General features: G+C 38.6%; 4 protein-coding genes and 1 long non-coding RNA gene across 9 annotated transcripts in view; 4 read left to right on the top strand and 1 right to left on the bottom strand.

Moving 5' to 3' along the window:
* Nucleotides 1-36,086: 36,086 nt before the first annotated feature.
* On the top strand, nt 36,087-72,584 carry samsn1b (SAM domain, SH3 domain and nuclear localisation signals 1b). 2 transcript variants are annotated; one of them, XM_057821696.1, is made up of 15 exons: nt 36,087-36,233; nt 42,136-42,267; nt 42,488-42,531; nt 46,363-46,403; nt 46,516-46,578; nt 46,698-46,786; nt 57,473-57,611; nt 57,816-58,171; nt 60,618-60,695; nt 60,763-60,870; nt 62,503-62,623; nt 62,814-62,959; nt 69,153-69,356; nt 69,450-69,600; nt 71,971-72,584. In XM_057821696.1, the coding sequence occupies exons 1-15, from the start codon at nt 36,210-36,212 to the stop codon at nt 72,159-72,161; spliced, it is 1,887 nt and encodes a 628-aa protein (XP_057677679.1). In that variant the 5' UTR covers nt 36,087-36,209; the 3' UTR covers nt 72,162-72,584. The 2 variants fall into 2 exon arrangements, with proteins under 2 accessions (XP_057677679.1, XP_057677678.1); XM_057821695.1 differs by having other exon boundaries at nt 46,510-46,578.
* Nucleotides 37,853-38,824, top strand: LOC130906943 (uncharacterized). Its single transcript, XR_009061378.1, has 3 exons — nt 37,853-38,196; nt 38,262-38,312; nt 38,714-38,824. It is a non-coding gene; the product is annotated as an uncharacterized LOC130906943 (long non-coding RNA).
* A 3,227-nt stretch (nt 72,585-75,811) lies between the features above and the next one.
* Nucleotides 75,812-117,921, bottom strand: gdpd5a (glycerophosphodiester phosphodiesterase domain containing 5a). 3 transcript variants are annotated; one of them, XM_057821470.1, is made up of 17 exons: nt 117,631-117,921; nt 113,022-113,195; nt 106,630-106,733; nt 104,169-104,262; nt 102,136-102,195; nt 101,954-102,052; nt 101,735-101,828; nt 96,095-96,240; nt 93,309-93,391; nt 90,190-90,340; nt 89,860-90,090; nt 88,409-88,554; nt 84,437-84,584; nt 84,041-84,123; nt 80,150-80,164; nt 79,770-79,882; nt 75,812-76,103 (listed from the first exon to the last, which is right to left on the bottom strand). In XM_057821470.1, exons 2-17 carry the CDS (start codon nt 113,136-113,138, stop codon nt 75,985-75,987), a joined length of 1,803 nt encoding a protein of 600 aa, XP_057677453.1. In that variant the 5' UTR covers nt 113,139-113,195; nt 117,631-117,921; the 3' UTR covers nt 75,812-75,984. The 3 variants fall into 3 exon arrangements, with proteins under 3 accessions (XP_057677453.1, XP_057677454.1, XP_057677455.1); XM_057821471.1 differs by having other exon boundaries at nt 89,869-90,090; XM_057821472.1 differs by lacking the exon at nt 80,150-80,164.
* A 7,402-nt stretch (nt 117,922-125,323) lies between these two features.
* serpinh1a (serpin peptidase inhibitor, clade H (heat shock protein 47), member 1a) lies at nt 125,324-135,150 on the top strand. Its single transcript, XM_057820109.1, has 5 exons — nt 125,324-125,542; nt 128,967-129,585; nt 130,693-130,791; nt 132,472-132,704; nt 132,779-135,150. Exons 2-5 carry the CDS (start codon nt 128,991-128,993, stop codon nt 133,079-133,081), a joined length of 1,230 nt encoding a protein of 409 aa, XP_057676092.1. The 5' UTR covers nt 125,324-125,542; nt 128,967-128,990; the 3' UTR covers nt 133,082-135,150.
* Nucleotides 135,151-139,454: 4,304 nt separating this feature from the next.
* The window catches only part of acer3 (alkaline ceramidase 3), a 14,817-nt gene continuing 10,092 nt past the window's right edge, over nt 139,455-144,179 (top strand). The window contains exons 1-3 of one of the 2 annotated variants that reach the window (XM_057821354.1): nt 139,455-139,785; nt 143,048-143,158; nt 143,322-143,374. In XM_057821354.1, coding sequence (XP_057677337.1) covers nt 139,683-139,785; nt 143,048-143,158; nt 143,322-143,374 — 267 coding nt within the window. In that variant the 5' untranslated portion in view covers nt 139,455-139,682. Of the gene's footprint in view, nt 139,786-139,818; nt 141,009-143,047; nt 143,159-143,321; nt 143,375-144,179 lie in introns of those variants that run through there. The other variant, XM_057821355.1, reaches the window with a different exon arrangement.

Genomic DNA, 144,179 nt, shown 5'->3' with positions numbered 1-144,179 from the left:
AGGCCACTCCAGGACCTTGAAATGCTTCTTACGAAGCCACTCTTTTGTTGGCCTGGCTGTGTGTTTGGGATCATTGTCATGCTGAAAGACCCAGCCACGTCTCATCTTCAATGTCCTTGCTGATGGGAGGAGATTTTCACTCAAAATCTCTCGATACATGGCCCCATTCATTCTTTCCTTTACACAGATGAGTCGTCCTGGTCACTTTTCAGAAAAACAGCCCCAAAGCATGATGTTTCCACCCCCATGCTTCACAGTGGGTATGGTGTTCTTCGGATACAATTCAGTATCCTTTCTCCTCCAAACACGAGAACATGTGTTTCTACCAAAAAGTTCTATTTTGGTTTCATCTGACCATAACACATTCTCCCAGTCCTCTTCTGGATCATCCAAATGCGAACCGCAGACAGGCCTGGACGTGTACTTTCTTCAGCAGGGGGACACTGATAGTAGCCTTTGTTACTGTGGTCCCAGCTCTCTGTAGGTCATTTACTAGGTCCCCCGTGTGGTTCTGGGATTTTTGCTCACCGTTCTTGTTATCAATTTGACGCCACGGGGTGAGATCTTGCATGGAGCCCCAGATCGAGGGAGACTATCAGTGGGCTTGTATATCATCCATTTTCTAATAATTGCTCCCACAGTTGATTTCTTTACACCAAGCGTTTTACCTATTGCAGATTCTGTCTTCCTAGCCTGGTGCAGGTCTACAATTTTGTCTCTGGTGTCCTTCAACAGCTCTTTGGTCTTGGCCATAGTGGAGTTTGGAGTGTGACTGACTGAGGTTATGTACAGGTGTCTTTTATACCGATAATGAATTAAAACAGGTGCCATTAATACAGGTAACGAGTGGAGCCTCGTTAAGCCACGTTAAACCTCGTTAGAAGAAGTTAGACCTCTTTGACAGCCAGAAATCTTGCTTGTTTGTAGGTGACCAAATACTTATTTTCCACTCTAATTTGGAAATAAATTGTTTAAAAATCAAACAATGTGATTTTCTTTTTTTCTTTTTTCCACATTCTGTCTCTCATGGTTGAGGTTTACCCATGTTGACAATTACAGGCCTCTCTAATCTTTTCAAGTAGGAAACCTTGCACAATTGGTGGTTGACTAAATACTTATTTGCCCCACTGTAAAGGCCCAAGTACACTGCATGCGTGATCGTTGCGGTTCCGGTCCGGTTCAGTGTTACCTGCGTGCCACGCAGTCCGTCAAAAACAGGCAAATCATACCGGCTGCTGCACGGCTGCGGTCCGCCAACCTCGTCCCCCCCGTGAGCTCTCGCGTGATCGCGCGCGATAATGTGCCATTTAAAACAACGAAAAACACACGGAGTCTATACTCATCAGAGAAGCAGAGAGAGAGCACATATTTTCTTTGCATATTGATATTTTAGTTAATCTGGAATTAAGAGACAGACATGACTGCATCATGATGAGATCAGGACAGAAAAACACACATAATAGGACACCTTGCAGCTTCCTTTTTTATATTGTCCTTATAGAAAGGATCTGCTGCATCATAAATGATTTTGTGGGTTTCCACCTCCATGATGAAGCGCTCATCATCCATCTTCGCTCGTGTTTAAACCGTGATTAGGCACCTGGGTTGTTACGTCCAGGCCCAGCTCCGCCCATTTTGCCGGATGCGTGTCCGGCAAAAATAGAAAATAGCCTATACCATCCGGCGGGCATGCGGCACGCCGGAGGTGGTTCGCAGTCAAGCCGGAGCACTGACGCGGCCGGTATACGTTGAACAATAGGATATAATGGGAACGGATTGGCTCCGGCGCTATTTTTTACCGGAGTCGGACCGGAAACGCAACGATCACGCATGCAGTGTACTTGGGCCTTAAGTAGTATTGGGTTTTTTTTTTTTTGCAGTGCAGGAGTAACAGCTAGATAAACTGTTGGCTTTTACTTTTGAGGAAAAGTATGGATTTTCAACCCTGTTACTGTGATTATACAAAAAGAATAAATAATCCTTAACTCCTAATTATGAATACGTAGCAGATAATTTGAAATGTGAAGGTGTATTTATTAAAATATTGATACCAAACTGTCTTCCAATTCTGGAATGACCTCCATACTTGTCAAAGTGGAAATCATGCTCTGTTCATGTAATACATTGTCGTTTTTCTGTTAGCTTCACATTCTCCAGAGCTATGTTGATTTTACTGTTAAGAATAGAAAGTTTGACCCTCTTTTGTGACAATGGCCTTGCTTCCAGCTGCATGCTTTCCCGTCGCTACACGTCGTGGTGTCACAAGTTAAGGTCCCATCCGTCTATTTTTTTCCTTTCGTCCTGTTTATTTTCTATTCTGATCATGCCGGGTACTAGGTTTCACACAAATCAAGTGCACCTTTAGATGTCGTTTCTCCACGGGGCGCTGAGTGATCGAGGAGAATATGTGGCGCCTCCTCATGAGGGCTCCAAAATTGATGTGCCCTTTTGGCTCTGGAGAGGGTGACCTTAAAAAAAAATCAAAAACACTCAGCAAGCGGCACAGCCACTGTCTCATTGCTGATCAATCTCAATCTTGCACTCAGCCTTCCCCAATGCTATTCAGACTCAGGAAGCTGTCAAAGACCAAGTGCTCTTGGGTTTAAATTCTTGATATGTGCGGGCAGGTAGAATGAATACCACGGAGCTCGGCAGGCAGATAAAGTGCAATTCGTTGAATATTGAGAGAATGTCTAGTGCATAACTACATTAGAGTAAGATAGTGAGACAGCCTTGATGAAAAAAAGAAAGCTATTACAGAGGTATGAAGCGGCAGACATCTCCAGATTTCAAATGCAAGGGAAATGTCTGACAAGCCAGAAGTATCTGATATATATATTTTAATATATTTCTGTGCTTTTCGCATGATAAAGACACTTGAAAGGGATTGCAAACTAATTATGAAATGTATGGCTGGTTCTTAAAGCCTATAGAGGATCTCAATTGTTCATCCAAGTTTGCCTTAGTGAGAATTACAGGATATACCGTAATTTTTTTCACTATAAGCCACTACTTTTCCCCTCTCATTTTGAATCCTGCAGTTTATAGTCCAGTGCGGCTTATATGCGTAAGCGGAGTTTAGGGGGGGGGGGGGGGGGCAGGTTCCCCTGATGGCTGAAAAGTGTCATTGCATGTATTTGGCTTCTTATATATGATTTTAAAATAAAAAATTCTTCAGTAAAATATTGTCTATAAAAGTAAAACAACACTGATCTAGAGTAATATATTTCGATGAAATGCTACTCCTAACTTAGGGTGACCAAATGTCCTCTTTTGCTCGGACAAGTCCTCTTAATACGTGCCCTCTGGAGCATCCAGGTTTCATAAATTCGTGAAAATGTCCGGTTTTAATGATTTTTCATGGGACCAATTTGAAGAGAATCCCTCCAGCCTCTAGGGGGCAGGGCCTGCCTACATTGACATGGCTTCTACTTGTAGGGGCGGGAGAAGGAGTAGATCTTCTTCTTCTTGTTTGTTGGCAGTTCATCCTTTGTTTCATGGGGAATTACCACCTTCTACTGACGGTTTGACGAGAGATCAGACTACAGTAAGGAGTTCAAAATAAGGAGTTCTAAAAGTGGCTCCATACACCTTTCTGTAAGTTTATCTCCTGTTAATGTCGATCACGTGTCTTCTGTTGTATATAGGGTTACATGTGTACACAGAGATGCAGTATATTGCATGAGTCTTGTAATTATTCTGCGTTAGTTTATTTGGTTGAATGCTAGTACTATATTCTAAATAGCTGTGTTTCTTATTAACGTATTTTTCGGACTATTGATAGCAGTTTTTTTTCATAGTTTGACTGGGGGTGCGACTTATACTCTGAAGTGACTTATGTGTGAAATTATTAACTCATTATTATACCATTTCACATGTTATTTTGGTGTTTTGGAGTGACACTGATGGTTTGGCGAACTAGCAACTCTTAATAGCTATGTTACGTTAACATACCACATTCACATTTCGTTGTTCATCCATCATATAACATCATCATACTGCACACTTATTCAGCATGTTCTTCTCTATTTCATTTTAAATTGCCTTTCAAGATGACATATCTGTTCTATGTGTTGGATTTTATCAAGTAAATCTCCCCCCAAAATGAGACTTATACTCCGGTGCGACTTAAAAATGTTTTTTTCCTCTTCGTTGGGCATTTTATGGCTGGTGCGACTTATACTCAGGTGCGACTTATAGTCCCAAAAAATACGGTATTCTTATTTTTTACGATAAATGCGCTTATACTGGCAACTGATGACTTCTGCCGGAGATTTGTACTAGTTTAATCTGTAAAATCCCGTTTGGTGTCACATCTCTGCGCTGCAGATGATTGTAAACTTTTATAGCAAAGTCTGATTTTGCCTCGACTCCTGTACTCGCTAATAGGACAGCAATCAGCAAGGTCAGCCGCGCTAGGTATTATGGGCAATGTAGTTTTGAACCTCTGCATTTGGAAACATGCTGGTTGAATAGCTTGTAAGTTTATTTTGGTTATTGTTTGCGTACAATCTACAACATTGAATGAGAATCAAAACTGAGTGGGAATAACAATTTGTCAGTGACACTTGTCGTGATAGTAATTTAAAAAATGTTGAGTTGGCACATAGCCTACTGTGTGTGTGTGTTGACTGGACTACATACTATTTTTTGTTTTGTTTTTTATTGTTTGATTATTTCTGAGGAAGAATAAAGCCTGTTGAGTAACCAGTTGAATTAAAAAAAAAAAGTGGGTGAAATAGGCATCTTTTATCCCTTTCCCACTGAAACTAGTGGGTCAACGCACGTTTTTCCAAGCCGATGCAACCCGCTAGCAATTGGCATTTGGCACCTTTCCCATTGACAAAAAAAAAAAAGCTGAGTTTTTTTTTTTTTTTCCACCCGTCTCACCCCCAACCACTCCTCAGCCGTGCGTAAGGTTCGTGACGTCACCACGCTAAGATGCGCTTCGACAAGTGCGACCGAATTCATTCAGTTCAATGAAGTAAACAATGCAAAGCAACATAGAAGCTTCCTTTCCGTTTGTGTTCTCTGTTTTCATGCTTTTTACTGCCCTCAAAATGGTCGAAATGCAGCAAAGGATCAACACTCTGCTTGTGCTGAGGCAACGTAGGCGACTTGAATTTTGGCTTGAAATTGAAAGGAGTCGTGTACGTCACAGAAGGAGGAGAAGAGCCTTTGTTTCATCTGTTTTGGCTATTGCTAACGCTGCTACACCGACTGTTCGCTGTATGTGGAACCTGATAGTGGATCCGGGCTAGAGCACATGGTTTTTGTTTTTGTTATGACGTATCACGTACTAGCCTACGTCACCACGTAGATTAGGGTGTTGACTGTTGACCCGGGGTTTTGCTTTCACACTGCATGGCGATCAGAGCCGAGGTGATTTTAACGCGGGTCGCTTGGCGGGTTGATTGACACGGGTCGAAGCGGGTCGCTGCACCTTTCCCACTTCCACCAAAAGCCGATTGTTAGCGGGTTGACACGGGTTTTTTGGCCAGTGGGAAAGGGGTAATTCTTTGAGTGATCTTTGAGTAAAATTCAAGTATCTCGAGGCGGGCCGAGTGTCCTCCTTTTTGGAAATCAAAATATGGTCACACTATCCTAGTAAATTTTTAGGCTACTCTATCCACCTCTGACTACTGGGCAACAACGTGGCATAGTGATTAACCTTTACAATCTTGGACAGGATACAAATTCCCCTAAAAAACAATTATCCAATGATAAAAATAGAAATATAAATGATTTACCGTGCTGATGTGGCCTGTCATTGGCTATTATTACTACATCGCCTCTCATACCAATTTAAGTTGGATCACCTTCAGTCTGTTATATGAAGTTAATGGATCACTGAATAACAAATACGTACAGTAAGTCATTTTTTATTGCAATGACAGAAGGCAACATTGTGAGCAAAGGTTCCTTTTAAATGTTTTGAACATATGTTTCTTTTCCGGTGTTGACCTTGGGAAGGGGCTGAGGGAGTTGGTAAGTGCACTACAAAGGATTTGTAAGAAACAGAAGAGAAACATGTGTGCACACTGAAGGGACAGTGTCCACTGAGAGCCTACCGTTGCGGAAAAAACAGGGTAAATTCAGGAAGTATGCTTGAAAGCCTTAAAATGTGCTGAAATATTGTATGAGTAAGACATCCGTAACAAAGACCCTTTCACAACAAAGATTTTGTGCACTAGGAAAAATGTGTACAATTCAGGAGTGTCAAACTCATTTGACAGATGCCACGTTATTTTGGTTTCTTTTGGAAGTGTAACTTCAATGACAACTATTGATTGGAGATTAATCTTTTTGAGACTTTGTTGACCTAAAAATTGCCCAATTTTGAAATTGGAAAATATTCTTTAGTTTTCAATTTTATTATAATTCTTTATTTGGAAAAAAGAGCATATTTTTTTTTTTTTTTTTTTTAATTTTAAAAAGCAAACAACTTATATATTTTCTTTATTTATTTTGAATTTTTCAGTTTTCATTTATTTTTTAAAACAAAACAAAACAAACAAAACGTAAATGACATTGTTTTTAAATAAAAATTAATTTAATTGTATTTTATTAATATACTGCTATTATATACCATATGCGTCGCTAGACATATTTCACTGGGGCACATGCCCAAGCATTGATCTGCAGCACCCCAGAATATTTTTCAAAAATTACTTGAGAATTTTAAGTCTACAGAATCCACATATATACTGGTATGAGAAAGTATCCGAACCTTTAGGAATTTCTCTCATTTCTGCATAAAATCACCATCAAATATGATCTAATCTTTGTCAAAATCACACAGATGAAAAAAGACAGTGTCTGCTTTAACTGAAACCACCCAAACATTTAAAGGTTTTCATTATTTTAATGAGGATAGCATACAAACAATGACAGAAGGGGGAAAATAAGTAAGTAAACCCTCTGCCCAAGGAGACTTAATAAATAAATAAATAAATAAATTGAAACCAATTTTTACCAAACAATTTAAGTTTGATGTGTGCCCAGTCACTGATAAGTGGTTTAAAGCTGCCCTTCCCACTATAAAACACACACCTGGTAAGAACTGTCTTGATGAGAATTCATTTTCCATTTCTTTATCGTTGTATAACTACGTTTAGCGAAGTTAATGATGTCTCAGCTCTGACGCAAAACACATTATTGGGTAGTCAAATTGAACAGCATTGTACTATCCCACACAAACATTACACGCACTGAGTAATACTAGCCTAGTAGTTAGCATGTGTTGAAGCAACATAATCAAAATTATGATAATAAATTATTTTGTCTTCTCTACAATTTGTTCTTCTTCAGCATTCTCTCCAGGGTCTGGGGCTCAATTTCATATTGTGAGATTCCTCTAAAACTACTATAATTTGATGATTAGTGACTCACTTCTATGATGTCCATTGCCCCCTTTCAACAAGAATCTTAGCTTGTGCGTAGACTCCGACAAGTAATTTTCTTTTTCCACTAGCGGAAACAGGCAACAGCAAGTAAAAAAAAATATATATGTATATATTAGGGGTGTAACGGTACACAAAAATCTCCTCGGTTTTGAGGTCACAGTTGGGTTCATTTTCGGTACAGTAAGAAAACGAAATGCAAAATATAAATGTGCTAGTTGTTCATTACACACACCCCGCGTATTGGTCAGCTTTCTTTCTGAAAGAAAGAAGAAAAAAGAAGTCCTGTGCTAAAGAGAAAAGCAACCCTAATGACAATGATTTTAACATGTATTTTACAAATGAAATGCCTCAATGAAACATTTTTTTTCTTATGAACGGTTTTCAAAAGCTATATTGGTGGATTTTCTCAAGTTAAAGCGCCATACAGAAATTAATAAATTGAATTGTGTAAGCAGGATGTCCTGTTGTGGTAGGAGAGTTTTGTATTGAACACGGGGATGTGTTGGTTATTATTATAGCAGAGAAGACAGCAGTAAATCAACAAAGACAAGTCAACTGTGCCCCGATCTACCACTCAAGAGATTTGATGGACTCAAAAAGTAGGTTACAATTGCATATTAGTTTGAAAATTGACCGGATCCACCATATTTTTACACGAGTGACTTCCGGCCCGAGCCTAGCTACCTGTAGTAGTATTGACGCAGGAGGGCCGCGTCTCCCGTCAAATAATAAACTCTGCCGTTCTTTTCGCGTGCGTCGCGTTGAGCCGCTTCTGGGACGCATCTAACACGTGGCCGCACTGCTACTGGTGTGCATTGGCTGATTGACTCTAACGCCCGCGTTTTACTGCGTTCTCGCGGCGGCCACGTTGTCGCGCCGTTGACGTTTCTGGGTTATACTGTCCTACCGTGTTGGTCCTCATTATAGTAGAGAAGACGGAGTATATAGAGTCTACACAAAGAAACTGTAACCTGATCGACTCACAGCCTCGAAAAGTATGGGTTATATTACGTCATAAACTCGTTCGGTACGCGTCCGTTCCGAATGAACCATGAACCGAAACGGTTCAATACTATTACATGTACCGTTACACCCTTAGTATCTCTCTCTCTCTTTATATATATATATATATATTCATTCATTCATTTTCCATGCCGCTTTTCCTCACGAGGGTCGCGGAGGTGCTGGAGCCTATCCCAGCTAACTACGGGCAGTAGGCAGGGGACACCCCGAACTGGTTGCCAGCCAATCGCAGATATATATATAGATTATTATAAATTAATTTTGCCGGAAATAGGCTTCTTGTTTTGTTGAGGAAGAAAAAAAGAAAAAAAGTTTTCATACTTTTTTGGGGGGGCAAGAATGGGCTTCCATAGAAACACCCTTGCAAATGGATATTTGAAAGTTATTTGCTCGCAGCAAGGATAAATCCGCAAGGAGGAATGAGAGTGGTAAGCTAGGTAACCCACCTAGCCAACATAAACCACTTTTAGGTCACAACCTACCGCTTGAGAAACACTGATTAATTGCATAACAGTTACAGTGAGTATATCCCAATTTCTGTCCAGACAAAGTACAGCAGCAGAGAGGAAGAGGTGAAGGAGAGACTTTTGATTTGAACACTGATGGCTGAAAAACAAACAAACAAAGTCACATTTTTTATAGAAACTTGTATTTTTGGTTGATTATATATAGTTTAAAGCACCATTTCTGACTTTTTATTATAGATAACTGCTAAGAAAAAAAAATTGCTCGCTCGCCAGTGCCTCACTGTACCCCAGTATTGTATTATGTCTATTGACACCCCTGTTATACACACTATACTACCATATATTAATTTAGTATTGATACATTCATTTAAAATTATGTATTAAATAAAGAAAGATTTGTGCCATTATTTAGCTTTCATTGAAGACTACAAACATTTTCCTTCAAATTTTAATTTAGCGAGAAATACAAGTCAATGCCCATGGTTAACTACCTTACAAAAAAACCAGATGTGTTGGGTCAAAACTGGCCCCCGGACCGTGAATTTGACACCTATGGCGTACGTAGTCCCTTGTGTCCATTACCTCAACATGTATGGCTTCTGCCCTCGCTTTCCCTCGTGACCCTGTCATCCTGTTCTCCTTTTACCGACTCATTACTCCCTCACCACCTATCTGCCACTGCTCACCTTCCCTCCACCTGTTCTTTCCCTTCATCCCATTTTCGCTCCTTCCCTGCAGCTCGACTCCCTGATGATGTCAAGGTAGTCCGCGTGGTGAGTAATTCTCCCAGTGACACCGACTCCTGACCTTTCATTGCACCTTAAGGAAAGAAGGATTTTTCACCCCTCTCGCCAGCGTAACTCCTCATCGGCTGTGACGGCTCCCGGCGCATTCTGGGGCATCAGCGTGGCCCTGGACCGGGAAAAAGGAGTCGGGTGGGGGATGAGGGGGGCTTGTGCTGTCAAGGCGCAGAGTGTCATGCCTGACCCCCAGGTGGCCCGCAGGCTGACAGGAGACAGAACTGCTATTTGTTGTCTAAAAAACCTTTGAGGAAGATGTCAGGGGGCATCTTTGTGGCACATCCACTGCCCGTGAGACCTCTCAATGCACTTCACCTTCACTTTTATGAACAGCTTCCTTCCAAACACTGCACAAATGATATAGTACTATATCACATCTGTTTTGTCCACAAGCCTCTGAGCATTACACTTATTGGTTGTAGATGACATTGCTGGTACAGAGTTTAAAACTCCCATTCCACAAGCCCCAACATTGACATGATTTTCTTTTTGACTTTGGTCATACATAGTTTTTTCAGATAATGAAAACAATGCAATACAATATTTTTGGGTAGTGTAGCCAAAGACTATGCAAGTACGAGTAGTGTTACTTCACAGTAATAATACTCAAGTAAAAGTAGTCATCCAAAATATTTTCACAAGAACAAGTATAATACTCAAGTAACTAGAAACCGCAATTTCTGGATAAATTACTATGGGGCTTTGCTGTGGGAAGATACAGATCTTAGCCCCACCCAGGTTGATTTGGGGACATTTCGGGGACAATTCCAGGTCACTTCCTGTTGATTTGGGGACATTTGAGAGAATGCCCTGGTCATACAGTGGGGCAAATAAGTATTAAGTCAACTGCCAATTGTGCAAGTTCTCCCACTTGAAAGGATTAGAGAGGCCTGTAATTGTCAACATGGGTAAACCTCAATCATGAGACACAGAATGTGGGGGAAAAAAAAAAAACAGAAAATCACGTTGTTTGATTTTGAAAGAATTTATTTCAAAATTAGAGTGGAAAATAAGTATTTGGTCACCTACAAACAAGCACGATTTCTGGCTGTCAAAGAGGTCTAACTTCTTCTAACGAGGTCTAACGAGATCTAACAAGGCTCCACTCGTTACCTGTATTAATGGCACCCGTTTTAACTCATTATCGGTATAAAAGACACCTGTCGACAACCTCAGTCAGTCACACTCCAAACTCCACATGGCCAAGACCAAGAGCTGTCGAAGGACACCAGAGACAAAATTGTAGACCTGCACCAGGCTGGGAAGACTGAATCTGCAATAGGTAAAACGCTTGGTGTAAGGAAATCAACTGTGGGAGCAATTATTAGAAAATGGAAGACATACAAGACCACTGATAATCTCCCTCGATCTGGGGCTCCATGCAAGATCTCACCCCGTGGCGTCAAAATGATCACAAGAACAGTGAGCAAAAATCCCAGAACCACACGAGGGGACCTAGTGAATGACCTACAGAGAGCTGGGACCACAGTAACAAAGGCTACTTTGTTAACACAATGCGCCGCCAGGGACTCAAATCCTGCACTGCCAGAGGTGTCACCCATCTGAAGAAAGTACACGTCCAGGCCCGTCTGCGTTTGCTAGTGAGCATTTGGATGATCCAGAAGAGGACTGGGAGAATGGATTATGGTCAGATGAAACCAAAATATAACTTTTTGGAAGAAACACAGGTTCTCGTGTTTGGAGGAGAAAGAATGCTGAATTGCATCCGAAGAACACCATACCCACTGCGAAGCATGGGGTGGAAACATCATGCTTTGGGGCTGTTTTTCTGCAAAGGGACCAGGACGACTGATCTGTGTAAAGGAAAGAATGAATGGGGCCATGTATCGAGAGATTTTGAGTGAAAATCTCCTTCCATCAGCAAGGGCATTGAAGATGAGACGTGGCTGGGTCTTTCAGCATGACAATGATCCCAAACACACAGCCAGGGCAACAAAGGAGTGGCTTCGTAAGAATAATTTCAAGGTCCTGGAGTGGCCTAGCCAGTCTCCAGATCTCAACCCCATAGAAAATCTGCGGAGGGAGTTGAAAGTCCGTGTTGCCCAACGACAGCCCCAAAACATCACTGCTCTAGAGGAAATCTGCATGGAGGAATGGGCCAAAATACCAGCAACAGTGCGTGAAAAGCTTGTGAAGAGTTACAGAAAACGTTTGGCCTCCGTTATTGCCAACAAAGGGTACATAACAACGTATTGAGATGAACTTTTGGTATTGATCAAATACTTATTTTCCACCATGATTTGCAAAGAAATTATTTAAAAATCAAACAATGTGATTTTCTGGGTTTTTTTCCCCATATTCTGTCTCTCACGGTTGAGGTTTACCCATGTTGACAATTTCAGGCCTCTCTAATATTTTCAAGTGGGAGAACTTGCACAATTAGTGGTTGACTAAGTACTTATTTGCCCCACTATATCAGGTCATTTGGGGACATTTGGGGGAATGCCCTGGTCATATCAGGTAATTTGGGGGACATGTCCTGGTCATATAGACCCTACTCACCTACGTCACAAAATGGGCGTGTCGCTGTTTCCGGCCGCCATATTGTACCTCTTTTTCAGACCTATTCTCATTGTTTTTTATTAGTCGAGCAAGTTATAGAGCAATTCATGGAAGCCCCGGTATTATCTGACGCTGTAAACTCATTGGATCCGTTGCATAAAAGGCGTTACGTGGAAAAGCTTCAGTTTATCCATTCGCCAGATCCGTATTTGATGCCTAAATCGATGTTTTTCGACCCGCTGGCTTCGCCTGACATCTGATACCCACACAAAATCAGCCTATTCTCACGAAAGTTTGAAAAACTTTAAGAGCTTGGAGGCTTATAAATGCTACGTTGCTGGTTAGGTGAAACACGTCCTCGTACACGAAAATTCGGCAGGAATCTTGTGCTCAGAAGGTGAGTTACGAAATTTTCAATTGAAAATCTTTTGTTCTTGCTAACATCCACTGTCAAGTCTAATGTATTTCATGTCATTTGTCAATGGAGCTAGGGCTTTTAATGTTTATATGGTTTAGCGATAGCACTAACTACATACATACGTGTATGTTGTCGGCGATTAGCCTAGCAATGATCTTAATTGTGGTTGTCAGCCCGAAACCCTCTAAATATATATTAAATGCATCTTACCAGATATAAAATGACTACTACATAATCTGTGGTAGTCGTTTGGAGCCCAGTTGTCTCGTCGAATTGCAGCAGTCAATCACGGCCTCCTCTTCGTGTCTCTCGGAATACAGTAAAAATTCAAGTCTCTCCGTCTATCTTCTCTGTTTTTGCAACCGACCGCCACACACGACTTCACCATTTTGAGTATTAATGTTGACGAGCAGTAAAACGTGCAATAATAGGAAGAATTTACGAAGCGCTAATGCATTTCTATGGCGAGTATGCGGACATCATGGCGCGGGGGCGTGGCTGTGACGTATCGTGAGTAGGGTCTATAGGTCATTTGGGGACATTTGGGGGACATGTCCTGGTCATATCAGGTCATTTGGGTACATTTCGGGGACATGTCCTGGTCATAATGAGTAAGTGCTTACAATGTCAGATTTTCAAATTTATTTTTCTTAAACAATGGTTTATTACCATTATTACTGTATTATAGGGCTGCGGCAATCGATTATTTTAGTAGTCGATTAATCTATTAACTAGTTAGTTCGTATCATAGAGTAATCGGAATAGGAACATTAAATGCATTGCAGAATAATTTTTAGGAGATATAAAACAAAGGCTTGTCAAGATTGCACTTTCAGAAGAGCATTAAATGCGAGTACAAAACAAAATTCAAAGGTGTTTCTTCAAAGTATGCAGAATTGCACTTTTATTTAAAAAATAAATTATAAAATACTGGTAATTAGCCTCAAACAGGATAAAATAAATAAATAAATAAATGGAGATTTAAGCACAACAAAAGAACAATTAGCTAATTTGCATAGCAAAAGTCCGCTAGCTTAAATGCCATAAAATGCTAACTTTTTTTTTTACAATGCTCTTAACAAATCGCTCAAGCGTCATCCTAACCCGAACTTACAAAAAACTGCTAATTATACTTTTAAACTAAATTATGAATGTATAAAAAAACAAAAATAATATTAATATATATTATAACGTAAATATTTCAAGCAAAAGTTTTGTGTAACTCAACATAACTGCTGTCACGAAACAAGGAGCTTTTTAAGTTGAATATTTTTGTAAATAAATGTTTAAATCGCGATTCGTGACTAGATTTTTGGTAAAAGCAAAAAATTAAATCCCAGAATAACAACTTAATTTTTAAAAAGTTTTCAACAGCTAATAAATCACTCAATTTTCACGTCAGTAACTTGATACTTGAGGAAAGCATGCAGAATTATCTTAATTTTACTCAACAAAAGCAAAATTTTTTTTTTTTTTTAAGTACAATAACAACTTATTCAGGTCGAATTCTGCTATTCTGTAGGGATACAAATTCCAACATGGCGGCTGTCACGAAACAAAGAGCTTTTTAAATTGAAAATTCTTGTAAATAAATACTTAAATTGCAGAATTTAAGCAAATATACAGTATGAACGTAAAAATGTCTAGATTCATGGTTAATAGTAAATAATGGGTAGTTATCATTCATTTTACATAAATATTTCAAGCAAAAGTTATGGTATTGTGTAATCCAACATCGTGGCCGTCACAAAACAAAGAGCTTATTAAGTTGAAAATTATTGTAAACAAATGCTAAAATCGTGGGATTTCTATAGATATAAACGTAAAACACTCTAGATTCTTGGTTAAAACCAAAAAAACCGGGCAGTTATCATTCGTTTTCCATAAATCTTTCAAGCTAATGTTAGGTTAATTTTTCTATTCATTTCATTGTATTCACAACGTTTCAATGCGCATGCATGGTGCTTTTTAATCTAATAATTACCTTGAATCCTCAACTAAATCACTCTTGAGACATTCCTGCCTGCTTGTATGCAGTAAAACCTTTTTCCCATTTCCACCTAAATCCGGCGTTAGAACATAGCGTGTGTTTGAGTTTATCACAGTGAAAGCCAACTCAACGTTCTGCCTGGGTCAGCCCCCTACGGAAAGGTGTGGCGCAATGTCTGTCGGAGAGGTCTTGTCAACTGATGGTAGAGTCTATGGCTCACCAGTGCCCTGCTGTGTCCCAGTATTGTATTAGGTCTCGTGACGCCCCTGTATGAGAATACATATTTTAAAAAGTAGGTATGAAAGGTATGAATTCACTTTTTCCATAAAGTGATCAAATCCCTTTTAGTGCAGAATTTCCAATTTTACAACGTAGCTATTAAGATGAGAGGGTTATGGCTAACTAAAACAGGTTTTGTACTGTTCCGATTATACTAAACACTGTGCTTTCCCTGCTGCAGACATCCAAAAGTAACACAAATGTCGGGCTTGAAAGACTACTATGTAAGATTTGCAAGCTCAGAACTAAAAGCACAATCTTGTTGGTGACAAGTGACAGGTCTTTTCTTTCATTTTATTTATTTTTTTTATCTGGAATGTGTAGGTTGGTGTACAAGCGCGAGGAGTCCTACTTTCCACACGGCCTCACAATGACAAACCCTTTGTCAGTGACAGGGGCTTTGTAGAGATTTACATGCCTATGGAGGGATTTTTTTAATTGACATTATCCAGAACAATGGAGCATGCTAAGGGACAGAAGTAGGTCACAAACGTATTATCTATTTTATGTTTTTGACAACACTTTTATTATCGTCTATCTTTAGATACAAAGGAAGCATTTCATTATTTGTGCCTTTGATAAAGTGGTGCCATCTTATGCAGCTGCTGAACGCACGATTGCTTTAAGTCGTAACATAAAAACACTTGTCTTGTTGTGCAAGTGAAGTACAGTAAAAGAAAACCGGGACGAATTTTGTAAGCCAGGAACGATATTGCCCAAGGATACAGGATTAAATATATTTGACAAGGTTTATGCCTGGAGAATGTGTTTGTTAAAAACTGTTACATTTGTTTGACGGGATTTTGTTCACATTCATTATTCAAATAAACAAACAAACAAATGCATTCTTGGCCTACCTATCTATGCAGTCAGCTGACATCCTATTTTGGAAAAAAAACAAACAAGTTGTCACCCTTTATCACTCATTCCCAATCAGACTGTCAAAAAGAGCTTTTCAATTGAAAATTCTTGTGAATAAATGCTTGAATCCCTGAATTCTTTAATGATATGGACGTAAAACAGTCTCGATTCTTGGTTAGAACCAAAAAAAAAACAAAAAAACGCGCAGGTAGCATTATTGCGACCAATGAGGCTAGTCAGTAGGGAAATTAGAGGCCGCCATATGTAAACAAAGAGCTTTTTCTGTTGAAATGTCTTGTGAATAATGCTTAAATCCCTGAATTCTTTAATGATATGGACGTAAAACAGTCTCGATCCTTGGTTAAAAGCAAAAAAACAAAAAACAAAACGTGCTGCCATATTTTAAGTAAATATTGCAAACGATGAGGCTAGTCAGTAAAGGAAATTAGCGACTGCCATGTGTAATAAAGAGCTTTTTCCATTGAAAATTCTTGTGAAAAATGCTTAAATCTCTGAATTCCTCATAGATATGGACGTAAAACAGTCTCAAATCTTGGTTAAAAGCAAAAAAAAAAACAAAAAAAACGTGCAGGTAGCATGTATTTTACGTAAATATTGCCAACTATGAGGCTAGTCAGTAAGGAAATTAGCGGCCGCCAGATATAAACAGAGAGCTTTTTCCGTTGAAAATTCTTGTGAATAAATGCTTAAATCTATGAATTTTGTATAGATATGGATGTAAAAGAGCCTCGATTCATGGTTAAAAACAACAAAAAACGTGCAGTTAGCAGTTATTTTACGTAAATATTGCGAAGTATAATGCCAATGCTGTAGAGGCTAATTTCTCCCATTGATTTTTTCCACAACGTTTCAAAATGCATGCATGGTACGAATAATATAATAATTACTTTGAATCCTCACACATATCACTCCTTAGACAATCCTTCCTGTTTGTATGCAGTACAGATTTCGTACTTTTTCAACCTAAATCCGCCGTTGGATCCCTGCGTGTGTTGACTAACTGCGACCGACTGCGATTAACTGAAGTGGACGGTAGGACAGCCCCCTACTTCAAGGTGTTGCGCAGTGGCTGACGGATGTGACCCGTCAATACAATTATGAAGCCTATGGCATGCGTTACTATGCGTTACTACGTTGGTTGAATGACGTGAGAAATGTCTGAGAGACACGGAGAGAGCAGAGTGGGGGAGGGGAAGAGAGGTGAGTGGCTCGCTAGCATTAGCATTTAGCGTGGCGACCGTCATGTTAAACGCTCGGGAAACTTTTTACGTACAGTTCAGTTGGGAACAATTAATTGAAAATTATGGACTGTTTTTCTGTTCAGTATGCATTATCATCACCAAGTTGGTGTTGTCCTTGTAGATGCTACAATATCATAATAATAATAATTTGTTTTCGTTTTATTTTACCAAAAAGAGGCACTTGCCCCAAACTTTTCTTGAATCACCTATCCATAAACTGTGAGTAATATTTTTTTTAATCAAAACAACTAGAGCAAAGATAGTTGAGGAAAGATATTACACCTCACCTGGGTATTGAAAAATATATCTATATCTATTAGGGGTCACGGTTCAGTACAACAGGAAAAAGGCTTTTTCTCACATTGTTTGAAATTACACTCTTATATAGGTGAAATTTAAAAAAATTAAAAGGGTGACCTATGTTTGTTGGGGAATGAAAAAGAGTATAATTTAATCAGCTACTATCAACATATTTGATGTGAAAATGGTTATAGAATGGATCATGTAATAATGTGTAGAACATGAAAAGTAACGTCAGTTACTTTGCCGAGTAATTAATTACTCTTACGTTGAAGTAACTGAGTTACTAATTACTTTTTCGGACAAGTAATTTATAACTGTAATTAATTACTTTTTAAAGTAAGATTAACAACACTGGGCGCAACTACCCATTCTTGTTAGCATATGCCAAATGAAAAATTCCCCAACCCGACCTAACCCGGCCGACACCCCCCTTTTTTTTGTGGCATCTTTGCTCCCTTTTTAGTATGTAAGTGAAACGGCTGCAATTAAAGATTATATTTAGAATCGATTCATCGGACGATTAATTAAACGCTTCATCGGATAAATGTCACTTTTTTCAATTACCTTAACAATTTCACTTGAAGTTGTCTTAGGTATGTTGTAAGTATCAATGAAGACAAAATGGATGATTATTGCCTTCAAAAATATTTTATTACACCTTCCTGACTTAACTGTAGTCAATATCTTTGCAATTTTAAGTACATAAAACTTGTCAAAGCTTTTAATAAAAGCTCGGAGTAAAAAAAAAAAAAAAAAAAATTCTCAACACAAATCAGACAAAAGTTCTGTTCATTCAAATTAAAAAAAAAAAAAGTGCTGCTGATTGACGGTTTGTTTGTTTTTTTCTTTTGGGCAAAGCACTGATATAAATTGTGTCAATGACTCACTTATTTTCTTTACAGACAAGTTTCCGAGGTACTTCCCCTTTACTTCCTTATGTCTGCAAGCAGCTTCCGTTTTAGAATTTCCCCATCCAAAACAACAGTGGAACTGGAGTAACATTACTTATCAAAATCCCTTAAAAAAGGCAATTTGGAAATACCGCATCCATCTGCCATCATCACAACAGGGGAAGACACCATATTCATGAAGGCAGATGTGGGACCAAGCTCGTTCCACCACAAAGACCATGTGTTTTTGTAGCCATGTTGCTGCTGTGCAATGGAAGGTTTGTTCTTCCTATCCCTACATTTTCATGTGTCCGGTGCTCAAAAAAATACTTAAGCTAAAATCCTGTGCATGAAACGACTTGTTGCCTAATATTGCTATTACGATGATGATTATATTTATGATGATCTCTAATATTATTTACTACAACTACTGGACTGCTTTGGCTGCTAGCCTGTTGCTAAGCAGTACGTGTAGATGGCACAATTATGTCAACGCTAAGTACAAATGTAACACGTTTTTTGTTCGTTTGTTTACAGGTGGAAAAGTTGATGTGCCTCACAGCAACACTTACTGTACGTCGATGGACATATATCGAGACTACGTTGTTGTACCCGGAGGCGGCCAAGAGGCTTGGGCTGGCGGACCGTCAGCTCGATCCCTAAATCCAACTACGAGCTTTTTAACTGCAGCAACTTTAAGATACGCTACTGGAGCTGGAATGACCAAGGACAGCGGGAGAAAACCCATCTGGAGGCCGTAATGTCGTGTGAAAGTTTGGCGTGGCTCCGGTCTGGTATCACATTCTCGTATGCTATTCTTGTAATAATTTTATAAATTGTGATTTATTGACCTGTTTTGCACATGCACCAATTGCTTTAAATGAAACAAGAAATGGAATCATGTTGTCCAAATGTTTTATTGCCATCAATATCTGCTATAAAAAGAATGACTTACTATTTTTGTTTGTATGTACATACCTTGTAGTATTTCCTTGTAACAACAAAATCCGTGTCAATCCTTCTGCATTCGGCAAATGTAATATAATTTGTAATTTCACCTCATTTTGGTCACTCAAGTGGCCGGCGTATCAATCTATACTGTACCTCACGTCAACACAGGCCGACAGGTTGTTATAATTTTGTCCACGAATGATCAAGGAACTGATAAGAACAATCGTGCAATCTCCTCTACGTCTCATCTACGTCGTGCTGAATCCATTTTCCGATTCCATTACTTAACTTACTTAAACCGCAATTCCTATTTTTCTTTTTAAACCGGAAGTTCGGAGCAGACATTTTCGAAGATGGCGCCGCCCATATTTCGCTCAGCAAACTTCTCTATACAAACTAAATAACAAAATCAAATAAGGAGGAGGCAGACAGTAATGAATACGTTTTCATTATCAAACAGTTGTTCATATATGTAATCGAAATCAAATTTTAAAGGACACTCTTGTATGACAATTTACTGTTGTAATGGGAGTTTGAGACTTTGAGCTGTTATATGAATAAGTTTATGTGCATGGTTTCTTTATAGAAAGAAATGAGACAACTTTTCTAACCAACAATAACTCAAGTGCTAATATGCATCTCCAAAACACAATACAAGCGGACACTTAAGACACTGATTAGCATAATTGCTAACTAGATTAGGGCTACGTGCTAAGTAGTAATGTCTGATCAACAAACAATACAAACAATCAGCTTCATTTACTAACCTCTGATGGAGCCACACTGGATCTAACAAGGCAATCTAACTCTCGCATAAATATTATTGATTCAGCAACCCAACCTGAGTGGAGCAGTGAACTCTCTCTCTTTTGCTCTGTCTAATCATTGGCGCATGCACAGCCCCACATTACACACAAACAAGGATCCAAACGTGACTGCTCATAGCTGCCGGCAAAAATTGATAATAAAATTTGTTGGGCACATTTTTCAAGATACAAGACTACTTCCAGAACAAATTAATGTCCCAAGTAGAGGTACCACTATATTTACTATTTGCAGAAGTGGGTAGTAGCGCGTTACATTTACTTCTTTGAGTAGTTTTACCACGCAATACTTTTTACTTTCACTTGAGTAGATTTGTGAAGAAACAAGACTCTTACCCCGCTACTTTGGGCTACACTTGAGTCATTACATTTTTCCTCTTTATTCCACATATTGACTTTATTTTTGCCAGAGACTGAGTGGCTTTTTCAGTTTCACCAATGGGACATTGGAACAATAACCACATGACTCCATTTTACCAATCAAAAGTAACAATGTTTTCTATTCCACTAGAGGGCACTCATGCTCTTTGGACGGGTGATGTTTCATAGTGTTGTTCTGGTCTGAATTCGATGATTTTTGTTTCATCTTTTTGGCCTAATATGGTCATGTAATAGGTAATTGTATTAAATATATATTATTATTGTAAACAAAATTAAAAAGTAACATACATGAACAAAAATAAGTACAAATGACTCAAATTATGCACTTAAGTAGCCTAACCATACACTTCATAACCAGGATTTTTTTAAAGTCTATTGCCTAACACAGGTAAATGCTAAAGTGCACATTAAATACAATATACAGTATTGCTGGATGTATCATATTTGAGACAAGCATTTCTGGAACTCATTGCAGTGAAAATGTATCATTTTTTATACAAATTGAGAACATGCAGTATGTACAAATTATAATTTTTTTTTAATTGTTTAAAAAATATATTGTGTTTAGAACCACATAAAGCTTTTAAATAATTTTTTATTTAAAAATCTGATTTTTCTGTTCATTATTTCTGGGGTCAGGCATTGTAGATTAACATAGAAGATGTTTTGAACTTCCCCATCAGAGCATATAAACTAAAATGAGATAAGCCTCTTCAACTCTTTTGCTTTCTCTTTAAGTTCTGATTAATTTTTTTTTTGTATTGCTTTTTTATCGCATTAATTCAGCAAGCTTGTTCTTTTTCTGTTGTCCCAGAAACGTGCGTTTGAACCAATCAGAGCTAACTATCCATGCTGATCACACGTCAGTATGTCAGCCAATTGAACGGACAACTGGACCAGGGCAGTTTGTTGCTGGGTGCATGCGCACATTGTCGACTGCTTCTTCGGACTTAGATACACACGCTGGAAGAACTCAGTGGAACTTAGTGGAATAAACAAATAATGAATATGGGTGGAAACGGATAACGCTACACGAGCACTTTAATAGGCTTGTTGTTAACACTTGTGTATGCAAATCTGACGTGAGTAGATTGTTTTATTCTTGGAGATGTGTGTGTGGCAGCCTCCCAGTTTTTTTTTTTCACATGGAAGTTTGACAGAAACCGTCATATTTTCAGGATCAAAGCACCGTTCTGCCCACGAATTTTATAGCGGACCGGTGTTCCGGACCGTTTGGCCCACTTTGACCCCTGAGTACAATGATGAAAAATGATTAGATCGCTTGCAGTACAGCCGCAGTAGTAGTTGAAAAACTACTCTTATTTGTGTTTATATCACTGTAGTGTGTACGTATATATTTCCATTTATTCCCATATAATCACATATTTGTTCATTTCACTTGGTTTATTCATTTTAATATTGCTTGGCAAATTCACTGGGTTGCTATGACCTGCAACCTCTATTTTGATAAGATATGAATGAGAACTTTCCTGTAGCATGGGATATATTGCTTCTCTGTGGCCAATGCAAGCAAACATTAGGAAAAGCACAATTAATTGGATTGCAGCTTTAAAGCAACATTAGGTAACTTTTCTGTTGGTAGTGTGCGGTAGTGTTTTGCCTTAAGGAAGACTGTTTGCCATAAAGTCATGATCTCCCAGGCGCCTGCAGATGGATTACAGTGGGGAGAACAAGTATTTGATACACTCCCGATTTTGCTGGTTTTCCCACTTGCAAGCCATCTAGAGGTCTGTAATTTGTATCATAAGTCCTCTTCAACTGTGAGGGACGGAATCTAATACAAAAATCCATAATTTTTAAATAATAAATTTGTATTTAACTGCATGAAATAAGTATTTGATACATTACCAACTAGTAAATATTTCAGCTCTTATTTCTTTTTTAAGAAGCCCTCCTGTTCTCCACTCATTACCGAAAGTAACTGCACCTGTTTGAACTTGTTACCTGTATAAAAGACACCTGTACTCCAACCTATCCACAATAGCCAAGACCAAAGAGCAGTGTAAGGACATCAGGGATAAAATAATAGACCTGCACAAGGCTGGGATGGGCTACAGAAAAATAAGCAAGCAGCTTGGTGAGAAGGTAACAACTGTTGGAGCGATGATTAGAAAATGGAAGAAGTTCAAGTTGACGGTCAATCTGCCTCATTCTGGGGCTCCATGCAAGATCTCACCTCGCGGGGCATCACTGATCATGAGGAAGGTGAGGCATCAGCCCAGAACTACACGGCAGGACCTGCTCAATGACCTGAAGAGAGCTGGAACCACAGTCTCGAAGAAAACCATCGGAAACACATTACGCCGTCATGGATTAAAATCCTACAGCGCACTCAAGGTCCCGCTGCTGAAGCCAGACACGTCTGAAGTTTGCCACTGACCATCTGGATGATCCAGAGGAGCAATGGGAGAAGGTCATGTGGTCGGATGAGACCAAAATTGAACTTTTTGGTCTTAACTCGGCTCGTCGTGTTTGGAGGAGAAAGAAGGATGAGTACAACCCAAAGAACACCATCCCGACCATGAAACATGGAGGAGGAAACATCATTTTTTGGGGCTGCTTCTCTGCCGAGTGTACAGGACGACTGCACCTTATTGAGGGGAGGATGGATTGGGCTATGTATCGCCAGATCTTGGCTGGCAACCTCCTTCCTTCAGTGAGAGCCCTGAAGATGGGTCGTGGCTGGGTCTTCCAGCATGACAACGACCCAAAGCACACCGCCAAGGCAACTAAAGAGTGGCTCCGTAAGAAGCATCTTAAGGTCCTGGAGCGGCCTAGCCAGTCACCAGATCTGAACCCGATAGAAAATCTACGGAGGGAGCTGAAAGTCCGTGTTGCCCGGCAGCAGCCCCGAAACCTGAAGGCTCTGGAGAAGATGTGCATGGAGGAGTGGGCCAAAATCCCTGCTGCAGTGTGTGCAAACTTTGTCAAGAACTACAGGAAACATTTGGTATCTGTAATAGCAAACAAAGGTTTCTGTACCAAATATTAAGTTCGATTTTTGTGATGTATCAAATACTTATTACATGCAATTAAATGCATATTTATTATTTAAAAATCATACAACGTGATTTTCTGTTTTTTTGTATTAGATTCCTCCCTCACAGTTGAAGAGCATCTTAGTATTATGTCCGGGACTTTCCCGGGAGGAGGCCTGTGTGAAAGCACGTGTTTGATTCCCGTATCACAGCACCATGGCTGATGACGTAAATATAATGGCGGGTCGATCGTCATTTCCTCCTTCTTCGCAGTAAGATGAAAAGCGGTAAACAAACATCACAATTATCAGCATGGCAAAATTAAACTGAAAACATAACGAAATTAAATTTCTACCGGGTCATAGAGCAGAGGAAGAGAGTCCATTGTCAATTTTTGGAAATGTGTGGTTTATTTTGTTGCCTATGTTAGGGTCAGCAACAGTGGAAACAGGGTTGTACTTCAAAGCAAAAAACAACGGGAGGGACACGTTCAGGGGTTTATTCAATACTAACAAAAATACACGCGATCGCAGAAAAGGGGGAATAAGACAATGGGTGCGTGACAGTAGGTCGACGGGAATCAATAATACTGACCAAATCGGTAGGCAGAGAGCCAATAAGACAACAAAACAAATACACTCAAATACCAGCACAACGTAGATGATTTCAAAACAAGGGCAGCAGACGAACAAGCTAGCAAATGCACGAAATTCGAGAGCACAAGGTATCGAATGACGCCCAGCCAGTTAATATCTCGGTACCCTTCTCTTGGATTGTCTGGGCTTAAATACATTCTTGATGAGCTTGAAATGGCTGAAAGTACCATGCTGGGACGCACCCACAAGCGCCTTTGTCACAAAAAATGATCTGACCAACAAAATGTGACAGTGGATGCCAACCAAAAATGACGTATTGTCCTGGTCATAAAATCGCGCCAACAGCCCTCCCCTCACAGAGAGTGATGAGTTGGCAACATGGGATAAGTCTGTGAAAGTGTCCAACCCGCATCATTCCCGGGAAATCTCTCCATGTGTGAAAGCAGTGAGGCGAGTAAATCCCACACAACCATACATGGGAATTCAACGGGATATGTGTGTGAAAGGGGCTCTAGTGTTGCTTTAAACTCCCTGTGACAGCATAAACATTTTTTAAATAGCATTATTATGTGAATTAAAATCATATTACGAGATGATTTGACTATATACAACAATTTGGCAAAGCGCAGATGACAAGAAATTAGTCTTTTAACTCATTTGCTCCCAAAAACGTATAAATATGTTCTATCTTTAATTGCTTCAGTGTCCCAAAAACGTATTTATAAGTCCTTTGCGTTTTTTTAAAAATTTTTTTACAAGAGGCATCTATAGGTTCCGATCTATCTAAAATATAATGCACAAAGCTCAAAACCCATATTAGGCAATAAAACTGGCCACTGGAGGTCAGTAGCGCATTTGGTAAGAACTCATCTCGGGCCAAGAAAGGAAGTGAAGAAAAATAGTCAGGAAACGGAAGTTGGAGGGATCTTGTGAAGACGCGTGAGAATTTGAGAAAAATGTGGAGAACGATCGGGAAAAAAAGGCAAACGACACTGGAGGAGTGTTTTGAAAAGAAAACGAAACCATCGTCAAAGAAGGATTCAAAAAAATCTAACTTGATGAGACAGACGGTGACGTCCACAACAGTGTCAGGTTCCACACGCGTTCTACGTAGCTCACGTTGCGTTACTCCCTAGCCCGAGGTTGAAACCAATGATGAAGATGATGAAAAAAGTGAGACCGATCTTAATCCGGACTCATCAGATTAGCCACGGGAGCAGCCGGCAGCCTTCCCCGTTGTTATGTGCGCAAATAGTTCAACAGTTCAATAGTTTAGTTATGTGTAAAAAAAAAATGGTTACTTTGCAATCAAAGCTCTATTTGTCTTGTTGTTTATCTTATTTTGTAAAAGGAAAACATTATTTAGATGTTTGGGATGTAACTAAAGCAAAAAATAGCTGTGTATAAGTCAAAGTTATGTTTGAAATGTATGCTTTCACAAAAAAGCTCAATTTCTCCATTTTTTCATCAGGAATAGGAAAATTGCTCAAACTAAGCTATTTTCTAATGCTGATTTCTAAAGAATGGAAAAAGATATGAACTTTTTTTTTGCTAAAAGAAGAGAGTCTAATCTTTCTTTTGGTGGGTTCCATGTTTATATAGCGATTTTCTGTGGGCCTTGCAAAATCAGTCAAAATCCAGTAAAACGGCCAGGAGCGAAGGGCCTTGCTCCGGTCAAAATGGCTGGGAGTGAATGATTTAATCTGCTGTTTAGCCCCTGCCTGTCATTATAGCGCTCTCGCGTCCCCAGCTGGAAGATGATGTCGGTAGGGTCACGATTTCATCTGATTTAGAATTCAGCCCATTGAGGGGGAATAATTCAGAACGAGGAAAATGCGAGAGAGCAGGAAAATGTCATTGTTTCAATCTCTCTACTCCAATATTTCTATAGGATATTCTTTTTATCTAAGTAATTTTCCCCAATCGCTAAATAAATGATAACAAGTCTTGTGCTAATTGGAATATGAAATATTAAAATTGCATTTATTCAGTACGACATGGCAAAATTACTCCATAATGGTCAAAACTGTCGACTTCTTACACCTCCCGAAAGATATTTTATGCCACTGGAGTTAGTCCGGCTTTTGTCATTTCCCTGCCCCGGCACACGTCTCTCCCTGGTGCAGCAACAAAACCCTGCAGAACATTGGTAAATATAAACGAATTAATCCGCAAAATCAGCTGAATCTGCAATCTATCTGCATGCTATAAAGCAATGCTGTATTGTGAGATGCTGACACGGGTGACGTCACGTTTGCATTTGTCCTCAACCCGAGACTGGAGCCGGAAGTCACAAATTTTCATGGCATGGAATTAAAATTGAATAAATGAAACGATCGCTTACACACATCAAGGCGGTCCATTTCCTTCAGGAGCATAAAATACCGCGTGAAATATGAAATTAACATGCTTTTTGCTCTCATAGGCACTTAAAGGAATTAAATTGTACAATTACTGTTTTCATAACAATTAAGTACAATATTGCAGAGTGTTGTTTTTTCTTACTAACAATACAATATCTTTAGGAGCCGGTCATTTATTTAAATGGAGAAATATGTTTTGAGATCTTCATGTTTTGCATTACATACCTCTATAGTCATTTATGCTAAGGACAAAATAAAATAAAACTATTGTTGCAACGCTGCCAAAAAATACAATGTCCGCAGATCTTTTTCAGATTTGTGACTAGGTGAAGGATTACTGTAGTAGTCTCTCATTATATACGTCCATCCTTTTGCTGTCTCATTAACCAACACAAAAGATGGCTATGAGTCCCTAAATGACCACCTAGGACATTCCACTTTGTAATCCTATTCCCATAACTTCTTTCAGACACACACTGTGGATAATTAGCCAGATTGTCACACCACCGGTGATAATGAAAGCATTGCTCGTGAACTCTGGGTCATGCTGGATCAAAGGCCATTTAGGGCCAACAGTAGAACAACAAAATGTGCATGGAAGCTCTCACAATCTGTTCATCTGAGCCTAGTTGCATTTCTCAGTGTGCCTATAAATTTAACGACCTACAGTGACACAAGAGATTAGCTTAAAGTGGAGTAAACATAGAGACAAGGATGGAGGATTCCCGACATGTCGTTGCAGTGTCAAAAGCGGTGTCGTTGTTTTTCCGTTGATATGGACCAATGTCAGCCATCCCTCAGGGCCCCCTTCCGCTTGGGGCCAAAGGCAATTGCTCGCGTTGCCTGTCCTTTGGAGCTGAGTGCCATCTCCTCTTTGTGACATTACTCTAACCTCATGGTTGAAGGGTGAATATTGCCCCTAGGACACAAGATGGTAGATGGCGAATGGCGTTCTGAGAGTGATATTCAGAGATGACTTGAAGAGTGACACGACTTTGCCCTGTGGAAAGCAACCACATGGATGTAATGTTAAAATGACGCTGCTCATGTGGTGTCGTAATTATGTTAAATAACACTTGTCGGGTCAAAAATTGCATCTGTACGCCCCCTCAAGTCGTATTTACTATGAGAGAGCTGGGATGTTATTATGATACCAAAGTTTCCTAGAAGGCACAACCTTTTACTAGGGTTGTTCCGATCATGTTTTTTTGCTCCCGATCCAATCCCGATCGTTTTAGTTTGAGTATCTGCCGATCCCGATATTTCCCGATCAGATTTCTTTTTTTTTTGCTCCCGATTCAATTCCAATCATTCCCGATAATTTTTCCCGATCATATACATTTTGGCAATGCATTAAGAAAAAGATGAATAAAACTCGGACGAATATATACATTCAACATACAGTACATAAGTACTGTATTTGTTTATTATGACAATAAATCCTCAAGATGGCATTTACATTATCAACATTCTTTCTGTGAGAGGGATCCACGGATAGAATGACTAGTAATTCTTAAAGGATAAATGTGACTTTTTATATTGTGACTAAATATTGCCATCTGGTGTATTTGTTGAGCTTTCAGTAAATGATACTGTAGCCATTTAATTGTTCTGCCCAAATGCATGATGGGAAGTGCAACCATGACTGTGCGTAGGGACACCAATTAATATATCTTCTCTGCGTTGAGAAATAACATATCGTTTTAAGAAAAAGATCAACTACTACCTTTCTTCACCACATTGCTTCCCACAATATTTTTAATTGTTGAGAGGGGGATTTTAAGGCTTTAGCCAATTAAATAAAGGCTCCAAAGACTGCCTAAATTCACTCTACTCATTTTACATTGCCTTTTACCTCTACATATAGGTAAAACGGCACCTTTATAGATTGAACGCGACAATGCGTGACTGGGTCGTGCAGCGCATGCATTAATTGCATTAAATATTTTAACGTGATTCCTTTTTTAAAAATTAATTACCCCCGTTAACGCGATAAATTTGACAGTCCTACTTTAAGCCAAAACTAAAGACTCTGGATGAGTGTAAGACATTTTGTCTGTAACGTGAAATACAATTCGAAAACAATTTAATTAAAAAAAAATATATATATATGTATTTAAAAAAGGCATGTCCAATATTTTTCCGCCGATTCCAATACTTTGAAAATGACATGAATCATCCCGATCGATCGGGACATCTTTACCTTTTACTTTTCAAATTGACAGCGAGCGAACAAGTTGTGAATAGTAAGAAATGTATATTTTTATTTTTATTTTTGTTTTTGATGCAACCACATTTATAAAACTCTTATTTTTGTAAGCTAGTGTTTGCAAAAAGTGCAGTTACAAACAAAAACTTACCATTTGCATTCATTCTCTTCCACTTGTAGATGAATTAATAGGTATAAAACAAAAGCAAAATGATGTCCGTGAGTGCTGTTATTTTTTTTCTACTAACTAAAGCACATGAACAGGACATACTCGCAATGACTAATTAGCATAGTGGCAGTCAGTGTATGTTTCTATTTTTTATTTTCCAAGTTGTGAGTGCACAACTGAGCATCGATTGTAACATCCCAAGTAACTATGTCAGGCTTTCGTTGTGGTTTCCTAAAGATTTGATTCAATCACAACTCAGCGACAGCTCGTAAAAGCCGAGCGTACCCTCCCTTCACTCTCGCTCTGGCGTGCTGCGTTCAATTACGATCACGAAAAAAAACAGGGATCACAAAATAATGGGGTAGGCAACCCAAAATGTTGAAAGAGCCATATTCGGCCAAAATAACAAAAAAACAAAAAAATGTCTGGAGCTGCAAAAAATTATAAGCCTTGTAGAAGCATTATAATGAAGACAACACAAGTTGTATCTATTTATATTAGCATACTATCAAAATGACTAAGTTGGCTATAAATACATAATGAGCCTTCCTTATTAAATGTTTATTTGATTTTGATTTTTTTAGTTTAATTTATTTAGGGCGTCTACTAGGGGTGTGCCATTTTAGGCACCCCACGATTCGATTCGATTACAATTCAGGGTGCTGTGATTCGATTTTTGAATGATGATCACAGTATTGACGATGATCACCGTTGTCGCGATTGTCACAATTATCAATGCATCGTACATTACTGATTAATAAAGTAGCCAAACAAATTTATGTCCATTATTTATTTCAAATATCCTTATGATTCAACAAGAACGAATGAAACATGCCCATATAACAAAAAGCTGCCCTTAAGCTGCTTTTTTATTTATTTACTTTTTACAAAAAAAGTGCAAAAACATTAACCATTTTAAAGGGAGTACTTATTTCTCTCAATACAATACAATTTACACTTGTGGAATTAATTCCACATTTTCTTGACATAAACAAAGTGTCTTTAGAAAAGAGACTTCTTTTAACCAATATACATTGTTTTCACAGTGTTACCTCCCTTGTGTAACTCTTGGAGTGACAGGTGGAAATCGCAACTGCTCTTGATCACTTTTAACTCGAGGCGTGTATTGCCGAGCACATAAAAAAGTCCGGCAGCCTCTAACATCGCCACACACACACTCATTACAGCGCGCGCACTTTCTTCACTCCCTGCCCGCCCACACACACACACGCCTGTCGGCTCCCAGGCAGCACTTGCAACAACAGATTTCTGTACTATTTCACATGTTTGTAGTGTTACTGGTGTACTTAATCATGGTTTTACACGTTCTGCATATGAAATACACGTTAGCGAATTAGCTAATTAGCTTAGTGAATTTAGTCTTTGAATTAAATTAGTCTTGAGTTTTCATCAACAAAAACTAGGCTAAGACAAACACATTTTGAGGTTACTAAAGTATGAATTCACCATACTTCTCGGACTATAAACCGCTACTTTTTCTTTCATTTTGAATCCTGCGGCTTATTTGTTGATTTATTTGGCTCAATAGGTAACACTTGACTTAACATTTGACAGCGACTGATAAGACTGTCATAAGGTCGTCATAATTATGATATGACACTATCATGGGTATAACTGAATGTTCATGATAGATGTCATTCAGTGTCATCTGGCAAATTATGTCAGTAACTCGATTTATGTCCAGCTTGGATCTTTTATATCCATTCAAAAGTAAGATAATTTGCCAGATAACACTAAATGACATTCGTTATTAGCATTCATTAATGCTCATGACAGAGTCATGTCATAATTATGATTGTCTAATGACAGTCTTATGGTGCCACTGTCAAATAAGGTGTTACCAAATACCATAAGTATCAATTAATGAAACAACTGGAACAGTAACTGAAGAAATAATTAGCACAGAACATGAATTTTCATTGTTATTTACATCTGTACAATGCATGCAGGGAGGCATGTTGGACGACAACAGTGTTGGCAGCAGGTGGCAGCAGAGGTTGACTGTCTCCCCCAAGGGAGCAGTGATGACCAAATGAAGCTTCTTGATGCAATGACGCTTTGCAGCCAATTGGTTCAAAGATTCATGGTGGTTCATTTGGTCTCATGACAGTCGTATGATGCCACTGTCAAATAAAGAGTTACCGGTTAATATCTTTTGGTGTGAACATTCCATTATACAGTGAGGACAATTGCGGCTTATAGTCCAGGGTGGTTTATCTATTAACAAGTGCTGTTTTTGTGCCAAATTTAATGGGTGGCGGCTTATAGTCAGGTGCACCTTAAAGTGTGAAACTCATGGTCATGAGTATTTTCGTCCAAAAGACTCAGACGAAAATTTAAAGGGCTGTCAATATCAACACTGACCATGACACTAAACAACTAATACAACATTGGCAAAGGTATGAAAAACTTTGTAATCATTACATCACAATTCTTCCTCATGTTGAATGTTGTAGTGTATAGTATTGAATATGAAAAGAATTGAATACTTGAGAGGCAAATGCATTAAATGCGCTTTAAATGTTCTCAGCCTGAGAAAAGGCATTTATACAGTATATAAACATATGCACCGTATATTTGTATCTTATAAGCAATGCTCTAGGAAATAGAATTCGTATGATATAGGTCATAACAGCTCTCAGTGTCAGAATGCCAGAAAATCCAATTATCTTACTCATATGTGACATGATGACCTTTGGCTTAACATTCAAATGGTCAATTTCAGTGGTGCCTGTGGAGCCGTGGGATGTATGAAAAGTAGTATTTCTTTTTACTGTAAGCTTATCTTGAACTGGAGTCCTATTTATATAAGCTCTATGTTGTGTCCTTCATCACTCATCGCGACTTCAACTCCCAAGGAGAATGGAGATCAGATAGGAAGGTCCAACATCAAGGAGAGGGAAGCCATTTAAAGGTGACATTTTAGTCAACACAGCAGATGCTGCCAATCTGTCTTTCCTTGGCTCCGTCTTCTGCACTCCTATCACTTTCTCTCTCGGCCTTCCCATCGCTCTTTCTCGTGCCTTTGCTACCCTCCTCTTTCTCATTCCACTTCCCCTCCAACCGAGCCATTCCCTCCATTCCCTATCCCCCGCCCTGGGCTGTGCTGACAAGGCAGAGAAAAACCGGTGTAATAAAAGGAAGCACTAATGAAAGGTTAGCAGGGTCACCGTACTCACGTACAAGGGGAAAAGAGGTCATTTACTGTATTCCAAGAGGACGGACTGTTTTACTTTTTTGACTGGATGGGCTGTTGGGAGAGGGAAGGGGTATCAAAAGTTCAAAAGGTTGCAAGAAAGGTCACCAGGTCATCACCTCTGGCCTGAGATTGTGTAGATCCATGGGGTCAGAGGTCAACACAAGAATGCTCGGCTAAACTAGTGGTCGCATGCAGGGTCAGAGGTGTTGTCTTCATGCCCTATATGACAGAACATGTCGGAATTTGCACTCAAACATTAACCAAGGCAGGCATAGAAGGTGTAACTGTGATTTAATATTTCATAAAATTTCACTCAGTGAAGGGCGGATAATACAAGATGATGGATCATATTTCATTCAGACTGTCAAAAGAAAATTACGCTGTTTAATTAAGCTTCTGAAGAATAACTGTTGCTGCGCAGAGTGAAATTTATGCATGTAATATACAGCAAGATCCCATGGCAGCCATTCTTACGAACACTACGTAAAGAGCTTTGGAGTGTGTTAGCTATTTGAAAAAAGACGGGAAATCTTTCATTAATGTAAATAAACACATTTAAAGCCTCAGGACATTTACCTAATAGACTAAATGTACCGGCATGACTTAAAAGGGGACATTAGTGCAAGAATTTATCTCAAATGAACCTAATAGTAAATAGCGAGGGCAGTCAACGTGTGTATATTTAAAAGGGGTACACTGCCATCTACAGGAGTAATGGAGAACAGTCCAATGAAAAGAAATGAGTACTCACTGCGTTGCAAAAGGAAAGGACAAAAAAAAAAAAAAAAAAAGTATTTTTTTTCTATTTGCTTGACCTTGTTGGGATCATGACATGCCAATCAGGCTTTGTAGGCAAATTAGTTTATCTATTTCCACAACACCAAAAAGTTGGACACTTTTTGGCATTTCACGAAAAATCACAACGTCAAGCTACTGTAAATACTGCAACATGATGTCGGTAAAAAGGTTTTGGAGAGGATGGACATTATTCGCTCACAGTATTCAAAAATTTTTAATGGATTCCTCTTGCAAAGTACAGTACCAAAAACACTCATTATCTATTAATGAAAATGAATGAATCCAAAAATAGAAATAACCTTTCTGAATAGGGTTAGGCTTTGAGGTAAACAAGACACAGGAAGACACATACACGCACAATATACAATGCTGGCCAAAAGTAGTGGCATCTCTGCAATTCTGTAAGATAATGCTCAATTTCTCCCAGAAAATGATTGCAGTTACAAATGCTTTGGTAGTAATATCTTCATTTATTTTGCTTGCAATTAAAAAACACAAACGAGAATGGGGAAGAAAATTAAATCACACAAAACTGCAAAAAATGGGCCAGGCAAAAGTATTGGCACCCTTTCTAAAATCATGTGATGCTTCTCTAATTTGTGTAATTAACAGCACCTGTTACTTACCTGTGGCACATAACAGGTGGTGGCAATAACTAAATCACACTTGAATCCAGTTAAAATGGATTAAAGTTGACTCAACCTGTGTCCCGTGTCCTTGTGAGTACCACATTGAACATGGAGAAAAGAAAGAAGACCAAAGAACTATCTGAGGACTTGAGAAGCAAAATTGTTAGGAAGCATGGGCAATCTCAAGGCTACAAGCCCATTTATAAAGACCTGAATGTTCCTGCGTCACCGTGCGCAGTGTCATCAACAGTGTTGGGAATAACGCCGTTATAAATAACACCGTTACATAACGGCGTTATTTTTTTCAGTAACGGGGTAATCTAACTAATTATTTTTTCCGCTGTTACAACGCCGTTACCGTTACTGACGGTCAAAAGCGGTGCGTTACTTACTTTGAATAAATTGAAGAAACTACCAGCCGTTGCGAGTCTACTCTGCTCTGTTTATTTGTCGTCCAAGACATGGGGTGCGTTCAGGTTCATGGTAATGAAAATAGTAAACACACATAGCCTACCTTCGCAAGAACGATGGAGTTGCCGTTTGTTCCGGTCATAATGTGCAGGTCCTGCACCCATCCGCAGCAAAACTGTTCGTAGCTTTGTAGCGATTTGTAATTTTGGAATCGCTGATGAGTTTAGTAACATACACCAAACAAAAAATACAGCAGAATGTCCATTTCGCGTAATTGTGGAAGCCCGTCGACATCTTTACTCCATTTGTCTTCGGCTTGCTCGTAAGGGTCAACATTGTTCACATCCTTAAGTTTGATCACATATCTGTTCTTCGTCTTAGTAACGAGTTTGTCTCTTTATCAAACTGGCAAGTTAAAGTTAAATGTCCCGCGAGCCAGACCTGCTTCCAATATGGCTGCGTTGTTGTCAAATTTCACGTGATCCCCCATTCTTTGACATAAACGCTCGAGCCTAATAGCGCACGTGTATTTGTTGTTAACAATTTTTTTTTTTTTTTTAACAAACTTCAGAGCAGGTGTTTTCACACACAAACCGGAAAAGCGCGTGTGGCAAACACCGCGCGCAAAACAGATGCAGAGGGATATGATGGCAGAGCATTTAGAGGAAAATTTGTCCTTTGCGAGGTGGATATATAAACACTATTTCAAGTTGGTCGAAATTGAAGGAAAGAACATGCATGTAAAATGTAATTTAGGTCCCGGGGCAAAGCTTTTGTCGACATCTGTCGAAATCTGTTTATTTTTGTTGCACTTCAAGTGTCGGATAAATCTGTTGCTGGTGAGGTGCAATAAATATTACAAGGTTCTATAACACAATTCTGTTCTTCTCTATTCAACTGACTCGAATACTGTTCAGAAAATTTCAAATTCTTTGAGATACAACAACTTCTTTTTAAAGTAACGGAAATAGTTACTTTCCTGGTAACTAGTTACTTTTGCCATAGAGTAATTCAGTTACTAACTCAGTTACTTTTTGGACGAAGTAGTGAGTAACTATAACTAATTACTTTTTTAAAGTAACGTGCCCAACACTGGTCATCAATAGGTGTAAAGCCCGTGGCACTGTGGCTAAACCTCCTTAGATGTGGACGAAAAAGAAAAATTGACGAGAGATTTCAACGAAAGATTGTGCGGATGGTGGATTAAGAACGTCGACTAACATCCAAATAAGTTCAAGATGTCCTGCAGTCCTAGGGTACAACAACGTCAACCCGTACTATCCGTCGATGTCTGAATGAAAAGAGACTCTATGGTAGGATACCCAGGAAGACCCCACTTTTGGCCCAGAGACACAAAAAAAGCCAGGCTGGAGTTTGCCAAAACTTACCTGAAAAAGCCAAATATCTTTTAGAAGAATGTTCTTTGGTCAGATGAGACAAAAGTAGAGCTTTTTGGGAAAAGGCATCAACATAGAGTTTAAAGAAAAAAAAAAAACAAGGCCTTCAAAGAAAAGAACACGGTCCCCACAGTCAAACATGGCGGAGGTTCCCTGATGTTTTGGGGTTGCTTTGCTACCTCTGGCACTGGACTGCTTGACCGTGTGCATTGCATTGCATGGCATTTTAAAGTCTGAAGACTACTAACACATTTTGGAGCAAAATGTAGGGCCGAGTATGAGAAAGCTGGGTCTCCCTCAGAGGTCATGGGTCTTCCAGCAGGACAATGACCCAAAACACACTTCAAAAAGAACTAGAAAATGGTTTGAGAGAAAGCACTTGAGACTTCTAAAGTGGCCAGCAATGAGTCCAGACCTGAATCCCATAGAACGCCTGTGGAGGGATCTGAAAATAGCAGTTTGTAAAACACTCCAGAAAGAAATGACTCAATAAGAATTTTATTTCCCACCATGAAAGCATTCCCAAGCAATTTGTCTAGAAAAATTATTGTCTAGTTCGTTAATTCAGTTCTGAAAAAAAAAAAAAAAAAAAAATACAACGCACAGTCCGTTACATTTGTCATTATTAGGTATGTATAATGAATAAAATTAAACATTCCCAAATATGTCGCTCTCCAGAAAACATACATAGTAAACATTGTCACCTAAAACCTTTAACCTTACTCTGAGATTGCCTGACTGCTACAAGGCCATCACTGTAATCATTTCAGACACACCAAACAATAGCCCATCTGTATGGTTGTTTATTGTCTTGTTACTGTGGGTGGCCCGGCCTGTGTTGGACAGTGACGGCCCACTCCATCTATTGGATTAGGGAAGGATTTTAAACTGGGATTAGGCTATTGGGCTGTAGGCAGCATGGGGCATGTGCAAACCTTTTACATCACTAGGGTGTGTGAGGTAGTGTGTCTGTGTGTGAAAGTGCTCAGAAACCACAGTGTATTTTTTGGGGGTCCATCTTGGTTTTACTGGGTTCAAACATGAACCTGTTTTGCTTCACTCTGGTAAGAACAATCTTTTGCTGTTTTTTGTTATACAGAGAAGACGCAACATTTTCTTTGTTTCATTGCAATATTTGTTGTTGTTCATGGATTAATCCAAATACAAAGACTAGACACAACATTATGACCACTTGCATAATCCAATGGGATACAATACAAGATTGTGTATCATATATTCTCTCTTTACAAACAGACCACTAATGCTCAGTTTTGCTCATTTCATTTGGATGAATGACAGTCGTAATGATGCAATTTAGTTTTACAGCATTTCAAATGACAAAAACAACAATTAAATTCATTACAATCATCAATGCTTGAAACAGATCTTGTATTTGAATTCATTTGATTTTGCAAGCAGTCATTGTATGCATTTTAAACACAAAACATCAAACCCATAACAGCCATTTAAAAAGCTGTTGGTACAGTGCCAGAGGAGAATAATAAAGTTATTATACTTAAAATTGGAGGTCCTATAATTGATAACACTGCTCTAAAATTGCTTCCTGGACTAAAGTAGTGTAACGTTACTAAATTTGGGTCAGTAAAAAAGAAAAATGAGGTCAAAAGTGTCATTTGGTGATAGTTTTTGAGATAGAGTAAATGTCCGAAGCAGTTTAGGCAGAATAGTAATTGAAATAAAAATGGGTATATCCGGGTAAACATAACCAACAACATGAAAATTGTCTACCATTTCAGAATATAATCATGCAGGCAAGAGTTTGTCATAATCAGTGTTGTCACGGAATACTTGAAAAAGTAATTGATTTACTGATCACGCCTCAAAAAGTAATCTAGTTACTTTACTGATTAATTTATTATCAAAGTAAGTAAGTTACTTTAAAAGAAAATCCGTTACTATTTACCAATTTTTCTCTCTTTGCTACCTCAACATAAGACTGACAACAGAAAAATGTCATCGCATGTAAGTGACTATCTGATAATTGAATTAAAAGGGGAAGATCAGAATTTTTCACATAAGGCTAAGGTTTAATTACTTGATGGAGTTATTTTCAACCACCATTGACTCGAGCTAGCTTAGCCACTCTGGAGCCCTGACGCTAACAAATAACTGACAAACTGCATGGAAATTGTTGAAATCAACTCCACCGACTAAATAAACCCCGCTAACTCGAAGTCTAATGTCAAAAATTCTGAATTTGGGGTTAGAATTAACAGCATATCAGTGCCAATTTAAAACAATGCAAACCGACTGCACAATAATCACAACACACAAATGAATTTCACGGTTCAATGAACACGAAGGTTGGAGCAGGCGCCGACAACCCAGAAGTACGGCTTACACACACGCGGTCAATTTGGCCACAAAACATGGCGACAACAAAGCACTTCTCACTCAGTCGGACTTACAACACATCCCAAAGATGCTAAACGAACAAGTCACCTCACGGCATAAATGTGCAACACAAATATGATTAAAAAATGGTCACCGACTTTGCGAGGATGAGCAGGAGTGAGGACTATCCGCCGTTGCCGCAACGGCCACACATGAAGCGGCTGCAACCTATCGCTGGAACCCTCCAGAATGAAGGAAAAAATACTCCCGTTCATTAAAGGGGAACTGAAGAGCTTTTCAGATTTCGCTCTTAAGTGTTTTACTCAGTTGAATTGTATTAAATGCGTCATTCGCTCTCTCAAAAAGTCACATAAAAAAAAATAATAATAATAATTGACCGCGTAGTTTTTGAGTTATGGCCATAGCAACACCATAGCAACGAGGGACGCGCCGTCCTGCCGACCCCTACCTCGTGACGTAACTTCCAGGAAGCCTCGCCACCACTCTGAACACGGAAATATAGCACCACGCTATCCTCGCCATATATTGCAAACATTTTCTGGGTTTTACTCGCGGGATTCGTCATGCCATCTCGATGTGTAGCGATATGAATTACTCACAGGAAGACTCGAGACTCTAGGAGTGGTCCAAAAAAAAACTTCTCCTGCAAAGGTTTGGACCGTTTTTGTTAGCATGCATACAGGTCCCCAATCGGCTCATTGTTTTCATCATTTCAGCCACGACAGCTTTGAAAACCTACAACAATGCAACCTTGGTTTTCCAAAGACGTAAGTAGAACATTAATGGCTTTTTTTTTTTTTTTTTATAAACGAGGGGGACTCCTACTGCCAGTTTGTTGAAGTGCGACATTTTTTTATTTTTTATTTTTTTTGCTGTTGGCCTGTCATAAGTAGATAGGTTGGCTGACATGTCGTCTACTCATGTGATTTTATTACTATATCAATAGGTGTTATGTAAATTCAAATGTCCCCAGCACCAACTAGGTCCTTGGCTCGTTGTTTTTTATATTTCAACATCAAGGTCTGCCTATTTGAAGAGGGAACAATAGCATCAAATAGATGCTGCTATGACTGGGGCATTATTATTTGATCACCAAGAAATTATTATTAAATTAAAATTGGGATTCATCCAATATTTTCATGCTGCTGTGATTTTTTTTTTCCTCCAGGAAGCCAAACATAAAAAATTAAGTGGCGGAAACCCTCAACACGATGAAAAAAGCGTTGCAAGTCAGTTGCCACCCAGTTTCCCAAAATCAAGTGAGAGTGGTCATATGATGACCGAAGTGATGCGGTGTCCAGCGATGACGACTGAAGAGATCCTATGAGGCCTGCCAGATGCTGAATTTCTTCCGTCTGCGACATCAGATGACGATGATTTAGGAGAAATAAATGTAGCAAATTTTGATGACATGAAATCATAACCTAGTCATATATACAGTACACATTTTTTAAAAGAAAAATCAAGTTACCTTCATATTTTAATGATAATGCATTATCTTTGTATAGAGAACACTTCATGCTACAGAAAAGAGTAAATACATATTTCCCACTGCCATTATCATTTTTCAATGTTGCGCTAGTCCGTTGCTATCCTAACTTTGTGTTGCTTACTAAAATTATGCTCTTTGATGTGTGCCGTTGTGTGCTTGGTATAACGTGTCACAATCTGACAACGAAAGCTAATGCTGATTCAACATAAACCTGGTATCATTTATTATTGCGCCCTATTGAATATTTTTTCAGAATGTAATATAATTACAATATATTATATACCAATAGAATACATTAAACAGTCAACAAAATGTGTCAATGTTGTTAACAATTTATGGTTTTATTTTTTTAATGAAATTCATGCCCCTGTCAGTGCTTCAGCCTCCGCAAGTTTGGCTCTCACGTCTGGGATCTCCTGATGACACAGGCATACTCTTGGAAGGGTAATTACTTGACGGTTTACAGCAACACCTGGAAAATAAAATGGTTTTGTCATTTATTTTGAAATATCAATACCATATCATTCATTTAGCCACATTTGGGCTAGCTTTATCATATTTAGATCGGTAGGAGCTGTCCCATTACCTAAAATCCAGTTTTAGCTATGTGTAGAGCATTCATTTAGCCACATTTGGGCTAGCTTTATCATATTTAGATCGGTAGGAGCTGTCCCATTACCTAATATCCAGTTTTAGCTATGTGTAGAGCATTCATTTAGCCACATTTGGGCTAGCTTTATCATATTTAGATCGGTAGGAGCTGTCCCATTACCTAATATCCAGTTTTAGCTATGTGTAGAGCATGGAAAAATATACAACCATGTAATCGCATTCTAATAAAAAAAATCACGATGCTGGATTTACCACTCTCCCGTTCGTGAAGTGTCGAGCTGTCAATTGGCGTCATGACGCCATCTGCTGTGTCAAGTAAATCGCCGTCATCTGACGCCTCAGGTTCAAACATGTAGGGATTAATTGTAGTTCATCTTTCCTGGGAGCCTTTGCCATCGGTAGCGTCACGAAGGAGCGATCCTGAATGGTTACCTTTGGTGGAAATATCACTGACATCGTTGTTGCTGCTATGTTAGCTGTGAGTAGTCTTCTGTTGCCTACGTCACACTTCCAGGTTTGCGAAGGGACCATTAACGGAGTGCAAAAAAACTAAAAAAACGCAAATTATCCTTACAATTACGTGTTGATAATGTCATGGTTGTTTTGACGAACTTGTCCCAAGTTTATATTCATAAAATTACACCATAATCCGGAAAGGTCTTCAGTTCCCCTTTAATGGACGAACAAGATCAACATTCACTCGCACATCTGAACAGGTGGCTGCACTCGCCTTGAATATGCACCCGCAATTGTACACGCTTTTCTCAGTCCCAAAACACTTAGCGCGTGTGATTGGTAAAAAGTTGAGATGTCCCGATCGATCGGGACGATCACGTCATTTTCAAAGTATCGGAATCGGCAAAAAAAATATCGGCCATGTCTTATTTTGATATATATACAGTATACTGTATATATATATATATTTAATGAAATCGTTTTCTAATTGTATTTAACGTTACAGACATAATATGTTACACACATCCAGAGTCTTTGGTTTAAGCTTAAGGTAGGGTTATCATATTTATCCCGATAATGGCGGTAATTAATTTTTTAAAAAATGACCCACTCACACATTGTCGTGCTCAATCTGTAATGGCGCCGTTTTACCTATATACAGAGATAAAAGGCCGCATAAATGAGCAGAGTGAATTCTGGCAGCCTTTGGAGCCTTTTTTCAATAGGCTAAAGCCTTACAATCTCTCTCCCTATGATTAGAAATATCATGGGAAGCAATGTGGGGAAACAAGGTAGCAATTGATCTTTTTCTTAACACCTTATGTTACATCCCAACGCAGAGAAGATATATCAATTGGTAGCACTACGCACAGTCATGGTTCCACTTCCCATCATGCATTTGGGTTGAATGGCTGCTCAACAAATACACTAGATGGCAATATTTGGTCACAATATACAAAGTCATGAGTCTTTCTATCCGTGGATCCCTCTCACAGAAAGAATGTTAATAATGTAAATGCCATCTTGAGGATTTATTGTCATAATAAACAAATACTGTACTTATGTACTGTATGTTGAATGTATATATTCGTCCGAGTTTTATTCATTATTTTCTTAATGCATTGCCAAAATGTATATGATTGGGAAAAATTATCGGGAATGATTGGAATTGAATCGGGAGCAAAAAAAAAAAGCAATCGGATCGGGAAATATCGGGATCGGCAGATACTCAAACTAAAACGATCGGGATCGGATCGGAAGCAAAAAAAACATGATTGGAACAACCCTAGTAAAAAGCTAAATTTATATCAGTCATTTTGACTGAAAAATCATTTTTAGAAAAGATACAACAATTATGCAAAAACACCTGGACAAAACTTTTTTTTTTTTTTTTTTTAACATTTCTTTGCTAATTTTATGGTATTCCAGCACCACCTCTTCAACACTAGATGAGAAAAATAACATTGATTGTAATTTCAATATTTTTAAAACATTGTCATCAATATTTTTATATCAAATGTATTTTTTTTTCAGTTCCATAGTGAACACAAACTCCTTCTATGTGAACGGGCATGTTTTCTAGTTTTTAAATCCACTGTAGTTCAATAGGTTAATTGAATGTGTTGTGTAAACAGACCTACATTAAAAACTATTATCTACTGGCATTTTCCTTAATTGTTTGAATGATTTTGGTGATGGGCTTTTTTTTTTGAAAGATTAAAAAAGGTACTACATATTTTTGCGAGAAAATGAATAAACAAATATATTAAAAACCAACATTAAAAACTACCATCTACAGGCATTTTCCTTAATGGTTTGAATAATTTTGGCGATGGGCTTTTTTTTTTTTTTTTTTTGAAAGATTAAAATAAAAAGGTTTCAATATTTTTGCGAGAAAATGAATAAACAAATACATTTTTAGGTGCTATTAGTCGTCCTAACCTGAGATCTGTGCTGTCATGAGTGACCTTATTGGAGTTGATCATCTTCATGTCTTAGAATCATTTTATCCTTTTTGTGTTTGGATGCAGGATGGCTCCTCAGAGAGTATATATGAACCACCCCTCAACTCAGGGCTGAAGGAAGTGTTACCCAAATACCACTGCAGTCCTCTTTTAAGGCGTAGACCTCCATGGACTGGCTCAGATCCAAACATTAGTAATGTAAGGTTTTTTCTTAATTTTTATTTTATGATCCTATTCAGAGGTAAATGATACACTGCGACTGCTCAATGAAGGCATTCTAACTTAAGCATATTATTTTATATCCACCCACAGTCATCTTGATTATTGTAATATTTTCATTAAAAATAATAATAATAATAATAATAATGATTTGTTTCTTTCTGTTTTCAAAGTTGATATTTGTTTATATTTTCCCAAGGTACAACCACCAGATAATGTAAGATTAAAAAGACACAATAGAAGGTAGGTGCATCTTCTTACTGAGTAATTACGAAGTAAATGATTACGAATGTTTCTTTTTCTGATTGTAAGCATCTCAAGAAACATAATGCATTTTGTCGTACAGAACGTTTATTACGGTTAACCTTCATTTGCCAATATTTTGGCTGCGTTAGCATCTAAACAGTTGCCTACATTAAAATAGGTGCTAAAGCATGCATTTATGCTTTGTAATTCATTCTTCTTTCAGTTATATCAGTTCAATAAATGGGGCAACACTTAGCGGCAATGTTCCCTCTAATTTTTCATGTGTTTGAGCAGACACACAAGTTCCCTGAGCAAACTAAAGACCACTGTGAGAGACATCAGATGTGTACGCTGTGGCCACACATCAGCGTCACGCCTGTTCAAAACTATGGATCATAGCAAGTTACATGACTTATTAAAAGAATGAAAATACAGCAGTAATTTGCATGAATTAACTTTTAATATAATTGATTTGGCTCACTTAAAATGAAAAAACAAACAAACAAAAAAAGTCTCATTGTTCATGAGATGTGTACTATGTTATATGTGAGAGTCCTGCTATAACCATTGGAAGAGTCCTGCTTTGGCCTGGAAAAGGTCCAATTGTGGCAGTATGAGTTAGTAAATAAAACATAATGAACAACCACAATGGGAGCATATCAAACTCCCACATTAAAACTGTTCAGACAATAAGGACACTAAAGATTCCTATTCTCCTTGTCTAAGCAGCTATACAGGACAGGTTAAAAAAAGAAAAAATCCCACTCAGTTTCACCGCTTGTTCTTCTATTTGCACAAACTGTACTCTGACAATCATTCCATCTTAAAAGATCCGTATTTCTTCTTTATTTTGGCTTGATGAGTGTAGTTTTGCTGCCCGTTCATTTAGCCATGGGGTTAGCATTTGCGTCTCTTAACTATGCTACACTGTTGTTGGCTAGCTAACCTGCAAGGCACCTATGAGCTGCGTAGCGTAATTGAAGTGAACTGTGTCACATTATTGGCTAAACACCTGTTGCTCATTGAGTTTCGTTACAAAATGGTACAGAAAACATTTTTTGGGTCTAATTAACTAGATTATATCAGTTCTAAAATTAGATATTAACGAATACTGTAGCACTAGCAAAAATTGGCAGCGGAATGTTACCTCCGTAAATCAGCACACGAGTCTAGCTCACTTTTCACTCGGTATTTTTCTCTTCACCCACCCGGGTCATACACCTCACAACTGTATAAAATCGTGGTGTAGTAACTCACCAATGCGTGCGTCGCTTTACCGTATCAAAAGCACTAATGAGAGCGTCGCGTTGGCGTATGGAACGCACCAATGGGAGCATCGCGTTGCCGCATCGAACACATCAATAGGAGTGTCGTGCTGCGGCGCCGACAGTAGTCCTAGTAACACTACATTACGTTTGTGTTGAATTTTATTTTGTGCGCTGCATTATTTTTCTTTTGCGCTGAGTTTGTGGATGCAGTGCGCGACTGCATATAACACTTTTATCTTGTGCATCCCAGCAGAAAGAATCTTGTTTCATGAACTGCAAAAAAATAACCTGAAAATCATTTTTCTTATGTGTAGTATAAGACAAAAATAAATAAAAGCCAGAATTTCCAGGAAGTTGGCAGCAAACATGACTGGAGACCTTTTATCAATGCTGGTACTATTCTAGCCAATTACTAGTCCTTCTCAAAAAAAAATAGCTTATTGTGATAAAGTTCATTATTTTCTGTAATGCACTGATGAACATTAGACTTTCATATATTTTAGATTCATTACACTCAAATGAAGTAGTTCAAGCCTTTTATTGCTTTAATGTTAATGATTTTGGCAAAAAAGTCAAGAAAAAACAAAAATCCCTATCTCAAAAAATTTGCATATTTCATCCGACCAATACAAAAAGTTTTTGAATACAAAAAAAGTCAACCTTCAATTAATTATATCAGCTATGCACTCAGTACTTGGTCGGGAATCCTTTTGGAGAAATGACTGCTTCAATGCGGTGTGGCATGGAGGCAATCCGCCTGTGGCACTGCTGAGGTGTTATGATGGCCCACGGTGCTTCGATATTGGGTCTGGTGTCTCTCAACTTCCTCTTCACAATATCCCACAGATTCTCTATGGGGTTCAGGTCAGGAGAGTTCGCAGGCCAATTGAGCACAGTAATGCCATGGTCTGTAAACCATTTACCAGTGGTTTTGGCACTGTGAGCAGGTGCCAGGTTTTGCTGAAAAAGGAAATCTTCATCTCCATAAAGCTTTTCAGCAGATGGAAGCATGAAGTGCTCCAAAATCTGATAGCTAGCTGCACTGACCCTGCCCTTGATAAAACACAGTAGACCAACACCAGCAGCTGACATGGCACCCCAGATCATCACTGACTGTGGGTACTTGACACTGGACTTCAGGCATTTTGGCATTTCCTTCTCCCCAGTCTTCCCCCAAACACTGGCACCTTGATTTCCGAATGACATGCAAAATTTGCTTTCATCTGAAAAAAATACTTTGGACGACTGAGCCCAGTGCTGCTTCTCTGTAGCCCAGGTCAGACGTTTCTGCCGCTGTTTGAGGTTCAAAAGTGGTTTGACCTGGGGAATGCGGCACCTCTAGCCCATTTTCAGCACACGCCTGTGCACGGTGGCTCTGGATGTTTCTACTCCAGACTCAGTCTACTGTTTCTGCAGGTCCCCCAAGGTCTGGAATCGACCATTCTCCACAATCTTTCTCAGGGTGTGGTCACCTCTGCTGGTTGTGCAGCATTTCCTGCCTCACTTTTTCCTTCACACAGACTTCCCACTGAGGTGCCTTGATACAGCACTCTGGGAACAGCCTATTCGCTCAGAAATTTCTTTCTGTATCTTAGCCTCTTGCTTGAGGGGTGTCAATGATGGCTTTCTGAACAGCAATCAGGTCGGCAGTCTTGCCCATGATTGCGGTTTTGAGTAGTGAACCAGGCTGGGAGTTTTTAAAAGCCTCAGGAATCTTTCGCAAGGGTTTTGAGTTAATTTGTTGATTCAGATGATTAGGTTACTAGCTTCTTTAGAGGACCTTTTCATGATATGCTAATTTTTTGAGATAGGGATATTGGTTTTTCTTGACTTTTTTGGCAAAATCATCAATATTAAAACAATAAAAGGATTGAACTACTTCAGTTGTGTGTAATGAATCTAAAATATATAAAAGTACATTACAGAAAATAATGAACTTTATCACAATATGCTAATTTTTTTTAGAAGGACTACTAGTAAATGCAAGTATCCCAGTTTGCCCGCCTTCCTCGTAATGTCATTAACACTTATTACCACCTGCCTGTATTCACAAAATGGCTGCGCTCATAAGTGCTATGATTTTTTTGTGATTAAACATTATTTTCTCCATTATCGGAGGTCTAACCGAATTTTTGGTTTGCATATTTAATTAAATACTTTCAGCAACTGTCTTTCACACGAAGGTCATTCATATTAGGTGCTCTCCGTCCCTCTAAATAATTCATAACAGTTTGACTGGTTAGCATGACACTTCACAGTTCTGAGATCAAAGGTGATGAATTTTGAATATAAAGTAGGTAATCAATATACTCTGCTTGCACATGGACACATAGGAAAACCTAAATTTAGATTTTTTTTTTTTTTTTCTTAAATCAAAAACAAAGAATTTACTGCAACAACAGTCATTTTATTCTATCAGACTGAGGAAGGTGCATGTTTTGTACTAAGATGACACAAAAAAACATAAATGATAATAAGACTATTAAATACAACATGGAACAAAGTATCACATTAAATTAATAATGATGATCAGCAGTTTCTTTTCTTCATTCTTTTGTAGGTCTTGTATTCCATCTTCAGCACTGGAAAATGAAACATCAGGTTTGTGTAAAAACTTGTTTTCTATGCGTGATTCTCCTAAATTCAATTGTTACATTTACAATGGTACGGTAAATTGCATTATAATGACAGCATTTTCTCTTCCAAGAAACAGATTATACATGTTGGACATCATCAGGTCTGTGGAAGAATCATCAAGAGACAGAACTCAAAATGGGTAAGCAAAATAACGAGACTACACAAGTCCACAAACTGCTTTATGAGATGCTGTCTATATTTTATATTGCTGGCAATATCTAAATTACAAAGGAATACCATTTGCATCTAATCTTACAGAGACATCTAAAGCAGCCTGTCATAGCAACACAGAAGACAGAATGATGGAGATAAACTGTGGAAAAATGAAAAATAGTCTTCTAGTTCAGGTAAAACACATTTTCCTTATGCTCTTATCTGGTTTGACAGCAGCAACGGTATTTAATGGGTTCAAAACTATTTTCCTGGTTTGGTGATTTACGATTCATCAATATTCATGAAATTAAATGAATGTCGTGAATACATCATGATTTTAGCCATCAATTCGAGGATTGTGTGGTTTTTTTTTTAAGCATAGAAGGGTGATAAATCAGCAGAGCTTACTGATCTGCTTCATTGTACAGAGCTTCTGAGTTGAAGCCTTTTTCAACTTTGTGACAGGGCTCAGAGAACAAACGGACCCAATAATGCAGTGCTCAGAGCAGATTTATTAACAATGGTTTTGAGAGGAAGAAGTCTTGGCTCTTGGAGAGGCATGGAGGGCTGTTCGAGCAGAGGGGGACGAGCAAGGCAAAGGCCCAGGCAGGATGCGTCTAGATCCGGTCTTGTAGCAGGGTTCCGGTTCAGGTCACAGAGAAAAGGCAGAGGCACAGACGAGGAGCAGGCTAGAGGCAAAAATCCACAAGGTCAAAAGGTGTATCAAAAATCCGGCAAGACAAGGTAACTAGAAACGCTCGTAAGTTGCAGTGAGGGCTAACAAACTCGCAATGGAGCAGAGGGCTGTGTGTGGTTATGTAGGGAGGCTGTGGTAATGACCAGGTGTGCAGGACAGGTGTGTGGAATGAGTGCTGATGACTGAGGGGAAGAAAAGGAAAAAGGTATACAGGGCTGCTGTGGGGCTCTAACAGTTTGCATGTTCTCCCCTTGCTAACGTTGGTCAATATTAGGGGTGTGAAAAAATATTGAAATGGTGATATATCGTGATACTTTGTATCCCAAAAGGTTATCGATATGCTCCTGTCAAGAATCGAGTTATAGTTTTAAAAAGGTGTCAATGTTAAAAAATAAAATAAAACAAAACATCAAGTTGCTACCAAAATCTTGGTATAATAGTGCCTCAGTGAACTCTAAGGCTGCCAGTGACGGTGCGCGACGCCCATTCCATTTAGACTGGGCATGTTCGTTCATTCAAAACCAGAGCTTTCACAGTCATTCGGTCCGATTTTCAAGGCATTTACAGGTCACTTGCTGTTCATTTTAGGGCATTTACAGGTCATTTCCTGTTGATTTTGAGTCACTGCCTATTCATTTTGGTGATTCCCAGGTCACTTCCTGTTCTGTAACTCAAAATAAACAGGAAGTGACCAATAAAATACCCCCAAATCAACAGGAAATTACTGAAAATCAAGAGGTAAATGACCTTAAATGGCCCAAAATTACCTCATTGCCTGGCATTGGCTGCCACTGACGGCCATAGACGTTCAATCCGTTTGAAGTGGGAGGGATGGCAGCGAATGAACAAAGTTCATTCGCTGTCACCCTCCCAGTTCAAATGGATTGGATGTCTACTAGTGATAAACTCATTCCAATTCACAGCAGAAGCTTGCTTTTCTGTTTATTAGTTCTTTATAGAATATACCAATGTATCGATAATTGTTGTATCGCCATATCGTCAGATCATCGTTATTGTGAGCTTTGTATCACAAATCCCATCGTATCTTGAGGTACCAAGAGGTTCCCACTCCTCAATCTCATGTTCACCTGCCTAATCTTGCTTGTACTCGTGTTGCTACCTCAAGTGCTCGATTACGGTATAGTTGCACGGGGCTTATCGATTGCGCCGGATGCATGAAAAAAAAAACTATCAATTCACATTGAGAAAAAATGAAAACAAACAAAAGTAATGTGTAGCATATGCGACAATTTGAAAAGTAGTGAAGTAAAATGTTTCTGCTACTGTAAAATGTAATGAAGTAAAGGTATTGGCCCGAATATAAGACGGTGTTTTTTGCATTGAAATAAGACTGAAAAAGTGGGGGTTGTCTAGACGTTATACCCATTCACAACGATAGATGGCGCCAGATATCATTGAAGCGATGTTCTGTCATGATAGATCTCAGCTACTCTCAAGTTTAACCAGTTTGCATTATTTTATTGCAATGTTTTTCCTTATTCAGATTTGTTTCAAGACTTCAGTTAACCCTTTAACACCTAAGCCTATTTTGGCCGAATTTGCATGCATTTGATGTTGCCTTTATATTTCAAAGAAAAAATTGTTTACAATGGTCAAATTGGGTCCCTTTTTTCAGGACACCTTGAACTTCATGTCTAAACTGTTGTTTTCTTCACTGACCAATTATAATCCACATTTTGGACCCAAAAAGACAAAAAAATCCCAAAATCTTTTTTCAAAATTTGTAATGTTGACGTCCCATTGACAACCAAACATGCTCGACCAACCGTTTTGAAGCTTGATAATATTTATTCAACTTGTTAGGATAAACATTCAATAGAAAAAAATAAGATTGAATAGTTTTATGTTTGACAATTCAACACAAACAGCAGGTATGGTCATAGGCGTTTTTGGCCTTTACACATACTATGGTCAAAACAGTCTATATAGTGTGCAAAATAGTGAGAAAAAAATTTATATATATCATCTAACACAAAAAGGGTTAGGAAGATATCTCTTTGTGAAGTTAGGTGTTGTACCCATCACCTTATCAAAAGTACATGCAATCAAGCTTCTCGCACACACATCTACATAAAAATTGAAAAGATTATAGTGAAGAAAAAAAATATATAACATTGAAAAAAAGTATTTTAAAAAATATTGACAAGTAGTTCAATTCAAATTTTTCAGGCATGCGGCCCAATAAAGTTTTTTTTTTTTTTTTTGCGCACTCAATAAAGCTTCTTCTTGAACAGGTCACAGAGCTGCGTCACACACAACGTCACACAGCTTACTCTTTCGCCGTTTGCGCTCTACTGTCACTTCTACTCGCCGAGACGCCGATTCATCAGAGGAAAACAACGACAAATACGACTCATCTTCTTCCTTGAGTTAATGAAATAATGCATTAGCTTGTGCTAAATGTAGTTTTAGATTCATTCTGCACGTTTCAAAGTCGCTCGCTCAAACCAACCGGTGTTGTGCATTTTTCGCATGCCTCCCTTTCAATAGTTGGCGCCTCGCTTGGAAATTTATTAAAAATGATCACATTCGGTTCGTCCTTCCTGACATCACAACGACTCTTGAGATAAGTAGTCTTTTGTGCTGCTTTCGCTTTTGAAAAAGGACAAGAAATTATGGAAATATGGAGATGGATACATGGTCCATGCAGCGTTTTAATGCATATTTATGAGTGCAATAAAACTATAAAACTCAAATGACATTATCTCCCGTTTTTCTTGGCCGATTGACTTCAAATAAAAACTGGTGTGGACATCAACTTCTGCACTTTCAAACGAGACCAACCAGCAGCAGGTGGGTGATGTAATTACAGCGTGACGAAGCTTCAAAGATGATATGCGTAAACGCGTCGCTGCCGACACGTTCGGTGTTAAAGGGTTAAAGTTAGACTTCATTTTAATGGTTAATGCAATTATTGCAATTTTGTTGTTTTATCACAATAGATTTGTTTATTTATATTTCAAAAACCAGAAGCCATTCATTTACGAATGTGATTGCACTTTAGTTTACATATTTAAATGTTCAGATATTAAGATTTGAATGAGGCAAAGTAACATGCTTTTTCTCTCAAATATATTGTTATAATCATTTGTTTCAGATGTACTGTAATTATTTTCTGTACAAAAATTAATTTGGTGTTCAAAAAGTCTTTTTTCAAACTTGAGTCTCGAAAAAGAGGGGGTCGTCTTATAATCAGGGCCGTCTTATATTCGGGCCAATACGGTACTTCATATTTGTACTCAAGTGTAGATACACAAAAATGTACTCAAGTACAGTCAAGAAGTACTTTTACTTCACTACTTTCCACCACTGCTTAAACATATTTGCTGTCTGACTGAATGCACCGAAGCGTGATGTATTTGTTCCCTTCTGTAATGGTACGCAACGAATAAAAATACAGTTACACTCTTACATAGAACGGACTGCGAGCGTAGACAAGTTAAATAACCTTTGCTAATGTCACAGCCATACTTAGACGTTATAGCGATGACATCCTAATAAGATATAATAATCGGTAACATTAGCTACAACTTTTAAAACCAGCTTTATGAATGTTTTTGCTTCACCGTGCCATTGAGGCAAGACAGCTCGCTAGTTAGCCTCTGGCATTAGTTTAATCTTACCTTAAGAAAACACCTATGTCTGCTTGTTTATTTTGGAGACATTTGGCTGGGAGTGACGCCGTACGTCCAGACTGTTTAATCCATTTGGAATCCAGTTGATTTTTTGGCTTTGCAATGGGAAGAACCGCACTCCCCCAGATAAACATAATGTCCATTTTACAAACGCCATAGGCATACCATTTCACCATTTTGGATGTCCATAGCTTGAGAGAGAGGGAAGATACAGTGGGGCAAATAAGTATGTAGTCAACCACTAATTGTGTAAGTTCTCCCACTTGAAAATATTAGAGAGGCCTGTAATTGTCAACATGGGTAAACCTCAACCATGAGAGACAGAATGTGGAAAACCCCCCAGAAAATCACATTATTTGATTTTTAAAGAATTTATTTGCAAATCATGGTGGAAAATAAGTACTTGGTCAATAACAAAAGTTCATCTCAATACTTTGTTATGTACCCTTTGTTGGCAATAACGGAGGCCAAACGTTTTCTGTAACTCTTAACAAGCTTTTCACACACTGTTGCTGGTATTTTGGCCCATTCCTCCATGCAGATCTCCTCAGGAGCAGTGATTTTTTGGGGGCTGTTGTTGGGCAACATGGACTTTCAACTCCCTCCACAGATTTTCTGTGGGGTTGATATCTGGAGACTGGCCAGGCCACTCCAGGACCTTGAAATGCTTCTTACGAAGCCACTCCTTTGTTGCCCTGGCTGTGTGTTAGGGATCCTTGTCATGCTGAAAGACCCAGCCACGTCTCATCTTCAATGCCCTTGGCGATGGAAGGAGATTTTCACTCAACATCTCTCGATACATGGCCCCATTCATTCTTTCCTTTACACAGATCAGTTGTCCTGGTCCCTTTGCAGAAAAACAGCCCCAAAGCATGATGTTTCCACCCCCATGCTTCACAGTGGGTATGGTTCAATTGAGTATTCTTTCTCCTCCAAACAAGAGAACCTGTGTTTCTACAAAAAAGTTCTATTTTGGTTTCATCTGACCATAACACATTCTCCCAGTCCTCATTTGGATCAGCCAAATGCTCTCTAGCGAACCACAGACGGGCCTGGATATGTACTGGCCTCAGCAGGGGGACACGTCTGGCCGTGCAGGATTTGAGTCCCTGGCGGCACATTGTGTTACTGATAGTAGCCTTTGTTACTGTGGTCCCAGCTCTCTGTAGGTCATTCACTAGTTCTGGGACTTTTGCTCACCGTTCTTGTTATCATTTTGACGCCACGGGGTGAGATCTTGACTGGAGGCCCGGATTGAGGGAGATTATCAGTGGTGTTGTATGTCTTTCATTTTCTAATAATTGCTCCCATAGTTGAATTCTTTACACCAAGCGAAGAGTGAAGAGTTTGCCCTCCATTATTGCTAACAAAGGGTAAATAACAAAGTATTGAGATTGACTTTTGGTATTGATCAAATACTTATTTTCCACCATGATTTGCAAATAAATTATTTAAAAATCAAACAACGTGATTTTCTGTTTTTTTTTTTCACATTCCGTCTCTCATGGCTGAGGTTTACCCATGTTGACAATTACAGGCCTCTCTAATCTTTTCAAGTAGGAGAACTTGCACAATTGGTGGTTGACTAAATACTTAATTGCCCCACTGTAGTTTACAGCTGCAAGCCTGCACGTACATTTGTTGCTTGTGAAGCACCCACAGACCTGTTATATTGTTTATTGTGCGTTTTTAATGGCGTACCGCAAGTAACACGTCACTTTTGTTCATTTATATTCATGACGTTAGCAATTGTTGCTAGGCGGCCAAACCTCCCATTTGTCCCTAATTTGTAAATGTGTCGAAATAGTGTACGAACAAGATGTTTACTGAGTTAAACCTACCAACTCTGTCCGAAAATGATGTCCCTGGTGCCAAATTCACTCGTAAAGATGCGGAAGAACATATAAATTTTCAGTTAAAGAGATGGCTTGAGTGTCGAGGGCTGAAAAAGACGGGGAAAAAGAGCCAACCTGATCCAGAGTTAGCTTTTTTATCGACACCTTTTTCTTGTGTGCATTGCCTTACACCACTGACAATGACATTCTTGTGTTTCAACAATCTATCCTTTACCACCATATGCCCTGTCTTTCTTATGTATTATATCCTCTGGTTGTCTTACGTCTCTGACTGTTCTTTGGGGCAATTTAAATAGCCTTACTAAAGTTTTTTTTTTTTTTTTTTTTTTTTTTTTTTTACAACAGAAAAGGTAACAGTGGCAGCCAAATACCATTTTAGTATTTTTTCACAACATTCATTGTCAGACAGAAGCAGCACGGCAAAACGCCACGCTAAAAAATAAGTAGATTTATCAAAATGGCTTACCTATCCATCCTCTGTAGGACCATGGCCCCAACAAAATGTTTACTGCATATGAAATGTGAATGGCTTCAGCTTGCTGGCGTTAAACTGGTCTTTTGGACGTCAACACAAGTTGATCCATTCTTCACATTTTTTGGTTTTGGTTGGAGTTTTTGGTTTTGGGAAGCATTTGAAGAAAACATCCTTCATTAGTCGTAATGTCTAAAGTCGTTACTACAAGTTCCATAGCAGCAGTGTTTGATTGGCATGTTCGTTTTGAAAGATTACTGGAGAAAACAAGCAAAATAACATGGATTGTATGCGTGGGCGTGTCTATAACGAACCACTTCTGCATTACGATGGCAACATCATGGTCTAAAAATAGCATACGTGCGGTACGCTATTGTAGTCGAATACTTGGGGCGAGTTTATGCGATTGTTTTTGATGATGTGACACTAAGTAATACATGCTTATCATTTGTATGGATTGTTATTGCTGTATCAGCAGCTAGCTATAAACACAGTTGCTAGTGAAGATGATACTGATATAATTTCATTTTATTTTAGTTTAATTCTGCAAGTGCTGATGTCATGAGCAGCTGAATAAAGTCAGAAAACCACACGGCCGTCTGACATAGTCATTTCGGAGCTAAGCTCGCTGTCTAGCTAGGATTTAGCTCCAACGTCTTGGCGATGACAGTAAAATGACATAAAATACATGTTTTTGGATAGTTATTTTTAAATTTGGGGGTACATAAAGGGTTAATTCCGATTCACGCGGAAATTCGGATTACGTTGCAGGCGTAGGAATGGAACTCGTTCATAACCCGGGGACTACCTGTAGATAACAGGGTTAAAGAGTTAGTCAAGGTTACTGTATTTTATTAAAAAATATATATGAAAAGCAAATTGAGAACATAGTTAGGGTTAGGTGTATATCAAACTGTAATTTTGTTAATTTTTTATTATTATTATCATTTTCTCGTATTTTGTATGTGGATTATTCAAAATTTTTGACGGTGTAAGTTTGCAGAGTAAATTGGCATTGAGACATAAATTTAATTCAAGTTTCGTAATCGTATTTTCGTATTTAGTTTCGTATGAGTGTAGGTGTAAGATAAAAATCCAATTTTTCTACTGTTTATCATTACTGCTTGAAAACAACACATTACAATTATTTGCTTGGCTGAGCAGTGTTTAGTCTTCTGTAATCCAGTCCCCACATGACTTTGTGTGCCAAGCATGCAGGTAGCATGCCTGTGTGGATGTCACTGCACGTGTAGGTGCACGTGAGTGGCCACGATCCTGGTTGTTTACTATCTCGTTTGTTTTCTACGTGTCAAATTGTTGGAAAGGAATCCTCCCAATTTTCTGAGATGTTTTACTTCATAATGTTTGAACACAATGGAGGCTGCTCAGGGTAAAGCCAGCATGTGAGTGAACATGGGTGAGGTTGTTTGTACTGAACGTGAGCCAAGTAAGATCCACTTTAATCTGCTTTCTTTTCAATCTTTAATCTTCTTTAAAGGACCCTTTACACCCTCACCGAACTCTACGCTATTTCACATGGCCAAATGTCTAAATGAAAGCACTACATGGAGATAGTATCTCCTTTCATGTATTGTAGTAGCTCTTTTGACCTGTTCTTGAACAACTTCATGCAAATGTAAAATAACGTTTTTTTGTGTTTTGAATGTTCAGAATTCATAAATTGCAATTTAGTTTGTGTGACGTACATGACAAAGAATTAAAGAAAATAATTTTTATTTTTCTAAGGTGTACGAGTTGAGAAAAATGTACCGTATTTTCCGCACTGTAAACCCCTAAAAACTTTAAATTTTCTCAAAAGCCGACAGTGCGTTTTATAAACTGGTGCACCTTGAATACGAATCAATATTGAGCCGCAACAGGTCTCACAGCAACTCTGAGCATAGCGCCATCTAATGGATGCATAACATAACCCCAGCCTCTACTGTAATGTCTATTCCAGGGGTCCTCAAATTCAAATCTTGAAGGTCCACAATTGTTTTTTCCATACAAGCATGGGCCCATTTATTATGTCGGTCAAGTGCCGGGTGCGACTCATGTTTCAAATTGCCGCGGTCCGTCCACTCTAGCTAGCAGCATGCAGGCTCTCTCAGTCAATCAGCACATCGTTGTCATAGAGATGACAACAGAAGTGGGAACATGAAAAATATTTGACAAAAAATGAAACGGAATATAGCGATAGAGTAGTAGCGCATAGCGATATATTAGCGATTCATACAAATAATATATGTTTAAAAAAAAGTTGTTTTTTCTTTGAAAAGTGCCATTAGCTCTGGGTCCGCAGAGAGGTGTGCCATGGTCCGGTCGTGGACCGCGGTCCACTAATTGAGGACCCTGGGTCTATTCTATGCACCTTATAATGCAGTGCGCCTTATACTGTATATGAAAAAAGTTTAGGGTTGGTGGTGCGTCCCTTCTTCCCATCCCTGAAAGCCGGTTGATGGGGGCGCGGGTGGCTCGGGGGACCACCTTGGATCCTGGGGGAGGGTGACGATGGCTCCTTTGTTGAGCTGCTGGAGGAGGGATGGGCTGCGCTGGGTCCCCTCCCCCCTACCGCCCTCACTTCCCGGGCTGACTGGGTGGGGGCCGTGGCCCTGGGTTGGCGCCGGCGTGGCGTCTCCGCTCGTTTGCTTGGCTGTCGCATGTTTGGTGGGACTCGCGCGGCTGGATGTGATTGGGCATGCTCGGGTGGGGGTTGTCGGTGCCGGGATTGATGATGAGGCGGCGTAGGGTCTGTTGTCGACGGGCTTACATTCACAAGGGATTCACACGATTACTGGTTTCTAAATCACAGAGCTGATTTGTGTACACTCCACCCCTTTCAATCACTTAGCCCATGGACTCCCCCACCTCCCTCACCTTCCCTGGTCAACAGGCCCCCCACATGGTGTCAACCGGAAATACATTTAGCTAACGAATGCACCAACATATTCATCGTTAGTGCAGGTGTTCAATGTATTTCTTGTTGTTTGTATTTCTTTCCTTTTCTTGTTCCCCCATAACCCCTTCCTGTTTGCTGCTTTGTCATAATAAACGAGGTAGGTTGAATGATCACAATGGGAGTATGTCATACCATACCATCATACCATCCGGACACTTAGACTTCCATTCTTCGTGTCAAACAGCTGAACAGGACAGGTTAAAAAATCCATATAAACTTTGAATAAAAGAGTAAGAGGGGATTATTTATGTCTGGTATTTGTGTCCTCTGTTTGGAATCAAAATATGGTCACCCTAGAACAGGGGTGGGTAAACTATTCCACGAAGGGCCGCAGTGGATGCGGGTTTCCAACCCGTCAAGAGGAAACCTTTTCACCAATCTGAAACCAGGACCCACTATCCCCCTTGAGGAATAGTTTGCCCACCCCTGCCATAGAATGACAGAGAGCTAGCATGTGCAGTCATTTGTTTTAATGCCTCTGGCATGCGGGTCGGTTTACTCAGTGTGTGTCAGACTGCTAATTAGGACGCATGCGTAATATTTGAATGGGCTCAGTTGAAAAGGCAGTCTGAACGGGCACGCCAAAAAACAGATATGATGAAAAATTGGAATTGTACATGAATACCTGTGGTCTGAACCTAGCCTTAATGCACAAATCCGATTTTTTCGTGTTTTTCCGACTCGGGTGAAGCATTAACTTGACGGGCTGAACGGGACAAGTCACATTAAAGTACATCATTTCAAATCCGTTTTAAATCCAATCTTAATTCGCCCAATGAAGTAGGGCTGCCAATGCTCCACAAAACAACATGAAAAAAAAAAAAAAACTCTTTTTCTCCTCATCCTCCTACTCCTAGATGTCTCTGCAAGCATTCGGCTACTTCCATAGCTCAAGAGCTTCAACGTAAATCCATGGACAGCGAGGTCACAGACCTCCATGTTAATTATGCTAGCATAGAGTACGTTGGCACTTCTTCCTTGTGATGTATTTTTCTACATCTGCGCATGCGGGTCACATTACGCAATTTTGTGACGTATCTATTTTTGGTCGCCTACGCATTGAAAATGCTAGTCTGAACGGGCATGAAAAAAATCGGAGTTGTGCATTAACACCCGCAGTATCAACCTAGCCTTTGTGTATGTGCATTCAATTGACATATTATTGACGTATAATATATTGGCGTATAATTGATATCACAAAATGGCTGCTACTGACCATGCATGAACAATGTCCTTCCAGAGTGGGAAAAGCAGAGATGAGATAGATGAACCGATGACTTCAACAGCAAGAAGATTGAAGATGTTACATGATTTGATGAAAGCCAAAAACGGGCGTTGGAGTTCCTCTGGAAAAGGAAAGCATCAGCCTAATAATAGCAGTGAGTATTAGAGTGTTGACCCAACCTGTCTTTTGTCAGACTTGATCATCAGAAATTAGCTCACTAACTAATAAACCGAATATCATCTCATCTGAATGAAGTCACTTTTTAACTAACTTTTGCACATTACGCGATATTATTTCTCATCACTGTTGTTTTGATGGCACTTACACCCTCAAAAATATACTGATTGCCATTTTTCAGATGTGCCAAGTAAGAGCAACCCAGTATTGACCTGCATCAGCCTTGGCAAAAGAGTTGAAAAGAAATCTTGCCAAACTGATCAGCAGCTGCAGCAAGAAGAAGTAAATAACAGTGAGGATCTAAAGAGTGAGGACGTTTCGAGCTCGATTGACTCTTCTCAGCCCTGTTCGCCCTACTACTACACTTGTAGCCAACCTGGACATGAGTTGTGGGTCTGCGGTGGTAATTTGTTGCTTCCCCGAGCAACAGAATGGGATCGTTTTGAGAGTCTGATTCAGGAACTTGACAGAAAAGAAGCTGATCTTCCTTCGACCACCATTCCAGAGTCTTCCACAGATACTCAATCAACAGAAAACGTAAGACTTCAACTACTCTGTTTAGTTTAAATTGATTTGCTTTACATGTGTCAGGAAAGAAAACTTGAAAATTAGCTTGAAAATGATGAGCCATAATTGCCATCTCAGACTTCTAAATTGTTGCCACGACAATGGAGCCAGGGGAGACTTCCAGAGGGCGGTAAGGGAAAGACAGGAAAGCTTCGCCCAGGCACGGAGCTCTCCGGCGGGCCCGCCTCCACCTGGAGCGCCCAAAATAAAAATGTTGGCTATACTGGAGTGATTATGGAATTTGAATCGGATTATTTGCACTAGTTTCATGTTTTTGCATCGTTTTGCTGCACTTTTCATTAAATCTACCTGAAAAAAACATGTTATTAAGCAAAATGTTCTTTTTCGCTATTATTGGGACCAATAACTGACACGTTGACCTGGGCCAGTGGTTTTGGTAGCGAAGACAGTTAACTTCAATTTCCCTTATTGTTTACTCCTGAAATGACTATACAGAATGCAGTACATGACACAAAAACTACTGTCAAGTGCACATACTCTGCACAAGCATAACGTCCAGTTTTTCAAAAAAAGAGTTGCACAACACAAAGTGATGTTCACAACAGGGTGAAGCCAGTTATTTAATAACACTTGTAAAAATGGTACTCTGTGAAAGTCATTGTAGAAGTAATTTGGAAGATGACACACAACACACACCATAGAATTTATGAAATTATGCACTTAATCCAAAAGTACAGTGGGGCAAATACGTATTTAGTCAACCACTAATTGTGCAAGTTCTCCCACTTGAAAATATTAGAGAGGCCTGTAATTGTCAACATGGGTAAACCTCAACCATGAAAGACAGAATGTGGAAAAGACAACAGAAAATCACATTATTTGATTTTTAAAGAATTTATTTGCAAATCATGGTGGAAAATAAGTATTTGGTCAATAACAAAAGTTCATCTCAGTACTTTGTTATGTACCCTTTGTTGGCAATAACGGAGGCCAAATGTTTTCTGTAACTCTTCACAAGCTTTTCACACACTGTTGCTGGTATTTTGGCCCATTCATCCATGCAGATCTCCTCTAGAGCAGTGATGTTTTGGGGCTGTCGTTGGGCAACACGGACTTTGAACTCCCTCCACAGATTTTCTATGGGGTTGAGATCTGGAGACTGGCTAGGCCACTCCAGGACCTTGAAATGCTTCTTACGAAGCCACTCCTTTGTTGCCCTGGCTATGTGTTTGGGATCATTAACATGCTGAAAGACCCAGCCACGTCTGATCTTTAATGCCCTTGCTGATGGAAGGAGATTTTCACTCAAAATCTCTCGATACATGGCCCCATTCATTCTTTCCTTTACACAGATCAGTCGTCCTGGTCCCTTTGCATAAAAACTGCCCCAAAGCATGATGTTTCCACCCCCATGCTTCACAGTGGGTATGGGGTTCTTCTGATGCAATTCAGTATTCTTTCTCCTCCAAACACGAGAGGACCAAAAAGTTTTATTTTGGTTTCATCTGACCATAACACATTCTCCCAGTCCTCTTCTAGCGAACCGCAGACGGGCCTGGACATGTACTTTCTTCAGCAGGGGGATACGTCTGGCAGTGCAGAATCTGAGTCCCTGGAGGCGCATTGTGTTACTGATAATAGCCTTTGTTACTGTGGTCCCAGATCTCTGTAGGTCATTCAACAGGTCCCCCCGTTTGGTTCTGGGATTTTAGCTCACCGTTCTTGTTATCATTTTGACACCACAGGGTGAGATCTTGCATGGCGCCCCAGATAGAGGGAGATTATCAGTGGTCTTGTATGTCTTCCATTTTCTAATAATTGCTCCCACAGTTGATTTCTTTACACCAAGCGTTTTACCTATTGCAGATTCAGTCTTCCCAGCCTCGTGCAGGTCTACAATTTTGTCTCTGGTGTCCTTCGACAGCTTGGCCATAGTGAGGTTTGGAGTGTGACTGACTGAGATTGTGGACAGGTGTCTTTTTTACCGATAATGAGCTAAAACAGGAGCCATTAATACAGGTAACGAGGGGAGCCTCGTTAGACCTCGTTAGAAGAAGTTACACCTCTTTGACAGCCAGAAATCTTGCTTGTTTGTAGGTGACCAAATACTTATTTTCCGCTGTGATATGGAAATAATTTCTTTAAAAATCCAAAAATGTGATTTTCTGTTTCTTTCCCACATTCTGTCTCTTATGGTTGAGGTTTACCCATGTTGACAATTACAGTGCTCTCTAATCTTTTCAAGTAGGAGAACTTGCACAATTGGTGGTTGCCTAAATACCTATTTGCCCCTCTGTATATGGATTAGGTTGACCTAGTTTCACAACAGGAAAAAAACCCCCCGATAATAAAAAAAACATTTGCGATATGGGGTCACTCTAGGAATACATCTTTTACAGCAGCTGTTGTCCATCTGTCATATCACATACGTTTTAATCTCCTTTTTATCCTACAGTCATCCAAATTTGGAAAATTGGGCACCCCCACTGTGTTAACGCCATTTATGAAACCACTGTACAATACAAACTCTTTGGTAAGTATTTGCCCAACTTGACATTATGCCAATGAGCTCTCTTTTACAGTGTACTTTGTGTTTAAAGTTGGAACAGAGTGGAACCAAACAAAGGCGTGGAGAGACTGAGGAACCACCACGGGCTGACACAAGGTCCAGTGAAAAAACAGAAGAGGAAAAAGTTACAGCTTTCACCGTATGTCCAAACAGCTTGATGCAATAAGTCCTTAAAATAATTTAGTCAGTGAAATTGTGTTTTGTATATTAGTTAGTTTTAGCCAAGGGTGGGTAGTAACACGTTACGTTTACTCCTATACATTTACTTGAGTAACTATTTGAGAAAAATGTATGTCTAAGAGACACCAACAGTGGCTCTACCAGTTTCATCAATGAGACGTAATCATATGAGTCCATTATACCAATCAGACTCAAGCTAAGCCATTCAATGATCATGCCGGCCTGTCCAATCACGTGGCGTCTTTAAATCAAAGTAAAAAATAAGTATTTGACACAGAGTGCCACAGTCAACATGGCTCGAAAGGGCAGGTTGTAACCTCTCTCCTAGTTTTTATTTGGCACCAATTGACCACGGAAAACCGGAGATGTTATCCTTTTAGTTTCATAATAGAAAATATGCTTTTCTCCACTAGAGGGCACTCATGCTCTAAAAGTTCATATAGATAACTTAGTACTGAGAAAATAAAAATACAAACATCGTAAGCAGTTGCTCACAATGTTACTCATTACTTGAGTTTTCACCAAATACTTTTTTACTTGTACTTGAGCAGATTTTTTTTGGATGACTACTTTTATTTCAGTAATATTATTTTGAAGTAATGCTACTTTTACTTGAGTAAAATTTTTTGGCTGCTTTACCCACCTCTGCTCATAGTAACAGTTAAAAAATAATTACCGCATTTTTCGGACTATAAGTCGCAGTTTTTTTCATAGTTTGGCAGAGGGTGCGTCTTATACTCTGGAGCGACTTATTTGTGATTATTTACGGTCAGGTCGGGTCAGGCTGACTTCTCTCCTGCTAACTTTTTTTAAATAAATATATATTCATACATTTACTGTATACTAAAACAATGTACGGATGTTAAATAAAATAAACAATTTGGATAAAACAGAGAAGGCGCTGTGCATGCCTGCACACATGAACGCAGTGGATCTCTTTTCAATCTTTCCCTCCCGCGCCTTGGCGCCCTCCGCGAGCATCCTGGTATTCCCTTTTCGATATGGAGCAGCTATAGGAATGAAAAACAAACAACTGCGGTAGGAGTGGGATATGAAAAGGATTCAAATTGATTGTTGAAGATGCTGTACGGAAACCTGTGTCGGCTTCGCTGAATGTAAACCAATGTGGCGCTTTGGTCTCATACAAGAAATATATTCAACAAACTTTTCCAGCGTTATTTCGTTGTGTAAATGCATTCATAATGATCATAAAAATATTTAGACTATTTAAACATTGAGAAAATGTTTTTTTTCATCCAACTCGAGGAGATTAAAATAAATGTTAAATCCACTATCCGCCTGTTAGAACAGACGCGCAAATATAAAGACATGTTTATTCAATATTAATTTTACAGTCTTGTTTGACTGGGAGAATTCTTTACAAATTAATAAAATGCCAAAGTAAAGTAAAGTTAAAAAAAAAAAAAAATCAAGAAAGCAACTTATGTCCTGTAATTCCTTCAGCCTGCATAAACAGAGAAGTTTCATCATGATTAGTCTCGAATAGCTGGTTATTTTATCTTGATGCAAAAAGTGAAAAACAAACGAAATACTTCAGTACATAGTGAAAATACTATTTCTTTCCTTGCAGCATGTCAACAATCAAAAACAAGGAACCAAGAGGGAGTCTGGTGACATGAGGATAATCACTGAAAGATGCAAGCTCTCTAGTACTTCAATGGAAAGCCTCTATAGTCGACAAAGTTCCTCAAGTAAGAACCTTGATCTCAAAAATAGTGGCAACAAATATAATGAAATAAATGATTATATTCTCATTTATTTTTTATTTCATAATACTTATTTTTCTCATAAACACCTTTTACATTCCTTGAAAAACTAATTCAAAATATTTGGGATCTCCAATTCGGGGAACTAAAAACAGTCTGGTTTTGTGTTTCCCAGGTGGAGTCACTAGTGATTGTTCCAGTAACCGAGGCAGTCTAAGGCTGGAGGATGAGTTCTTTTGCACAAGACAGTTCTGTGGTCGCGCAAGAGTACATACAGAGTTTACGCCAAGTCCGTATGACACAGAATCTCTCACACTCAAGGTATTTTACTATGGGAAGTACTTTACTAAAAAGGTCTTTCCACACTTGCGCGAGCCTTATGTGAAAGGTTCTGGCGTCAACATGAAAAGAAGGCGGCACCCTGCTTGCCATGCATTACCAAATTTAGAAATGCTTACATAACTGCAACCCCCAAAGTAGTCATGTTGAATGTTTACAAAACCATTCTGGTGTCGTAATGGGATGGCCTACCATCAAGACCAAATTCATTTGTTCAAATTCAACTGTCAGAACGACAATCTCTATTATCAAAATGCAAATAAACCTCAGGGTTACACGCAGAGAACGTTTAACAGTATAAGGCTATGCTATCAGGCACAGTGGGCCTTATATATGAATCAATATTGAGCCGCAACAGACCTCGCAGCAGCTCTAAGCGCAGCGCCATCTAATGGATGCATAAAGTAACCACAGCCTCTAATGTCGCGTCTATTCTGTGCGCCTGATAATGTGGTGTGCCTTATATATGGAAAAAGTTAAAATAGGCCATTCATTGAAGGCACGCCTTGTAGTGCGGAAAATACGGTAATTTAATTTCATACAGCAGAATTTGTGCGAAAGTGAACATTAGACACCACAGCAAATGGTCAAATCCAAGTTAGCACCCTCGTGGATTGTCATGAAGTGAAATAAATTTCCTCCATGTGTGATTTTAAGTTAGTTATTGTCTCGATAATCTATGTCCAAGAGTCTATTAATTTACATATTTAAATGTGTTTTTATTCATTATTTGACAATGTAAACACACTCTGTGTTAGGATACGGGGTGAGGGGGGGATCCCTATCCCAGTACAGCAGGGAAACTAAGCCAATAGGGGTAGTGCATGGTGGGACGAAATGTGCCGCGACTATGAGGCTCGTCTCTCCACAAACTATGACTTGAGGCGCGTTTTGTTTGGACAAAACCAAGAAATGATGACCAGCCAGAATGAATGAAGCTGCGCTGGCAGGATGGACGACGTAACTGCTTCAGAAAGTGGTTCGATGGTTTGTCTGGCATTGCAAATGAAATACAGACTGCAGTATAAAGCGTCCGCAAAACACAATGACGACCGTTTATCAACTCATGTTTGGGGCTGTGAAAGAATATCTAAAGCGAGTGAAATACTTTCCCAAATTAAAAGCAACTATTTAAAGCCAAACACTGTGAGAAAGCTATATTTCAAAATCAAAATGAATAACACATTGTCCTTCTAGCACTAGTGGCCGATTGTTCACTTAGGAACACAAAAACATTCATATCATTTTCATAAACAAATAGCCAAAGAGTTCTCAACACTGTTGACCTCTTGGGTATTAAAGTGATCCTTGATCTTTATGACAAGTGATTCTTAAAAGATAAATGTTAGTATGAGTTATATTAATTTGATATTAAAACCCCTCCTAATGTTTTCGTTTTAATGAAATTTGTAAAATTATATAAGTGATAGGTCGCCATTCTTGTTACGTCGCAGTGCGTGACGTCACAGGGCCCGTTGCCGAGCTTTCAGCGTGTCACTCTTAGCTACCCCAAAATGTCGTCGGTTCTGGCCTTCCAATTTGAACCAGAACGGAAAAGTGAAGAGCAGGACAGCACGCAGCATGGCTGACTGTCCTCATTAAATTCGTCATCTGAGGGGAACAAATCCTGGAATCGAGTGTAATCCATGTCTTGTACATTAGAACTCGTGGTAGGTAGGATACGTGAATAAAAGTAACAAAAGGGGGAGAAGCTTCCACTTATGCACATTTATTCACAAAAAAAAACAATATTTCCACCTTGACCACTTGTCACTCGGGAGCACAGCGGTACGCACACACGCGTTGCCAGATGAACTCCAACATAAAAGTAAGGTCCGTGTCAGAGTCACTATCGTCACTTTAGCATGCCATAGTGCTTTAATTATTTGGTATGATTTGGGGAAACTCCCACGAAGAATAGTCAACAAAAGAGATAACAATAGTAATCCAAATCCGGGTTTTTTCACTCACTCGAAGATCCAGGAAGTAGACCGATCCCATGGCACTGTTGCAGCCGCAATCAGGCCGTTGAATCCATAAAATAGACTGCTCCAAAAAGTCGTTGTGGGACCGTCGAATCCAGAAAATAGACAGATGCGAAACCAATATTGCAGCCGCGGTGGGACCGTCGGATCCAGAAAATAGACAGATCTCTTACTTGACTAAGGATCCAGGAAAAATGTTCGGGCGCCAGTTGTAACGCGTGGTAGGTAGGATATGTGCTTACAGGGACGAAAAAGGGGAGAAGCTTCCACTTATGCACATTTATTCACAAAAAATAATAATTCAACCTTGACCACTCACGTCACTCCCCTTGTTTCAATTTGACTGGAAATTGCATCCAAAAGCAGCACATCGTGGCATTTTACTTTGCGAGTTTATGCAGCAATACGCAATTGTTGTATACGCTACACATTTGGAAACATCCCATTTACGTCATCACTGCGAGCCCCCAAAACATGGTGCCAACTATCTTTCAAAATGTGTACTAAATATTATAAAATATTTCCATTGATTTAACATTTTATGTGTTTCTAAGAACAATTGTGGTTTATTACAGCCTACATGTATTTATGGTAGAGGATCACTTTAAGACTACTTGATTGCACCCTAGAGTAAATGGACCATCATTAAACTTTGAACCATGTGTAAACCAATTTGCTGCATAGCTTCAATAAGCTTTATATGGCCATCATTAGATAGCAAGTATGAACTAAAACTGTTCATTTACAAATGTCAAACAAAAGAAAAAGACAAAACATAAGGAGTCGAAGTAACTAATTTGAAGCAACTAGACAGACAGACCTGGGGCTAGATGACACGGACATTAAAAAAGAAAGAAAGAAATGGCTTGACACAACAGCAATAACAACCTGACAAAAACTACACAAAAACTGACAACTTATATAGACAGACAGGGGGTAACGAGACAATGAGAAACAGGTGGGTGACACAAGACGCAGCCGATTGGTCGACAAACAAGGAGCAGTCACCACAGATGAAATGGGCGATCACAAGAACAAGAAACACCTAGTGGCTGTTTACATGGTGACGCTCCAAGAATACAACAAATTTCATGTTTGCATTTACATGATTCCGTCTTGGTTTCGTCTCCATTCGAACGATGTCACAATTCCACATGAAAAAGATGTTGTATACATGCCAGGCTCTAAAAGGCAGTGCAGTTTTACAAGGCGACAGCCATTGATGCGCTTCCGAGACAACAACCTCCTCAGCCTGGAAGACAACATACTGCCCACTCGAACCACGTGGCAGTGGTGGATGAAGTACTCCATTGTTTAATTACAGTGGGGCAAATAAGTATTTAGTCAACCACCAATCGTGCAAGTTCTCCAACTTGAAAAGATTAGAGAGGCCTGTAATTGTCAACATGGGTAAGGTAAACCTCAACCATGAGAGACAGAATGTGGAAAAAATAACCAGAAAATTACAGTTTGATTTTTTAAAAATTTATTTCCAAATTAGAGTGGAAAATAAGTATTAAGTCACCTACAAACAAACAAGATTTCAAGCAAGAAAATGGAAGACATACAAGACCACTGATAATCTCCCTCGATCTGGGGCTCCATGCAAGATCTCACCCCGTGGCGTCAAAATGATAACAAGAACAGTGAGCAAAAATCCCACAACCACACGGGGGGACCTACTGAATGACCTACAGAGAGCTGGTACCACAGTAACAAAGGCTACTATCAGTAACACAAATCCTGCACTGCCAGACGTGTCCCCCTGCTGAAGAAAGTACACGTCCAGGCCCGTCTGCGGTTCGCTAGAGAGCATTTGGATGATCCAGAAGAGGACTGGGAGAATGTGTTATGGTCAGATGAAACCAAAATAGAACTTTTTGGGTAGAAACACAGGTTCTCATGTTTGGAGGAGAAAGAATACTGAATTCCATCCGAAGAACACCATACCCACTGTGAAGCATGGGGATGGAAACATCATGCTTTGAGGCTGTTTTTCTGAAAGGGACCAGGACGACTGATCTGTGAAAAGGAAAGAATGAATGGGGCCATGTATCGAGAGATTTTGAGTGAAAATCTCCTTTCATCAGCACGGGCATTGAAGATGAGACGTGGCTGGGTCTTTCAGCATGACAATGATCCCAAACACATAGCCAGGGCAACAAAGGAGTGGCTTTGTAAGAAGCATTTCAAGGTCCTGGAGTGGCCTAGCCAGTCTCCAGATCTCAACCCCGTACAAAATCTGTGGAGGGAGTTGAAAGTCCGTGTTGCCCAATGACAGCCCCAAAGCATCACTGCTCTCGAGGAGATCTGCATCGAGGAATGGGCCAAAATACCAGCAACAGTGTGTGACAAGCTTGTGAAGAATTACAGAAAACGTTTGGCCTCTGTTATTGCCAACAAAGGGTACATAACAAAGTATTGAGATGAACTTTTGGTATTGACCAAATACTTATTTTCCACCATGATTTGCAAATAAAGTCTTTAAAAATCAAACAATGTGATTTTCTTTTTTTTTTCTTTTTTTTTTTCCACATTCTGTCTCTCATGGTTGAGGTTTACCCATTTTGACAATTACAAGCCTCTCTAATATTTTCAAGTGGGAGAATTTGCACAATTAGTGGTTGACTAAATACTTATTTGCCCCACTGTAAGCAAAAGTACAGATACAGGTAAAGGTGCAAAAAATACTTAAGTAAAAGTCCAAATATCTAAAAAACCTAAAACATTAAGATTTAACATTTCACTAAGTCACCAAAGCCTATTACAGAGTTCCTACAGGTTTCCTCCAGTTTAAGACTTTTTAAGACCTAATGAAAACCATTTTTTAAAAACTGCACAGTCATATGGACAAAGGAAAACATAATTCGTGAATTTGTGTAAATTTATTTCTCAAAAGTGGGAATGTGAAATGAGTGCAGAATGTAAGAATGCAGCGTATTGAATAGGCTTCTCATGCGACACCACCACATTGCAGACACAGACCACAGGCCAAGTAGAGGCATTCTCGTTAGCATTAGCATTTAGTGTGGCGAGTGTCGTCTTAAACTCACGGGCAACAACAACACTTCAGCTTTCATGGTTGCTGTGGACCCAAACGATGTGCGTAGATCCACTCTCGCAAATCCACTAGCAATCGTAGCTGGGCTGGGATGCAGGGGGGCTGCAGCACTAGCAGCTAGTTGGCTAGTGTTAGCTGCTGTCGCGTCGCTTACATTAGCACATTGCTGGCTTGCTTTAGCTTCTGTCTCTTCAGGCTCATGAGCAGCTGGCTGTCTTATACAGGCAGACTGAACAATGCCAGAAAAGGAGGGAGTTTGTTTCTTTCCTCTCATGGAGGTTATGTGCTTGGACAATTTAGCATGGGACTGTAGCTAGGGTTGCCACCTGTCCCTTAAAATAAGGAACAATTCGAAATTGGGAATTAAATGTTGCGTTCCGTATTGAACTAATATGGAATATAAATGAATAGATACATTTCTATGCATTTTAGGAATTTTTGGGATGTCCCTTTTTTTCTCTGCCTGTACAGCTTTGGGCGCGAAGGGGTGTCCTGTATTTCTTATTTCTGAAAGGTGGCAACCCTGACTCTAGCGCTTTCATGCCCATTGTAACCAGCTGAATCTTTTTTTGCATACGACGCAAAAAGCCTCGAACACACTGCCATCCACTTGTTTGAGCCAAGGCGAAAGGATTGTGTACTCAACCACGCTTCATTGAATTTACATTTCCCTATCTCTCTAATAAGAAATGTATGGCTAGGTATAAAAAACAAAATCTGTGTAGTGTAGAGCATGACATTTTGTCAGGACTCTCGTCATGACACGGGATTCACGCGGGAATCCCGCGGGACGGGATTTTGACCAGGGGTTGCGTTGTGTTCTCAATGACTGGCTCCTCGGCTCCGTTTATTTATTTAGGCTAAGTTATTTAATCAAAATGACAAATGACACTTTTGAGGAGATATGAGACAGGGAGAAGTTACATACATCATCAATTTTAAGAACCAGATATGAAAATTCAATACTTTTTCAAGACTTTTTAAGGTATTATTTCCAAATTCATAAATTCAATGCTTTTAAGAGTTTTCAAGACCTGCGGGAACCCTGGTATTAAAATTGTCATGCTGTCATTAGCAAGACAAAAAAACTGTCAATCGTGGCCATTCACATAAATAACTTCTAATTCAGGTTGGTGATGTGATTAACATCATCCACAAGCGCCCCATGGGAATATGGACTGGGATGTTGAATGACCAAGTAGGCAACTTCAAATTCATCTATGTGGATGAGTTAACAGGAGGTCCTGAGGCATACAAGGAAGCACAAAGCCACGGAGCAAAACAAAAATGTAAATCGACTGTCCATGAAGTGTTGAAGCATCTAAGTTTAGAGGTATTATTTTATTCATTTTTTCATAGCAAAAATATTTCCATTTTATATCTCAATGTTCTTTGTTGACTAGAACTTCTTCACTTATACTGCCAGGAATATTCATGCTCTTTGGAGCAGAATGGTTACCAAACAGTAGATGACTTGATGAGGCTAAAGGAGCATCACCTGACAAAACTTAAAGTGACTGATCCAGTGCACAGGCGTCGTCTGCTCGCGGCTGTTGAGTCCTTTCAACAACTGAGCTGTGAGTATTGTGGGAACTCAGAAAAGGTCAAACAATGAGTTGTATGTATTTTGTGACCTGATCAGCTTTAGAGCGGACCCTCATGGTACGATACAGAAATTAATTACAGTAAATCCGAAACAAATTATTATAACAATATATTTGAGAGAAAAAGCATGTTATTTTGCCTCATTCAAATCTTAATATCTGAACATTTAAATATGTAAATTAAATTGCAATCAGATTCGTAAATGAATGGCTTCTGGTTTTTGAAATGTAAATAAACCAATCTATTGTGATAAAACAACAAAATTGCAATAACTGCATTAACCATCAAAGTAAAGTCTAACTGTAACTGTAGTCTTGAAACAAATCTGAATAAGGAAAAACATTGCAAAAAAATAATGCAAACTGGTTACACTAAAAAGAGTAGCTGAGATTTGTCATGACAGAACATCGCTTCAATGATATCTGGCGCCATCTAGCATCGTGAATGGGGAGAGTAGCTGAGATCTATCATGACAGAACATCGCTTCACTGATATCTGGCACCATCTAGCGTCGTGAACGGGTATAATGTCTAGACCGCGAATATAAGACGACCCCCTCTTTTTCAGTGTTATTTCAATGCAAAAAACACCGTCTTATATACGGGCCAATACGGTAATTCAAGGCATGCTTTAAGACAAGTTTCTGGGCTGTCACTGAGAAACATGGCGTTTGAGCTTCCTCCAAAGATTTTCTATTGGGTTTAGGTCTGGAGACTGGCTAAGCCCCTCTAGAAGCTTGATATGCTTTTTACGAAGCCACTCCTTGGTAATTCTGGATGTCTGCTTCGGGCCATTGTCAAGTTGGAAGATCCATTTTCAATGCTCTAACTAAGGGAAGGAAGTCATTCCCCAAAAATCTCATAATACTAGTGTATGGCCCTGGTCATCCTCTCCTTAACACAGTGCAGTCGTCTAGTCCCATACGCAGAAAAACACCCTCAAAGCATGATGCTACCATCCCATGCTTCACAGTAGGCATGGTGTTCTTGGGACGGTACTCATCATCCTTCTTCCATCAAACACTATGAGTGGAATTAAGACCAAAAAGTTCGCTTTTGATCTCATATGACCACATGACTTTCTCCTATGACTCCTATGGATCATCCAATGGTCATAGGAAAACCTGCCTGGACATGTGCTAGTTTAAGCAGGGGAACCTTCCGTACCATGCATTATTTTAAATCATGATGTCTTAGTGTATTACCAACAGTAACCTTGGAAATGTTGGTCCCAGCTCCTTTGTGGGCATTGACCAGCTCCCCCTGTGTAGTTCTTGGCTGGTTTCTCTCCATTCATAGGATCATTGAGACCCTAAGAGGTAGATCTTGCATGGAGCCCCAGTCCGATGGAGATTGACAGTCATGTTTAGTTTTATCCATTTTCAAATAATTGATCCAACGGTGGATCTATTATCACCAAACTGCTTTGCAATTGCACTGTAACCCTGTCCAGTCTTGTACGGGTCTACAATCCTGTCTCTGGTGTCTTTGGACAGCTCTTAGGTCTTGACTATGTTAGGAATTGGAGTCTTCTTGATTGTATGGGGTGGACAGGTGTTTATGCAGCTAACTGCCTCAAACAGGTCAAAAAGTTAGACTCAAAAAGTACACCTCTGCTAATTGGTTGGACTTTTTAAAGGTGACTAGCAGCTCTTTGAGGCTCAAAATTCTAGCTAATATAGACAGGTGTTCAAACACTTATTTGTAGCAGTATATCACAAATAAGTTGTTAAAAAAATCATATACTGTAATTTGTAATTATTTTTCTTTAGATTGTCTCTCATAGAGGACAAGCACCTACCATAAAAATTTCAAACCCGCCCATCATTTCTAAGTGGGAGAACATGCAAAATCTCAGGGTGATCAAATACCCTTTTTCTTCACTGTACATCTCATCAAAGACTAACTAAAAATGATAGTAAAGCAGTAGATACCTGAAAAACCATGCATGTTAAGTCTGTAACATCTTAGTCAAGTTTTTCGTTTAGATTGTTGAATGGTCACAGAAGGGTTTATTTGGGAAAAGGAAGACAGGTATGTAAGGAAAGCAGTTTTAAATTCTTGAAAGTTTATGTATAGTAGGAGTGGAGGAATGGAACCTGGAGTGCAACTTCTGGTTTTTGACGTTTCTAGTCCTAGTGGCTTTTGAATAGTAAAAAGCGCCATCTGCTGTTAGGGAGAGGATTTCTGGCAGCCCTATATCATCTGGGCTGGGTCCAATGTAATTAGTGAATTCAAATTGGGAAAAATGAAATAATTTGAATTTGTGTGGCGTAACGTTCACCCGCTTGTCTATGCCAAGTCTTTGACAGTCTGCAATACGTGCTCTTCTCTTCAACATAGCCAATTGTCACATGGAGGAGCCAAATCAAGAGGCCAAGACCCCGGGCGAGAACACGAAAGCTGATTTGAATAACTGCGCAAGAGACTCGGGCTGCCACATGCCATCTGACATCACCAACGGCAGAGAGGAGGACACAGACCTTCCCTTTCCTTGTGGAACCCCTGAACCAGCAAAGACGATGATTTCATGAAATGATCGATTGCTTTTTTAGGTGCTCGACGCTCGTGTCCACAGATCAAATCTTTATACTGTAATCACTCGCCTAAACAATGCACAGGGGCAAGCACATGTTGAGCTTTGAGTATTAATTCCACCAGTTTACTCCAGCGAATGTAAGATTTTGGTTTTCACGAATAAAATGATTGTGGGAAAGTTATCAAGAGTGTCAAAATCATCTTTTGCTGGCCATATTGTAGTTATGGTTTTCTTCGAAGGTCCTATATATGTGACAACCTACGTACTGAATATAAATTAGGATGGTGTCATCTTAATACCAGGGCTGTCAAAATTATCGCGTTAACGGGCGTTAATTAATTTTTTAAATTAATCACGTTAAAATATTTGACGCAATTAACGGAGATGGCCCGCTCAGACAGATTTAAATGACAGTGCTGTGAAACGCTCACTTGTTGTGTCTATGGAGTTTTGCCGCTCTCTGCTGGTGCTTAAGTGTGACTGATTTTATAGGCTTCAGCATCCATGAGCATTGTGTAAGTAATTATTGACATCAACAATGGCGGGCTGCTGGTTTATTTTTTTGATTGAACATTTTACAAATTTTATTAAAACGAAAACATTAAGAGGGGTTTTAACATAAAATTTCTATAACTTGTACTAACATAAGAACTACGAGTCTTTCTATCCATGGATCGCTTTAACAGAATGTTAATAATGTTAATGCCATCTTGTTGATTTATTGTTATAATAAACAAATACAGTCCTTATGTACCGTATGTCTAATGTATATATCCATCTTGTGCCTTATCTTTCCATTCCAACAATAATTTACAGAAAAATACTACTTAATACCAATACACACCAAATTGAGTGATACCCACAGCACCTGTTTTTTTTTTTTTTTTAACTGTGGGACAGAAGGTGGGTACTAACGCGTTACATGTACTTCATTACATTTACCTGACTAACTTGAGAAAACCGTACTTCTAAGAGTACTTTTACAAAGCCATATTTTTTACATTTACTTCAGTAAATTTGAGAAGAAACACTACTCTTACTCTGCTACTTTGGGCTACACTTTTGTTACATTTTTCCTCTTTATTCCAGTTATTAGATTTTACTTTTTTCCCAGCAATGCCAACAGTAGCTCTATCAGTTTCACCAATGAGACATCGCAACAATTATCACGATTCCATTATACCAATCAGACTCAAGCTTGCTGTTCTATGACCACGCCGGCCGGTTCAATCACATGGCGTCTTTAAAGCACCGTAAAAAATTAAGCACTTAAAATAGAGCGCTGCCCTCAACATGACTCAAAAGCGCGGATTGTAACCTCTCTCCCAGTTTTTAGCTGGCACCGATTGACCATGGAAAACCGGAGATATCCTTTTAATTTCATAATAAGAACTATGAAGGAACTACAGGTAGTCCCCGGGTTACGAAGGAGTTCTGTTCCTACGCTAGCAACGTATCCCAAATTTACGCTACAGTCGGAATAAACCGTTTAAAATGTCAAAATAACTATCCAAAAAATCCAAAAGCATTGAATTTTGTTTAGTGGTGGAGGATACACTGCCCTCTGGTGGCAGAGTTGGGTCTGACTGTTGTTCAATAATGCTTCCATACAGTTGCCTGGCATGGCCAGACTGTTCTCCCTGTATTTTTCAAACACTGAGAGAATATTCTGGGACCCAGCGCATTAATGGCCTCTCGAGCAAGTACAAAATCAATCGTCAAATCAGATTCATTTATTTGCGTGACGTGTTCTTAACGAGCAACGTCATTCTTCCACATCGGAAATCGTCTCCACGACAACAGAGATGGCGAGCAGGAGAGCCGAGAATATGTTCCAATCCACGGTAAAATCAGTTATAAATGACCAAAAACATCGACACAAGTCATTGACAAATGTCTGTCTCGCGCTAGCCATGTTGAATAAACCCCGATCTCCTCGTATGTTTACTTCCGCGCGCAAGTCCCTCATTGCGTTTCTAACGTCACATCCGCCCGTCGCTGATTGGTCCACTCCGCTGTCTGTTTGCTGTGGCCTGCCCCGCCTTGGAAATTTTATCCGCTTAATGGTGGCCAGACTCAATAGCTGGAACAGCGGTTAGTCTGGAGTACCAGGCTATCCATACAGGAGTACTCAGACATATCACATGGATAAAGGATAGCTGCGCTCTGGTTTGCGCACACATAAGGCTGTAAGTTGCTTCAGCTAATATATGTTTGTGTATGCATTTGTAATTAAGTTTAGAGCTACAGTTTGTGAAGTTACGTGTCGGCGATTTGCTATGCGAGTTGTAAATACGTTAGCATTTGTAGCATTTAAGGTAGGTGAATTTTGTGATGCTAATTAGGCTAATTTAATCTACTAATGCACATACTGATCAGACTAGATGGACGTTTAAACACTAATCATTTTGTGTCGAGTGTTTTATTGTTAAAATACGTGTCATTTTGAACAGATGTGTACATATGCGTGTTACAGCTTTACAAATTGTCAAAAGTAAAGGAAGTAAAAAGCTGTAAAAAACCCAATTGTGTTGTTTGCTGTCTGTCAAGATGAACAACTTCACGTTTAGTGAGGACAGAATAAGTCATGTTAATAAAGTATAGTAAAAAATAAGATACATTGTGGTACAATTAGGTACTGTTTGTGGAAAAAAAAAAAGATCGGAGACAAAATGGCGGATGAGACTCTGACGTCGTGGTCGAAATCGCGTAAGTCAAGTATGTCGTAGCCCGTGGACTACCTGTGTTCACTATTCAAACTAGGTACTATTTTCTCCACTAGAAGGAACTCATGCTCTTTGGACGAATGATGCTTCAGTTCTGCAGATATTTTTTTTCTCTCGCCGGAATTCAATTTTCAATATTATTTATTTTTTTATTTCTTTGACTTAATACGGTTATGTAATAGAATACAGTATAATAATACATTAATATAGATAACTTTGTGCTGAGAAAAAAAATTGTTTGAAAAAACAAATCACATGACATATCATAAGCGGTTACTCACAATGTTACCCATCACTTGAGTATTCTTTATACTTTCTTACTTGAGTACATTTTTTGAATGACTACTCTTACTTGAGTAATATTATTTTGAAGTAACACTACCCTTACTTGAGTAAAGGTTTTGGCTACTCTACCCACCTCTGGTTGTGGTATTTAATAAAAGAACTGAACTGAGATGGGTTGGCAGAGAATGAGTTAATGAGTCTCAATCTTTAAGTGACATAATAAGAAAACAAAATCCTTTATTATCATACTAATGACCAGAATCTTTCCTAAACATATGACTCATATATCAGTTTCACAAAAGGCAGCCACGTGAAAGATCTCACTACTCAATTTCTTCAAAACACTGTGGTATGGCAGAAAAGAGGCAGTAATATCAACCAACAACAAGACTATGCAAAAAATTAGTCTCAAAATTTTGTATACTATGATCTATTACAAGCGCAATATATGAATGCATGAAATTTAAACTGATAATCCTTTCAGGATGAAAAAACAAATCCTTTTTACAGTCACACAGTCAATTTGCTAAAACACCAAAGTTAATGAAAAAGACAAATATAATACATTCCGATATATATATATATATATATATATATATATATATATATATATATATATATATATATTCTCAAATTTAAGTAATTTTGCTTGAAATCATGGCTACTGTCAATTTTGAAAAATTATTCCAAGAGATTGCCTGCAATATACTATACTGTATGTGTATTACAGACTTTCCATCAACAATAGTCCACCCACAGTCATAGAAAACACTTGTAAAAATTAAAAAGTGTACACACAATAGTCAGCTAACACCCCGTTTGTTCCTTGTGAAATGATGGTCTCAGGTCTCCATGACAATATCTTGCGTTGCCATTCTTGGGAAACAGTGACAGCTCCTCTGTACTACTTAGCCCATTGTTAAGTTCTGGAAAAACAGAAATTACATGATTTTTGAAGCGGGCAGTGGTGGATGAAGTACTCACTTTTTTACTTACTTAAGTAAAAGTACCGATACAGGTGCAAAAATTACTTAAGTAAAAGCACAAGTATCTAAGAAAATAAAATACTCAAGTAAAAATACAAAAGTACTTAAACAAAACTCCAAAACTTGGTTTAATGGCAGATTGCAAGAAACTATCAGGTGCATACTGCCACCTAATGTACAAGAGTGTGGTGGTTTTTATTGGTCAATATCTTGTTCAACTGCCTAATCTTGCTTGCACTCATGTTGCTGCCTGTAGTGCTCAGTTACAGTACAGTTACGCGGAGCTTATTGATTGCGCCGCAGGCATGAAAAGAAAACAAACTAAAGTAACGTGTAACGCAGGCGACAATTTTGAAAAGTAGTGGAGTAAAAAGTACAGATACCATTCTACCACTGGAAGGCCGCATGGTAAACATTAGTCTTGCATTTAATTCTGCTGCTGAAGTGAACGCGTCAGTCTAGAGTGATTGTTGAGACTTTAGCAGCCATCAATTATTGTATTTACTCGGGATGTCCCCAATCCAATCACATGATTGGAAATCGGTCTGATCTGGCCATTTTTCAGAGGATCGGAATCTGGTGAAAAGGATCGGGTTTTCAATTTTGAAAAAAAAAAAAAAGATATATACAGTGGTACCTCTACATACAAAGTTAAGTCATTCCAGAAACTTGTTTGTAAGTCGAAATGGTCGTATGTCAAGGAGGATTTTTCCATAAGAAAACATTATATTTCCATTAATTCGTTCCACAGCCCGGAAACCTACACTAAATCCTATTAAATACTGCTGGTACTATTACATATGGCAATTACACAGAGAAAAACACATAAATTAATAATAAAAACTGGAATAATAAAATAATAATAATTCCTGTAATGATGTAACAAATCGGGTTCTAATGTGTTGGATGTTTTTTGCTGTACCTGAACGCACCGCGTGGCTGACGTGACGGTAAAATAGAGAGTGTGGTTCCATTTTACTTTCTCTTCTAATGTTGTGTTGTTTCCGTCAACTGGAGCGTACAGTAGGCGTGTTGTGTTGCACAAGTTCTGAAATAAATCGCGCAAAAGCGCCGTGGTTCTCAGTTCGCGGGGTCCCTCGCCCCCCGGCGAGCCCGCCGATCTTGGCGGACTGGGGCTTCTTCCCCGGCGGCTTTCAGGCAGGCTCTCCAGCAATTAGAAGCCACGCGGCTTCTTCCCCAGCGGCTTTCAGGGTGGCTCCCCTCTGTGGCCGGCTGCTGAGAGCTGGCCCTCACCTTCATTGCGCCTCGGGGTTTCGTCGCTGGGAGGACCCTGCGGGTAAGCGTCACCTTTTTACCTTCACCACCTGCACTAACCTTGTTGGAACCCGTGTTGATTTTTCTCACAAGAAAATTCGACGTGCACCTGTCTGTGGCGCTGTCATGTTGTATTTCGAGCATGTCGTAGGATGTAGAAACCAGTGGCGAGTCGAATTTTACATCGGATGTTGAAAAGATCTTGTGTTGAAGCGATCGTATGTCGAGGTACCACTGTATGTATATTTTTAAGGGCTAAAAAGTAAGAAAATAATCTAGAAATACAATGACATTGCAAAAAGAAACAAAAATACCGTATTAGCCCGAATATAAGTCGGCCCTGATTATAAGACGACCCTCTCTTTTTCAAGACTCAAATTTGAAAAAGACTTTTTGAACACCAAATTAATTATTATACAGAAAATAATTACAGTACATCCGAAACAAATGATTATAACAATATATTTGAGAGAAAAAGCATGTTATTTTGCCTTATTCAAATCTTAATATCTGAACATTTAAATATGTAAACTAAAGTGCAATCACATTGTAAATATGTAAATAAACCAATCTATTGTGATAAAACAACAAAATTGCGATAACTGCATTAACCATCAAAGTGAAGTCTAACTGTAACTGTAGTCTTGAAACAAATCTGAATAAGGAAAAACATTGCAATAAAATAATGCAAACTGGTTAAACTTGAGAGTAGCTGAGCTCTGTCATGACAGAACATCGCTTCAATGATATCTGGCGCCATCTAGAGTCGTGAATGGGGAGAGTAGCTGAGATCTGTCATGACAGAACATCGCTTCAATGATATCTGGCGCCATCTAGAGTCGTGAATGGGTATAATGTCTAGACCGCGAATAGAAAACGACCACCTCTTTTTCAGTCTTATTTCAATGCAAAAAACACAGTCTTATATTCGGGCCAATACGGTATATACAGTGATAAACTTTTTTCAAATAAAAAAAAAAGACAGTACTTTATTTTAAAATGTTAAGATATATGCGTGTATACATGTACAAATCAGTTTATTTATTTATTTATTTTTTTAAAAACATGACTCGTTTTTATCATAATTCTTACATTTGCAGTGCTTAAAAACATTTATTAAGGACTAACCATCAGGCAGCATAGAATAGGATGTCAAACCATCCGCTCTTATAAGTGATTCACATAATACTGGGTTCTACAGGGTGACCCAAAAAACTGCCATAATACAACTTAAATGCCATGTTTATTCATCTTAGAATTAGAATTGAATCACAAATTATACATTATTGTAAAGAACATGTACAGTACACTCTATTTTTCAATGTGTCCTCCCTTAAGTGTCACAACAGCCTCCAGGCGCCTGCGGAACGCTTGACAGGTCTTCTTTATGTAGGATGCTGTCATCTTTTCCCAAGATCTAACAATGGACCTATCCAAAGCTGCCACAGAAGTTCGTGGCTTCTTACAGGCACTGTCCTTCACATTTGCCCATATGCTATAATCCAGGAGATTGAGATCTGGACTCTGGGGTGGCCACATATCACCTTGTCAGTCAACTTTTTGGTCCACACAGATCGTCACTTCCAGACCCAGGTTTTCGTGAGGCTGTTCCAGTATCTTTCAGCTCCTTTTTAACTTTGTAGACTGCACATCTGGATATTCTCATATTTGCTGCAATCTCAGTAGGTGTCAGACCAGCACGCAGCAATTCAGGTACAGCTAAAGTTTTCTTCATTTTCAGCAGAAGCACGGGAATTGTAGAGACGAGAGATTACCAGCTGCATTGAGTGACCTTAATGTATCACTTAACCATGACAACCTATTTAGATATGTTTCAATGGCTTTTAAACAAGCAGTCAACTGAGTGTAAACTGTTTTTTTGGGTCACCCTGCACAGCTCCCATTGCTGATTTGTGTCCACTCCACCCCACCTAATCACGAAACACAATATCATACTCCCATGTGATACATTAAAACTGTTTAGACCAATAGTACACTCAGATTTCTCATTCTCCGTGTCTAGCAACTGAACAGGACAGGGTGGGAAAAAAAAAAAAAAAATATATATATATATATATATATATATATATATATATATATATATATATATATAAAACACAATTTAATCCAGGCTAAGGGGTTTTTTCTGTGAATGATGGAAGATTGGTGACTATAAAAGGCATCCAGGAAGCCAGGTCTCTGCACAATTGCTGCTTTTATAAAGCTAAACAAAAGTTTACATTAAAAAACAATCGCAAAACCTGCGATAGGACTATTGCGCATGTGCACATTGTGATGGTGATGTTCAAACGATATATTGTGCTGGCCTACCTGAAACAATGAGCTTCTCCTTCATTATGTTGACATCCCGATTAGACCGATGAGCAACAGCACTAAGCATGATCTGTTCAGGGTTACAGTTCTGCATCCCACTCATCCTCCACCTGTTTCAGCACATGTTTAAAAACACATTTTACAAACAAATAGCAGCAGTGGACCGCTGTGTGACATTTAACCAAGTCACATGACATCGTGTAAGCCTGCCCTTCAATGTGCCGATGCGTACAGAATTGGGTGTATCTCAGGGAAGGTAAAGTATAATGCATAAACAGAAGGTAAAACGGTTTGGGCCTCGGGGTGCGAGGCAGAAAAAGCACGAGGAGGACAAACAAGGAGAAAGAAACAAAGGTCAAGACAGCTGTAGCAGTTACCTGATCATATGATAGCTGACAGATGCCAAGGGGCAGTGGAGGAAGGTTGCATGCAGATCAGACAGCGTACCAGACAAATAAGGACATCAGAGGAGAAAGACAGACAGAAAGAGGACAGGGGGGAAAAGGGTAGAGCATAGAGGTGAAACACAAAAACGTTGAGAGGATAAAAGACGGGAAAAGTGAAAAGAAAAACAACAGTGAGCCAAGTGTCAGTTTTCAAGCAGAGTTCTTATCTTTTTAAATAAAACAAAGTGTGTGGAGTAATCTTTTTGCCAAATATGGAGGGAGATTTAAAGAAAAATGAAGGAGTAATATCAAAGTCAAGGTTATTTGTACAAATAATGCATTAAAGATTTGTACTTTTTTTTTTTAAGGCAGGGAAATGACATTGCGGCACCACAAATACTAAAACTTAGATGTCAAGTATGGGAACTGGCGTGCACACATAGACACCAGGTGATGCTCTAGCACTGGCCCATGCCCTCTTAACCGAGAAAGTGCCCTTATCAATTGTTTGTCTTTGCCATTATTATGTTAGTAATGCGTATTAGCCTAAGTGCTGCAGCCATAATCACTGTGACAACGCCCTTTGTCCTCCAAATGTGGAAACACACCGCAGCACAGTACAATTGATACAGTACTAGACATGTGCCGGTGACCGGTTTCACGGTTTACCGTGGTGTGAAAACGTCGCGGTTTCAAAACCACTAAAATTTTCCGTCAGACCGTAGAACGGTATTCGCTATTTTTCATGTGTCAATACTGCAGCCAGAAGGGACGTGGCGCGGCAGCGCTCACCACCTCCCGTTTGTTGCTGTGTGTGAAAGTGACTCTATCGGCTAGACAGCCAGCGAACCCAAAAACAAATACTCTTTCAATTTCAATTTATTGAGCTCTCAAATCGTGGTAAGTGGAATATACAAAATGCATACATTTAAAACGTTGTACAATTGTATTTTTCCATGTGTGAGTAGCTTCAACAGATTAGCACCATGGAAAAAGTTCGCCAAAAACAAAACACACATTTTCCTTTCAAATTCGATATACAAACTAAATAAAAGCTTACAAAGACGAATGTTAGCCTAGGTTTAGCTGGGAGAGCAACTTCGTCGAGTTTTACAGCCGCAGAGTGAGAAAACAAGCTTGATTCACTTGAATCAGTGGCTTGAATGAAGGGGGAAAAAAATGGTAGCCTCAAAGATCGCAAATTGCAGAAAGATGATCTTGCCCTAAGCACAAATCCACGTTCGCTGGATCAAGGAGAAGTCACACTCCTAATTTTTTTTTTAGATGAAACCTTTCCACAACAATATTGACATTTTAAGTAACTTATACATTTTTAACTAACTTATTAACTTATAAATTATTTATGTTCTTTTTAACACAAAGGCATGACATGTAGACTAGAGTTGACACAGTGGCTGAAAATGGCGAAACTTCACTTGAGCTTTTCCACCCTCAAAACAAAGTCATGCAGTATAATTTAAAAAAAAATTTTATTTAGAAGTGTTTTTACTTTTTTATAGAAATTGTTTTGTTCTTGCTCTAATCTTGAGCAACTTGAGCTGTGGGTATAGTCTATAAATTGTATTTTAATTTTATTTAAAATATTCGTTTTTTTAATTGATATTTTATTTATTTTAACAATATATTCATGTTCCAATTTGCAACTATGTTCTGAAAAAAAAAATCCTGTTCAATGGAATTTATTTATTTATTTTTTTTAACCCATACATCTCAAAATAGCAATACCGTAATACCGTGAAACCGCGGTATTTTTGCTCACGGTTATCGTACCGTCAAAATCTCATACCGGCACATGCCTATACAGTACATAGACTCCATCATGAGTTGACAAGACAACTCCCACAGACTTAGCACCACGCCTTCCCGTAGGGGGCCGACCCATAGAGGGTTGAGGTGGCTTTCACTATTCACTGTGATGAATGCAAACACACGCTACGTTCTAATGCCGAATTTATGTGGAAATAGGATGAAGGTTTCACTGCATACAGGCAGGCAGGAGTGTCTCAAGAGTGATTTGTTCGAGGATTCAAGGTAATTACTAAATTTTTCGCACCATGCATGCACCTTGAAATGTGAATACAATGAAATGAATGGGAAACATTTGCCTAACCTTAGCTTGAAATATTTATGTGAAATGAATGATAACTGCCCGCTTTTTTTTGCTTTTAACCAGGGGTCTAGACTGTTTTACGTTCATATCTACAGAAATTCCACGATTTAAGCATTTATTTGCAAGAATTTTCAACTTAAAAAGGTCTTTGTTTCGCGACGGCCGCCATGTTGGATAAACCAATACCGTAACTTTGACTTGAAATATTTACGTAAAATGACGCTAACTGCCCGTTTTTTGCTTTTAACCTTGAATTTAGACTGTTTTACATTCATATCTACAGAAATTACGTGATTTAAGCATTTATTTGCGAGAATTTTCGACTTAAAAAGCTCGTTGTTTTGTGACGGCCGATATGTTTGATTTTGTATCTCTACACAATAGCGTAATTCAACCTAAATAAGTTGTGATTGTACATAGAAAAATGCAAATATTGCTTTTGTTGAGTAAAATTAGGATGATTCTGCATGCTTTCCTCAAGTATTAAGTTTCTGATGTGAAAATTCAGTGATTTATGAGCTGTTGAAAACTTAAATTAAGAAAAAATTTAGCTGCTATTTTGGACAAAAACTTATATGATATGTTAAATATTGCTATTGATCCTGAAAATACAGGCGGTTATCCCTGCATTTGGTGATTTTTCTGCATCTAGTGTAAAATTTGAGAATTTTATAGGGAACGACTTTGAAATTTTTTTTTTTATGTCGCTTCTCACGGAGACTCATATATGCCTAAGGGAGGTGTCTGTTTTGGTTTTAGGTCGCTCGCGGCTTTGGTTTTGAAAATATTTGAATTTTAAGTTTTTGAAAATAGGCCCCCGAGAGACCAAGCCCCATGTCCCGTCAACTGATTGTAAAGTGTATGGCAGAGATAACAATATGTTTTTGTGTTTGTGCCGTCCTAAACCTCGGTTGCTTAGCTATTTGTCTCGTGAAGTAGTATCATGCCTCGAAAGGAAAGAATAAGAAAATTAAGGTCTTTTGTTGACCATTGCTATCTTGGAATAGGTTGCTATTTATTTAAATATACTGTATAAATAATTATGTATTTACGTAATACATCTGCAAGGTTTTTTCTTGCTTTTATTAATTCACATTGTACTAAAGAGGCAGCCGGGCTGGCAGTTATATACGCTGCAAAAGGTACCCTCTTTTTCTCCTCTGAGCACCTGCCCCCCAAATTGTCTGTGCACGCCGCTGAGTATGGGGCTGAAAAATACTGCCCAATATCCCTCATTTTGCTTGGGCCGCTAGTTTGATACACCTCATTTATATTGCTTTGCTGTTCATTTTGAACTTATATAATAGAAACATTAAAGAAATAATTTACAGTTTATATGGGTATATTTAGAATTTCTGATTCCAAAACTCACAGTCCTGCACATACTGTAACCAATGGAGATAAAATTAACATCTTCCTAAGGCAAGGCAAGGCAAGGCAAATTTATTTATATAGCACAATTCAACACAAGGCAATTCAAAGTGCTTTACATCACATGAAAACCATAAAAATCACATTTAAATCAACACAACGTAAAAACCAAGACAAAAGATCGCATTTAATCACAGAATGAAAATAAATAAATAAAAATAAAACAAAAATAGAAATAAAGCAAAAACTACTACTAATAATAATCATTGAAATCAGCAATGGAGATAAGCACAAGAGGAATAGAAGGCAGGTAGATTGAAATATATAGACAGTTATGGATATGCAGTGCTAAACTAATGGCATGTGTGACTTTTACTTACTTCTGAAAACTGAAGATTCCCATGACTACGGCAATTGAGACGAGATCTGAGGCAATCCAGATGAAGCTATAAGCATTCTGACTCTGGGAAAAGATGCAAAAAATAAAACGGTTGACATGAAAATAACCACTGGAGGGAGCTGTCAAAACAGCTTGTCTCCTGGTGCCCTTGTGTTAAACTGCCAGACTCCTTCTCAGAAGTGTTAGCACCATGCTGAGTTGAAGGCTGCTTCTGCACTATGCATTTTCTGTATGTCCTTGCCCTGACGTGTTGCTCTGTTCTCATCAGTCTCTGTCCTTTCCTGCTGTCATCTTGTCAGTGTGACCTTGCTTTTGTGTGAGTTTGTTTTTCATGTGGTGTCAGATGAGAGAAAGCCAGAGATGAGAGTTTGTTTACCATGAGCCAGATGGGATAAGGCACCTTTCGGAGGACTTGGGGAGCATCGGAGGACACAGAAGGCACCCCAATACACCAAAGGAGTGAATAGAGCCATGGCTCATTGACTGGGTAGACTGTCACACTCACATTATTGGCCAGATACTCCCTGGAGGAATGACAATACATATCTCTCAAACAGTGCAAAAAAAATAGCATCACTAAGGTGTTTGGTTATCTTTACGTCATGGAAAGTCACTAGGAAAAAAATGTCTTCAATATGCACACATGCATTTATTGAAAAACTTCTAGTGCTGCAATGATTAATCGATTAACTCGAAGAAATTCAATTAGAAAAAAAGCTTTGAATCAAATTTTGTTGCTTCAAGGATTATTTCATTAGAGTGGCGTTGTAATGGTTTGTTTTGAAAATGTTTGCATTTAGTTTTATAGATTTGAGTGGCTACACTGCCCTCTAGTGGCCCACAGTGAATATGCCATAACTCGTCTAACATGGCTGAATCCAGCTGCTCCCTATTAAGATCAACATAAGGTAAGTTTTTGCTTGAGCTAATATGTTTGTTTATGCATTTGTCATTTAGTTTAGAAGTACATTTAGCAGTTTTTTGTGGGAGTGTGTGATTGAACGATTATTGTAAAAAATAAAATACAAATAAAAAAAGTTGTGCACTTTTGCTATGCAAGTTAGCCAATTGTTCTTTGGTTGTTCTTAGATCCTCATTTATTAATCTATTCATGAACTTAGGTATTTTAGTTTAGTTTTCAAGAGCATTCAAAAAGCATTCAAAGACTCCACCATCAATTAACAAGACAACTCCCACAGACATTACACCACGCCTTCCCAACCTAGGCAGAACCTTGAATTGGCTTTCATTGTGATAAACTCAAACACACGCTGCGTTCTAACCCGGATTTAGGTGGAGACAGGACGAAGGTTTTACTGCATCCAAGCAGGCAGGAGTGTTTCAAGAGTGATTTGGTCGAGGATTCCAGGAAATTATTATTTTAAATAGCACCATGCATGCACTTTGGAACGTTATGAAAAAAAAAAAAAAAAAAAAAAAAAAAAAAAAAATTAATAGTGTAACTTTAGCTTGAAATATTTACGTAAAATGAATGATAACTGCCCGTTTCTGCCTTTAACCAAGAATCTAGACTGTTTTACGTTTATATCTATCGAAATTCAGCGATTTAAGCAGTTATTTACAGGAATTTTCAACTTAAAAAGCTCTTTGTTCCGTGACAGCAGCCATGTTGAATTAAACAAGACCATCACTTTTGCTTGAAATATTTACATAAAATGAATGATAACTGCCCGTTATTTACTTTTAACCAAGAGTCTAGAGTGTTTTACGTTCATATCTATAGAAATTTCGTGATTTAAGCATTTATTTGCAAGAATTTTCAACTTAAATGCTTTTTGTTTCGTGACAGCCGCCATATTGGATTACACAATACCGTAACTTTGTCTTGAAATGTTTACGTAAAATGAACGATAATTTGCTTTTAACCAATAATCTCGACTGTTTTACGTTCATATCAATAGAAATTCCGCAACTTAAGCATTTATTTGCAAGAATTTTCTATTTTAAAATCTCTTTGTTTTGTGATGGGAGCCATGTTGGATTATGTATCTCTATACATTAGCAGAATTCAAACTAAATAAGTTGTGATTGTGTGTAGAAAAATGCCAATTTTGCTTTTGTTGAGTAAAATTAAGAGGATTCTGCATGTTTTCCTCAAGTACTACGTTTCTGATGTGGAAATTCAGTGATTTATTAGCTGTTGAAAACTTGCACTTAATTAAGAAAAAAATTGAATTGCTATTTTGGCCAAAAACTTGATATGATATGTTAAATATTGCAATTGAGCCTGAAAATAGGTGATTAGCTCTGCATTTGGTGATTTCTGTGCATCTAGCGTAAAATGTGAGAATTTTATAGCAATTTTAAGTTTTGTTATACTTGTATAAAAACATAGTTAAGTGGGATTTTTATGGGGAAGGACTTTGAATTTTTTTTATCTTGCTGCTCATGGACACTCATTTTGATGTGCGGTCTGACGTATCATTTGATTCCCTGCATTCTTCTTCTACTAAAAAGGTTATGGTTAAATGGTTGCTTGCATGTTGTGGCCTTTTAGTGGGTACTCCAGACTGTTTAGTAGTTTTAAAACTAGGGATGTCCCGATCCGATCACGCGATCGAAATTTTGGGCCGATCACGCCATTTTTCAGAGGATCGGAATTGGGTGAAAACGATCGGGTTTTAACTAAAAAAATATATATTTTTTTCTGCTTCATGCTGATAAAGCGCCACACCCTCCATGCTGCTAAGCTTTAGAGCCGCATGCAGCTCTTTAGCGCCTCCCTAGTGGCTCCCTGGTGCTTTTTCAAAAATGTTTGGAAACAAAACAATGGGGGAAGGATATATATATATATTTATTAATATAATTTCTGTAAGAGGACAAACATGACACAAACATTATTGTAATTCATTAGTATTGCAATTAAGTTAAATTTACGCCAGCATCATACAACAGAGTAGTCACATGGTGTGTCATTCTCTATAGGATGCACTGCAGAGAAAATAAACATTTACTCATGAAAGCTGATTATGTATTTGTAGCCAACTTAGCCGTTTTGATAGTAGGTCAATACAGTGGTATCTCTACTTACAAATGTCTCAACATACAGAATTTTCAGGTTAAGACATGCCTTAACGGGAAAATATTGCCTCCTGTTACAGGAAAAAGAAATTCAGGATACGAAAGAAAAAAAAAAACATTATGGCTGGTACTTGCAGCTCCCAGTTTACTAAATGTAACATACTTATAGCTGCTCTGCCATTGGCTATTGCCTAGCATTCTTGGCATCCAATTGGCTAAGAGGGCCCTCTGTTTGTGTATGTTGTGTATCCAAGCATCCTCTTCATTTGCCCCTCTTGTTCCAACAGCTTTACATGAGTGTTTTAACATTTATTCTTTACTCAATTCTTGTTTTTTTTACATTATGCACAACTCTGATTTTATGTTTATTGTGCAATAATCTATTAGTAACGTGTATTTGTTACATGTTTTGTGCACTATAAAAGATTTATGTCTGAATTTTGGGGGCCTGAGAACGGATTAGGGCATTTACATGGAAAACGCGCCTCTGACATTTTCAGGTTATGAAACAACTTCCAGAACCAATTAATTTTGTAAGTATAGGTACAACTGTATAGCTAATTTGATGCATACAGCATGTGTTGCCTTAATTATAAGGCTTATATAAAGCTTTTAATTTTTTGAGGCTCCAGACATAAGTGTTTTTTGTTGTTGTTGTTGTTGTTTTTTTTTTGGTCCAATATGGCTCTTTCAACATTTTGGGTTGTTGACCCCTGTGTTAAGCAGTGCGGTCCAAAATTAAAGATGATTGACAGGTTTGTAGCTTTGATCTTGCCAGAGAAGCTTGGTAACTGTATGATCAAAGGCACAAATCTGTCAATCATTGGTAAAATTGCAGCCCAGTCATAAGTGTGCTGTGGCAACTCATTGTGGAAGTGAGAGGCTGTTCTCAGCAGCATGAGCGTCAAAGTGGGAGTGGATTTGAGTGGACTCAAACTTTTTTTTGGTATTGGATCGGGATTCGGTATCAACAGATTCTCGAAATCAGGTGACTTCGACTCGGGTGCAAAAATATGTAATCGGGACATCACTATTTAAAACTATTTTCAAGCAGTCTTTTCCGTCAGCTTTTTTTTCGGATAAGATTTGGTCTCCGGAAAAGTGCATAAAGTCAGAAATTGTGTCCTACATTCTGACTGTTTATTCCATAATCTGCAGATTTGACAAAGCAAAACAGCAATTTGAAATCACGTTTACATTATCAGAGTCTCTAAAACAACTCAACTTTGAAATGTGACTTTTTTATCACCCTGCTTTTGCGATTAAAATATGCATTTCCCTCAGTTACTGGAAAAACAGCTCTTACTGTATATCTTTTGGGCTGGCCTTGCTGTAGTGGAGGGTCAAGCTTGTAATGCCCCGCCGCCGTATCTCTGTCACTGACAGTTTCTCATTTGTGGTCTGCTGAAAACCCCGAACTCTCCCCCTGTCTGTGTCGGGGGTCCATGTCACCTGGCACAAACATGTGTGAGACAGATTTGAATCAGATGGAGTACAATACTCAGGAAAAAAAAACGTGTTTTCCGGACCATAAATCACACTTATTTTCATAGGGCGCTCTAGTCACGTCCTCTACCTCAAGAGTCTGGTAAACAATTTGTCATGTTGTGTTGTGTGAACTACAGTCACATATCTGAATAACTGTTAACATGTTACATTAACATACGCCTATTTATCATGTTTTTCTCCATTTTGACTGTAATGTACAGGGAGTCCTCAAGTTATGAATGAGTTCCGTTCCTACACTGGCGACGTTACGCATGTAAGTTAAAGTCGAAATTTGTCCCAAAAAAAGTAAAATACATTAAAATTTAAAATAAAAAATAAGATGCTGTACTTTACGATTACTATTACTATTGTTGTTGTTATTCATTTGCAACCAAAAGCATGGAACACGAAACAGTAGGCCATAGCCGATGCCAAGTTACAAAACAAAAACAAAAACAAAAAAAAACACACACAAAAAAACTGGCCAACTCCGCCACCCTTCCCTTTTTCACTCCAGTCGTGTTTAGGAACAGCCCAGAAAACAAAACATTCAACACATTAAGAGTGCAACCTGAATTTGTAAAATTACTATGCTTATTTTTACACTACATGAAACGGAATTTGTTTGACTTCAACTTTTGGATGTCTGTGTGAACAGAAAACTGCATTTGACGACAAGCAAGGTGTTTTCACACAACGGTTTAACCTTGGTCTGAAACAGCATACCTTTACCGATGTTTGTCGCTGTCTCTCCATTCTCCGTTGTTTTTATGATGTTAAGCTTCGTTTCCTTGGTAATTGCTATAATTTAAGCTGAATCTACAAGACCTAGCTTTGCTTCTTAGGGCCCATAACGTGGAAAAAAGGTGCAGGAAAAAGGAAGGTACTCCCGGCGCACAAACACAGACAAGCGTTACGCACTAGCTAACTAGCTAAGCAGAAACTATGGTGCAAGGGACTTAATGGCAGACGAGGAACGGGTGCCATAAAGTCGAAACGTTGTAGGACAAGGACATCATAACTCGAGAACTCCCTGCATAATACTTTTTTATAGTCTCTGATAAAATAAAAGCCAGTGCGATTTATATTTTGTTTTTTCGTCTTCATTGTGTATTTTTTGGGGGCAAGTGACACTTATCCTTAGGTTCGACTTATAGTCCCCAAACTATGGTAGTGCTTGCACAGAAGAAAATATGACAGTATTTGTCACCACATAAAAAGTAAAAACAAAAGATGAAAAAAATATATAAGATTAATAGAGGGACCTACAGTCCTCACCCTCCTTTGGGAAATACCCGCTTTCTGCACAGCCCACATGGTGTCCGTAAACCAACTCCGGAAGCGAGGGTGGCCTGCAGGGGGCCTCCGGATATTTAGCAGCACGGAGCTGTTGGCTCTGACTGCCAAACGTAGCATTTCCAACAGACCGCAAACCGTCTGATTGCCTATTCTGCTACGGTCCCTTGCAGTTAATGTTGCAACTGTCCAGTAGGGATCCCTCTGAAAACAAACAAACAAACAAAAAAAATCAGATCCTGTGTTGTACAACAGTACCAGAAATAATTAGTGCATAGGATTAAGTGGGCTGATATTTTTTACCTCTAGAAACCATCGACCAGCATTGAGCGAACGTAACTCAGTCCAGTTGAACAAAGAGGCATCTTCATGCTGCCTTTCAGGAAAGACTGAGCTAACATCGGTGGTTCGTCTCAAGGTGCGATCCCGCATGAGGAATGGAACCGCGTCCACACTAGAGATATAAAATTGTGAGAATACGGTGTTATGCAAGGAAGTAGAGCTTTCAGGATATTTAGCAAAAAACATAAAAATAAATTATAGATATACTGTACTATATATGTATATACAGTGAAGAAAGGAATTTGAACACCCTGCTATTTTGCAAGTTCTCCCATCACGGAAATCACGGGGGAGTCTGAAATTTTCATTGTAGGTGCATGTCCACTGTGAGAGAGATATTCTAATAAGAAAAATCCAGAAATCACAATGCGTGATTTTTTTTTTAACAATTTATTTGTGTGATACATCTGCAAATAAGTATTTTAACACCTGTCTATCACCTAGAATTCGGACCCTGAAAGACCTGTTAGTTCGCCTATTAAAAGTCCACTTCTACTCCATGTATTATCCTGAATCAGATGCACTTGTTTGAGATCTACAGAAGCATAAAGTCACCTGTCCACCCCATATAATCAGTAAGACTCAAACTTGTAACAAAGAGCTGTCCAAAGACACCAGAGAAAAAAATTGTACACCTCCACATAGCTGGAAAGGACTACGGAGCAATTGCCAAGCAGCTTGGTGAAAAAAGGTCCACGGTTGGAGCAATTAGAGAATGGAAGAAGCTAAACATGACGGTCCATCTCAATCAGAGTGGAGCCCCATGTAAGAAATCACCTTGTGCGGTCTCAGTGATCCTATTAAAGGAGAGGATTCAGCCCAGAACTACATGGCAGGAGTTGGTCAATGACCTGAAAAGAGCTGGGACCATCGTTTCCAAGGTTGCTGTTGGTAATACACTAAGACGGTGGTTTGAAATCATCAGCACATATCAAGGCCTGTCCTGAGTTTGCCTATGACTATTTGGATGATGCAGAGGTGTCATGGGAGCAGGTTTTGTTGTCAGATGAGAGAAAAATAGAACTTCATGGTCATAATTCCACCGTGTTTGGAGGAAGAAGAATGATGAGTACTATCCCAAGAACACCATCCCTACTGTGTAGCATGGGAGTGGTAGCATCATGCTTTGGGGGTGTTTTTCTGCGCATGGGACAGGACGAGTGCACTGTATTGTGAGATTTTGGGGAACAACCTCCATCCCTCACATCCCTCAGTCAGAGCATTGAAGATGGGTTGTGGCTGGGTCTTCCAACATGACAATGAGAGCCAAAGCACACAGCCAGGAAAACCAAGGAGTGGCTCCATAAGAAGCATATCAAGATTCTAGCATGGCCTAGCCAGTCTCCAGACCTTAATCCAATAGAAAACCGTTTGGGAGCTCAAACTCAGGAATAGCCTAGAAACCTGACTGATCTAGAGAAGATCTGTGTGGAGGAGTGGGGCAAGATCCCTTCTGCAGTGTGTGCAAACCTGGTGAAAAACTACAGGAAACGTTTGACCTTTGTAAATGCAAACAAAGCCTACTGTACCAAATATATAAGATGGGGCTCCACTCCGATTGAGATTGACCGTCATGTTTAGCTTCTTCCATTTTCTAATGATTGCTCCAGTGGACCTTTTTTTTTACCAAGCTGCTTGGCAATTGCTCCGTAGCCCTTTCCAGCCTTGTGGAGGTTTACAATTTTGTCTCCGGTGTCTTTGGACAGCTCGTTACGAGTCTTACTAATTGTATGGGGTGGACAGGTGTCTTTATGCTGCTGTCGACCTCAAACAAGTGCATCTGATTCAGGATAATACATGGAGTGGAGGTGGACTTTTAATAGGCGGACTAACAGGTCTTTCAGGGTTAGAATTCTAGGTGATAGACAGGTGTTAAAATACTTATTTGCAGCTGTATCACCCAAATAAATTGTTTAAAAAAATCATGCATTGTGATTTCTGGATTTTTCTTTTTAGATTATCTCTCTCACAGTGGAAATGCATCTCCGATGAAAATTTCAGCCCCTCCATGATTCTAAGTGCGATAACTTGCAAAATAGCAGCATGTTCAAATACTTATTTTCTTCACTGTATACTGGACATACACATTGCTCACATGAATAAATTAAAGGAACAGACTGTTCCTTTAATTTTTGTGAGGAGTATATACTGCACTGCTGTGCAGTAATTTATGTCGGCAGTATATTTCTTAAGTATTAATAAAAACGCTCAAAATGAATGTAATTCTGAATTTAACCCACTTATTTAACATAATAAAACACAAGATGCTATTATTTTGTTGATAAATATCCTCAAAATCAGCAGGATGTGACCCGAAAATCAACAAGAAGTGACAGAGATTTGGCCCAATATAAAGAGAAAGTGACCCGAAATTAAAATTAAGAAACCCAGAATAGCCTAGAAATAAAAAAAAAAGAAGTGACCCAAAATGCCCCCAAATTTATTGGAAATGGCTTGAAATCAACGGGAAGTTACTCGGACTTGCCCCAAGCTCAACAAGAAGTTAGCCAGATTATCCCAAAATTAACAGGAAGTGACACGAAATGTCCCAAAATCAACAGGACATGATGTGGATTTGCCCCTGAATCTTGAGAAAAAAATAATGCTATTGACAAAACACACATGCAAATGTTGACTACTTTAAGCAAATAAATACCTAAATATGATAGCCTGAGATGGCACAGTATATTTTTCTTACAGCTCTACTCAAACCAAATAAGTCATCAATTAAATCCAATAATAGCAACATTTTTTAAAATCTGATTTTCTAAAGGCAAAATGGTACAGTTTCATATGATGTCTCACATACCCTCAGCAAATGCTTAATTTTTTCATTCCCAGATAACGGCTGTTTTGAAGGACTGTGACATTATGAAATAAATGTCCAAATCAAGTTTTTTGAGTTATGGCTTTGTATGCGTCAGAGTTACCCATTCTTCCTGTTACCAAGTGTGGACCTAATATTAAATTGAAACCTAGATTATTATTCTTTTATATATGAGCTACAGGTCATATGGAACCGGGATTCATTAATTATGAACAAGTCTGGATTTAAATGTCAAAAATAGGTGGTGAAAAACCTGAGGGTGACGTCAGCTTCCAGGGAGCTGGCTCCATGCTGTAAGGCTCTGTTGAAGGACACCATAGTGTTTTCCGGGGCCAGCTGAATCACAGACAGAGACGCATGTCATTCACTGGGAACACTTTTTTATTATTTAGTATATTACAGTACAGTGGTACTTCTACTTACAAACGTATCTACATACAGAATTTTCAGGTTACAACACGACTAACGGGAAAATATGCCCACACAGACCCCGAGCAGAGCGATCTACACCTGCCACTTCTTTTCTTGTGATCACTAATAAAATACTAATATAACTCGCCACAACCCTAATCGTCGCACACCCTAACACAAACATTCAGGTGTAATTTTGGAAGGACAGGAAGTACAAATTGTCTCTGAATTCAAGTACCTTGACACAATGCCTTCAAATGTTGAAACCGTTTTAAAGTACATGTGTAGAACATAAACTCAAACAAACTATACTCACATATGGCGGAAAACACAGACAAGGCTGAAAAGCAGTTTCTGCTCTTGCACCCCTTTTTTTTTTTTTTTTAAAAAAACCAAAAATAAACTGTATTTTAAGCTAAAACAACTGTTGTGTTTGATAGAACAATATGTCTATATGCTGCCATAGCAGATTCATGGCACAATAAGCACCTCAACTATTTTTAATTTGTCCGTTTTACCCTGAAAACCCCTGTTTACAGACATCGCGCAACCGCTTTTGTTTCAACATAGCCATAAAAAGAAGGTAAGTAATCGTATTTATTATTCGAAATGTCTTTAATTTTTAGCTTAGAATCATTCATTAAGGTCCAATATTTAGTTAAAAAAAAAAAAAAAAACACTTAAAAAATTATTCACTCGCATATTTTAAACTTTTCAACAAATTACGTCACAATGAAAATATATGCGTCTGTAAAAAAAGTCACGTATATCTACCTCATAACTGTCGCATAATTGTATTTTTTCGTTACTGTCGCATTTTCCCCAATATTTTAGATGACAAATACTCGATCCAAACAGAAAAATTGAAAAAAAAAAAAAAAACGTTTAAAAGGGCAAATATATGAAAAATAAAATCTCGACTACTCCTTAATGTCTGCAATTTTTGCATCACCACCCTTGTTATAGCACCGTGTTTCACCTATAAAATCCCCCCAAAATCCGACTGTGGCCATTTACAGCTGTATCTTGACATTCTGTGATACATGCTACATGGAGTTTTAGGATCCAAAAGAGGTAAGTACGCGATAATATCTCGTTAAAATCATGGCGTCTTTAATTATGCTCTCGCGTGCTATCACCTCCAATTAGGGTTTTGCTGGGGTTTTTTTTTGTTTTTTTAACCCCTCTTGTTCAAAATGTTTCTTCCCCCAGAAAATTGAGATTTTATGCTTTCCTATTATGTATCATACATGCATATCGGACAATTTTGAAATTTGGCCAAATTTAGGGTTTTTAGGGAACTTCAAGTCACCTGAGTGTTTTCCGCCATATACAAATATAGGACTCTGAAGCCTTGGTTAATAACACTGTTTCTTGCATTTATCTTATCAAAGACTAACTAAAAAGACTAGTTAAGCAAAAGATAACTGAAAAACATTTGTATGTTATAAAAGTCTGCAATGTTTGAACAAAGTTTTTGGTTTAAATTTTAACAACTTGAATGGTCTCTGAAGGGTTTAATTGGCGTGAGGTGAAGGGAACACAGGTTTGTGAGGAAAGCACTTTTTGAGTTCTTAAAAGACATTGAGTTGATATATGGATCAAAACGGTGGAGGAATGGCTGCTGTACATTTTGTAAATTAGGTGGCGGCATGCACCTAAAAATTGCCAACAATCCACCATTAATCACAAGAATTTCAATGCGCATGCGTAGTACTGCTACCCAATTGTGACTGACTGTTCACGTGACTGCTTCACCTCACTTCTTCAGTTGGCTTATGCTAATAAATGCAAAAGATTCGGACATATAGATTAATTATTATTCGAATGGTCTGGGTTGAATAATAATGTTTTTATGTGTCTGAATTTAACATACAGTACAGTAAATCACTTTAGGGACATCACGGCATGTAAAAAATCTTTTGATTAATGGCGGATTGCAAGCAACTTAAATGTACAAAGCGCCATCTAGTGTACAAGAATATGCAGCACCCGTGCTTTCACTCTTACTATCTATACATAAACTTAATGTCTTTCAAGATTTTAAACAGTGCAGTATACAGTCTTCCTCTCCCCTTATTCCAAGTAAAACTTTCAGAGACCATTATAACCCCCCCCCAAAAAAAAAAAGAAAAATGGATGTTTGTTGTTTAATCTATCACGTAGATATCTTTATTTCCTGTCATCGCTCACCATCAGGTAGTGACAACTAGCAAGGGCTAACTGGCTAGCTGACACAGACTAATGGTGTTTAACGGCTTGTGAATTAATTAACAATAACTACTGGGAAATGCAGGGCAGGGCAGATTGATCAGATCATCGACGCTTTATAGATCTTTTCACACTTGTGGCAGCTAGGTGGGTCCAGCGGCAACAAGCACACACTAAATTTGTAAGTGCTGACGTAAGACCATATCAGGAAGTAAACCGTAAGACATTTCGTCGATGATTCTGAGATTTATTATGCATTGCACAAATGTTCCTTTGTGCATGGAGATATTAAGGAACAGCTGATACATTACAGTACAGTGATGCTACACCGTGTTTACACATATACGTACTTACCTATTGAGTAACATGGACACATAATTGGATTAGACAGTGAAGGCTGCCAATAGACCAACTCACCATAGGAGCTCCTCGTCGGCCAATGACGTCTGGTCGAGGTTTGAGGATACGGCTGTCCATCACACAGGGGCAGGAAAATGACAGCGGTGCCACATAAAGGGCCATGAGGATGATTATGTAGGTGATTAACACCATCATCTGGAAATCTGAGACAAAGGCATGAGCTTTATTTTATGCTTCATCAGCTGAGCAAATGGATTGAAGAGGCTTAGTGTGTGTTGGCTAGAGGAAATGTTAATCTGTTTAAGGGGAGAACAAACCCTTGAATCCCAGCGGAAAGAATCTTGTTTAATAATTTGAAAAAAGACAGAATAAATATTTTTCTGATGTCTAATAGTGGAGAAAAATTTAACAAAAAGTCAGTATTTCCAGTAAGTGGCCGACTGACATGGGGCCAGACATTTTATCAAATCGAGTACTATTTTAGCCAATTAAATGCGAGTATCCCAGATTACCCACCCTTCCTCGCAACACCATTACCCGTGTTTGAGTCAATAAGTGAGAGATCGGGAACCTATGTCTCGCATGCCATATCTGGCTCTTTTGCTGAGTGCATATGGCTCTCCGCCAACCCGTAATTTTTTAAATGTGAAACCAGCCGGCTCATGTGACATGAACGAGCTGTGATGAGCTGATGGTCCATTCACACATTTTTCTTGGCCCTTCAAAAATATGTCGCAATAATAGGATTCAATTCTGTGCCCATTGGTGGTCCTCCCGTCGCAGATTGCACGGAGCTGGGCATAAGTACAGAGCTCGTCTTGTGCTTTAAATCTCTGCTCAGCCAGAAGCGGGGCTGGCTCCTCCCAACTCAATGCAGAGCGATCTGGAGTATATAAAAATGCGTAGGGGAAAATTAAACCATGAAAGTGAAATGCGTGGTACCTCAAGTCATAAAGGTGTGCGTTCCCTGGTTGCGGTTTTACATTTCCAGGAAATATATGCAGTGCCACACCATGAATCTATTTGTTATTTTCCAAGTGGTGAGTGCTAAATGACTGTAACATACTAAGTAACGATGTCAGTCTTTCATTTTTGTTTTCTCAAGATTTATTTAAATCATAACTCGGCGACTGCTTGTAAAAGCCGAGTGTGCCCTCACTCTCCCGCATGATGCGTTCAGATGCGCTCATGAAAAAAAAAAAAAACTGATTACAAAGCTGACTCAGACAAGCTGGTAACAAAATATGTAAATATATACATATTTACATAAAGTCGGACAAATAAGTATTTAGTCAACCCAACCACTAATTGTGCAAGTTCTCCCACTTGAAAATATGAGAGAGGCCTGTAATTGTCAACATGGGTAAACCTCAACCATGAGAGACGGAATGTGAAAAAAAAAAAAAAAGAAAATCACATTGTTTGATTTTTAAAGAATTTATTTGCAAATTATGGTGGAAAATAAGTATTTGGTCAATACCAAAAGTTCATCTCAATACTTTGTTATGTACCCTTTGTTGGCAATAACGGAGGCCAAACGTTTTCTGTAACTCCTTACAAGCGTTTCACACACTGTTGCTGGTGTTTTGGCCCATTCCTCCATGCAGATCTCCTCTAGAGCAGTGATGTTTTGGGGCTGTCGTTGGGCAACACGGACTTTCAACTCCCTCCACAGATTTTCTATGGGGTTGAGATCTGGAGACTGGCTAGACCACTCCAGGACCTTGAAATGCTTCTTACGAAGCCAATCCTTTGTTGCCCTGGCTGTGTGTTTGGGATCATTGTCCTGCTGAAAGACACAGCCACGTCTCATCTTCAATGCCCTTGCTGGAGATTTTCACTCAAAATCTCTCGATACACGGCCCCATTCATTCTTTCCTTTACATAGATGAGTCGTCCTGTTCCCTTTGCAGAAAAACGGCACCAAAGCATGATGTTTCCACTCCATGCTTTACAGTGGGTATGGTGTTCTTCAGAAACAATTCAGTATTCTTTCTCTTCCAAACACGAGAACCTGTGTTTCTACCAAAAAGTTCTATTTTGGTTTGATTAACCATAACACATTCTCCCAGTCCTCTTCTGGATCATCCAAATGCTCTCTAGCGAACCGCAGACGGGCCTGGACGTAAACATTCTTCAGCAGGGGGACAGGTCTGGCAGTGCAGGATTTGAGTCCCTGGCGGCACATTGTGTTACTGATAGTAGCCTTTGTTACTGTGGTTCCAGCTCTCTGTAGGTCATTCAATAGGTCCCCCCGTGTGGTTCTGGGATTTTTGCTCACCGTTCTTGTTATCATTTTGACGCCACGGGGTGAAATCTTGCATGGAGCCCCAGATCGAGGAAGATTATCAGTGGTCTTGTATGTCTTCCATTTTCTAATAATTGCTCCCACAGTTGATTTCTTTACACCAAGCGTTTTACCTATTGCAGATTCAGTCTTCCCAGCCTGGTGCAGGTCTACAATTTTGTCTCTGGTGTCCTTCGACAGCTCTTTGGTCTTGGCCATAGTGGAGTTTGGAGTGTGACTGAATGAGATTGTGGACAGGTGTCTTTTATACCGATAATGAGTTAAAACAGGTGCCATTAATACAGGTAATGAGTGGAGCCTCGTTAGACCTCGTTAAAAGAAGTTAGTCCTCTTTGACAACCAGAAATGTTGCTTGTTTGTAGGTGACCAAATACTTATTTTCCACTCTAATTTGAAAATAAATTCCTTAAAAATCAAACAATGTGATTTTCTGGGGTTTTTTTCCCCACATTCTGTCTCTCATGGTTGAGGTTTACCCATGTTGACAATTACAGGCCTCTCTAATCTTTTCAAGTAGGAGAACTGGCACAATTGGTGGTTGACTAAATACTTATTTGCCCCACTGTATACACACAGTATATAGACATACACACAATGTATGGTTCTCGTGGAATCATATTTTCAAATATGTTGGGTTTTTTGGCTCTCTTGGTCAAAAAGGTTTCCTGCTATTAGTGTTTATGTGCGTGGGTGTCACTGACATCACAAAATGGCTGCACTCGTAAGAGGTTTCATTTTTCTCCTCAATAGCAGGTGACTGTGTGCCTTCAGTTCGCCAGATTCACACAGCAATCACACTTGCTGAACGTCAGTCTGTCAGATGTGACAGGGATCATTAATCTGACACTCCAGATAATAGGTTATCCACTGGTCCAGGGCAGACCGTGAAGACTGGACATGCTCAAAATCTGAAATTTAACAGTTGACGTGTGACGTCACAACAGTAAGAACCCTAAAGGCGGGCATCCACGCCACGACACTAAACAGGGGAACACGCAGGAGTCACACACAGCATCTCAGCGGAGGGCAAATTTTCATGGGAAGTGCTTTATTCAAAGTCGTAATCACGTTTTAAAGTCACTGCTCGACCTGTTAAACAAGTTATTTAATCGAGTGTTAATAAAATGGCCAGTGGATTCAAGTGATCTGCCATGTCTCCAAGTTAAGTCATTCAAAATTTGTTGCAGAACAACATATAGAAAGAGAAAGCATTTACTCTGTATTCTTGTAAATGTTTCAATGTGGGAATACATTTAGGTCCCCTGCCCCCTGAGCCCCGCTTCTCCTTCTTGTGTTTGTGTATGTGTGCCACTGCCTTGATTGTAGGTTTGGACAGATGGTGAGCCTGGGACCAGGTGTCGGTGATCATCGTCAGTAGCTTATTTAAACCAGCCCTTGGCCACACATTATTGCCTGATCAACAATCCAACTACACGAGTTTGTGACTCTGGCTTTCAGCTAGCAAAGAATCTGGTAATTGTGATCCTCAGCTAACCCCCCCCCCCCTTGATCCTGTACTGCTTGCCTGCCTGCCCATTCACCTGTTCTATCACCAAACTGCCCAGCAGATTCTTTGGACACTATCTGCCATTCCCCATAATCGTCATTAAACTGTTGTTACCACTGCCAGTTTGCCTCCTGTCTCTCTGCGCTAAGGTTCCCCTTTCCCCAGAACCTTAACAAAGACAATATGTTGTTTACAGTCCAAAAATGGGTCATCTTTAACGTGGAGTTGCTTGTTTCAATTAAAATATTCTGTGGAAAATTTTGTAATGTTATGGTGCATTAATATGTTGGCATTAATAAATGGCATGGAAAAGAATTGTTTTCATTGTTGCTTTTAACAAAATGGACCCCAAATTTAATACTGAAAACGGTTATGATACAAATATGCCCGAGTGCTGGCCCAGATTGAGTAGCATGTGTGCCATATCTGGGCCATACATTAATGTGGTTTCTGCTACTTTGGACCAGTTCTGGCCCAAAACTGTGTGCTTAACCAGCAAGTGAATCTATACTGAGTTTGGCTCATTGTCCAAAAAGACACCGGGGCGGAGCCATTTTACAAATTGGGTAAAAAATTTGCAGTACATCTGGCCCATGTCCACTCCAGTTATATTTTGCTATCTGGGTTGTGTTTGAACATTTTCGTCACTAAGAAATTCGCACATGCACACGTAAAAGATTTATATCATTTATAGTGTATCGCCTGTCCCTTTACCAGAGGTGGGTAGAGTACTGTATTTTCCGCACTATGAGGTTCATCTGATTATAAGGTGCAGTCGTAGTAGTAGTCGTAGCAGTGGTGGTTGGTGTTGCGTTCTGCCTCCGGTAGATGGAGCTGTGCTAAAGGGAATGTCATGCCATAATTAACCAATATTGATCCATATATAAGCCGCATCAAATTATAAGGTGTATCTTTGAGAAAATTGACGGGTTTTAGGTGCGCCTTATAGTGTGGAAAATACGGTAATTTTAGTCAAGTAAGAGTACTGTTATTGAAAATGTTATTATGCGTAAAATTAGTTATCCCAAAAATGTATTCATGTAAAAGTAAAAAAGTATTCGGTGAAAAGAACACTCACGTAATGAGTAACAACTTACAATGTCAGATTTTTAAAATCAATGTTATATCTTTTTTTCCTGAGCACAACACCATCTATATGAATTGTTATTATTACACTATGACCTGTTACATGACCATATTAGGCCCCACCCAAAAAACCCACAAAAATTATTTAATTCCGACTAGAAAAATCTACTGAAATGAAACATCACCTGTTCAAATAGCATGAGTGTCCTCTAGTTAATAAAATATTTCCTACTATGAAATCAAACTGATCATAACTCTGGTGGTCCATTGTCAATTAATGCCAAATAAAAACCATGTGAGAGGTTGAAATCTGTGATTTCGTGTAATGTTGACGACATGCTCTATGACAAATAGTGTATTTTCTACGACGCTCTAAAGATGCCACGTGACTGAACAGGTGTGATCATAGGACCTCCGACTGCATGGGTGCGTGTGATCATTTGACTGTATCTTTACTTCTTATTGGTATAATGGAGTCATGAGATTACAGTTGCTACGTCATTGGTAGGCATCTCTGGCAAAAATAAAGTCAAATCTAATATGTGGAATAAAGAGGAAAAATGTAACGACTGTAGTGTAGCTCAAAGTAGTAGTAGTAAGAGCAGTGTTTTATCTACACAAATCTACTAATGTAAAAACAACACTTTAGAAGTACATTTATCTCAATATGTAAATGTGACTGAGTAACTGTAACGTGTTACTACCCACCTCTGCTTCCAAGTCCAACTAAAACTAATGTTAGTCCCCGTTATATTTATATGTTATTGGGTTGGGTGTAACTGATGACCATACTTACTAGATCTCTCTCTGCGGACCACATAACCAGCGACCAGCCAGCTCAGCGCTGTGACTGTTGTCAGAGCACCTATGTGCAAAAAGGGTGCTGTGGACTAAAATTAGAACACAATCATAAAACAAGTCATTTTTAATTGCTTTGCAGCCAAAAATGTAATGTTTAAAGTTCAAAGTTTTTACTGTGTGTATTAAAATGCTCTGGTTTGGAGCATAAACAAACCTGGAGGGACACTAGCAGGATGTCCCACTCCTCTGCCCATATGTCATCAACAGAGATAACACCAGAGATAGTAGTGAAGAGTGTAGCCAGCACACCGATCTGTGACAATGAGACATGAAATGATGATGTCTTTGGAAAAAACAACAAAATACGAACTAAAGCAAAGAAGTAACGCACTGCACCTTGTGAAGCCAGTAGAGATTAAGCTGTTGTCCTAAAGATATGTGGAAAAATGCCAAGATCTGATGAAGAAACAATAATCATTTTTCATTTCATATGTGCTTATACAGGGGCGCACACAATACTTTTGGCGCGGTTCTTAAATGAGTGTCAGGGTTTTCTTTCACTCCTTTTTTTTTTTTGGTTTGGTGCTTGTTATTTTCATGACCCGTCAAACTTCATGGAGGAAGTCACTGATTTACTGCACAACTTTGCAAACCACGGTCCGCTGGCCATATCCGTCCAGCCTACAGTCTGTAAATCTAATTCGTAGCCGTTATGATAACGATATATAATAAAATTTAACTATACGATACCTTTATTTTGATGAACATGCGTGTCAGTAGTGGAAGCGAACTAGTCAGCAACTTGTCTTACTCTTCACAGTGGAAACTTAGAGACAATGTCGCTATATTTAGTGACTTTTGCGAGGATTCTAGGAACCCTATGTATTGACTCAAGGAGTGGACTTACTCAATGAACCATTCAATAAAGACAAGCAATTTTCTATGTTATTCTTGTTTAAAAATAAGCGTGGGTTGTCTCTAGGTTCCTGCCACATCCCAAAAAACGTGCATGGTATGCTGATTGAACACTCCAAATTGTCCGTAGGTGTACGTGAATTGTTGTTTGTCATGTGCCCTGCGACTAGCTGGCAACCTGTTCAGGGTGTAACCCGCCTTCTGCCTGAAGTTAGCTGTGATAGGCTCCAGTACACCCGTGACCCTTGGTGAGGATAATCGGTTGAATGAAGGAATTATATGAATCTTACGGAGAACGATTAAAAATATGGCAATGAAAAATTTGTGTGCTCCTACATTTTGTGCAGGTACATCTTAAGAAAAAAGTGCAACCAAAAACCAGTGCAACCAATGCAAAAAGTACAGTTAAGTGTGGAGCCTTGGCAATATACAGTATATCCCAATGTTAATTTTTTCCAATATCGTTCAGGCCTAATTTATATATTTTCCTACTTTTTAAGGACTAAAACGTAACAAAATAATCCAGAAATACAATGGCATTTACAAAAGATACAAAAATATACGTTATAGACTCTGCAACACTCCCGGAAAAAGCAGAAATGAAAGTACTGCAAGAAGTTCAGTACTGTAACATGTTTGAAACCTTTGTAGAATTAAGAAAATAAATACATTTCAATATTGGATCGGTACTCGGTATTGGCAGACTCTCAAAAGGTGATTCGGACTCGGGTGCCAAAATATTTGATTGGGAGATCCCCAGCAAAGGTCGACTGATATATTGGATTAATGGACTTTTGTCCAACATCGGCCAATTAACAAACAAAAAAGCCGATAAAAAAAGGATTTTGATCAGGCATCTTGTGTGGGCAACGACATCAGCCACTGACTGACGGTAGGATTCCAGAAGGACCCCGCAGCAGTTTGAAGCAGGCTGCTCCAGGAAAGCTTCTGTCTATAGAGTATATTGGCCTCATATATCTGCTTAAAAAATATGCTTTTGATATCTGCAATCAGCTGAAATTTTCTAAATATATTGGTATGGGCATCAGCCTTTGAAAATCCGATATCGATCAACCTCTCATCCCTAATATAAACTCTGGCCCAGTAGTGAGAAGAAGCTTTTTCTCTTCCCCACATCTGATTAGAGCGAGGCCCTGGCTGGTTTACAATTAAACTTTCTAAAATGATTCTTCTGTCCTTTTGTTCTCACTTAATTCGGTACTTTGTTCCATGTTTTTTCATAATTCTTATTTTAATTTGTTGTGAATTGTGTGTTTTTATCTTCTGTCCAATTAAAAGAAAGAAAAAACCTGTAAAGAAGAAGTCATCTCTCGTCTTGCCACGACTCTTCAGCAAACACTGCAGTTGTACATTATTTTCACTGTTTGTATTATATTTGGGTGCTGTGTTGCTTTCATTTGTTTCTGGATGGTAATTTAAGGGATCATTTTGAAACTGTTGAAACAAGTACAATGCAGTCATTTGCATGTAAAAATGTTGAAAAACACTCTTACCATCAAGATTGAAATATAGCTGAACCCCACGGTGGTGCTTGCAAGGATGGGGACAGTCTCATCCCTCCATTCTCCAGACCGGTTGTACACTGACCTGGAGTTTAAACAGGTTAAAAGTCAATGGACTGCATGCACTGTATGTTTATGTTGCTCATAAGTATAAAGGAAACAGTCATCACAGTGTCACTACTCACACTTCGATGGCACATGGTTAATTTCAAAACAAATGTGGATCTGTTTCACATGCTGTTTAAATGAGACAGACTACAGTTGGAAAGGCAAGACAATGCTTTATCATGAGTTGCCTTGAGTAGTTGGATTTCATTCAAATCAAGATCAGGACATTCAGTTAGGCATTCCCTTTATGTCCAGCATGTTGGTTATTAGTTAACTTGTCTGCCTTAGAGTTCAGTTAGCATGTTCTCTCAGTGTTTGCAATTAGGGTGTTCTGCATGCCGGCTTCCTGCCGTATTCCAATACCAAACACAAATTTAATGGCCAAAATCTGTTAGTGTGAATCAGTGGCGGATGCTGGTCTTTCAATGAGGGTCAAGCTCAAAGTGTGTACGCCTATGAGTGCTTTGTGACAGTGGAGGGGCTCAGCGGCACTCGCTGCTTGATAGGGAAAGAAACTAGAGTGCCAGAAGTAGACATGTGCCCATTACCGGTTTCAAGGTATACCATGATATGAAAATGTCATGGTTTTAAAGCCGCAAAAATTTTCCGTCATACCGTCCCTAAGTTATTAGCTATTTTTTATGTCCCATAAATGCAGACAAATCCTTCGCTTGCAGTTGCAAGGCTCAACCCTCCCCCACCGGTTGTTACTCAGTGTCAGTGAGTCAGCTGTGCTACACGATGGCTGGAGGAGGTGAAACTCCTGAACTTTTTCCCCCATGATAGAAAGCAAAATCGCTGGTATGGGAATACTTCGGCTACAGAAAAGTTACAGACGGCTGCGTCTTAGAGGAGGAGGGCCAACCGACATGTAAAACATGTTTGCGGAGGGGGGCTGCTGAGGAGGCAATATCTCCAATATGATTTCGTATTTATACAAAATTAAAAGTTATTAAACACCATCTTGAACATTTCCCACCAACTACGAGAGTTAACTTCAGCGTGTTTAGTGTTTCTAGCGGTGGTAAAACATGTTTTTTTCTCTCTGGCAACTGTCTGTGTTGAGAATGAGAGTGTGTGTATAATGTAAACATGATACAAGTCATACACACGTGCTTTTTATGGAAAATCAATCAATTATTTTTGTTCTGATGGTAATAATGTTGAGTAGTGGCTTTGGGTTTAGGCTCACCTAAAGGACTGCATTTATTTTAATTTTATTTACAATATTTCAGTATATATATTTTTTAAATTTATTTGACGGTAGAATTATACTTATGTTCCAATTTGCTGATATGTTTTGAAAAAAAATATCCTCTTCAATGTAAAAAGTTTATTTTTCCCCCCTCTAAGTAACACATTTTAGAGCTGTAAATACAATACACTGATACCGTAAAACCGTGATATTTTTGCTTAAGGTTATTATACCGTCAGAATCTCATTCCGGCACATGCCTACCCAGAAGTCAAATCTCCAAACACAAGCAGCTACAATTGGAAAAAAAAAAAAAAAAAATTCTTTCTGGGCAAAGCTTTCGTGTCGTCCTCTTACCTCCCACTGGAAGTCTCCCCCCTGGCTCTGTTTTCGTGGCAACAATTTAGAAGTCAAAGAAATGACTAAGGCAATTATGGCTAACGATTTTCAAGCTAAGCCGTCGTAATTACGATATTATTTTGTACGTAGTCAAGTGGATGAATTATCACGTTAAGTTCATACCAAAGGTTTCATACTGGTTAACTTATTTCGAACTTACTTGTCTACATATGAGGGCATGAATCTGCACACCTCACAGTAAACCTCGTTTTGTGTCTAATCGTAGCCGAGCCAATTCCAGCGTTCGCGCCTTTGAGGCTTAAACATTCTTCCCTTTTTTTTCACATTTGAGTTCATTTTCCCTCAACTCCTCCGGTGACTTTCTCTGTCTTGAGTGGTCTTTTGCTTGGCCAGGTGCTGGGGGTTTCAAAAACATGTTGTCTAGTGGTATAATGTAAGGTGGTTACAGAGATACTGATAATCAATAAGCAGCAGTAATCAGGTTGCACGTGTTCATGTAGGAGCGAGTGAGCGAACGGGGTGTGTTTTTGCCACACTGAGAGCAATGGCTGCTGCTTAGACTGTAAAGGTTGTCTTTGATTGGCATAGCGTAATGTCATCAAAACATGGAACCACTGGGAATTAATATGAAGTAAAAAACAATTTTTATCGACACATTATTTGGGGGCCAGTGGTGGGAGCATTCTGGTGGCCCTGACGGTTTTAAAAGTACGTCCGGGCCACCGGGCCATTTATATTGTTGACCCCGGCTCACTCCTACAACAGATTCCATGTTGAAAAACTGACTTACCAGTTGAACTCATCGAAATCATTTTGAGCCACCAACCAGAAGTAGGACCAACAAAGAAGCAAGAGAAAGGAGCTACACAAGATGATGAACCACAAACACTCCCACTGTGGAAAGAAGTACAAAATAGAATTTTCATGTAAATAACCTAAATATGAGCACCAATTGTTTTAAGCAAATACATATTTGTTGTAAAGGGTCAGTTGTCTATCGTTCATAACGTTCAATTTTCTGTATTACAAACATAAATGAGCTTGCAGCTCCTGCTTTGAGTCTCATCCCATGTGGTTGTCTTTTTTTAAATATGAAAAATAATGGACATACCGTAATTTTCGGACTATAAGGCGCACCTGACTATAAGCCGCGACCCACCAAATTTGACACAAAACTGAATTTGTTCATAGATAAGCTGCACTGGACCATAAGCCGCAGCTGTCCTCACTGTATTATGGGGTATTTACACCAAAAGTTAACAATTGGTAACACTTTATTCGACAGCGGCATCATAAGACCAAATCAACCACCATGAAGCTTTGAACCAATTGGCTGTAAATCTTCATTGCTTCAAGAAGCTTCATTTGGCCATCACTAGTCCCTTGAGGGAGATAGTCACCCTCTGCTGCCACCTGCTGTCAACACAGTTGTTGTCCAACATGCCTCCCAGTACGCATTGCAGCGTTAAAGATGTAAATGACAATCAAAGTTCATGTTCTGTGCTAATTATTTCTTCAGTTACCGTTCCAGTGGTTTCATTAATTGCTAGTTATGGTATTTGGTAAGACATTATTTTACGGTGTTGCCATAAGACCATCATAATTATGACAAGACACTGCCATGAGCATTAATCAATGCTAATGACAGATATCATTTTTTGTCCAGCAGCAAATTATCTCACTTTTGAAAGGAAGTCAAAGATCCGAGCTGGATATAAATGCAGTTAGTGACAGAATTTGCCTGATGACACCTAATGACATCTGTTATATGCATTCATTAATGCCCATGTGATAATTATAACGGTCTCACGGCAGTCTTATGACGGCGCTGTCAAATAAAAGTGTTATCTATTAACCCTATAAATCAACAAATAAGCCGCACTGGACTATAGACCCTACCCACGTGACGTCACAACTCCTTCCTCCTGACTGGTGCCGCCCAATTGTCCGTCAACACATCATGTTTCCCTGTTACGGCTACATACATTCCTCCTATTTACGACGTGTTTTTCTGCTCGTTAACATTAATAATCAAAATGGTGAAGGCGTGTGTGGCGGTCGGTTGCAATAACAGAGAAGATAGACGGAGAAGACGGAGAGACTTGAAGTTCTACCGGATTCCGAGAGACCCGGAGAGAAGAGAGCGAGATGGGCTGCTGCAATTCGACGAGAAAACTGGGCTCCAAACGATTACCACAGATTATGTAGTAGTCATTTTATATCTGGTAAGATGCATTTAATATATATTTAGAGGGTTTTGGGCTGACAACCACAATTAAGATCATTGCTAGGCTAATCGCCGACAACATACACGTATGTATGTAGTGAGAGTGCTATCGCTAAACCATATAAACATTAAAAGCCCTAACTCCATTGACAAACGACATGAAATACATTAGACTTGACAGTGGATGTTAGCAATAACAAAAGATTTTGAATTGAAAATTTCGTAACTCACCTTTCCAAGCACAAGATAGATTCCTGCCGAATTTTCGTGGACGAGGACCTGTTTCACCCAACCAGCAACAAAGTATTTATAAGCCTCCAAGCTCTTAAAGTTTTTCAAACTTTCGTGAGAATAGGCTGATTTTGTGTGGACAAGATAGTTGTACAGTTCAGGGTAGCTAGCAGATGTCAGGCAAATACGGCGGAGACAGCGGGTCGAAAAACATCGATTTAGGCATCAAATATGGATCTGGCGAATGGATAAACTGAAGCTTTTCCACATAACGCCTTTTATGCAACGCATCAAGTGAGTTTACGGCATCCGAAAGCACCGGGTCTTCCATGAAATGCATTATAAATTGCTCGATCAATTGAGACCATTGATAACACAGACACAAAATGACGGACAAGTGGGCGGAACCGTACAGCGAGCACGTGATTTTGTGACGTCGGTGGGTAGGGTCTATAAGACACAGGATTCAAAATGAGGGAAAAACGTAGTGGCTTATAGTCCGAGAATTACGGTATCTAATAAATTCAAATGCAATTATCCTTGCTCATTAACGTCTTATAATTGAAGTATAGCACTGAAAAGGGTCTTCTAACTAGGCAAGTAGGCAAGGTATGAAGGAGAGTTTGTGCAACACTCAAGGGCGCTCAACTCAGTATTTAACAGGATCAGAAGGTAATTCCATGGAAGATGAGACCATGGCAATGATAGGCTACTCAACACATCCTGTTGGCCATTGATCAGCTTTGGCACTTAACCAATTCCAGCAGCTTATATAAGGGGTTGGGAGATCATTTAAAATGAATACGAGAAAGGAATAAAGGCCAAGTCTACACGTTTATGAAAGGTCGACCAGAAAATGGGTGAAGGTTTGTGTTGCTGGGGTCTGGCTGTGCAAGTCAGGCTGGCAATAAAGACAAACAATCTTAGTTTAACAGCTAACAGTCAGTGTTTTGTAAACCTGGTGGGCCGTCAGGTTTTTCGTGACCCCCACCATTCTAAAACACTGCTACGAAAGAATGAACACATATTTTAATCAAATTTTCACTATATCTGGTGACATGGTTGAAATCGTAATAGTGACATATTTTGGCTGATATATAACCAAACCTGTCCCTGCTCTCTGCCATTGCACTGAATTGCATTGTATTTTTGTTTATTTGTTACAACTGTTTCAAGACTGTGCCTTTTTGTAAGACTCTACATTTATTTCATACAGTATGTATTATAGGGCTGCAACAACTAATCGATTAAATCAACAGAGTAGCAAATTTGTTACCAACGAATTTGATAATCGGTTTTGGCCTGCAGCTATGAGCAGTCCCATTTGGGTCCTTTTTACGTGACACTTAGCACGGAACGTTAAGCTCGTTAACGATTATGTTCATGGTGAAGTATATTAGCGGTTGAGTTACTGTAAGATCGTAATTTATGTTGTCTCATTTCTTTTTATAAAGAAACCTAAAGAAACCACACACTTAAACCCATTCATATAACATCTTAGAATCTTCTTTCATCACAAACTCCCATTTAGGATGATTTGGACTGGACTTATGAAAAACTGTTTGATAAATAAAACAGATTTATTGCAGACTACCTACTCCTTATTTGATTTTGTTGTTTAGTGTGTTTGAAAAAAAAAAACAATATATATATATCTTTTTTTAAAATAAAAAAGGGTCATTGACACAATTTATATCAGCACTTTGCCCACAAGAAAAAAAAGTAAATCTGCAGCACTTTTTTTTAATTCGAACGAACAGGATTTTTGTCTGATTGGTGTACTGAGAAATTATTTTTATGTTTTCTACTCAGAACCTTTATTAAAAAAAAAAAAAAAAAACTCGCTAGTTTTATTTACTTAAAACAGTGCAGTTGTAGACTACAGTTAAGTCAGGATGTCATGATAAAATATTACTTTTGAAGGAAATAGTCATCAATTTTGTCTTCATTGTTACTTACAACATGCCTTAAACAACTTTATAGTTATACTGTGAAGGTAACTGAAAATAGTGACATTTATCCGATTAATAGATTAATTAATCATCCGATTAATCGGTCATGAAAATAATCCTTAGTTGCAGCCCTAAGGTACTGGTAATAAATGGTATAATATCACATAACTGTCATACTTTCAAAATTCCTGTCAGCCTACCATTTTCATTCCAAAACCCCGCCACCAAACAAAAAAAACATGGTGTGCTGTTTTGCATGTGTTATTGTGTATTATGGAATAATAGTCGAAACTTCGTGTATGCCAATTAGAAGGGCGCATTTAGCTATTCTCTCATTCCTTTGGGGAATCTGGCCACAACTTCATACATCCTAAGGCCAACAAGAGAATACTACTGGAACAGTTGGCAGTCAATGTAAGGATTTAGAGAGTTAAATACAAAGCATGAGTGTCTTTTTTTAAGAGGTATGTTTAAATTAAAAACACATATTTTAATGGTCATTCTTATACTTATTTCTCTTATTATTCATTTATGTACAGTTATTTAGGTTTCGTTTGTATTTTTTTGTTGTTGTTGCTTTTTTAAAATTCTCTATGAATAAAGTTACATTGATTGATTGTGTGGTTATGATGACACAACCATAATTACTGGAAAAAAAGTGGGTGTTCCCTGATGCATTGTTTTGGGTGGAATAACTACGAAATGGAAAAAAGCAGCCAGATTTGAGTACCAAATTCGTTTTCTACATGTAAAATTACATTAGTGCAGTCATTTTCATTTTTTTGACAGGGTCACCATTTCACAAGCACCTTCAAACATTTTTTTTTAAATTACATTCACAACCTGAACTGAAAAATGTACCAGAGGTGTGGTCACTGGTAATATAATTTTGTGTGGGTTTTTAAATCACATTAAACAGTTACTTGATTCAGTAATATCAAAATATTCCATCTACCGGTGGAAGTTTAATTGAATATGCTGTCATTATCCAACTAATGACATAAGCCTTGTTCCGAAAACATAATGCAATTTCCCAAAGTGGTAATAAGCGAAATGCAGGTTCATGGATGACTTCCATTTATTCATTTTATATGCAGTTTATCCTCAATTTGAACACAGAGAAGTATCATGTTGAATTGAAATTGTCAAAAAGTGGATATTTTTCCCTGGACAGCAACATACATGTCATATGTACTGTAAATTATCTGCAAAGATTTTATTTGTTTACTTTTGTTTTTTTTAAATCCAAACTGCCATTAGGTGTAACTGTGGATACCTTGATTTTGTAAATCTCATCATATGAGACCTGGCACAGCAAAACTAGTCGGTATTCATACAGAGATATTGTTATATGAGCTAAAAAGTGAACTGAAAATGAATACAGTAATTTTCGGACTATAAGCCGCTACTTTTTTCCTTAATTTTGAAACCTGTGGCTTATAGTCCAGTGCGGCTTATTTGTTGATTTTTTTTTTTTTTTAGGTAACACTTTATTTGACAGCGGTGTCATAAGACTGTCATAAGATCATCAAAATTATGATATGAAACTATCATGGACATTACTGAATCCTTATGTCATTAAGTGTCATTTGGCAAATTATGTCACTAACTCAATTTTTGTCCATCTTGGATCTTTTGCATCCATTCAAAAGTGAGATCATTTGCCGGATAACAATTAATGACATCTGTTATAAGCATTCATGAATGCTCAGGACAGAGACATGTCATAATTATGATTGTGTAATGACAGTCTTATGGCACCACTTTCAAATAAAATGTTAGCAAATACCATAACTAGCAAATGATGAAACAATTGGAACAGTAACTGAAGAAATAGTTGTAGCTCTGCAATGCATGCTAAGAGGCATGTTGGATGACAACAGTCAACAGCAGGTGGCAGCAGACGTTGACTGTCTCCCCCAAGAGAGCAGTGATGGCCAAATGAAGCTTTTTGAAGCAATAAAGCTTTGCACTAATTGGTTCAAAGTTTAATAATGGTTCATTTGGTCTTATGACAATCGGTCGTATGAAAATAAAGATGTACCGGTTAATATCTTTTTGTGTAAATATCCCATGGTACAGTGAGGACAGCTGCGGCTTATAGTCCAGTGCGGCTTATCTATGAACAAATGCCGTTTTCGTGCCAAATTTGGTGGGCTGCGGCTTATAGTCAGGTGCGCCTTATAGTGCGAAAATTAGGGTACTTTCAAAATTGACAAATCGTTTAGCTTATTTTTAGCCAATTAAAAAAGAAAATAATATTAAAAAATTAATTAGGCACTAAAACTATGCAAGGATTAACTTGGAATTTTCAACAAACTCTAGATGCCAGTTTCTGATTTTTTTTTTTCCCCCAAAACCTCTAAGTATGACAGCATTTGACTGGTGTATTCTTTGCGCCCACTGCATTATGGGATATTGCGTCAATAGTCGGAAAAGAAGCTCTTTGACACTTTACAAAATTCTCAATGTTAAAAAAACAGACGAATTAAGAAACTCTAGTGGCTCTTCGGAAGAAAACAGACGTTGCTGACAGCCTGAATCAGCTTTTAGCTTGCAATTTGGTTTGTTAAGCAAATAAATAGCTGTTATGAATCCATTTTCTCACAGCAAATGGCTGATAAATCATTGGTAAACTGAAAGGGTTGCTAAAAATCAAGGTAATGCTATTAAAGTTTGATACATGTTGACTAGGTATGTTTCAAGTTCTAATTTATCTTCTTTTTACAACTCACCGGAACAAAACAAATGAGAATTATTGTATTATCTTACCCTGGAGCTGTCGTCTTGGGACCGCTGGTAGCGTTTCCAACGGCAACCATAGATGCCAGTGACAATGGACACAAGCACTTGCTTCTCATAGACCTGTAAGGGTTGGTGTTTCACCATGCTCCTTTAGCCTCAACGCACCACCAGTTCCTTAGCATCCCACACTGACTGGAGAATCTTTAAGAAGGCCAAGATGTTAGAGTTGTTAGCGTTATAGGGGAAAGTTGAGTGTTTTATTGTTATGAATGTGACATTAAGAAGGCCTTTAGTCTCGCTGTCATTCTTCTAATTCATTAATATTTTAATGAAGTTAAACTTGAGGTGGCATCGGCATTCTCCATGGGACGCACTGCAGGGAAAATAAACATTTACTGTATTTTCCGAACTATAAGGCACATTGGAGTATAAGGCGCACCTTCAATGATGGCCTATTTTAAAACAGTTTTCATGTATAGGGCGCACTGCATTATCAGGCGCAGTTATAGTAGTAGTAGTAGTAGTAGTAGTTGTGGTTGGCGTTGTGTTATGCATCCACAAGATGGAGCTGAGCTAAATGGAATTCCATGCCATGATTAGCCAGTTTTGATCTACATATAAGGCATATTGGATTATAAGGGACACTGTCGGCTTTTGAGAAAATTCATTCAGGTGCGCTTTCTGGTACAGAAAATACGGTAATCGTGAAGGCTCATTATGTATTTGTAGCAAACTTAGTCATTTTGAGAGTAGGCTAATATACTGTAGCTACAATAGATACATACAGCATGTGTTGCCATCATTGTAAGGCTTATATAAGGCTTTCAATTTTTTTTTTTGCGGCTCCAGACATATTTGTTTTTGCTCCAATATAGCTCTTTCAACATTTTGAGTTGCTGACGCCTGGTCTAGTGCTACCAAACCAACGAAGACAGCACTTCTTTTTATGATTATACACACTCGGCAAGAAGTACATTACAGTTAGGGGTGCAACGGATCACAAAACTCACGGATTGGATCGTTCTTCGGATCAGCGAAAAGAAAAAAAAAAAAAAAGACAAGTAAATATAATTTTTGTTTGTTTATTGAAAACTGAAATTGAAACTGCATGTGCAAAGCACCCTATTTGTGGACCCAGTCCTGCCTCCTTCACTGCATTTATTTGATTTTTTGCATTATCAGTTATTGCTGGGATATTAGGTTGTTACTGGGATATTAGTACTGGGCCTCCGTATCTTTCATTCTTCCACTGCTTGTCTCAGTACCTGCGCAAGATGAGCGCCTGTGTGACTCTCGTAGAGGGGGCGTGTCTGCAGCACTGGACTTTTCATTTCCCAATCTGGTGTGAAAGTGAGCGGTTATCGTCACATAACTCTCCGTTCCCCTGGACGTCCACCCGTCCGTCGTGAGCGCAACAGTTGACGGATAGTTCATTTACAATGTTTTTCTTTTCTCCCTCGAAGAGATTTGGCACAATCTTTTCACTAAAGTGTGTGCGCGATGGGATGTCGTTGCGTGGCTCAAGCACTTTCAACATGTATTTAAAGCCCTCGTTTTGCACAACTGAATATGGTGTCATGTCTGCAGCTATAAACACACTGATAGCTTTCGTGATGGCTTTAGCCCGGTCGGATTGTGCACGAAGAGGCTGCTTAAATGCCTCGGTGATGAGCGGTTGTTTGCCAGCTTTTGTTTTATCTTCGGTCAGTAAAACACCCGGGTGATGTCGCTTCAAATGCGTGAACATACTGGATGTGTTTCCGCTGTCATATGGCTTTCTTATGCCACAATGCGTACACACTGTCGCGGTTTTGTCCACTGACCTTATTCCTTTGTCATAATACTTGACAGGGAAACCAAAATGCGCCCATATGGGGGATTTAAGTGTAGCGGGGCGTTCAAGCTCTTCCTTTCCTCCGCTTGCCATGTCTGCACTGTGCACTCTGTTCCCCTCTTTCTCCGCTCTACACAAGTGTGTGCGGCCGGAGCACAATTTTTTTTCTCAAAAATCAATCCGCGGATCACATGTGTGCCGAACCGATGACGTCGATCCGAACGGATCTCGGACCAATCATGATCCGTTGCACCACTAATTACAGTATATATATTTTTTTTTAAATAATCAGACCCACCAGGATGTCACGATGAGATGTAAAGTGAGAGTGAAAGTTTAGGAGGATGCTCGCCATGCTAAAGCTAACGCTATGAGTTACATTTAGAGTGTAAGGACCACTGCCCACACAGATGCCAGATCAAAATCCTTTTTCAACTACTTATTTTCTTTGTTAACGTTGGAAAAAAAGTCCATATATTGACCGATATATCAGTCGACCTCTAGTAAAAACTTTTGGGGTCACAGTATTGACTCTAGCGTGCTGTATGAACTGACAAAGGGAATTGCAGTCTGACTACAAACGCATCAAAATTTCTTTTACGGATGGGACAGCTGGTGACATGACTCTTTTGTTGCTTTGGGAAAATGTAAAGTTCTCTTCAGCCATGCGGAATTCCAAACTGTTATATCATGGCAAGAAAGGTATGCTTACACAAAACAAGGTTATTATGATGACAACAAGACTTTGTTTGTAGTACAAACTCATGTGATGGGAAGCCAAGATATACCGTAGTTAAAAATGAATGGCTCGTATTTTGAAAAAATGCATGAAAAAACAAAAGTATGATTTTGACTTTAAAGACTCTTGTCCACCATTTTGTCTCCAGTCGGTTAAAAAAAAAAATTCTAATGTTGACTTTGGTTTTGTGATGCATGCTTTCATTTTGGCACAGGAAGAGCAGGTAGTACTTCTGCAAAGCGCACGCGAGTAAGACTGCATGTACACACGAAGAAAATCGCACGCACACACAGGGAAGAGAGCATTTACGCCCAAGAAGAAGTGGGTGAGAGACAAGTGAGAGAGAGAATCGATAGTTTACAGCTACAAGACTGCGCACACATTTGTTACTTTTGAAGCATCAACAGAGGCAACGCCTGTATATAGCACATTTTATGCTTTTTATTGTGCATTTTCAATTGTGGTCGAATACTTGGGGTGAGGTTATGTGATTGTTTTTGATGATGTTTGGACTCAGATACTTGCTAATCGTTTGTGTGGATTGTTATTGCTGTATCATCAGCTAGTTATAAATGCAAATTTGAATTGTTGTTATTAAAGATAAAACTGATTTGATTTCATTTTATTTTAGTTTGATTCTGCAATTGTTGATGTCATGAGCAGCTGAATAAAATCAGCAAAGCACACGGACATCTGGAATCTTCATTTCGGAGCTTAGCTCGCTGTCTAGCTAGGACTTTGCTCCAGCGTCTTGGCGAGGACAGTACAATGACACATAATACGTGTTTTTGGATAGTTATTTTGAGGTTTAGGAGTACTTAAAGGGTTGATTCCGATTTACGTGGAAATTCAGGTTACGTTGCCAGCGTAGGAACAGAACACGTTCGTAACCCAGGGACTACTTGTATATATGTATATATTTTTTTTAATTTAACAAATTTTTATATAGACTTCTAACTTTTCCCCTACTATTCTAAACACTTTGTATTTAACATTTTGACTGCATATTGTGACAATATAATATACATCTTTATTCATTCATTCATTCATTCATTTTCCATGTCGCTTTTCCTCACGAGGGTCGCGGAGATGCTGGAGCCTATCCCAGCTAACTACGGGCAGTAGGCAGGGGACACCCAGAACTGGTTGCCAGTCAATCACAGGGCACAAGGAGACATACAACCATTCACGCACACACTTATACCTACGGACAATTTAGAGTGTATAATATACATCTTTATAATATGTATAAATGATAAATTATGTCTGTTCGTGTCTAATTTGTAATTGTTTTCCTTCTCTCTTTTGTTCTGGTTTTCTCAAAATATAAAGAAAAATGTTTCGCTTTTTGACTTTATAATATGACTTTAAGAGTAATTATAGTTTGTAAAACATGGTGTTTATTCTTTTAAAACTACATTTTTCTTGTAATGTTACTACTTTATGACTATAATATCGCTCATCTTTTATGAACACGTACCCCTACTGTACTTCTGTATATTAATGTTCGTCATGAGAGAAGACAGGGATACTTGAAGAGTTGATTACTTTTTCAAGGCATTTGAAATAAAAATGTACATAACAATTGGTACTTTTTCTCAAATGTTTGCGAAAGAGTGGTATAATCTTTGCTAAAAATAAATAAATAAATAAATAAATAAATAAATAAATAAATAAATAAATAAATAATAATACTGCATATGCATATGTGTTTAGAATTTGGGAAGAAGAACAATTTACAAGGATTCGAACAACCTAACCCCTAAATTATGCACCAGTTACATGTCCTCATACACACAAGACCATAAAAACGCATGTTCATGCATCCTTTTTTTTTTTTTAATTCATTTGGCACTTGTCAAATATCTTCTAGAGTTCACATGAATTTACAAACAAATGCAATAACGATCGTTGAGGCCTGATGCAGTACTAAAACCTAATCCAAGAAATGAACGCCACTTAAATCTGATTATAATTATACCAATTAGCAAAACAAATAAAAACCGAGTCACTGCCTCTGATATCACAGGAGATAATCCATAGTAAAACAACAATTTCTTTACCTCAACACAGCAATTATTTTCTCCAGGACGAGTTGAATACGTCAGATTGTCATGGTCGAACTGTTTTCTCCCTCAAGTGTTGACATGACGTCGTTATTTCAAATAAAATTTGAAGTTGCGTTCAGTGACCACCTGAGAGCGACAGCTGTCACACATCGGTCTATTTACTCCAAACGTAAACTAGTTGGAAATCGGCGGTGTGAAGAAAAAGTCAAGTGCTATAATCCTTGTAAAAAACATAAAACAAAACCTGTTGCTCTGGAGACAGACGCAACTGTACATCACATTCGCGCTTAATCTGCTCCTGTGTGGGTATGGGAGGAGTTACGAAGCATTCTGGGGGCGGGGCTTGATATTACAGATGCTTCAGATTATATTTGTCCTAAAACAAAATGTAATATTAACCTAAAAGTGATTCTTTATCATTTTAATACCTTATTTTATGTTGCCCAAATTGAGATTTAAATAAATATTTTGTAAGAATTCTCGTAAATTAAAGCTCATCACAAACTTCACTAAAACCGTATTAACCATTTCAAAAATTCACTTACTCATCACTGTCATGATGAACAGCAATTGGTAGATTTGTTTTTTTCCGTGCACTATATGGTATGTAACTGGCACAGATTTTTTTTTTTTTTAATCTAGTAAATAAATCATTTTCAGACCAGTTTAGTGACATATAATGATTTCTTTTTGGGGGGGCATACCTGTTTTTTTTTTACTATTATGTATTACACGAGTCATAAGAGTTCAAACCCAGGTGTCACAAGTAAAATAAATAATAATACAGTAATAATAATAATTGGTATTATTGCTGTTGTTACAATAATGGAGACAATATGGAGGTGAGATAATATATGTGTATGTGTATATGTGTATGTATAATATGTGATTTTTAAAAAATCTTTTTTTCAAATTCTTGCCGTTTTAAGAGTCACCTATTTTCAGTTTGGGAGATGGAATGTTTAAGGAAAAATAACAAAGAAAGAATTTCATTAAATTTCACTGCGGGGTGGCTGTTACCAAGGAGGGTGGGCCCACCTATTAAGAATGTTACTGCTGCCTGGAATTCAACAAGTAGAAACACAGTGGGGGGGCTTGGGTCACATATTGGGGTACCAGTAAAGCAGACATGTACTACGGCTCGAAAAACGTCTCCTTTCAATTTGGTCATGTCACCCATGTGGAAACAACACATGCCAAACAGGTAGCATAGTTGAGTCAGGTCTTGTAAGAGATCTATTCCAAGACTAGAGGTCAGAGATTAACCCTTAGCTCATGGATAATTACGTCAGGTCCCTCTAATCCCAAACATTGTACATGTAGGAAGTGACAGCCATCTCATTCACAGAGTCTATGGGACTCAAGTTAAGTATGGGGGAAAGTTAGAAAGAGCAATTAAAGCAATATAATATTAGAAATCTATCTATCATTTAGGGTCATTAGGTTGCAGGTAAACTGGTAATATTTCCAAAATGACTTTGTCTGAGAGGTGGTTTTCAACCTTTACTTGTCACCAGCCAATCAAAAGGCATACTGTATCTACTGGAGAGAATCTTTTGTGCTCACACTTCATATTGATGGACAATTATTTCAGAGCCATGAATTAACCTAATAAATATGTTTTTGATAATAATAATAATAACATTAATAAATGGCAGCTAGCTATACATCTTTGTATATTGCATACATTCCACAACTGATTTGTTCCTTTAAATCAAACTTATTGTTACACAAAAATGTATGATAACAATCGAAATAATTCCGGTGAGAAATCGTAACCGAATTTGTATAGACTGTATTATATAAAGAGAGGTGCATAAGTAAGTATTCGGTTGATAAAATAATGATCATAATAATGATAATAATAATAATGAATAAATAACAAGCACAGTAATAAAGAAAACACACTGAAAAAGAAAATAACTACAATATACATTACTACAATATACCTACTTCCATACCTCTTGCATTTCCTGTATACAGTCCAGTACTGTAGCACTTATATTGTGCACATTATACTCAATTACTCTTTGTGGACCTCTAGTGGTTATCAGACATACTGTTATATCTAACAACTTTTAATTAAAACAGCAGAGAGCGCTGTACCATTGAAGCATCAACGAGTAATTCAGTAAAAGTAATCAAATAAAAAAATAATCGTGAGCCTCCAGTTCTATTCCGTTTAATTGGTAAACATTGAATAACGCCTGCTGGAAAATTTAGACTGACTGTGATGAGCACATGTAACTTTTATAGCTGACTTGACTTTTATCTTCTACTCAAGGATTGATAATGCGAACTGCAGCTATTAATTATTTTGAATTTGTAACACAATGGATGAAACATTTTCTGAGAGGATAGGGAATAGATATCAGACACAGGCCATTGTAAATAAATGCATTAATTAAAAACATAGTATTTTTATTGAACGTATGACTTTAATTACTTTTATGGAAACTAAGGAGGGCGGCTACCGAAATTAAAAAAAAAAAAAAAAAAAAAAAAAAAAAACTTTTGCAAATATAATACTTCCAGAATTACTTTTTTGCCCCAACGACTTCATATTTGGGTAGGGTGACAAAACGTCCTCTTTTGCCCGGGGATATGTACACTTTTCACATCCTGTCCGTATCGTCCAGCCGGGTTTTATAAATTCATGAAAATGTCCGGTTTTCATGATTTTTCATGGGACCAATTTGAAGAGATTCCTCCGGCCGCTGGGGGGCAGAATTAATGTCGATCATGTGTCATGTGTACAGAGATACAGTATATTGTATTACTTTTGTAGTAATTATTCTGCCTTGGTGTATTTGGTTGAATGTTAGTACTGTATTATATTCAAAGTAGCTGTGTTTCTTATGCCTCTGGGTTCCATCATCTACAGTATGTTAATAAAAGGAAATTCCATATTGACACGGAGGAGTATTTCTTAACAATTAGCGTATGTTGAAATTGACTGACACTTTGCACAGAATACTACGATACTGTGCTGCCTGTGACGTGTTCTCAGAGAGCCTGCCCAGTTGTTAGCGTTTTTTACAATTAATACGTATCCAGTATAATCAAATGCCCATGTACCCAAAAGAATAATTAAGTCGAAAATACCTTTATTTTACTTTAGATTTAAATGTGCACATGCATGCGCAGTCACAGACTGTATACATACATACATTTCCATAGGTCTGCATTATATTAGTATTTTTTATCATTATTCCATTTTTTTTTTTGGTGGTTTCATTTGATTTTTTTTTTTTTTTTTTTTAGGAAGAATAAAGCCTGTTGAGTAACCTGTAACCTGTTGAGTGAAAAAAATATTGCCATATAGTATATAATATATACTATTTGGCAATATTTTTTTTAATTTTTTTAATAAAGCTGAATTTTCTGTCCAGACGGAGGAGGCGCACCTTAAATATATTAAATTAAATAAAATTAACATTTAATTGAGCTGATTTGGCCGAGTGTCCTCTTTTATGGAAATCAAATCAAAATAACACCTTATATTTGGGCCCTTTCGGACTTTTCATGACACTTAGAACTTCGACATACAAATGTGAAGGAACAATTAAGTGCAAGACATCAGAGCTAATTAATGAACAAAAATGTTCTCTAATTGCTGTGCGCCAAAAAGTTTGAGTATGCCAAAATGCAATAAACTTTGTATAGCTAGATATGGCTGTAGCTGTCCTTCAGTACTTGTTCTACATGAATCTAGTTTGTTGTTCTTTCAGCACAAAAAATTGTTGTCAGTTTATTTCTTTGTAATTGAAATACATGTGTAGTGATATACTGTAAATGTGAATACATAACACATGTCCAACCCTTTCAAATCACATTTAAGGACAGTTGAAATAACAGTTGAAACGTTTGCTGTTTATTCTGTTAGGCAAGGCAAGGCAAATTTATTTGTTGAGCACAATTAAACACAAGGTAATTCAAAGTGCTTTACTTCACATAAAAATCCAAAAACACAAATAAAATGATACATGATAATCACATTAAATCATCACGGAAGTTAAAACAAAAATAATTAAAACAGGAAACAGAAATAAATAAATCAATAGATGAAAAGTAAAAATCATATAACTTGAAATCTGGAGTGTATGGGCAGTTATGAATATGCTGTGGTAAATAGTTTTTGGCCCTGATTTAAAGAGCTAACGGTTTAAGCGCACTTTAGAGCTTCAGGTTCCAGAGGTCTGCTTGCATCTTGTTCTAGGAACACAAAGCAGGCTGGTTCCAGGCTACAGTAGTGGTCTAGAAGCCTTGTAGAGGACTAGAGGTCAAACAAATCAAGCATGTATTTTGGTCCAAGGCCTTTAGGTGTTTTGTAGACCAGCAGCAATATATATTTTATAATGTATCATTTGACTCACAGTAAGCCAGCGTAATGATTTCATAACTGGTGTAATATGATCCAGTTTCCTTGTATGTGTAAGGACTCTGGAAGCAGCATTTTCCATTAGCTGCAGCTTCCTGACTGTTTTTTTGTGAAGACCTGTAAATACACCATTACAATAGTTCAGTCTACTAAAAATGGAAAGAAACTAAAATAAATAAATAAAAAATCAATGTCTTGTTTGGACAAAAGCCCTTTAATTCTGACTATAGTCTAAGGACGCAGTAATAGGCAGATTTAGTGAAAAACTTTAGATGGCTGTCAAAGTTTAGATCTGAGTCAATAATTACGCCAAGATTTGACTTGGTTTGTCGCCATAAGTGACATTGTGCCCAGTAAAGTGCATATCTTTGACATTTTCTTCTTTGGCCCAAAAATGATCACCTCTGTCTTTCCGTCATTTAGCTGGAGAAAATTCAGGTACATCCATTCATTGATTTGATGAATACATTTACTCAGTGAGACTAATGTTAGCTGTGTTGGAACTAGAGTGGAATTTTGGATTCCTTGGAACTTTAATTTTATAAAATATCAAAATATAGGTGTAATAGCCCTGTTTATTAAATTTAGCCAAAGTGTACTTTTGAGCAGAGGTGGGTAGAGTTGCCAGAAAATTTAATCAAGAAAGAGTTGCGTTACTTCAAAATAATATTACTCAAGTAAGAGTAAAAGTTGTCATCCAAGAAAACTTACTTCAAGTAAAAAAAGAATACTCAAGTATTTAGTAACATCATGAGCAACTGCTTACAATATTTGATTTTTTTTTTTTTTAAGGATAGTATTTTTTTCTCAGCATTAAGTTATCTAGATGAATCGTTATTATTAGACTGTACTATAACTTATGCCATAACCGCATTACGCTAAAGAAATGAATAAACAAAATGACAAAATGAATGAATAAATAATTGAATTCCGGCGAGAGAAAAAAAAAATCGACAGATTTGAAGCATCATTTGTCCAAAGAGCATGAGTGCCCTCTAGTGGAGAAAATAGTTCATATTTTGAATACTTCCTATTTTGAATAGTGAATAGTTCCTTCATAGTTTCTTTTATGAAATTTAAAGGATCACATCTCCGGTTTTCCGTGGTCAATCAGTGCCAAATAAAACCTGAGAGAGAGGTTAAAATGTGCGCTTTCGAGTCATGTTCACAGCAGCACTCTATGTCAAAGACAATTTTTTCCGGTGCTTCAAAGATACCAAGATACCAGGCTGGCACAATCATTGAAGCTTCAGTCTGATTTGCAGAATATTTTAGAATATTCTAGAATATTCTAGAATATTCTAGAATAGAATAGAATAGAATAGAATAGAATAGAATAGAATAGAATAGAATAGAATAGAATAGAATAGAATAGAATAGCCCTTTATTGTCATTATACAGTTGTACAATGAAATTGTGGAGCATCTCCCTTTACAGTGCAGGACAAGTAAAAATCTCAAAAGTGACTTGCAAGTATAAAAGTATAAAATCTAAAAAATATGAAATGTGTAAGAGGTATTTTTATGTTCAGGCAGTGCAAATAATCGTAGTGAAGTAGCAGCAGTTGACCGTGAAGGCATTGGAATATTGCACGTAAATAGTATTGCACATAAAATACGTGTGAATAGAAGTGAAGTAGCAGCAGTTTACAGTGCAGGCATTGAATATTGTACGTTAACATTGCACGTAAGTTGTATTGCCCATAGAATATTGCATGTAAATGAATAATGGACATTGGGTGATGTGGTGTTACATATGGCTGTTCAGGGTGGAGATGGTTTTAGCAAAGAAACTGTTTCTCAGTCTGTTCGTTCTTGCTTTTAAACACCTATAGCATCTGCCAGAGGGGAGCAGTTCAAACAGGTGGAAACCAGGATGTGAGCTGTCCTTGAGGATGTTTAGAGCTCTGCTGAGGCAACGGGTGGAGTAGATGTCCATCAGGGAGGGGAGAGGACAGCCAATATATCCTCTGCGCTGCCTTGACTGTCCTCTGAAGCCTCTCCCTGTCTGTGGCAATGCAACTCCTGTACCAGTTGGAAATGCAGTATGTTAGCAGGTTCTCAATGGATGAGTGGTAGAAAGCAAGCAGCAGCAGCTTCCTATCCAGGTTGTTCTTCCCGAAGACTCGCAGGAAGTGCAGACGCTGCTGAGCCTTCTTATGATAGCTGTTATGTTTGCTGGCCATGAGAGGTCATCTGAGAACTGGACTCCCAGGAACCTGAAGGTGTGGACCCTCTCCACACACTCGCCGTTGATCTACAGGGGCGGCGGGTCGGTACTGTTCCTCCTAAAGTCAATGATGACTTCCTTGGTTTTGGTGGTGTTTAGGGCCAGGACTGTAGGCAGCCTCATCTCCCTGTGAGATCAGTCCAACCGCTGGAGTCATCTGATTATTCTTGCGACGTCTCACTGGTGAAAGTGGTAGAGCCACTGTTGTCCCTGGCAAAAAAAAAGTACAATCTAATATGTAGAATAAAGAGGAAAAATGTAACGACTAATGCTTCCCAAAGTAGCAGAGTAAGATTAACGTTTCTTCTTCACAAATCTACTCAAGTAAAAGTAAAAAGTATGGCTTAGTAAAACGACTCTTAGAAGTACATTTTCCCCAAAAACTTACTCAAGTAAATGTAACAAAGTAAATGTAACGCATTAATACCCACCTCTGCTTTTGAGTGTAATTAAAATAAAACAAACAAGCTTATCATCACTTCGTCACTTCATCAGTTGTCCAAGGAGGAGTTACTTTGAAATGAGGATGTATTCTAACACACTCTATGAATAAAAATAAATATCAATAACCTATTTAGGCCCAATGTGAAAATCAAATTAAAAAGGAAAGCATTGCAGAACAGTAGTGGTCAACCGGACACACATCCGCTTCTGTAAGTTCCTGCATGTCCTGCTAAAAAAACAGAGCAACTTGTGTTGTCGGGGGAAGGGCGCATTACATCAGGACAAGAGGGAGCTGTATGGGAAACATGGAATGAGAATGTTTAGTTATCCAAGGGTGAACCAGCTGCAAGGATACATACGTAGTAGTTCTTCATTGTAACACTGCTCATGTTATTGTTTAAAACTTATGAAGACTTCAGAAGGGCACATAAATAAATCATGTTTATATTTCCACAATAATTTTTGATATCACTCAGTTCAACATATTTCGTCTGAGCCTAATGAATGGCTTGGGCATCAAACTAAGTAAAATGTGTTTCAGTATAATCTGCAGTACACAAGCAGTAAGCAGAATACTTTTATTATAGTTCACAGGATGTCTAAATGGTCTTACAGGGCTTTAGGACCTGGTAGGGGGAGGATTCTTCTCCCACAGCTCTTGGATACATGGGCGGGACATCCTGGAAACCAGACTCCCGTGCAGAGATTTTTTGTTCACTGAAAACAGAGTTTGCTTGAATCCTGCAACTTTTTCACAAAATTCTGTTGGCATCAGAAAAGCATACATCGTTTAAATTGAATTTGGAAGCACATTTGCAGCAAGTGGTGGAATTGCTGAACGAGCCAAATAAGGTAAGATACAAGTATTAATAGGGGGTGCATGCTGTGAGGAGTGTTCAACTGTTGGTTATTGCCCAGGCATGTAAAAGGAGATCACAAGTTTAGATTTAGGATATGCACTCGTGGTGCCATTCTAGAGTGAAGAATGTGTCCCTTGTTAGAGGTTTTGTACAGTAATGTGAAAAATGAAGGAAATGATGGACTGCATCATCAAAGTGTAGAGATTTAACCAATTTCCGACATATTGCACGTATTTTGTCTTACATGTTACTATCCATATGGTTTTGTACGAATCCCATTACCATGGTTTTAGTTTAGAATTGTGACAGCTACTTTAGGAGCTCATTACTGCAAACAGCATAGATAACTATGATGATGCATAGTAGTACTATTTCAAGATGAAATCTTTTAGATCACATACTTTAAATCTGAACTCTTTTTTAATTAATTAGCAATGTTCTCAGCCAATGTAAAAGTTATTACTAATATTTTAAAATCTGATAACCATCATAAGGTTCTCGAAATGGACCACAGCACAGTTTTGGCTAAGCTACACCCAGCTGCTGCCTACGTGGCCCTTATGTAATACTTGCCTTGAGAGTTTTCTGAATTGTTATCATCCAATATATTATTTTCTAAATATACCACAAATAAAAACTACTGAACAACCTAAATTTGACCAATCCTCAATTGTACTGCCTCATTTTTTCATCATCTCTTACTAAATGTTATCAGAAACACAACCTAGTGCAATCATTCAAATAATATTTTCTAGGGTTGCAACTAACGATTATTTTTTTATAATCGATTAATCTGATTATTAATTGAACGATTAATTGGATAAATGTCACTTTTTTCAATGACCTACACAATTTCACTTGAAGTTGTTTTAGGCATGTTGTAAGTAACAATGAAGACATAACTGATGACTATTTCCTTCAAAAATAATATTTTATTACAGCTTCCTGACTTAACTGTAGTCTAAAACGGTACTGTTTTAAGTACCGTACATAAAACTTGTTAAGTTTTTAATAGAGGTTCTGAGTATAAAACATAAAAAGAATTTCTTAGATAAAAGTCTTGTTCATTCAAATTTTAAAAAGTGCTGCTGATTTTTTTCTTGAAGGCAAAGTGATGATTTAAATTGTGTCAATGTCTCATTTCTTTAAAAAAAAAAAAATAAATAAATAATAATAATAATAACAAAATCAAATAAGGAGGAGGCAGACGAATCAGTTTCTTTATCAAACAGTTGTTCATAAATACAGTCCAAATCCAATTTCGAAGCACTCTCTCTTGTATGACAATTTACGGTTTTTAATGGGCGTTTGTGTTGAAAGGAGACTCTAAACTGTTATATGAATGGGTTAATGTGTGGTTTCTTTATAAAAGGAAACGAGACAACGTTATTATCTAACAATAACTCAAGTGCTAATATGCTTCTCCAAAACAATACAAATGGACACTTGAGACACTGATTAGCATAATCGCTATCTAGCTTAGCGCTCTGTGCTAAGTAGTAACATCTTATTAGAATACAAACAATACAATTGGCTTCATTTACTCACCTCTGACGGAGGCTCACTGGATCTAAGAACACAAAAGACAATCAAACTGTCAACACTTCGTAATATTATTGATTCACCAAACCAACCTGAGTAATAGTATAGCAGTGAACTCTCTCTCTCTTGCTCTAATCATTGGCGCACGCACAGCCTCACTTTACACACAGACAAGGACCCAAACGGGACCGCTCATAACTGCAGGCAAAAATCGATTATCAAATACATTAGCAACTAATTTCCGTAATTTTCGGATTATAAGGCGCACTTGACTATAAACCGCCACATAAGTCACACTTGATTGTTACAAGTTACATTTTTGGGGGGAAATGTATTTGGTTAGATACCAAGAACACACTTTATAGAAATGAATACGGACAGGCTAAATATAGGTATCTGTTAGCATCACATATTGTTTTTTTTGGATGATTATAGCCCAAACAAAACAACCCAACAATTTGTTTACCAAACTCTCGATCTTACTCCAAAACAGTACCAGATGCATTAAAGCACAGGTTTCAAACTCATGGTCAAGGGGCCAGATGCGGACTGCCACTTGCCTGGTACACCAGACTTACCGCTGTTCCAGCTATTGAGTCTGGCCACCATTCAGCGGATACAATTTCCAGGGCGGAGCAAGCCACAGCAAACAGACAGCGGAGTGGACCAATCAGCGACGGGCAGAAGTGATGTTAGTAAAATGACGAGGGCAGGACGAGGGACTTGCGCGCGAAAGTAAACATACGAGGAGAGCGGAGTTTATTCAACATGGCTTGCACGAGACAGACTGTTGTCAATGACTCGTGTCGATGTGTTTTTGGTCATTTAAAACTGATTTTACCGTGGATTGGAACATATTCTTGGCTCTCCTGTTCACCATCTGTGTTGTTGTGGAGACGACTTCCGACGCGCAGGAGTGACGTTGCTCGTTAAGACACGTCACGCAAATAAACGAATCTGATTTGTCTATTGATTTTGTACCTGCTCGAGAGGCCGTTAATTGGCTGGTTCCCAGACTTTTCTCTCAGTGTTTGAAAAATACAGGGAGAACAGTCTGGCCGTGCCAGGCAAGACTGCCACATCATTTTGTGTGGCCTGTGAACATAAATTGCGTGCATTGACTTCATGTTTCATGCAAAAATAAAATTTAAATAATATGTCTGTAATCCTCAATGAAAGATCAAGGACAAAAAAAAATCTGAGATTATTTACAAGTTTTCCCTCTTTTTATTATTATTTTAAACAAGTAAATAAATCAATTAAAAATAAATAAACTTTTAATAAATATAGATATAATAATATGCGATCTGCTGGCAACCAATTCAGGGTGTGCCCTGCATCCTGCCCGTTGTTAGCTTGGATAGGCTCCAGCACCCCCGTGATTCACGCAAGGATAAGCAGTTCAGAAGATGAATTACTGAAAGAGAATAATATTTAGTTTTTCATTTTGTTAAACAATAAAAGAAACAAAAGAACATTTACTGTTTTTTCACCATTTTTTAAAATAAAAAATGTAAATAAATAAAAGATGAGAAATATCTAGGAAAATATCTGTGATTAAGATGTTCATAAAAGAGGTTATTAGTTCAACAATCCCACAAATCGATTCATCAACTATCAAAACATTGATTAATTTGATCATCGATTAGTTGATACTATATTGGTAGACGTGATGGCCCTCCGAAAGGAAACCATAGCTTCTTTTGGCTTGCGATACAGACTCCATAAAAGTCTTCACCTTCATGATCCATTCTTAATAACTCAGCGAACTTTGGGAGTTATTGTGGCTTTAAGTCGCAATACGGTAGCCCTAAAGCACTGTACAGTATTTACTGTATGCAATGTGTGATGTTGTTTTCTTCATGTTTTCTTAGGTGTTCACTTATAGACTCTTTACCATGTGGCTAAATGTGATAGCAGTGGCATTCTTGGCTACCTCGGCGTCGGCTGCCACAGCTGCTTCTCCCGACAAAGTCCTCAGTAAACATGCCACCACAATGGCTGACAACAGTGCCAACTTGGCTTTCAATCTTTACCAACACATGGCAAAGGAGAAGAATGTTGAAAACATCCTGGTTTCTCCTGTTGTGGTGGCATCCTCTCTGGGTTTGATGGCTCTTGGGGGAAAGGCCTCGACAGCCTCACAGGTCAAAACTGTTTTGAATGCAGCGAAAGTGCCAGATGAGCAGCTGCATTCTGGTTTGGCCGAGCTTTTGACTGAGGTGAGTGACCCCAAGACCCGCAATGTTACCTGGCAGATGAGCAACCGTCTGTATGGACCCAGCAGTGTAAACTTTGTGGATGCTTTTGTGAAGAGCAGCAAAAAACACTATGATTGTGACGCTGCAAAAATCAACTTCAAAGATAAGAAAAGTGCTCTGAATTCCATCAATGAATGGGCTGCAAAGTCCACTGATGGCAAAGTGCCTGAGGTCACAAAAGATATAGCCAAGAGTGATGGTGCAATGATCATCAACGCTATGTTTTTCAAACGTGAGTATGAATAATTTTGGCTTACAATACTATCGATCTTTCATGCTAATAACTTCATTGGGCCGTGTGTGAGCTGGAGCGTACAACTACTCAGACTTAGCAATTGGGATAACAGCGTTAGATGAATTAAGTGTATTACTAAATGGGTCATTCCAGAATTGGAGGATAATTATAAGTATCACAATTTTGGGACTATAAGGCACACTTGACTATCAGCTGCCACCCACCAAATTTGATCCAATGTTCATCGTTCATCCAATGTGCCTCCTTGCATGCATTGCAGCGCTACAGGTGTAAATAACAATAAAAATTCATGTTCTGTGGTAATTATTTCTTCCGTTACTGTTCCAGTTGTTTCATTAATTGGTAGTTATAATATTTAGTAACATTTTATTTGACAGTGGCACCATAAGACTGTCATAAGACCATCATAACTATGACATGACACTCCATGAGCATTAATCAAAGGCTTGTTTAGCTCACCTTACATATCTCTTTTTATTAAATGATTGATTATTTACAATATTTGGCATAATCGTAGTATCAGGGTGCTAACTAATATAGCTTTTTCTCAGGGGTAGAAGTTCTGCTCTGCTAGCTACTGGTCTTTGGTGTTTACAATGCTTGGTATGATTCCTGCAACAAAGTAGCAATCCATACTGGATTAGCTTTCTGTCTGGAGTAGGAGCTAGCTGTTTAGCTGGCTTTTATTCCTGATCACGAGAACAAACTGATCATATATATAAGATGGTTGCATGAAGTCGTGTATGAAAATTCACTCAACGCTAACCACTGAAAAGTAAAACAATGACATATTTGCTCCGTCTGTACGCTGTGAGATAAAATGTCCTCCAATTCTGGAATGACCCATAAAGTGGACTGGGTAGTAATTGTCGTTGCATTGTGTTGTTCGTCACACATTCATAAGATACCGTGTTCAAGCGTAAGTGTGCCCATACATGCTATTAGCATCAGAACAACCTCACACAATTATACAAATGTGCAGTCCACTTTTTGTCAACACTCCAACTCCTTGTTACCTCAGATAAATGTATAATGGATGGATGAATTGATAGAGTTTAGATCGTACATCTTTTTTATTCACAGCTCACTGGGACGAGGAATTTCATCATAAAATGGTGGATAACCGCGGATTCATGGTCTCACATAGCTATACTGTCTCCATAGAGATGATGCACCGCACGGGTAGGTACCATCAGCCTTCAATGGAATGGGCAGTCGGGTAACAATTTTTTTTTAACACCAGCCTTACTAACAAATAACTGACAAACTGCACAGAATTTGTTGAAATCAACTCCACTGACTGATTAAACCCCTGCTAAACTAGAAGATTAAAGTGCCTATGACAGCAAAAAGCATATTTATTTTAATATTTCCTGCAGTGTTTTATGCTCCTATATGAAATGGACCTCTTGGATGTGTGTTGAAGCGATCGTTTTATTTATTCCATTTTTTCAATCCCGCGCCATGAAAATGAGTGACTTCCGGCTCCAGTCTCGGGTTGAAGACAAATGCGAATGTGATCTAACCCAGGTCAGTATTTCACAATACAGCATTGCTTTATAACGTGTCCACCGAGAATGCCTCTCGGCCAAGGACCAGCGGCTTATCGCACAACCCCCTCGGTCCTCTTTGCGTGCCTGCCAAGAGAGCACTATTCTCGGCTTATGCTCGAGCAGTTCTCCATATCGGCCAGACTTCCAGCCCCTCTGCCTTCTTCGTGTGCCCGGCAATAGACCGATATCCTCGGGTTGGGCTCGGGCAGCTACGCTCTCCTCCGATGTCGGCCAGTTTGTCCGGCGGTCATTCTCCAGCTGCTTCCCCGGAAAACGAACTATCTTGTCCGCAGCAGGGGAACGACGAGTTTTTACTTGCCCGCCGCCGGGGGGTCTCATCCATGAAGCCAATCGACAACCCCGCCGGCGTTTGAAAATGATCCGGGGTAGTTTTGTGTGATTTTTCGCTTTGAAAGGCGAGAATAAGACTTGGAAACGCCACTCGGTTCGGGTTAGCGTGTCGGCTAGCTGTCACACCTCCTGGTTTGTTTACGCTCGCCGAAGCCTGGGCAGGGAAATGACAAAAGCTGGACTAATTCTAGTGGCATAAAATATCGTTCGGGAGGTGCAAGGAGTCGACAGTTTTGACCATTATAGAGTAATTTTGAATAAATGCATTTTTAATATTTCATATTCCATTTAACACAAGACTGTTATTTTTCATGACATTTATTTAGCAATTGGAGAAAAATACTTAGAAAAAAAGAATATCCTGTTGATATTGGATATTGGAGTAGAGAGATTTAAACAATCACATTTTGCTGCTCTCTTCATTGCATTTTCCTCGTTCTGAATAATTCCCCCTCAGCTAGCTGAATTCTAAGTCAGATAAAATCGTGACCCTGCCGACGTCATCCTCAAGCTAGGGATGCTAGAGCGCTATGATGACAGGCAGATTAAAAGACTTAATTTCTCATCATCTACACTTTGCCAAATTTTTTTGTATATAGTCGAACCGTCTCAAAATATAAATTCTAATTCACATAATAATGCTATTTAAGATTCTTTTAATGCTGTCGCAGGCACTTTAAGCCTAATGTAAAAAATTCTGAACTTCCCATTTGATAACACAATCAGTTCCGTTTTGCCGAAAGCAATCAAAAATACAAGCAATTTGTTGCTGAAGTATTTTAGCAGATGTTTATAAGCTGTGCTGAAAAATTATTAATTGCATACAATTTTAACCACTATTTGCGACACTGCAGTGTGGTAAACTTTTTGTAGCAAAGCAATGAAGCAAATTATAGCTAGAGGCAATAAATGTGTTTTCTCTGTATTACAGTCATAATATATTATTTTGGTTTACTAGGTATATATGGCTTCTACGAGGACAAAACCAATAAGGTGACCATTCTGAGCATGCCACTGGCTCTTAAGAAGTCTAGTCTGGTGTTCATCATGCCTAACCAAGTCGACAGTCTGGACGGAGTGGAGAAGATGTTGACCAAGAAGCAGCTGGATTCTTGGATGAGTAAGCTGCAACAGACGGCAGTGGCTGTGTCTCTGCCAAAAGTCAGCATGGAAGTCAGTCACAATTTAGAGGTAAGCGTCTACTTGAGAACTGCAATTGCAATATCTCATGGTTCGTCCTGCATGATCTCTTCATTCATCCTCAGAAACATCTTGAAAAGTTGGGTCTGACAGAGGTGGTCAACAAATCCAAAGCAGACTTGTCCAAAATCTCTGGGAAAAAGGACCTCTACCTATCCAGCGTCTTTCATGCAGCAACCATAGAGTTAGCCACAGAAGGAAATGAGATGGACACTTCCATCTTTAACACAGATAAACTGAAGTCACCCAAACTGTTCTATGCAGATCATCCTTTCATTTTCTTGGTGAAGGACCAGAAGACGAACTCCATCCTGTTTATTGGCAGGCTGGTCAGGCCAAAGGGTGAAAAGATGAGAGACGAATTATAACCACATATTGACGTGTGCGTGCGCTGTGAGAGAGAAAGTGTGAGTGAGGGAAAAAAATGGATGTTTGCTAGTTATACTTTGAGTACATTCCTGTCACACACTGATACCGTTCCACTAGAATTTGAAGAGGGATGTATTTTTTAGAGCATCAATTAAGGCTGTATGATTTGGTGTATCAGTTGTTGAATGAAAAATCACTTGAATCTAATGGAAACAGGGAGAGGACCTCTGAGTGTGCCAGCCTAATATGGTTTCCGATGTGTGGTCATGAATTTTTTTTTTAAGGGTTTTACCCAGATAAGAAAAGTGTTTTGTGTCCAGGATGACTGCTCAACATTGGTTTGACATGCGCTATCCTTGACAAATACAAATGGAATTTTCAAAAGACAATGAAAATTGTGTTGTTTCTTTTGACTTTTCAATTAGTATAGAACGTATTTGTTGATGTGTGGTGCTGGTATGTTACGTAGTTGCAATTCATCCAAGGGTCTTTATGTTTGTAGTCAAGGTTAACAGTTGACATGCTTGTGGAATGCAGGCTTTCTTTGGAATTTAAATAAAACCTTGAAATACATTTGAGGGGAAATTGCATACCCTTGGGATATTTCTATTCGAGCAAGTTTTTCAATAGTGTAAAATATGTGGTGTGCACATATGTTACATTAACATGTAGTGGCCAATCAGTCAATTGAAAATGTTTATTTACATTGATAACAAACAGAAATTGACATGGGAGAAGGGTCTTTGTGAGTCAGCAATTACTTTTTTCCCCTCATTTTGCTTGACCTGTTCCCAAAAAGATATTGCATGATTGTTACATGACGCCATTGAACGCAATATTATATATGAATGAGCTAACAGAGGCAAAGAAGGGTAGGCTACAGACAGGCATGTGTACAGGTAGGCTCCCGGTGATCATTTGGCACTAGCGCTTTTGATCCCTGCGAGAAAAGTACCCTTTTGCCGGTGGCAAATTTTCTCACAGGGGCGGCCACTTAAAATTTGGGAAATCTGTCACTTTAAGGAAATGCATACTGATGTACATTGGTTTATTGTGTTATATTTAATTTGACTAATTAACACTAGAAGTATCACGGGTGTCCCATTTTGGGACATCCTGGGGTCATACGCTCCCAAGCCGAACCTAGCCTTTGTTTTGTAAATGGGGCCATTACTTATGCACCGCCGGCCGCATTCCATTTCTATTTTTCTTCCCCCACCCCTTGGCCCTTCAAACGAAGCAATAAGGGGTAGGGCTTGAAACGTCAGCCCTACGAATTGGGACACTTCTTCACACTCACGTACGTAATAAGTCCGTTCAGCCAGTTGTTACGTAACCAAAAGCGACGATAAAAAGTGCACTAAGTGCACTTGTGCGTTTAGCAAAACTGAAAACAAAACAAACATTACAAATGAAGAAACACAATGAACAATGAACTAACATTACAATTAGTGGTGTCGATTTTTTATTTATTACACCCCTAAATAGTGCACTTTTTATCGTGATTAATCTTTTTTAACTATTACTTTTCTGACTGAAGAAAACACATTGAAAGTAGATAATACTGGTCATCAGCTGTCAGAATATTATTTGGATGTATCAAGCTTGTTTCATTTAATTTAAGCAAAGCAAACAAAACAAACACTTGTAACTAACGGAAGGGTCCACAACACATGCACATAGATGTGGAGCACTAGTTCAGTTTAATTTAATTTGGTTTCAAATTCAATGTAATATTTACACCATTGTATGAAACCTGAATGATAGTGTGTTTCTGAACCAAGAGTGGTATTTACTAATCTTGCATATTTTTTCCAGCAATTTCATGTGTCGTGCTCTTCGTTTCACCACTGTTGCTTGGTGTGCTTAGTTGTAGTATTTCTAAATATCTACGTATATGAAGGTATATCCACAGCAAATTGTTAATTTATCTTTTTATAAATGTTTTAACATGTAGAGGGTATTCAAACAAATACATCCGAATGAATTAGAATTATTAAAATACTGTTATTAAAATATTCTCAGAAGTTTAGCAGTTTAGTGTCAAGTAAGAAATAACAGTGTCTGATAGGGGGGTTGTGCGAAACAGGCTCAGTCAGGCTACTTTCAGACAAAGTAGCTTGACTGAGCCTGTTTCGCACTACCCCCCTCCTCAACTAATGGCTCAGCTAATGGCTGAAGAGGGGGTTGTGCCAACAAAACAAGGTCTGGGGACTGAGATGGTCATGGGAGGAGCTTGATTTTGTGTCTGGTGAACCATTTCTGTGTAGATTTGGCCATATGTTTAGGGTCACTGTCTTGCTGAAAGACCCAGTGACGACCCATCTTCAGCTTTTGGGCAGAGGGCAACAGATTTTGATTTAAAATGTCCTGGTATTTCAAAGCGTTCATGATGCCATGCATCGTAACAAGGTTCCCAGGGCCTTTGGAATCGAAACAGCCCCACAGCATCACTGACCCACCCACATTCTTCACAGTGGGTATGAGGTGCTTTTCAGCATGCGCATCTTCCGTGGCACGCCAGACCCACTCAGAATGTTTGTTGCCAAAAAGCTCAATCTTGGTCTCACACACAAAAATACACACGGTCCCAGGCTTCAACTGGGACCGTGTGCTTTGGTCAGATGAGTTAACAGGTGACACTTCAAATATGAAAAATCGCTGGTTAACAGAATTTGCAAACGAAAAAAAAAAAAAAAAAAAAAAAACATCTATTAGTGACACCACAAGCAATAACGAAAAGTGCTTTTTGCGGAGTGTAAAGTTGTTAGCGGTTAAGCGAACGTACTTCCGGTGAACATTTCAAAATAAAAGCACGTCACGTTTGTCATATAAATTAACGATTTCTGGAGTTAATCCCACATACTTCAGAATTAATACTATAATATGTAAATACTATAATACTACAGAATTCAGATTTTACACTAAGAATATCTTTAAAATGACACCCTTTTTAAAAAATATGATTGGCAATGAATATTATAATTATTATTATACTATTATATATAGTAGTATACTATAATAATAATAATGCTCAGTGTTCTTGAATCTGGTTACATTCCATTCTTTCGCACTAGTAAATGCTATCAGCTAAACCTGCACAATAATTCATTTGAACCTCGCCATCGCAATGTGCGCATGCGCAATAGCCACATCGCAGGACGTGTAATTGTTTTTCTTTTTTTCAACATTTAAACTTTTGTTTTACTTCATGAATGCAGCAAGTATGCAACTCCTGGATTAAACTGAGTTATAAAAATTAGGGCCGATGGCGCCATTTTTCAGAGCATCGGAATCGGGTGAAAAGGATCTGGTTTTATTTAAAAAACAACATACATTCATGTTTTTCTGAATTATGCCTGTACAGCGCCACAGTGTCTTACTCTCCCTCCTGCTAGGCAGTGCGACCAAACTGTTTTTCTTCGTCAACTGTGCAGCTATGCCGAACAGAGCCATTCAAGTTATTTGGTGATAATTTTCTCGTTTTAGTATCGCAATATAATATCGCAAACTCTCCAAAAATCGAACTGATAGTGTTTTTTCCAATATCGTTCAGGCATACTATCAGAATTTGACCTCAGTGTTCATGTGTGATTAATTATTGTTATTTACATGTTTATTTGTACTCTAATAAAGAATTTAAGTGTTCCAACATGTTTTTGTGAATTAATAAGCGTCAACAAAAATTTCATTGCTAAATTGGTAAAAAAAAAAAAAAAAATAAATTAGGGCTGTCAAACGATTGAAAATTTTTAATCGAGTTGATTACGTCTTAAAAATTAATTAATTGTAATTAATCGCAATTCAAACCATCTATAAAATATGCCATATTTTGCTGTAAATTATTGTTGGAATGGAAAGATAAGACACAAGATGGATATATACATTCAACATACGGTACATAAGGACTGTATTTGTTTATTATTGGAATGGAAAGATAAGACACAAGATGGATATATACATTCAACATACGGTACATAAGGACTGTATTTGTTTATTATAACAATAAATCAACAAGATGGCATTAACATTATTAACATTCTCTTAAAGCGATCCATGGATAGAAACACTTGTAGTTCTTAAAAGATAAATGTTAGTACAAGTTATAGAAATCTATATTAAAACCCCTCTTAATGTTTTCGTTTTATTAAAATTTGTAAAATTTTCAATCAAAGAATAAACTAGTTGCTCGCCATTGTTGATGTCAATAATTACACCATGCTCACTCATGGTACTAACCCATAAAATCAGTTGGACCCAAGCACCAGCAGAGGGTGCCAAACACCAAAAAACAAGTAACAAGCGGACATTATACTGTACTGTCATTTTAATCTGTTTGAGCGGGGCATGTGCGTTAATTGGGTCAAATATTTTAACGTGATTAATTAAAAAAATTAATTACCGCCGTTAAGGTGATATTTTTGACAGCCCTAAAATAACTTATAAGTCGACTAATTGTAAAAATAGTCAGCTGACTAATCGGGAGAAAATTAGTAGTTGGGGACAGCCCTACCGGAACATATTTCCTCCACACCCTTTTCACATTTTTAACCCCTGATTCATTTCCATGCCTGTATAATGCAAATCAAGTGCATGTGACACGAAAAACCATTTTATGCTCCTGAATGATATGGACCGCTTGGATGTGTGTGGAAGCGATCGCTATATTTATTTAGTTTTTTTAATCCCGCGCCATGAAAATGAGTGACTTCGGTCTTGCATTGAGTAGGAGGGCGCTGTGATGTCTACGGGAGAAGGACTCCTCTTCACTATACAGCCTACTGTTGTGTATGAGGACTAAGGATTCAGCTGATTTTGCGGATTAATACGTTTATTTTTCGCATCACGCCAGCCAAACAGCTGCAGAAAAATCTTGCTTTATGAGGGAGAGGCGTGTGCGCCTTTTTGGAGTTTCAAAAGGTTCCCATTCACCGTGGATATTGGCCAAGCCCTACTACTGTGGGACGATTGGACTTACGAGGAAGTGTGTAAACATCTTGTTTTGTATTATGTCAAATATTAATACAGCGATTACAAAGTAAACACTACAAACTTTTCTTAAATAAAGGACTACTAACGTTTGATCATTGATAGGCATGTAAAAAGCTCTCCTCGTACACATTAGCTGCACGTTAGCTGAACAACAGCTGCAGCCGCCCGTCCTCCAGGGAACAAACTGTAAATTGCTCTCCGCCGGGCGGTTTGCCAATCGGCAAAGACAATCGACAACCCAGTCGTCATTTCAAGTAATCCGGGCTAATTATGTGTGATTTTCCGCTTCGAAGACTTTTAAACGTCACTCGGTTCGGGTTAGCATGTCGGCTAGCTGTCACGCCTCTGGGTTTGTTTACATTCTCGGAAGCCGGGGAAGGGAAATGACATATGTCCGATTTAGGTGTCATAAAATATCGTTCGGGAGGTGCGACAGTAAAGGTGAAGTGGACAGTTTTGACTGTTATGGAGTAATTTTGCCATGTCGTCCTGAATAAGTGCATTTTTATTATTTCATATTCCATTTAGCACAAGACTGTTATTTGTCATGACCATGCCATTTATTTAGCAATTGGGGAAAATACTTGGATAAAAAGAATATCCTGTAAAAATATTGAAGTAAAGAGACAGAAACATTGACATTTTGCAGCTCTCTTCGTCGCGTTTTCCTCGTTGTGAATAGTTCCCCCTCGACGTGCCTACTGGTCCTTCTCAAGCCATTTATTTAGCTATTTGGGAAAACACTTGGATAAAAAGAATATCCTGTAAAAATATTGGAGTAGAGAGAATGAAACAATGACACTTTGCGGCTCTCTTCATCGCGTTTTCCTCGTTCTGAATAATTCCCCTTCAATGGGCTGAATATTAAAACCGATGAGCCCAGTCTCCCGCTGACGTCATCCACCTGTTGGGGACGCTCGAGTCCTATAACGGTAGGCGTGGCTAACCGGCAGATTAAAAAACTAATTTCTCGTCATCTGCGCTTTGCTAAATTGTTGTATATAGTCGAATCGTCTCAAAATATGTTTCTAATTCACATAATAATGCTATTTAAGACTTCTTTTCTCCTGTCGTATGCTGTTTAAAGGTTGGTGGGGACAATTTGAGCATCCTGAAAAGTTGGTACTGTTAAGTGCAAACCTAAGCCCTTGTGCAGACTAATACCAGTGCAGTTTTCAGCTATAGAATATACTAGCTAATGGGGTGGCCATTACATTTATAGGGTGAGGGTATATTATCTAATGCAATCAATGCGCATGTGAAATTCGTGGGGTTCGGTACCTTTAACAAGGAAAAAACCACTGGTCTAGCGTAATGTATGTGTGTATTGTACTGTATATGTGTGTATAGCGCCCCCGCCTGGACAAAACTACACTTGCCACTAGTGGGTTAACGTAAAATGACACCGGAGGGCTATCCAAAACGTCGAACAATGACGGGAAAGTGTCACAGGTAGGGCCAACATTTGTGTGTGGGACTTGCTGACATCGTTGACCCGCTCTACATCTCTCGCGAGGAGGACGACTCTGGCTCCCATAGGCTGTGGACACGACCCCGGGATGGGACTACAAATCCGTTAGTGGCCACACAATATCCTCCGCTTTCATCATGGCTCCCTCGTTGGACAGACAAGGATACTGGGGGCGGCCCACTTCAACGCTCGACTGGTGTGAAGAGAATTATGTCGTCTCTTACTACATCGCGGAATTCTGTAAGTAACAGTTAAACGGTTGACGTACACAAAGAGCTTCACGCGGGGAGACTGAAACTGCATTCCGCGAAGACTGACGTCTACATAACGTGGGGCTTTTGTTGATCATTTTTTTAAATAAAAAAACGCGATACAACCTTTTTATTTTTTTTTTTAAATACGGCATTTTACATACTAGACAACGACAATATAAGTCCGCCCACCACGGAAACATACTGTACTGATGTTTGCTTTCCGTATTAGTTACGTGGTAACATGAACAGTGTAAATAGATGCATTTATAATGTGTCATTATTCCAAATTCACTCGATACATCTCATTTCAGATCGTAAATTTGACGAACGGCTTTTCACGACCCGGAAAAGAAACTGGTTTGTCAAGAAACGTTGGGTTGAAAATTATAGCTGCCTTGGAATTGGCATTCATTTTCATAACGACACATTTTTAAAGTGACTTTGTTGATTATAACTAGTCATTCTCTTAGTTACTCTATATTTGTGTCAATATGGTAACCATTACATATATCAAAGGAAATTACAGCTAATGCTTGTACATCAATGAGTTCTATTTAAGTTAATTTGCAGGTGTACCTCATGCAGCCAGGGTGTTGGGTCAGATGTTTTTAGTACTCTCACAAATAGTAATGTTTACGTATAAGTATGACTTGCTTCCATTTACCAATGTCCCTGCCTTTCCCTCATTTTGACAGTTGGCGCTTTTGTTTACACTAAAGATAGGACACAATGGTATTGTAGCATTGTGCCACTCAGGTAACAATGACTGCCTGAAATCCCTGTCTTGATGAAATGTTTTTTTGTGCTCCTTCTGCATTGTTCAGTGTTCAAAATAACCAAGGAGTAGTAATTTCAAACCCACTATAACTGCATTTATAGTTAGTGACCAAAGTTTATTCATTATCAGGTACTTTATCAACCACCGACAGTTAAATAGAACATAGCAGAAAATACTGGTAAGTGGTAACCTTGTCTGCTTTTCAAACTGATAAGGTTCTCGTGCATGTTTGCACATCACCACACCCAGGCAGAACAATGGTGATCACTTTTTGTGATCTACGCAGACTTGCATAGCAAAAAAAAAAAATCAACTATTGCTATAGTCAAACCTCTTTCAGGATCATTTTAGTTCACATACGTTTGACGTTTGGTCATTCTTTGGGGAACTATCAAGGCAAGACAACACCCTGTAAACAGTGTATCACAAAAGTGAGTACACCCCTCGGAGTTCTTAAGATATTTAAGTATATCTTTTCATGGGACAACACTGACAAAATGACACTTTGACATAATGAGAAGTAGTCTGTATGCAGCTTACAGTTGCGGTCAAAAGTTTACATACACTTGTGGAGAACATAATGTCATGGCTCTCTTGAGTTTCCAGTTATTTCTACGACTCTGATTTTTCTCCGATAGAGTGATTGGAACAGATACTTCTTTGTCACAAAAAACATTCATGAAGTTTGGTTCTTTTATGACTTTATTATGGGTAAACAGAAAAAGTGATCAAATCTGCTGGATCAAAAATATACATACAGCAACACGAATTAGCAATTTTAAGGCTTGATTGAAGTTTGCTGCTGATCACATGGACAAAGATAAGACCTTCTGGAGGAAAGTTCTGTGGTCAGACGAAACAAAAATCGAGCTGTTTTGCCACAATGCCCAGCAATATGTTTGGAGGAGAAAAGGTGAGGCCTTTAACCCCAAGTACACCATGCCTACCGTCAAGCACGGTGGTGGTGGTATTATGCTGTGGGGCTGTTTTGCTGCCAATGGAACTGATGCTTTACAGAGAGTAAATGGGATAATGAAGAAGGAGGATTACCTTCAAATTCTTCAAGATAACCTAACGTCATCAGCCCAAAGATTGGGTCTTGGGCGCAGTTGGGTGTTCCAACAGGGCAATGACCCCAAACACACATCAAAAGTGGTAATGGAATGGCTAAATCAGGCTAGAATTAAGGTTTTCGAATGGACTTCCCAAAGTCCTGACTTAAACCCCATTGAGAACTTGTGGACAATGCTGAAGAAACAAGTCCATGTCAGAAAGCCATCAAATTTAACTGAACTGCACCAATTTTGTCAAGAGGAGTGGTCAAAGATTCAACCAGAAGCTTGCCAGAAGCTTGTGGATGGCTACCAAAAGCGCCTAATTGAAGTGAAAATGGCCAAGGGACATGTTACCAAATATTAGCGCTGCTGTATGTATATTTTTGACCCAGCAGATTTGATCACTTTTTTCTGATCACCCATAATAAAGTCATAAAAGAACCAAACTTCATGAATGTTTTTTGTGACAAAGAAGTATCTGTTCCAATCACTCTATCAGAGAAAAATCAGAGTTGTAGAAATAACTGGAAACTCAAGAGAGCCATGACATTATGTTCTTCACAAATGTATGTAAACTTTTGACCACAACTGTATATAATAGAGTTAATTTATTTTCCCCTCAACTCAAAATATAGCCATTAATATCTAAACCCCTGGCAACAAAAGTGAGTACACCCCATAGAAGTTATGTACATCCCTAAATGTCCAAATTGAGTACTGCTTGTCATTTTCCCTCCAAAATATCGTGTGAGTCGTTACAGGAGTGCTGTCAGCACTGCTGCGGAGATTGAAGAGGTGGGGGGGTCAGCCTGTTAATATTCAGACCATACGCCACACTCTACATCAAATTGGTGTGCATGGCTGTCAACCCAGGAGGAAGCCTCTTCTGAAGACGGTATACAACAAAGCCTGCCCGTCTCATCAGACCATAGGACACAGTTCCAGTAACCCATTTGCTTTGTTGACATGTCTTCAGCAAACTGTTTTCGGGCTTTCTTGTGTACCGTCTTCATTAAAGGTTAAGTCCATTTTATGAAAAAAAAATAAAAAATAAACGTAATTCAAGTTAAAAAAAATTTGAAATCGTATGTTATGAAAAAAATATATAACTGATATTTTTGGCAAGATCGCCCAGCCTCCTTCAGAAAATATTTTTGCATACTTTTTCCACATTATGTATGTCTGAGTAGGAAAAGAAAATCAATTCAAAGCTAATCAATATTTTCATGAGCCACTGGTCCAGAGATTGGATTACCGCAATAAGATACCAACGATGTCTATGGTGTAATACAGTGTAATAACTAGACGCAGACAGCTTGCTGTGTCCTTGAACTCTTACAATCTTCACCCCGCCAATAACAGAGACAGTGCTTGTCAGATCTGACTGTGATGTTCCTGTTTGCTTGCCTTCACAGGGAACACTGTCAGCAACCTGATAATGATTCTTCCTCCTATTTGTGGGGCCATCCAGACGTTTCGTGATGGCCTTGAGTTCTGCTACATCTGCTCTTTCCTCGGACTTGCAGGTCAGTCTTCTCTCAGGTCACATTAACTGAATTAATTGAGATTCAGACAGCCTTTAATGGGAGAGCAGCAGTAAAATCACAGCAGTAAAAACATGTGGATGTCATAGTAACATTTCAGGAAGACTTAATTTGTTTTTGTTTTTTTCGGATTAATGTCACCCAGCTGTTGGTGTTGGTTCCTGGTGCTTCCACATGACACTGCTCTATGAGATGCAGGTATGTCAAACAGAGTTGCTAATAACGGCATTAGAGTATAACCGTGTTATTTTTTTCAGTAGTGATTAATCTAATTAATTACTTTTCCCATCTTTGCAACGACATTACCGTTACTGAGGATATGAAGGGGTGCGTTACTAGAATGTGGTTGAATGAAGCGCGAGTTGTCAGGTTTTGTCCCACATCAATATGTACTCGGAGAGAGCAGAGTGGGAGGAGGGAAGAGGTGGTGATGCCATTACAAACGCGATCATGATTGGCTCGGTGGGTTGATCAAGCCCTCCTCACACTGTCTCACTGCACGGCACGCTCTGGCAAACAACAAGACGGCGATAATGGCGAAGAGCCAGGGAAATTCAAAAGTAGCCTTCTCAAACTTGAATTATTCTCAATCAGACTTGTTTTAGGCAGCCCGATTAATTTTCGTCTTAGTCTTTTAGATGATAATACTTATTAGATAAAACCCAAACCCTAATGCTTTGTGTTTGTTTTCGTCTAGTTTTTGTTGATGAAAAGTCAAGGCTAATTTTGTCTAGTTTTAGTCAGCGTTTATTAAAAATGTTTTCAGGCGTAAAATTAAAATGTTTCATTCCAAAAATGAATGAATAAATAAATAAAGGTTTCCAACTATTTCGAATGAACATTGTAGGGCTGCAGCTATCGAATATTTCAGTAATCGAGTAATCGACTGAAAATCCTATCGATTAATCGAGTAATCGGATAAAACATATATTTTTTTAGGTAAAGAGCAGTTATAAATATACACGAGAAAACAAGACATTTCATCTAATATTGAACCATTTTC

Source organism: Corythoichthys intestinalis, chromosome 18 (genome assembly GCF_030265065.1).
Source record: "Corythoichthys intestinalis isolate RoL2023-P3 chromosome 18, ASM3026506v1, whole genome shotgun sequence".
In the NCBI taxonomy this organism is placed as follows: Eukaryota; Metazoa; Chordata; class Actinopteri; order Syngnathiformes; family Syngnathidae; genus Corythoichthys; species Corythoichthys intestinalis.
The sequence above is the reverse complement of the archived record's forward strand: the minus strand, read 5'-3'. Positions and strand labels throughout refer to the sequence as shown.

What these genes read in the sequence shown, in the direction of transcription:
- samsn1b (XM_057821695.1), top strand. Translation starts at nt 36,210, where the DNA reads ATGAACCTGTTTTGCTTCACTCTG. An exon ending in CAGATCCAAACATTAGTAAT is followed by an intron (nt 42,268 to 42,487) that starts GTAAGGTTTTTT and finishes TATTTTCCCAAG; the next exon opens with GTACAACCACCAGATAATGT. An exon ending in ATACTCAATCAACAGAAAAC is followed by an intron (nt 58,172 to 60,617) that starts GTAAGACTTCAA and finishes TTTATCCTACAG; the next exon opens with TCATCCAAATTTGGAAAATT.
- gdpd5a (XM_057821470.1), bottom strand. Translation starts at nt 113,138, where the DNA reads ATGGTGAAACACCAACCCTTACAGGTCTATGAGAAGCAAGTGCTTGTG. An exon ending in TCCTGCTAGTGTCCCTCCAG is followed by an intron (nt 101,829 to 101,953) that starts GTTTGTTTATGC and finishes TTCTAATTTTAG; the next exon opens with TCCACAGCACCCTTTTTGCA. An exon ending in GAAGCTGACGTCACCCTCAG is followed by an intron (nt 90,341 to 93,308) that starts GTTTTTCACCAC and finishes TTATATCTCTAG; the next exon opens with TGTGGACGCGGTTCCATTCC.
- serpinh1a (XM_057820109.1), top strand. Translation starts at nt 128,991, where the DNA reads ATGTGGCTAAATGTGATAGCAGTGGCATTCTTGGCTACCTCGGCGTCG. An exon ending in CAACGCTATGTTTTTCAAAC is followed by an intron (nt 129,586 to 130,692) that starts GTGAGTATGAAT and finishes TTTTATTCACAG; the next exon opens with CTCACTGGGACGAGGAATTT. An exon ending in AAGTCAGTCACAATTTAGAG is followed by an intron (nt 132,705 to 132,778) that starts GTAAGCGTCTAC and finishes ATTCATCCTCAG; the next exon opens with AAACATCTTGAAAAGTTGGG.